The sequence below is a fragment of the Euleptes europaea genome, chromosome 1 (genome assembly GCF_029931775.1).
Source record: "Euleptes europaea isolate rEulEur1 chromosome 1, rEulEur1.hap1, whole genome shotgun sequence".
Lineage (NCBI taxonomy): Eukaryota > Metazoa > Chordata > Lepidosauria > Squamata > Sphaerodactylidae > Euleptes > Euleptes europaea.
The window spans coordinates 151,819,893-151,964,071 of record NC_079312.1 but is presented as its reverse complement, the minus strand read 5'-3'; positions in this window follow the sequence as shown (position 1 = coordinate 151,964,071).

The following is a 144,179-nucleotide window of genomic DNA, read 5'->3' as shown; positions in this document are numbered from 1 at the left end:
GAAAGCCCCAGTTAAACTCTAACCCCTCAGAGCAGTGCAGGCCTAGCTACCTGGGGACAGCCACAGAATTCCAAGGCCCACCCAGCTCCGTCCCCCAACACTTGTTAATACCAGTCAAGATACAACTTTCCAAAGGGCAGTGGATCCTGGCTCATGCTCTAGTAGACTCAGGAGCTTCTCGTTCCTACATGGACGCATCCTTCACCAAGCAACAGCAGGTCCCGCTGCAGGAAAAAGAGTACACCCATCCAAGTAGAGGCCATCAATGGGTGACTCCTTCAGTCTCACCCAGTTACCCACGAAACTGTGCCCCTGGTTCTACATGTCCAGTGCCATCAGGAGCGGCTATGCCTGGATATCTCCAGTATGCCCCGGTTCCCTCTAGTGCTGGGAATGGACTGGTTAGAGAAGCATAATCCTCTGATAGACTGGGCCCAACAAGAGCTGTGTTTTCAGAACCCATGCCCCCACCAGACCTCCCAGACCGTGTTAGGGGCGGCCCCAGCTGATGACACACCTGCTCTCCCCGAAGCCTATCAGGATGTGTTCGAGGGAAAGGGGCTGACCAGTTACCCCCCATAGGCTGTATGATTGTGGCCCTGATCTCAAACCTGAAGCCCAACTACCCGTGGGCCATCTGTACTCACTATCAGAACCAGAACGGGAGGCCTGGAGGGATTTTCTGGACAAGAACTTACAGCATGGCTTCATTCGGTCATCCATGTCCCCTACTTCGGTGCCAGTTCTTTTCATTAAGAAAAAGAATGGAGAGCTATGCCTTTGTAATGACTATAGGGCCCTCAAACTGCTGACTCACCAGAGGCAGAGTCAAGGGCTGACAGGTGGAGGCAGCAATGGAGAAAGTCACTAGTTGCTAAAAGGCACAGTGCAAAGCTTGAAGCATACCGGTGTGTGATAAAGCCTTTTTCATGTGTTAGGTCTGTCATGATTAAACAATTGTCCAAGGCAGTCAAAGAAGCTATGGAATCCTGGGCTGGTACTGGTGAGGTAGCCTTGAAAAGGATGTTGAAATCTCCCAGAATTATCAGTCTAGGAATCTCCAGCACCACATCTGAGAATACCTCTGCCAGTTCAGAATCCCGAAGATTGGTCCTGATGACACCGCTGCTTCCTCTCCATTTTGCATAATTATTCAGTAAACAGAATCATTGGTTTCTTGATAATCTTGTGTTTGTGTAAAGTGCCTTCAAGTCGCAGCCGACTTATGGCGACCCCTTTTTGGGGTTTTCATGGCAAGAGACTAACAGAGGTGGTTTGCCAGTGCCTTCCTCTGCACAGCAACCCTGGTATTCCTTGCTGGTCTCCCATCCAAATACTAAGCAGGGCTGACCCTGCTTAGCTTCTGAGATCTGACGAGATCAGGCTAGCCTGGGCCATCCAGGTCAGGGCTTGATAATCTTGGGGAGGTGGGTTATTTCCTCCCCTCCCACAAGCTCATAAGACCACAGTTGTTATATCCTCCTCCTCCCCCCTCCCCCACACCACTTGGGATTTCTCTCTTACAGTGATGGAATGCAGCGGAAGTTCTTGCAAGGTAATGAAGTACATGTGCTTTCTGAACAAATGGTTCTGGGTATGTCAATAAGAAGTCCACAGATCTTTAGATGTCTCATTAAGCAGCATCTGATTCACAGTTATCAGTAGCAAGCCCTACCCCAAAGCACAAGGCTGACGCTGAGCCAAAGCACCTTTGACAGTAATCCATAAACCTGAAAAGAGACTCCTATAATCTTACAGAGCTTTTCCCCAGGCATATTGCTTCAAAAAAGATTTTCACCATGCATCTCAGAGTCAAAGGAGTAACCATTAAAATGGATCCTCTTGAAAATCAATCATGACTCATCTCATGTCCAGTATCGTTTTGTGCTCCTTTCACACCTTTTCACTGCAATAGCAGCAAAGCAAAGGGAGGACCTACATGTAACAAAGGCTTCATTATAAAGGGCACTTTTAGATTTTCTTTCATCCCAGATTTCTCCCTTGGGACAAGTTTGACATATTTGTGATCATCAACACCAAATATCTCTTCCCCCCCGCCACAGAACAATCGATCATTGGAAGGATGAGATGGGTTGGGCTGGAGGCAAAATTCAATATGACTGAATCTGAGGTTCAACAATTTTGCTGAGACTCTACAGACGGCAGCTCAGAGGTAACACAGGCCAGTTTACTAATTATGGTTGTAAAATCAGGGGACAATCTGCAGGCTCACCAACTCTTCCACTTCCTCCCCTTTCCAATGTGAACTCCCACCTCACCATACGTAACATTAAATTGCCTGGCCCCTATGTGGATGACAAAAGCCCACTGAAAATTAGAGCAGTGCCTCCACATAGCTGGGGAAAATGGAGAAGAAAATGGAGAAGAAATTAACCTGTTCATGCCCCCCAGAGCTTAGAAAATCCTGGCCGAGGGAGATTTTGAGGGGATTCCGTATTGTCCAACAATACAATTCCCTCCGGGCCCCACCTGCTGACTGTCATATGTTGCCATGGTAGCCTTGTATACAGAAAGGTGGGAAATGAATATTTTTGCATATTCATATGTGGTGAATCCCATGGGGATTCCCTTCATAAGTTATCAAATCCAATTCACAGAACATCCGAGTACCAGGAAATAGAGTAGCAGAACAACATATAAGCCCCTATTCAGCCATGAACTTCCCAGGTTAAAGAGTTCTATCTCAGTCTAACCTACCTTCACAGCATTGTTGTGAGGATAAAATGCATGGAGGGAAAACTATGTACACTACTCACAGCTATTTGGCAGAAGGGTGGGTGCTATAAAGTGAACAAAACGGGGAAATGAAGCTCTAAGTAGCAGACCAATTGTAACTGAGTATATTGGATGTCCCTCTGCTTGTTCTGTGTTGTGCGTGTGTGTGTTTTAGAGAAAGAGAGAAGGCTTAATTACAAATTAAAGAGATATAATTACACATTCCAGGGTAGGGAGCTCTCAGCAGATTGTCTTACCTTGAATTATATATATTTTGCTTTCAGCAACAAATGAGAGACAATAATTAATTTCATTAAAGTTTCTTTTTCAAACAGATTATCAACTCTGTATTTGTTGCCTTATGAGCTTGTTTGTAATATATGCACGAGCACTTTATAATAAATATATTTCATTGTTTTTTTGAGGTCTTTTTCACTCAATCTTTGTTTTTAGTTTGGGTTATTCTGAACAGAAATAACATCAGTGTCCTCTGTCTAAAAACATTTTTGCCACCACTATTATTCAGTTATAGATTCAAGCCGGTCAGCACAAAGGTTCGTACTTACTACTAATTTTCCCTGTGCGCTATGCCATCTCTAATTAAACTGTACCTTTCTCCATGACAGTAGGTAGCACTTTTCAGAACCATCTGCCATGAAAAGGTGAGCACTAATAGCAAGATAAGGCCACAAACTAGACTCTTCCCCTTTCTGTCCAGAATAATCTTCAAAACAAAATAACCACATTTGGTCCTTAAAATAGATTATATATTGAAATGGAAACTCAGACTTTTCCACCATGTTTCTGTTTTGAAAAGAAGTTGTTTCCACAACAGCCCCCAAAAACTGGGGCCTTCACTCAATTACTTACTTAGCCTCTCAAATTTTAAAGCTTTTTTTTTTTTTAAAAATCTCTTCACTGGACTCTGCTGATAGTGACAATGGTTTTCAGATAGTTTACCACCTTTGATTACAGCTGTATTGAGGGAGAATTAAGCTGTGAATCTAGAACAGTGGTTCCAAACCTTTTTTTGACCAGGAACCACCAGGACTTTTTTGTTCGGTGCAGGGACCCCAAGGTTCAAAATAAAAACTCCGAGAATTTGAAAATAAACTTTAATCATAACTGTTAGTTAAACATTAAACTTAGAATAATATTTGAATATATATATTTTATAATAGATAACTTTTAATTGAAAATATTAATTTATTATGGGTTTATAACTTTGTTTTGCGGACCTTAATTTAGTTCTCGCGGACCCCTGGGGGTCCACGGACCCCTGGTTGGGAACCAGTGATCTAGAAAGATTGAGTCGTATGCATTATCACACTGAGGTAGTAAATATATGGGTAGGACCTTGCATCGAGCAAAGAGATGAAAGGATTTTATCCAAATTAATTATTTTAGTTACAATGCTCAAGTCATCAGTCCTATTTTTTGTTTTAAAAGCCCCTAGGTCTTCAGTCCTAACATTAGATGCTGGCTTTGACACATGAATAGTAACTGAAGCAAAGAAAGGGAGAAAAATCCTCCCCTAACCAAAAATGGAAAAATAAAACCAAATTGAGGGGAAATGTACATAAAATATGTCCAATGAATGAAAACAATGGTCTGAAAATGACCCATGAAAGAATCTGTTCTTTTCTCCCATGACTGTTAAGTTTATTCAGAAGCCTTTATTAAGGCAACTTGTCAAACACTTTTTGGCAGCCCAAGTAAGCAAAATTTGACAGCTCACCCCTGACTACATGCTTGCTGATTCACTGAAACAATTCTAAGAGGTTAGCGAGGCAGGACCTCCCTTAGCACAGGAAGCCATCTTCAGCATGGTTCATTTTCCTATGTGTTTAACAATGCTAATAATAGTCGTACAGTGAAATTGTTCTGAATGGCCTGCATTTACCATTTACCACATTGATGTCATGCTTTGCTAACTGATCCCTGATTGCCTAGTAAATTGAATTTTGAGTAATTCAAAAAGCATTATCCTCAGAATGAACGGCCTTCACTTACCCTCAATAACATCAGCAGAAAGTAGGTCTCCCATTTACCCACCTGAGGCAGGGAAGGAATTGAGAAGCAGGAGAAAAAAATGTTTCTTCATAATGTTTTCTGATTGGCAATACAACATTGTGATATTATCATACTATGTGATTCCTGATTGGCTCTGATCATTCTAGAAAGCCGAGTGAAGCCTTAATTAATACATAAAAATAGGTGCAGGATAAAGAAAGTGAATATTTCCCCTTATTTTAAGGTGTTTTCCCTCCTGGGAAATATTTCTGGCCCCTGAAAGCTACACTGTCTGCTCAGAAAAGAGAATGGGAAAACTCTCAGTGACTCTAATAAACAATGTTCAGAGGTGGAGGTCTGTTTTCTTAGAAATCAACCCCCATTATATTTTGATATATATATTTCCCCTTCAGTTACCCCACCAATGCATCATATGACATACTGTGACAAGTTTACAATGCAGTCTGTTCCTCTGCTATTTCACCCTGCCTATTTTAAGTTCTTTTTAAATTATAAGCGGCACAACATCTGTGCAAACCAAGAAGAGCTGTGCTGATGGAGAAGCATTCAGGTTGTGACCTATTATTCTGACTTGATTCCATGCATACCAGTTTCTGAACCAGTGGGGAAGGGAATTGTATTAAGTACATCTTTAATCTAAAATAACTTTGAAACCATCTTCTGTGCAATAGCCTTTACACATTTCTTAAGGCATCATATGGGTCCATTTGTATCAGTCCTGCACAATTTATGATCATGTCAAAGTTGAATCAGAGGCTAGTGTGTTTCACAAAAGGCTTCACACCCTGCAAAGTACACTGTCTTCCATTTCTCATTTGTGAGATGAAATCAGTTAGGAGGGAAAGATTCGGCGTGCACACACAAATACAAGCAGTCTTGATCCCTTCAACTCCAACAGTTCTTCCTCCTCATCAATTGTCACTAAGAACAGACCAACTTACGAATTTTCAGTTCCTTTAGAGTTGGTTACTTTTTGAGGAGCCCTGCTTCATCCCTCCCCTTAGTGAAGGATTACTTTATGCAGCATTTACATTTGGGGGGTGTGTGTGATAACTTTTTTACACATCTGCTTCATTGATTGAAATGCATTCTATTGTATGGAGTTGTTCTGTTGTATGGTGTTGTTGGAAGATAGGGCTATCCATGGCTACTAGTCAAAATGGAAACTAGTCATGATGCTTACCTATTAACTCCAGTATCAATGGAGCATGCCTATTATATTAGGTGCTGTGGAACACAGGCAGGATAATGCCTGTGGGCTTCTTGGTTGGCCACTGTGTAAACAGACTGCTGGACTTGATGAGCCTTGATGAGCCTTGGTCTGATCCAGCATGGCTTTTCTTAGGTTCTTATGATATGTTCCTCTTCCCTTTGATGTGAATGGTCTGTTTAGGCTTCCCCCCTTATGGCAAATTAGTTAATCTGTCATGTGAAAATCAGTATGGCTTAAAATCTAGAGGCCAGTAGATAGTATTTTTGTCATTAAACCAGATTCTTACCTCCTCACCCCCAATGGGTGCTTCCATGTTATTCTGTCTTTTCTCTTTTTAAAAAAAGAAATCAGCTCAGTTAGCGGTGACTACTTTGGATACTGCCTTGTATTTTTTGTGTGGAAAACATCTTGGGTGAAGGTAATTCTTACAAAGGCACCAAAATTGACCAACACAACCTGAGTAACTTTTAATCAATAGATACAGCTGCCAAGGGAAGTTCTGCTATATGAGTGATTCTCTTTAACCAATTCTTAATTAAAAAATCAGGACTAGATTGTGTTTCCAAAGACATGCTTCTTGCAGTGTTTATGTTTATAAATAAAGGCCATTAGTCATTGCCACTAAAATAATAAATCTGCATAATCTCATTTCTAAAATGATATTTTTGTCTGCTTCTATAAGAATATCAAAATAAAAGCCTTTTCTTAGTGAAAGCACTGTTTATGGTATGAATCAAACCATGGCACACAGTGTCGAATATAATAATTTAGTTTAATAACACTATTACAGGGAGCAAGCCCTTGAGGGAAGGCAAAGAAAACTCAGACAATGTCAGTTAATTGGCCATTAGTAACCCTATTATCATCATCTCAAATGTGCAAAAGCTTGCAAGCATCAACAAATTTAAGACAATGTTTAAGGGAACCACTTACGGGTGGCAGTTCTTTAACAAAACTGGAAAACAGTTTTACCCCCAAAGCCACACCACATCTTTGAACTTTAAACTCAGAGCCCATTCCTGAGTGGGGGGATGGTTCTGTGATGGCTGGAGGAGGCACAGTTCTGCCACCTCCAGAGTGGCTTGCAAGCCAAAGTGGGTGGGGGGGATACTTTATTTCAAAAACCCTGTGGAACTCTCCATAGAGTTTCACAGGGCTGTGCCACAGTTTTGCAGGCATACCTTGCCACCTGCAAAATGGTGCTTTGGGGGGCTGAAAGGGGTTAGGAAGTTGCCTAAAAACAGCTCCTCCCCTAAGAACACCTGGGAATGCCTCCTGGGACACTGGCACGATCCACTGGGGGGGCAGCATGGGTGCAGGAGGCTCGTGCTGCTGCGTGGTGCCCCAGGGTGGTGTAAGTCATTCTATGCTGGCATCCATGTGTAAGCACTTGTGTTCACTGAAGTCCAACATCCACATCTTAGCAGGGTCCATAGTGAGGCCCTGGTGTGAAACTATGTAACCCAGGAAAGTTAATTGTTTCTGGTGGAATTCACACTTAGACACCTTAGCATAGAGTTGATTGTCTCTGAGACGCTGTAACACTTCCCTGACCAGAGCAACATGCTCATCCATGGAATTAGAGTAAATAAGGATATCATCGAGATAAACCACCACGCCCTGATATAACAAATCGTGGAGGACCTCGTTAATGAGCTGCATGAAGACTCCCGGGGCCCCTTTTAATCCAAAAGGCATCACCAGAAATTCATACATTCCGAAGCAGCTAGAGAAGGCTGTGAGGGGTTCGTCTCCGTCACGAATCTGGACTCGGTAATAAGCTTGGACCAAGTCCAGTTTGGTGAAAATGCGCCCCTCCTTAAGTTGTCCCATGATATCCGAGATCAGCGGGATGGGGTAGGCGCTAGTTTGGGTGACTGCATTGAGTTTTCGGAAGTCAATGCACAAGAGCAAGTCACCCGTCTTCTTATGGACAAAGAAAGCAGGGGCTGAGTTGGGTTGATGGCCGAATGAACCCTCGAGCAAGGTTTTTATCCAGAACGTCTCGCAGTATGGCGCGTTCGGAAACGCTCATAGGGTAAATTTTACTTTTAGACAGTTTGCAGTCTCCCACCACTTCAATTGCACAGTCCGTTCTGCGGTTGGGAGGCAATGCATCGCATTCTTTTACATCAAAAACATCCTCAAAGTCTCTGTATTCATCGGGTAATCGGGTTGATGGCAGGACATTGGAGGCTAAGGCCGAGGCGGGTGGAAGGATTACCGCGACTTTGTGTCGATGCTGTTCACAAACAGGGTCGGTAAACGTAATAGTATCAGCCTTCCAGTCTATGGAGGGACTGTGCCCTTTGAGCCAGTTGATTCCCAGAATGACCTCGTATCGGACAGGAGCTATGGTAAAGTCTATCTGCTCCCAATGAGAACCAATGCCCATCGCTACTCCCCGTGTGCGACGGTTGACCGGACCCCCTTTAAAGTGGCTGCCGTCCATTTGGGCGAATTGGATGGGAGCCGGTAGATTCTCGGACTTGACTTGAAGAGCTGCGAAAGTGGCCTCATTGATTAAAGAGCGCCCGCAGCCGGAATATATGAGTGCTTTGACACGTAACTGGGGGCCCTTTTTATAATGTTGTAACACTACATCCACATACACAGTATTTTTGACTTCACTCACCATAACAGGAGCCTTGGGTTTTGCAGAAGGAGCTGCAGGGGTCTGCGGGGATGCTCCACTCACCACAGACCTTGTCCGTTTTTTGACAGGTCAAGAGGAGATTCCAGGTTAAGAGCTGGGGAATCCCAGTGACGGTCCTCGTCTGAAGAAGGAGAGCTGTCCCCCAATGGGGCACTTGTAATCCGGGACCCTGTGGGGTCAATAGGTGCAGGGGGACTGGACGGTTCCCCGACATGAAGTGCAGAGGGTGTGGGTCGTCCCAGCACTGTGCTGTGGGTGGCCGTGGTGCCTCTGCATTGAGGTCAGCCCCGAGCTCGGGGCAGTGCATCCGGTCGAGCGAGTTCTGGACGTTGAGGACAAGCCGCTGCAAAGTGGCCCATAATACCGCATACGAGACAGGCTCCCCTCTGGAATTGGGACTTGCGACCCAGAGGGAGCCGTGTTGGTCTCCGCGGGCTGGGAGCCGAACGTTTGGGGGGAGGTTTCTGACTGCCCCTCTCTTTGGTCCGATTTCGGACTAGGGAAACGAATCACCGGCGGCTTTCTACTTCCTCTGCCAGTAAAATCCAATCCTCAAGGGTATCTGGGTCGCCTCGCATATAAGACCAGTTCAGAATGTCCGGGTGCAAAGCTTTTCGGAAGTAGTGGATAAGGGTAGCTTTGGGCCAGTCCACTACTTTACTCGTGAGTCACTGGAATTCATCCACGAATTCCCGAACCAGAGAGGAGCCTTGCCTGAGTTGCAAAAGTTCCGCTTTGGCTCTCTCTCCCATGAAGGAATCCTCAAAGTGTCTCCTCAAGGTAAACATAAAATTGTTGAGGGAGCGAATGGAGCGGGACCGCATATCGAACTGGAGAATCATCCAATCGGCTGCTTTGTCCGTTAGCAGGGAGGCAACGAAAAGGACGCAGATATCCTCGGTAGGGAAGAATTGTCTTTGCTCTCTCATTTAACTATCCACATGATGCAAAAAACGGGGTAGAGTCTCAACCGAACCGTCATAAGAAATCTTCAACTTGGGTTGCCTCCATGGGATTGGGGGTGCCAGTGGGTGTCCAGGAATTGGTGCCCCTGGTACTCCCAGTGCACCCGGTAGCAATGGTAGGGCAGGGACTCCTGGCACAACGGGACCTCTGCCGGGTGCCATGGGTCCTCTGCCAGGAACAACGGGCCCTCCGCCAGGTGCAACAGGCCCTCCGCCGGGAGGAACCACCGGAGCAGCTGGCTGCTGTGGCGGCTGTTGTGGCAGTTGCTGTGGTGGCTGCTGCGGCGTAACTGGAGCCGGGGCAACGGACGCAGTTTGGGCCCATTGTAACTGGTCATTGTCACGGAGTACTAGGGCCAGTTGGTCTTGTAAGCACACCACCTGTTCCATAAGGTCCCGATTCTGGCTCCGCAACAGAAACACATCGTCGCCGGCACCGCCAGTGCGGCGGGATTGGCTGGCCCGTAGGTGAGTAGCCCAGAGTGACTCCCCACCGTATAGGTCCTCCTCGTCGGAATCATCCGGTACATCGGATAAAGTTCCAGTGAACCTACGGGCGTGTTGGACACTGCGCGACAGGACAAAAGTCAGGGAGAATGAGGGAAATCCATAGCCCCCGGTGTTTCAAGGGCGTGTGCCGAATCACACCCGTTCGGCAGCGAAGCGTTCCTTCTCCTCCTGTTCAGCCCGAGCCTTGGCCACGGCATCTGCTGCTGCCCGCGCCTGCTCTTCAGCCCTCTTGCGTTCAGCCAAGGCCTGGTCGGCCTCAAGCTTAGCGGCGAGGGCTGTGGTAACCAGTGGGAGAGCCTCCAGTTCCAATGTCAAGAGGAGTTCAGAGGGGTCGGTAAGATCCAGCACTGGCTGAATCTGCACCGCCAAGGCCGCCGCACCAGCACCGAAGTCAGGGGTCAGTTGCTTTGTGATTTCAGCCACAGAAATCATGGCCGAGGTCTTGCCCTGGAAGAGCGCAGCCACCCGTGTTGCCACCACTTTTGCCTCTGCTTGGCAAAGGTGGGGATCCGGTGAGGCTGGGGTCGCCATGTCTGCCAATGCAAGAGGACGGGTCGGGACCCCTGCCTGATCCAACTGCGTGTCACTGGAGGTTAGTCCCGCCAACAAGCTAGTTAACAACTGTAAATCCTCCACCACCAATCGAGCGTCCTCCACCAACCAGTCCAAGGTGTGGAGGGCTTGGCGGGCACTGGTATCCGCGACTTCGGACGTCCAGGGAACTGTCGCGGCTAGAGAACGCCACTGCGCCCGAACAAGTCCAGTCAGGCGATTGACTTCCGCATCAGTATGACATATCTCGGCTAAAACGTCCCGTGCTAAGTCGAGGTCGTTGTCCGCCGTCCCCAACGGAAGGAACCAAGGATGGGAGCCTTCCAGGGCTCTGGGCAGGAACCCACCACCCGGGGAGCGATCCTGCTCCCACCTGGGTCCCGGGTAAACCGCACGAGGCTCCAGCCACGGGTAAGTAACTCAGAGAGCACCGTCCCAGCTCCTATCCAAGGGCCAGGCGAACCCTCCGGGGCTCTAGCCTGGCAGGTGAAAAGAGAGGGGGTTCCTGCCTTAATGTAAGCACTTGTGTTCACTGAAGTCCGACATCCACATCAAGAGACAAAAGTCCAAAAGAGTTAGTTTATTGGTAACAGTTATGCAGAGCTTAGAGACCAAAAAGGCAGGAAAGGAGGGGGATGGGGGTACACTTGGTTATATGGTGAGTTACAAACACAGAACCACAGTCACATCATGATTACAGAGGCAGTCTGGAAATACCAAGCTCCCACGGACCTCAGATCCTGGGAAGCTAAGCTGAGCAAAGCAATTGGCAGCTGCGTCAGAAAACAGCCTTGAAGTCAAGGCGAAGCGAGGTGTTTACAGACAGCCTGACACCATGCCAGTTTCACAGTGCAAGTGGCATGAATGCCAGCATAGAGGTCACACCGGTTCTTATGCGGCTCCACCCCCCTTTAGGAATGGGCTGTTACTTATGACCACAAAGATGAATACAACCCAGAAGCTCACCAAGGGCTCTCTAAGCTTTCTTTTTGTTACTTGCTTTGGATTTCAAAAATAGATAGGATTGAGCTTTCATTTCACTGTCCTGTTCACAGCCTGCAAACAGGGCTCCCCCTTAAGCTCCACCCCTCTTACCAATGATGGCAATTGTGTTTACTGCTACTGAAGTTATAATTTCTTCTGTTTTTAACTAAATGATGCCAGAGTGAGGGCAGGTAACATCATGTTGCAAATCCTACTGGATACAAGGCATCAGCATGAAGTATTTTTGAAGTTTCATCTTGGCTACATCTAATAGTGGGTTGTTGAGTCACTCTATGAAATTTGCTATGTCCTTCACCCCACTTCCCTGACACCTTGCTAGACTTTTCATCCCATTTCAAGGACACTGAAGCCAGTGCCACCATTCTCTCTCATAGTAGCAAATTTCACAAGATAATTATGCATCACTTTGGTGAGAAAGTACTTACATTCATATGGCCAGCTCTATTGCTGATCAGGTCACCAATGATCTAGAACAGGGGTGGGGAACCTTTTTTCTGCCAAGGGCCATCTGGATATTTGTAATATCATTCACGGGCTATACAAAATTATCAACTTAAAAATTAGCCCGCTATATTCTTGGGCAGTCCTAGCAGCTCCATAGCTAACGACTCTTCTGCAAGGGGGGGAAAGGTTCATTTTCTCGGCAAAACAAGCTCACATCCGCCTTGAATAGAGGCTATTCCTGTCTGCGGGAGGGGGTGGATCGCCAGTCTTAGATCCTTCTGAGCTAGAGATCTGCCGGGACCCACGAAGGGCCAGACCAAATGATTTCGCGGGCCTTAAACGGCCCCCGGGCCTGAGGTTCCCCACCCCTGATCTAGAATTATAAGAGGGGGGAAAACTGTCCACTTTCTCTACACCATCCTGAAGAATGGGAGATTATGTATATGTGTCATCCACACAGCTATCTCACTGCTCATACTTGCCTTAAATTTTATTCATAAATAAGATAATAAGCACTGGGCTCAGCACAAATAATTGAAGGACCTTCTTATTTTCTTCCAGAGTGAAAACTGCAAATTTCTCTTACCTTGTACTGTACTTCTAGTTCATTAACCAGTTATCCAAAAGAGAAGCCATTTTCTTATGCTATGATTGCTAAGCTGAAGTCTTTGGTGAATAATTAAAAAACAAATAGTGATAGTGATAAAGTTTTTTGTCTGTGGCCAAAGGCCATCCTAATCCACCATACAAAAACATTAAAATAACATCAAATAACTTTCAAACAGTCTGAAAAAGCAGACAAATAAAAATCCTCAATACAATAAGGCTCATTTGAACTGGTGACCAACGTTTTTGTTCTTTCCGCTAACCTCAGATGTGTGAGTATTAACCAATAATCAACCTGCAGCCATAGCAGATGTTCAGTATTTCTTAACAAATAAATATATGTTACAGTTCTAAAGTGACATTACCTAGAGGTAACACCTTCCAAAGTGTTTGAATATGATAGTTTTGTTGAATGGCTGAATGAATGCATCCTGTTGAAAATTTGACTCAGCTATGTACGAAATGCCTTTTGGATCAGAGAAATGTTTCTGTTTACGGTAGACATGCACTTTAAAATTACAATTGATGAAGGCATTAACTCTGCTGGGCACACCACGATCAGTCAGCAGGAGTCTATAGCAAGCACAATAAGGCTGAAATTACATGCTTGTGATAAGAGTTCTGATCAAACACTTTCCACCTTTCAGCATTAGAGACTTCACAGCTGGAGACAAAGGTGTTAGATGGCATGGGATTGAGCCAAACAAAACAATATTTGGATGACATGTTGGGTGAATTTGTTCACGCTTGTCAGCTCTTGGCCCATCGAACCAGAAACCACAACAGAGACAGTCAGGTCCAAAGAAGATGGCTTTACTGGTCAAATAGGTATTACAGAGCATGAAGGGAAAGGTCACAGCAATGAGCTCGCTGTCTAACACCCATCTTCGGATAGGGATCTTCTCTGGGATACCCCAGCGTTAAATCTGGACTCGCCCCCTGAACTGTCACGAAACCGGGGACGACCTCAACGCAGAGGCACCGCGGCCACCCGCAGTACAACACCGGGAAGGCCCACACCCTCTGCACTTCCTACTTCTACAGACCCCTCCGGGTCCCGGATTACAAGTGCCCCAGTGGGGGACAATTCTTCATCTTCGGGCAAGGATCGTCCCTGGGATACCCCAGCGTTAAACCAGGTCTCGCCTCCTGACCTGTCAAAAAACCGGGGACGACCTCAGCGCGGAGGCACCGCGGCCGCCCGCAGTACAACGCCGGGACGGCTCACACCCTCTGTACTTCAATTCAGAGACTCTCCCAATCTTCCTACTTCCAAAGACCCCTCCGGGTCTCGGATTACAAGTGCCCCAGTGGGGGACAATTCTCCATCTTCGGATGGGGATCATCTCCAGGTTACCCCAGCGCTAAACCTGGACTCGCCTCTTGACCTGTCAAATAACCAGTCACAGTCTTCGGTGAATGGAGTGTCACCGCAGACCCCCGCAGTTTCTCCTGCAAACCCCAAGAAACCGGTGAAGGTGAGAGAAGTGGAAAATACGGTGTATGTGGATGCAGTGTTGCAACACTATAAAGGGGGTCCCCAACTGCCTGTCAAGGCACTTATTGACTCTGGCTGCGGCCGCACTTTAATCAGTGAGGCCACGTTTGCAGCCCTCAAAGTCAAGTCCGAGGCTTTACCAGCTCCCGTCCAATTTGCCCAGATGGATGGGAGCCCTTTTAAGGGGGGACCAGTCGATCATCGCACACGGGGAGTAGCGATGGGTATTGGTTCTCATTGGGAACAAATAGACTTTACCATAGCCCCCATCCGATTCGAAGTCGTCCTAGGGATTAATTGGCTTAAGGGTCATAGTCCTTATATAGACTGGGAAACGGACACTATTTCCTTTGCCAATCCCAAGTGCGAACAGCACCGGCAGTGAGTCGCGGTGATGCCTCCACCCGCTCCGGCTTTAATCTCCGATGCCGCATCGCCACCACCTTTGCCCGACGCATACAGAGACTTTGCAGATGTCTTTGATGTTAAAGAATGTAATGCCTTGCCCCCCCACCGTACCACTGACTGTGCAATTGAGGTGGTGAAAGATTGCAAACTGACTAAAAGCAAAATTTACCCCATGAGTGTTTCCGAACGCGCTGTATTACGTGACTTTTTGGATAAAAATCTCACTCGAGGGTTCATTCGGCCATCGAACGCTCCCAACTCAGCCCCAGCGTTCTTTGTCCGGAAAAAGGAGGGCGACCTGCGTTTATGCATTGACTTCCGAAAGCTTAATGCAGTTACCCAAGCCAACACCTACCCCATACCATTGATTTCAGATATTATGGGGCAATTACAGGAGGGTCGCATTTTCTCCAAATTGGACTTAGTGGAAGCTTATTATCGCATCCGTATCCGCGAGGGAGACGAACCCCTCACCGCCTTCTCTAGCTGTTTTGGAATGTATGAATTTCTTGTGATGCCTTTCGGATTGAAAGGGGCCCCGGGGGTCTTCATGCAACTCATTAACGAAATCCTCCATGATTTGCGTGGTAGTTTATTTGGATGATATTCTTATTTATTCGAAAACCATGGAGGAACATGTTGTTCTGGTCAGAGAGGTTTTGCAACGACTGCGTAACCACCAGCTCTATGCGAAACTGTCTAAATGCGAATCTCACCAAAAGCAGATAACTTTTTGGGGTACATAATCTCTCATCGTGGCCTTAGCATGGACCCCGTTAAAGTCCAATCGGTACTTGACTGGACTCCGCCCTCTACCCGCAAACAAGTACAGCAATTTCTGGGCTTTGCTAACTTCTACCGCGGTTTCATTCCCAATTTTGCTCAAGTGGCGCTGCCAATCACTGACCTCCTGAAAACGAAGGGTAAAGGGGTTTCTGCAACGTTGCCCTCGGCCAAAATACTGTGGACTGATCAATGCCAATCTGCCTTTGTAGCCCTCAAACGGCTTTTCACTTCTGAACCGGTCCTGCAGCACCCAGATCCGAACCAAATGTTTATTGTGCAGGTCGATGCATCCGACGTAGCCATGGGGGGGGGGGCTACTCCAGAGAGGACCGGACGGTCTCCTGCACCCCTGTGCCTACTTCTCCAAGAAGTTTGCACATTCCCAACTAAACTGGCCCATTTGGGAAAAGGAAGCATCAGCCGTCCACCATGCCCTGACACTGTGGAGGCAATTTCTGGAGGGGTCCGGGATCCCCTTTGAAGTTTGGACCGATCACAAAAATCTAGCTGCCCTCACGGGGACCCATAAATTGTCCGCAAAACAACAGCGTTGGGCGGACTTCTTTGCTCAATTCTGTTTTGTTCTCAAACATGTGCCCGGGAAACAGAACGTGCTTGCAGATGCCCTATCCAGATTGCCTCAATACCCAATAAAACGTGATCGGCCGACAGACTCGTTGTTTACCCCGGTGCAAAGGGAAGCCCTACCCCTACTGGTCGTGCAAACCCGGGCCCAAACCCGGCTCCAGCAGGGGAACCATACCGTAGCTGACAAGGTATCCAGCCCCAACCAGCAGTCTCCCTCGCCTGTCCCCCTTGCGCCACCTGTATCCAGCGCTCCACAGCAACCAGCCTCTCCACCAGCTCCTGCTTCACCCTCTCCCACGAACGGAGAGGGTGTGATCATCTCCAATACCTTCCTGGACTCCCTTCGGGCTCAGTGCCTAGCCGAACGCACTGCCCAAACCTTGCCCCAAGGTGTACTCGAGCAAGGTGGTTGTTGGTACAAAGACTCAAAACTATACGTGCCTAAAATACTTCAAAGAGAAGTTCTACAGTTAGCCCATGGAGCTAAAACAGCGGGACACTTTGGGTTCCTGAAAACTCTTCATCTGTTGCACAGACAGTTTTGGTGGGGGGGAATGCGTTCTGATGTGGACTCCTTCGTTGGCAGCTGCCCTATCTGTGCCACAGTCAAACGTTCTCAAAGCAAACCCCCAGGACTACTGCAGCCGCTGGAAATCCCCAGTAAACCCTGGGAAGTGATTGCCATGGATTTCATGACGGATCTCCCCCTTAGCAGGGGCAAAACTGTACTATGGGTTGTTACTGACTTATTTTCCAAACAGGTACATTTGGTTCCCTTAGCGGGTATTCCCTCTGCCCCCAAGTTGGCCTGCCTCTTCCTGTCACTTCCTGTCTTCCGGCTACATTCGTTTCCGCACATGATAATCTGCGACCGCGGGAGTAGTTTTGTTGCTAAATTTTGGAAAGCCTTTCTCAAGTTAGTGGGGGTGGAGCAGGGGTTGTCTAGTGCTTGCCATCCTCAAACGGATGGGCAAACTGAACGTGTCAATGCTGTACTAGAATGCTATTTGCGTTGTTATGTCAATTATCACCAAGATGACTGGGTAGAACTGTTGCCTTTTGCAGAATATGCTTACAATAATGCTGTGCATCAATCTACTGGCTTCAGCCCTTTCTATGCTGTGTATGGTCAGGACTTCGGTCCTATTACCCCTGTGGAAGGGTCTGAGGGGGAGGGGGATCCTGATGTCGCCTCATGGGCGCACGCCCTCCGTACTACTTGGCCCTGGCTGATTAGCAACCTGGACCGAGCCAAACGCAAGTATAAAGCGCAAGCTGATAAGCATCGCTCCCCCAGTAAGGACTTTCAAATTGGGGACTTAGTATATCTTTCCACCAGAAATCTGCGTTCCACTCGTCCTTGTCACAAACTCAGTGCCAAGTACATTGGCCCATTTCCCATCGCCCGGATTATTAACCCTGTCGCCGTGGAATTGACTCTCCCCAAAACCTTGAGGCGTATCCACCCCGTCTTCCATGTCAGTCTCCTGAAACCCCATGTTGCCTCCTCAGACTGGCATCCAGATCCGCCTCCCGAACAACCAGTGATGGTGGGAGGGGAGGAACATTTTGAGGTGTCCAAGATCCTGGATTCACGTATACACCATGGATCTCTGCAATACCTAATTCGCTGGAAACACTTCCCCCCTGCCTATGACGAATGGGTGCGTGCACAAGATGTCTCCGCCCCCCGCTTAGTAAATGCCTTTCACACCGCCTATCCGGACAAGCCATCCCCCTTGCAAGGAGGGAGGGGCCTTAAGGGGGGCAGGATGTCAGGCCTGTATCTCAGTTACTTTGTTTTTCTTTCGTTTCTATCGCCGACCTGACCACTGACTAAGCTCAAGGACAACCCTGCATACCAAAGCCTGTTTGAAGCTCTGGGAACAGTAAACAACGAGTCTGAGGGGGTGCTGATCTCCGCGGGCAGGGAGCGGAAGCTTTGGGGGAAGGCTTCTGGCTTCACCTCTCCTTGGGTCGCTGACGGGGTAGTATCTCTGCCGAGCCGGCAAAAGAGATCTTCAGTTTGGGTGGTCTCCATGGAACTGGAGGTAGTACGGGTGCTGGTGTAGATCCAAGGAACGGGGCCCCTGGCCTTCCTGGCGGCGGCAGGACGGGAGTTTCGGGGTTTCCTGCTGGAGCTACAGGCACTGCTGGAGCTACTGGCAACACGGGCGCTCCGCCCAGAAGTGCCGCAGGTTGCTGCGGTTGAACCTGATCAGGAGTCCCAGGTTGTGGAGCTGGGGCCAAGCCACCCGGTACGGCTTGTATCTACTGCAAGCAGTCGTTGTTGTGAAGCAAAAGGTGCATTTGATTCTGCAAGCGGGCCACTCGGTCTATGTGTTCCCGTTTGTGCTTTTGGAGCAAAAACATATCCTCGCCCGCATCACCTAAGCGACGGTGCTGGCTGATTCGGAGGTTTGCAGCCCAGAGAGTGTCCTCATAGTGCAAGTCCTCTTTGACCCCCTTACGATACGCCAAAACTTGATCCGCTTCGAGTTTGGTGGTCAGGGCCATGGTAACTAGTGGCAGAGCCTCCTGCTCCCATGCCGAAATAGGTTCGGCTTGATCCAGAAGATCCAGTTGCGGCTGGACCTGAACCGCTAAGGTCGCTGCACTGACACCAGAGGCGGGGGTTGACAGCTTAGCAATCCCGGCCATTGAAGTGGTGGTCGAGGTCATTCCGTGGAAGAGCGCAACCATCTGTTTCGCCAGTGCTTTTGGCCCGGCTCCGCACACCCGGGCCAGTCGAGCATCCTCCACTAGATAATCCGACGCTTGGAGGTCGTGACGGGCTCTGGCCTCCGCGCTGTGCCCGTACAAGTCCAGTCAGGCGGCTACGTTCCACGTCTGCCCAATGAACTTTGCCTAGGGCGTCCTCAAAGGAAGGTATCAAGGATGGGACCTTCCAGGGCTCCGGCGAGGAACCCACTGGGGAGTGACCAAGCTCCCCCCAGGAATCTGGGTGAACCACACAGGGGCTTCAGCCACGGGCAAATAACTCGGAGAGCACCGTCCCAGCTCCAATCCGAGCGCCTGGCGAACCCTCCAGGGCTGTAGCCAGGCAGATGAGAAGAGAAAAAAGAAAAAGCTGATTGCTGTCACAATGTCAGCTCTTGGCCCATCGAATCAGAAACCACAACAGAGACAGTCAGGTCCAAAGAAGATGGCTTTACTGGTCAAATAGGTATTACAGAGCATGAAGGGAAAGGTGACAGCAATGAGCTCGCTGTCTAACACTCAGCGAGTATAAAGGCAAGGATATTTGCAAGTGATTACAGAACACAAACATAGCTGCTGTTCCCAGGACTGTTCCCAGAGCTTCAAACAGGCTTTGGTATGCAGGGTTGTCCTTGAGCTTAGTCAGTGGTCAGGTCAGTGATAGAAACGAAAGAAAAACAAAGTAACTGCGATACAGGCCTGACAACGCTCATGGTTGGACTGAGTGCCATAGTTAGCCTTGGGAAGGACTGTGTTTTGTGCTTTGTCCAGGGTATGTTGTTAGTTGGAAGTATTGCTCTGTAAGCAACTCTCCAATTCACTTGTTTTCTGCTTATGTTACACTGTGATTTGTATTGCACAAGGAAGGCCTGAACAAATTATAATTCACCATACGCAGTCCACCAGCTGTAAGTTATAGCCTGACAACCCTCCTGTTTTTGCAGGCCAAGACAGGTAGCATGCACAAGAGCTTAAGGAGCCCTTGGTGGTCCACCATGCATGGCTGGTGGGATGCTTTTACTTTGTAGTATCACAAGCTATATAAGCCTGGCAAAGCATGGCCCTGATTTTTTTTAAAAAATAAAATTTTATTGGTTTTTTAGGAAATATTAAATTTAACATTCGTTTAACGTTTATAATAATCATTAGTAAATATCTCGGTAATGTTGTTAAAAATACATAGGAATGAATTAACAATGACTTCCCCATCACCTCCCTCTGCTTCAAAATAGATTAGTACATTTCTTTAATTTATTATATTGACCCTAATATTAAACAAAAACCGTCAATAACTAATCATCAAAAAACACATAATGGGTCAATTCAATATGTAACCTTCTATTTTCCCAGAATGTAATTCCTGTTCACAATAAATTCTCCATACCTCCCATTCTCCCCTGAACTGTTCATTATCACTTTGGTTAATCAAAGCCATTAATTTTGCCATCTCCACTAGGTCTAACATTTTCAATATCCAATCGCGTTTGTCTGGGATATTTGTTGTTTTCCATTTAGCTGCGTATAACAGTCTTGCAGCCGTGGTTGCATAAATCAAAAAAGTTCTGTGAGTTAAAATGGTATCTGGTATTATGCTAAGTAGCATCATCTCTGGTGACTTAGGTATATTCTTCTGCAATATCAATCTAATTTCATAATAAATCATGTCCCAAAATTCTCTAGCTTTGTCACAAGTCCACCACATATGATGAAATGAGCCAATCTCTGTATTACATTTCCAACATTTAGGGGACATCGTATTGTAAATCTTCGCCATCTTTTTGGGTGTTAAATACCACCTGTACATCATTTTATAAATATTCTCCCTTAAAGATTGGGCATAAACACCTTTTAGGTCCCGAGTCCATAGTCTTTCCCATTTATTTAATGGGATATCATGTCCTAACGTTTGTGCCCAGTCGATCATTGTTGGTTTAATTCTTTCTTGCTCACAATAGATTTCTAATAAAAGTTTATACATCTTTGAAATCACCGTTCGTTGTTATCTAATAGGAGTCTATGAAAAAGTGATTTATCTTTGGAAAAACCTCTTTTCAAATTGAAACTAGTTCAAAGTCTCTTGCATCTCTTGATAGTCCTTTAAAGTACATTTATTACCATCCCATTTCAGTATATCTTGGTAAGTAACAAAATGTTCTGGTCTTAACGTACGTAATAACATTTCCTGTGATGATATCCACATTGGAGTTTTGGTCTCCAAAATATGTTTATACTTGGACCATATTCTAAATAAAGAGGATCTTATTATATGATTCCGAAATGGTGCTTGTATCTTTATTACATGGCCCTAATTTTGACAGTACTAAGTAGCATTGTGAGCCCTGGCAAACATTGCATTTTTGCTGTATAAAAAGGATTATTATCAATTACATATCTTGCAAGTATCTATTTCTTACCTTGTTTACCTTTTCAATAAAAGTGGGAGATGGGTTAGAATAAGAGAAAACATGAGTTTGGATATTAGTGATACATATGAATACTGGAAGCATGAGTGAGTAACTTTTCCTCTTTTCACACACATTATCATCAAGACGGGAATTATGTATATTCCAGTGTGAGTATTGCATACACATCACCCTTCAGGATGAGCTGTGTTAGTCCTGATTCTGATTGTGTTTGAAATGTATTCTTTAACATTCAAAGCTATTCACCCAGCGTTCAACAACAAATAATGAATGACAGAGGCAGAGTTAAAGTAAATATCAGGGATAATCTGACATCTCCAACAGCATCAAAGGTTGGCAGATGTCAAAGTTTGTGGGAGGTCACAGAAACAGTGTGGTGTAGTGGTTAAGAATGGTGGTTTGGAGCAGTGGAGTCTGATCTGGAGAACCAGGTTTGATTCCCCACTCCTCCACATGAGCGGAGGATGCTAATCTAGTGAACTGGGTTGATTTCCCCACTCCTACACACAAAGCCAGCTGGGTGACCTTGGACAAGTCATTCTCTCTCAGCCTCACCTACCTCACAGGGTATCTGTTGTGGGGAGGGGAAGGGAAGGTGATTGTAAGCCGGTTTGATTCTCCCTTAAGTGGCAGAGAAAGTCGGCATATAAAAACCAACTCCTCCAACTCCTCCTCCATCTTCTTCTTCTTCCGTCTTGAGTAGAACCAGTCATAAATCAATAAATCACACATATCGATAGATTCCTCCAAACATAATTTGGCTTTGCCAAAGTCTTCCAACATTCTGTCACACTTTCCAAATGTTCCATCAGACTCACATGAGTAAGAAATGTGATACAGCCTAATGCAGCTGAAGGACTAAAGTTATGCATGCAGACACTAGCTTAATTCTCAGTGGCTCCCACTGATTACTTTGGCAGACAGTAAATCAGTTTCAGTCTGGGACTCAGGGGTCAGTCCTGGTTCTCTGTTTTGTGAGTGGGGATGGGTGGAGTTGGGCATGATGACGGTGAAGGTACTTGGGGAAAGGGCTGCAACTCTCCATTCTATTCTCCCAAACTGGATGGATCTTGATCTAATCACCAATAAAGAGCAGATTCAACAGAAATCACCATTGGTTCTCCATTGACATGTTGCTTGTTTAGAATTGTCCCCAAATTTTAAAAAAGTTGCACTCCATATGAAAAGCTTCCTACAGGTTAATTTACATTACATCTCTGTGACACATATTTTTCATGTTGGATATTTGTCATGGGGGCTCTTTTAAACAAGTAGGTTCCCATGTACAGTCCCAGCATAACAAATTTACAACCTTAGACCGATAAAATTGAATCTTCTGAAAGTGTTCCACATTTTGTGCAGTGTTTTTTAAACACTGCCAAAAAATCTTGATGTGATCATTTGATTGCATCAAGATTCTTTTTTGTGCAGTGTTTTCTTCAGATACACAACAGCACATGCATGTTAGTAAAACACTGCACAAAATAAAAACTATATACATTTATGTTTCATCAATGCATACACATTCATAAATAATATCAAAGAAAGGACAATCAAGTCAAAAATGTGCAAATCACACAGACAATTTTTGTTGAACAAAATTTGGAATTAAAAATTAATAAAGGAAGGATGCCTATTGCATAGCTTCTACTTCAGAAACATAATAAAGTAACTTGAAATTTCAGAAACTAGTCAGAAAGTCAAATGAAAAGAACTATGGATACCCCTCTAGTATTTTATCAATATGCAAAACTTCACAGGTGAACTGGTAAAACACTTCACAAAGAGATTCATGACACAATCATATCTAAAATTGTATCAATATTTTGTTTTCTGTAGAATTTTATAAATGTATGCATGTGAGCTGTTAATGGAGACAGAAAAAGAAGATTTAAATGAGCTGAAAGTAGAAATTCTCATACAAGTCTCTATGGACTAATCTGCTCTGCTAACTCACTAATTTAACACTGAATTGGACCAACTTTTTTTCTTCCCTTGTTCAACACCTATACCATTTATTATTTAACACTTATTTGTGTATGCATTTGAATATGCAACAAATGTCAGTTCTGCTGATCTGATGCTAGAACCCATTGAAATCTGTAGACATTTGCTGCCTGGGGAAGAATTGCTGCCAACCCCCTGAGCTCCCATTGCCCACTGCCGCTCCAAGTGGTGGCATGGAAAAATTATATGTATTACCCACGCACATAGACATACACACACACATTGGCCAGAGAAATATGAAATGTTATATCTTAAGCATGTATTAGGGTTGTCCATATTGATAAACCCTAACCAAAAATAAATCCGAAATTAGCAGTTTTGGTAAATTTTAGGATTTGGGTTTATAGAACTCCAAAACCTGGAGATAAAGCCAAAGCCGAATAGCTATTTCCTGAAAAAACTGAATAGATACTAGGCTATTTGGGTTCGGTTATTCGCCTTTGCTCAGAGGCATGGCTCTGTGCTTTCTCTCCTTTTTCTTTTTTTAAAACTGGTTTTGTTAGGATAAGATTATTTTGGGATAAGATTATTTAAAAGATGGGGTTCACCCAGTCCCATCCAGAGGGATAAACCCCCCAACTAAAAAGAGGCAGACAGCTGCAAACCACCAGACTTCTGAAAGAGATTTCTTCATCCATGTGGATGAGCAATCTCCTTCAGACAGCCCCCGTGGTCATTTCAGTCGGCTCCAGTATCACCCCCCCCCAATGAAAACCTGCTTTCCAAAAGAAAATTGCCCTGAGTAGAGGCTTCGTTTCCCTGCACTGTGACCATCTCTTGGAATCAGATTTTTCATGACCACAATAAAGGACTGCTCACAGGATGTCATTTACCACCAAAATGTGGTTTTTCGTGCCTCATTTCTCTTGCATTTAAGCCTTTTTTCTCCACTTGGAAGCTCATTTGCATGGACATCCTGCAAAGCGACCCAGAAATGAAGGCAGGCTCTAACCTGGAATTACCTCCTTCCACCCATCCTCAGCAATGCTGAACTTTTGAACCTTATGGACAGTTTGGCTCGCTGATGCTTGAGGATGGGGATGACCCCTTTGTGGGCCCATAAAATTGGACCTCCTGTCCCCAAAGTTCACCAAACTTTGGTGACTGTCAAAGGAGAGTCCCTTGGAGCCATGCTTTAAATTTGGGGATTCTCCCTCCAAAAATGCCCTCCCCCCAGAAGCTTCAAAAAATCCCCAATGACTATAATGGGCCTGGATTTTTCAGATAACTTGAAAATAAGCCGAATACCCATATTTACTGGTATGGGTATTCGGCTTATTTCAGGTTTACTGAAAAAAATCAGGCCAAAAAAATCTGAACCCAAAATTTACTGATTTTTTTTTTTTTTGCACAAGCCTAGCATGTATATTAGTCATGCTGGATTAGACAAATTATCTATCTAATCCAACATTCATAGGGAAGTCCACTGTCAGGGCCTGCAGATAACAGGGCTGACCTGTTGACTATTCCCCAGTACTTGACAATCAGAGACATTCTGCCTCTAATCTGAGAGGCCACATTCAGCTATTGTGGCTATACAACCCACTTTTAAATCTTTCTAAGATTATGGTGATCTCAGGCTGAGCATTGCACAAGTCAATGTGCAATTGACTCATTGTGTGAATTGCTACTTTCTATTGCCTGTCTTGAAGCTACTGTCAATCAGTTTCATAGAATGACCTTGTGGTCTAGTATTATGGGAGAGGGATAAAAGTTTCTCTCTATTTACTTTTTCTACCCTCTGTACTGCTTCGTAGTCACCCCTCACACTTTATCTCTTGATAACGTTTTTTGGGTCTCTTTTCCTCCCCCTCGAACCCTGGTTTTCTGCTACACTCTAAACTAAAAAGCCCCTGATATTTTCCCCTTGCTTTAGGGGGAAGAAATTCCAAATAGATACATCACAGTGGGTAGCCATGTTAGTCTGTCTGCAGTATCTGAAGAAGTTAGCTGTGGCTCACGAAAGCTCATACTCTACCAGAAAATATTTTTGTTAGTCTTTAAGGTGCTACTGGACTCTTGCCCTTTTCTACTACAAATAGATACATATTTTTTAATGAAATTCCCATCCAAAGGAATTTTAAACTGAAGAGCTCAAGGACAGTGAAACCAAATGCTGACACACAGATAACCAGAGAAATGACGTCAGAACAGAGGCTGGGGAATTCATTCATTCCTAACTAGCAGTTGTGAAAAACTGCATGTTCACTCACTGTACTAGGGATGCTACCAAAATTCACAACCTCACCATTTTGACTTAAAAAACCCCATTTCTATCTTTTTTCTCCCTTGAACAAATTGAACCACTTTTATTTTCTCCCTATTTTTTATTTCCCTGGACTGAATGTATATTTTAAAACTATGCATCCATATTAATTGCATATAAATGGCATATAGGAAGGGTAAGAGAAACAAAATAAATTAGCAAAACAAATAGGCTTACTTGAAAAAATAAGGGCAACGACATATCTGTATATTCTGTACAACATTCAAAACCATGACCAGATAATTCATCAATCCAACATACAAGGAGAGATTAAAATGGGATGAATATCTGATGCATTTCAAGTGGCTTCTTTGCTGGTTTCCTATGACACAAGGATTCCCCACACCTACCCCAGCACACTATCTCAGTTTCAAGTAAAGCTAAAGTTCATTTTGCTTCCCATATTTGACTATATCTCTTTTTCTGCAATACTACTGAAGTCTCAATTGCTTTTGAAACTGGCTTAATTGGTGGGACGAACATTCCCAGGAGGTGATTCAACCAGATATAACTAGAAGAAATGGAGTGGATAATTACTTTGTTTGTTCACTAGCTTTACTGATGTTGGTAGCACAGTTCTGGAACTGAGTTTTGTTAATTAACTGCCACTGCAAAGTCTGTGGGGAAAGGTGAAAAAGTGTGTAGCTCAGTTCCATCCAAATGCTATATTAATAACCCTTGATACTGCTACTAATAATAGCATTCCATATTCCATTGAGAACTACCTAGGTAGATCACAAATTGAATTCAAATCAGAATAATGGCTTTTATTATTAATAAACCAGCTGTTTGGAGACCATTTTTCTCAAGTACTGACTCATCGACTGAAGTAACAATAATCATAAAGATAATCATAATGAAATAGCATATAATATACAATGATTATCCTGATTATCATGATTGATATGTACATTTCAGAGCCTTCCACTTTTCAGCTTCAGTTGTCTCTATTAATAACCCTATATTCTGTTACAGATCATTTAGCACTACAGATGACTGAATGTTCTGTATTTCGTTTCTTTCCATATTTTTCTCAATGGGGTAATTTCTCCACTTTTCATTATTGTTTTTGCAGATTTGTTTACATCATATACATATGTGTTGCAGTTCCTATGTGCATTTTATATAGTACTTATATATATACACAATGTTTGTCATTTATACATGTAACAGATGCATAAAGCATAATAATGCATAATGCATAATTTTATTGATGTACAAATAACATTGAAAAAATTGTATGTTTTATGGGGAAAATCAGTGTGAGGAATCACACACAGAGGAAAAAATTAGTTTAATTCATGCAAGGGAGAAGCAATATCAGAATGAGAATTCTTGGGCCAAAATATCAGTGATAAGAAAACCAAAAATTATCTCTAGTTTGCACAGAGGCTACCAAGTCTTGGTTTACGTCTGCTGCCCCTTGTATGCCATTTACCACGGTTACTTTTCCAGCTGGCATGATGATCTAAGCTAGAGAAGAATGTTCAGCTCCCTAATTATCATTATGGATTACAGGAAAGCACCTGATGTTCATACATTGAACAAAGTTTCTGAAATTCATCAAGAAGCCAAGCATTTGGATGGTAGAACATCTTTGAAGGGGTTTTTGCTAGTTGAAGGTTGTTTGCACAACAGCTATCTCAGATTCTAGACATCCTTTCACCTTTCCTCCCAGACTTCCTTCTTAATCCATGAGCTGGTTGGAATTTCATCAGGTGGTCACTCTTAACAACATCTCTAGGCTCACTGGATCTATTCTTGAACTGGGGCAGGACCCCAGGTTGTATGTCACCTCGGAAGAGGAAAATAATCCCACTTCATGCATTAATCAAGGTTTAAGGTGCTGGCTTTGACCTTTAAAGCTTTACATGGTCTTGGACCATTGTATCTATGGGACCGCCTCTCCTGGTAAGCCCCCCAAAGAGCTCTACGTTCTACTTGTAGTAATCTGCTGGTGATCCCGAGCCTGAAGAGTGTGCAGCTGTCCTTAACAAGGGCCAGGGCTTTTTCGGCCCAGGCCCTGGCCTGTTGGAATAATCTTCCTCATGACATCAGGGCCCTGTGGGATCTTAAGGAGTTCTGCAGGGCCTGTAAAATGGAACTATTCTGCCAGGTCTATAATTAAGGGCAGCCTCTAGTTTATCCATCGTTGCTGGCTTCCCCATCCTTCCCCCCCCCCTCTTGGAATCTGTGGGGGTTGACCTGCTGAAATCCAGTTACATGGTGGCATCTGGGGTTTTTAAGGCCACCTTGTTTATGGTTTAATATGTGATTTATCAATGTATATTGCTGTTTAGTGACGTCTTATGGTTTTATGTATTTTAGAGGTTGTTATGCATTTTAGAGGTTGTTAACCACCCTGAGCCCGGCCTGGCTGGGAATGAGAATAGGCTATAAATTTGAAAAATAAATAAATAATAATAATCAAGAGGCTGATTCTGTAATCAAAAGGGACAAAAGTGGATCTTGAGGAATGGGGCTGCTGCTGAGCCTGGCTAAAATTAAACACAAACAGCAACTTTGGCATAAAACTAGGTATTCAACTACTTGTGGATGAAGGAATGACCTGCATGGACACAATTTATACCTTTTAAACTTCACTTTCAGAAATAACACATCTATCCAGTTCCATGGATGAAAAGCAAAGAAGAAGGGGCAGCCAAGATGAAAAATAAGCAAAGCAAGCTTTTCCATGTTCTTCCTTTCTCCTCCTCGTTCTTCAATCACCTGAGTTTGCTGGGGAAAGAATGTGGATTCCTCCCCTGCTTATCTTCCCCTCCCTTAACTATCTCCTATTTTAGACTGTATGCCTGGAGTTGAGAATGTGGATAGGTACAACTTTTTCTCCCTCACCCATAATACTTGCAATTGGGAGCACCCGATTCCGGAATGGGCAAGAGGAAGTACCACACCAAATGAGTACTTAATTATGGAACTCACTACCAGAGGATGTAGTGATGACCATGGGCAGAGATGACTTTAAAAGGGGATTTGACATATTCAGGGAGGATAGGTCCATCAATTGCTACTAGTCATGGTGACTAAAGGGAACCTCCATAGTCATAGGCAAAAAGCCTCTGAATGCTGGTACTAGGAGGCAACATCAGGGGAGGGCCTTTCCCTCTGTAACCAGTTTCCTTCCTTTCAGGGCCACTAGTTGGCCACTGTGAGTAAAAGGATGCTGCAGTAGATGGAACACTGATCTCATCCAGCAGGGCTCTTCTTATGTTCTTATCCTGTTGTTATCACATGTTTTTTTTTTTTTTTACTGGTAACAACAGTATTAACCTTAAGAGCTGTCTTTTTAATGTAAATTACTCCTGCTGTTTGTTGACTGTTGACTGTATTGATTGTTTGGGGGGCTGTATTTCTCAGCAAGTTTACTTTAGTTCCATTAAATCCAATAGATCACAAGACCACAAAGTGCAACCTATATAGCTTAAAAGTGCTGTTACTGGAAAAAGTGGCTCAATGTAATTGCAGCAAAATGTGACATAAATCAATTTGTAAAGCCATAATAATAGGTTTCAACTGAATAACAAAATAACAGCTTTCTCTTTCCCCAAGTTCCATAGATCTTAGGAAAGCAGTCTAACAAGTGGCAGCATTCCTGGGATGTTCAGAAACTTAGAGCATGGCCTTCGAACAGTTCTCTTGATTCCCACTTGTGTCTTTGGAGGCTACATAAGAAAATGAAGAACAAAAGAAGAGCCTTGTTGAGTCAGCCCAGTCATCCATCTAGTATAGCATCATGCTTCCCACATTGGCCAACCAGATGTCCCTGGAAGGCAATAAGCAAAGGCTAAACCTAGTACCACCAAAGCCTCCTCTGTTGTTGCCTCATCCACAAGCTTGCAATCAGGGGTACACAGTCTCTGAAAACGGAAGTTCCATTTAGCCATTATGACTTATAAGACATTGATGGACCTAACCTACATGCATTTGCCTAATACATAGATTTTGGCTTGGTTTTCTGCACCTCTTCATGGCCTTCCTTTTAAAAATATAAACAAATAATCGTATTCTGCAACAAATCAAGTTTTCAAAGGTCTTTTATTCATGTCTGTTTAACTTGCCATCACCCCTCCAATTACTTTGGGTCTTTGTATTGATTATGCACGCCATTTCCAACGGTCAGAGGTCGCCTCGCTCTCCCCCTGTGTTTCCCTGAAGAAACACAGAAAGTCATAAAAGTACATACCATATATACTCACGTATAAGCCGAATTTTTCAGCCCAAAAAAAGGGCTGAAAAAGCTGCCTCGGCTTATACGCGGGTCAATACATTAGAGAAGGGAGGGAGGGAGGAGGGAGGAGGGAGGGGGAACTTACCGCCGCCACCGCCACCGCTGCCGCCACCATCGCCGCCGGGCCCGCTTGGCTTCTCCCGGCCAGGAGTGCCCTGGGGGGGCCTCCTGCGGCTGCTGGAAGGCCGTTCTGCCACCCCCACCGGGCGCGCAGGCTCCACCCGGCTGGCACCGGCCTGGGAGGGCCTCCTGCGGCCGCGGGAAGGCCGCGCCGCCGCCCCCACCGGGCGTGCACGGCTCCCCCCGGCCAAGACCAGCACTGGCCTGGGAGGGCCTTCCAGTGGCCGCAGGAGGCCCGCGCCGCCATTGCCGCCAGGTGTGCCCGGCTCCTCCCGGCCGGCACCAGCCTGGGAGGGGCTCCTGCGGCCGCTGGAAAGCCGCGACGCCGCCCCCGCTGGGCGTGCGCGGCTCCCCCGGCCAGGACCAGCTTGGGAGGGCCTTCTGCGGCCGCTGGAAGGCTGCCCCGCCGCCCCACCGGGGGCGTGCGGCTCCCCCCGGCCAGGAGCGCCCTGGGGGGGCCTCCTGGGCCACGGGGGCCCCGCCACCGCCACCTTCGCCGGGCATGGAGCGGCCTAGGAGCGGCCTGCGGGGCCTCCTGGGCTGCGGGGGCCCCCCCACCGCCGCCGCCTGCCTGCACACCTGGATATAAGGTAAGCCTGCTGGGGGGGAGGGGTTATGAGCCGACCCTCGGCTCAGACGCGGGTTCCTAATTTTTCCCCATTTTGGGGGGAGAAATTAGGCACCTCGGCTTATACGCAGGTCGGCTTATACACGGGTATATACAGTAGTTCTCTTTGTAAGTAACATGTATTGATGATACCACCCCTATGATGCCAGAAACCCTTGGGCTGGCCCTGATAGCAATGAGATATAAGCCAAGTCTTATTTCTCACCCTACATCTTCAAGAAGTCTCTCTCTGACCCCAACTCTTCCCTGAAACATTTTGTGGGCTTTCTTCTGTGAATACTTAAGTTTCATTATATCTGAAACCAATCTTCTTAGGAGAGCTTCCAAGTTGGTAGCTATGCATGGCTTCTCGGGCACCTCAGCCTGACCCTTCAATTGCAATGCCTCTGGTACAGAGGTAAGTATGAAGGTCTGACTCTCAGTGGATATGGTATTGTGGTCTCTGAATTCTCCCATTCCCATCTCAAAGCAGGTGACTGTGAGGAAAGATATTAAAACCAAAAAGAGTGTACATTTTTACTTCACTGCCCTCCAATGTTTGATGCATTTTTCTCCCAGTATAGCCTTGATACTAGAAATGGAAAGAAAATATTGAAAAATAATGGACCACAGTGGCATTGGAAAGGAGAGAGTTTATTTCTCCTCTCCTTTACATTGCATTCTGCCTGTCTCCAGTGAGGGGGGGATTGTGGTATTTGCCTCCAATCCTCCCAGCCTACAATGCATGCCCACCTGTGTGTGATGTGTTTTATTTGCAAGGCTACCCTGATCTTCCAAGAAGAGTTTGGGGACAGCAGGCTGCTTGAGAACGGAGTAAGCAGGGGAAGATTTGCTCCATCAGCTCCTTCTGTGAACTCTTCCACTGCATCTAACCCAATGTTTAGCTGGGCATGAAACAATATTTGTTGATTTAAATATTCATACCCTACCCAAAGTGGCTAACATTATTCTCCCCATCTCCATTTTATCCTCACAATAATCCTTTGAGATAGGGTAGGCTGAGAGAGAGTAACTGGCCTAGTGTCACCCAGTGAACTTCTATGGCAGGATGGGGTTTCAAATCTGAGTGTTCCAGATCCATCTAGAAATGAATTATTTCTGGACCAAAACGGGACCATTTTCATGTCAAGAAACAGCTCCCTTTTCAGTGTTTGTGTCCCCTCCTTGCAAACATGTTGGCCTATTTGTTTACATTGCTGGCTCCTGCTTTCATTTTCAACTGACCTTGCTTGGCCTCTGTGATCTCATGATTAGCAAATCCATCTGGCATTGGGATGGCACCCTATTCATTGTAGCACCCATATGACTAATCCAGGAAGCACTGTCCTCCCACTTGCTTGCAATCACTGTGGTTAGCATGTCACCAGATTTGATTAGGCGCACAGCACCATGAAACCATCCCATTCACTATTGAATCCTTGGTTGCAACCAACAAAATAATTACCCCAGAAAGAAGCAAAAGGTGGCAGCTGAAGGAAAAGGAAACCAGAGAAAACAACACCACTCAACAGATCTGAAAGTAGCGAAAATCTATACAATACGTTATCAAGGCATTTATCTACCCACTGAAATACCAGTTCTGGAACTGATGATTACCACAACTGGAGAATAATCTGCATTTTAGCATTTAGGAGTAGTATTTTTTTCAGGAAGGAAGATATTTTACACTTTAGTATTTACCAATGGCATATACGTTTGGCTCTCAATGTGTGCGCATATCCACTCTGTGGTTTTGTGCTTTGAACAGGTCAAGACCTGTGTACAGAAAAATATTTACACTCATGGTTCTCATTCTTTCTCCATCTGGATCATGGACATCATGGAAAAATTTTTAAGTTCAGGCTGTTATTGCCCTCCCAAAAGTGAATGATATACATTACACACAAACATCCCTTTTTCAGCAATTAATTAACAGGCATAGAGGGCAATCTACACTGCTTAATTAACACTGCTTAGACCTTTAAATGCACTGAACAGGTAAACAATTAATTAACCAACCTGCAGAGAAGATGCTGCAAACGGAGTAATATGCAATTGCCCTCCCTTTTGTATGCTGCAGCTTATAGGGAAGAAGAGGGCAGGTGCTCGGACAGTTACACTACAGTGGAGGTTGGGAGGACATCTTCTAATTTTGGAACTGTTGAAGGAATGTCAGCCTTCACCAAGTTGGCAGGTAGCAAGCAACACTAATTTAGAGCTTGCTTGTTTGCTTGAGAAAATACGGTGTCAGATTCCTTGACACACACCAGATCCTTTCCCAACTTCCCATTCTACTCCAACCCTAATGAATTCTCAGTAAAGCCTAATGAATTATTTTTTGCTGCATCTCCCAAGTTTGATGGATGATGGCCTCTTTACTATAGTTTGGGTCTCTATTGAACAGCTCACCATGTGTCTAGTGATTTTTTTTAAAAAAAACTCATTTTATTCTGCAACTAACTTACAGTCAGTAAAATTATAAACAAGGTGATTACTGAATGCAATTCATTGCCCATATAATTATATAGCTGTCAAAGCAATGGATGCAGCTGAAAATTGGCTTCTTTTTGATATGCAAAAAGTTTGCACCATTTCCCCTGGTCTACTCAGCTTGTTAATTGTCCACAGCTGTATATGCACAATTTGAGAGGCTGTCATTCTCACAAATAATATACTTGAAAATCAAACCTGCCCTCCTCACAATGCCCATTTATGCTTGAATTGATCACCCATACTCTCATGTTGATGAGCATTATTTCAGTGTACATGTTGATTTTACATCTGTGCAATTGGTGGCATTTACCATCACACTGGGTTGCTGGCACTGTTGTTACATGATCAGAGTCATGGGTGTCTGTGTTACACTGCATATTGCACCATTCTCTAGGGAATACAGTGTCTGCCCTGATACACGAACCAAAGCTCTCAAGTGGTAGCAATCCAGTTTAGAATAATGGGAAAATTTAAAAGGAGGAGTTTTTTTCAAGTGTTTGGGGATGCCTCTCAGGATATGCAATTCACTGCAATTTTTACCTCTAAGTGGTACCCTCGCCACCTTGGAGGGGAGCCATGCTACAGCCCCCAAGCTGGGCATCCACAGTAGGACTCAACCCCCAAGATTCCTTATAGGGTCCTCAAAATGGGGCAAGCTGGCAGTGTAGACAGAATGGTGTACGGATTTGGCACCACTGGGTTTTACCTTGAACAATATCATTAATAGGTTGCAGGTCCTGTACCATCCTCCACCCCTTTCCCCCTGGTTTACATACTGCTAACAATGAAGTATTGTATGGGAAATGGCACTCTTCAAGTTTCCTTTTCTCTACAAGCTGATTTATTATTTCCCAAAGCCCCATCCCCCCTTTCTGAGAAAGGGGATATTGTTTTACCCTAACCAGCATGGTCACCCCTGGCTTCATGGTTACCTGAATGGGTTTTGCTTTCAAAACACGGCCCGGATTCCCCTTCCACACCCATACACAGTCATCCACCCCTTCCAGGATTTGCTGCACAGCAGCATGTAAATTAACCGAGGTTTCTGAAACTGGAGTTGCCATCATCATATATTTCACATAAGCATGACCTTGTTCATGGGGAATGGTGAGGCTAACCCTTTCGTCATCAAAAGTTAAGGTAGCATTCAATTTACAGCGTATGTCCCATCCCAGCAATGCAATAGGACATTGCAGAGTTAAAAGGAATCAGTGGGTCAAAGCCATATCTCCAATCTCTAACGTCCCATTTCCCAGGAAGGCACATGAGGTGGGAGCCCCATCAACCCCCACAATGGAGACACTATGTGATGACCATTGCATGCCATGAGGGGCCATCAGGAGTGCCTAATGGGTTGCCCCTGAATTAACAAGTACCCTAAATTCCTGCCCTCCCACCTTAATTTTTATCAAAGGCTCTGGGGTGAGAGGGGACCTGGACTCTGACACCCTCAGTCCTTCTGCTTCTGAAGCGGGGCCATCCAAGCTGGCCCACGATTATTCTGCCTAGAGGGACACTTCCGTTCCCAATGTCCTTTTTGTTTGCAAAACCTGCATTGGTTTGGGCCCAGCCTGGGTAGGCCTCCCTGTGTCTGGATGGGCCCTGCCCATCCTCCTCTTCCAACCTGAGGTCCCCCTTTTTCCTTTAGGGGTTGTGATTCACCCTTGATTGCCTGTACTAGCATCATTCCCTGTGCCTTTAAATCTTTCATACGTTCTGCTGCTTCCATCTTTTTTACTCTCTTCATCTCTCCCATTATACACCTTCCATGCCATTTCAACCAAATTGTAAGGCTGTCTGTAAACACCTCGCTTCGCCTTGACTTCAAGGCTGTTTTCTGGCGCAGCTGCCAGTTGCTTTGCTTAGCTTAGCTTCCCAGGATCTGAGGTCCGTGGGAGCTTGGTATTTCCAGACTGCCTCTGTAATCATGATGTGACTGTAGTTCTGTGTCTGTAATTCTCCATATAACCAAGTGTACCCCCATCCCTTTTCGTTCCTGCCTTTTGGTCTCTAAGCTCTGCATACCTGTTACCAATAAACCAACTCTTTTGGACTTTTGTCTCTTGATGTGACTGTTGGAATTCAGTGAACACAAGTGCTTACAAATCTCCAATTATCTTATTTTCCCAACCTTCCATCTTTGCAATTTCTTTCTAATATTCTTCCAGGCCTGCCCAAAACAATCAATTAAATCACCCCCTTTTCAGGTGAAAGCCAGCAGTGAGGCAGAGTAACCCCCCAAAATTCAGACAGTGGGACTATGAAACAGCAAGCAGTGGAGACATGGAAGCAGGTCACCCCCCCAAAAAAACTAACCCCCTCAAACTAGCACCCCCCCAACCAACAGGCCAAGGCCGTCTGGCTTCCAGCAATAATTAGAAAATAAGCCCCAAATACAACCGGTTTAAAAGGAAAATGATGCTATCTCAAATCCTTCGATGTCTTCTCCTCCAGGCACCAGAAAGGAAGGAATCCAACCCAAGTAGCTGGTGGTAATCCAGCAGGTCAGGATGAGGCACCACGATCCAGGAACACAGAGGGAGACTCAGGCAGCAGGAGCTAAAGCCATGCTTTGCCACCAAACTCTCTCAAACCTCTGTGAGGAATGGCCTGGTCTGGGAACCAGACCTGCTTTTTTAGTCATTGGCCAAGCACAGAAAAGTTTGAAAATAATTCCAGCCAAAAAACACCTTCTGTGACTGGCACAAGAACACTGTTTTTCCTTACCTGGGTTCCTATTAGGTTTGCCAACCTCCAGGTACTAGCTGGAGATCTCCTGCTATTACAACTGATCTCCAGCCAATAGCGATCAGTTCACCTGGAGAAAATGGCTGCTTTGGCAATTGGACTCTATGGCATTGGTCCCTCCCCTCCCCAAACCCCTCCCTCCTCAGGCTTTGCCCCAAAAACCTTCCACCGGTGGCGAAGAGGGATCTGGCAACCCTAGTTCCTATTGGCCACAGAGAATTCCTGGCCCTCCTCCCTCCCCCTCTCTAGGTTGTCTTCTGTTGCAATTCAGTTAGACTGCAACAGCCGGCTTTGCAGCAATACAAAATGCATTGTTGCCATTGGCCTTATAGGAAGTAAGCCTTCGTATTGGCCACTCCAAGGTGCCTGGACCCTCTCTCCTAGTCCTGCTGCCCTGGAAACCAGTCAGGGGACAGGTTTATGAAGAAAGTAGATAGCTCTCCTTTAAATGCAGCAAGGGCCACAATATGGCGACTCCACAGAAGACAAATAGCCAAAATTCAAAAAAAGCCGAATATCTATTTGGCTTTTTCAGGAATCATGTATTCGACTTCAAGCAGATTCCCAAGTTTTGGTATTCATTCGACCCAAAACCCAAATATTGCTGAAACAGCTAATTTTGATCCCCCCCCCCAGTTCGGGTATATCAATATGGACAACCCTACAGCTTATAATTAATTTGTGGAACCTGCTGACAAAGGATGTGGGCATGGCCACAAACTTGGCAGGCTTTAAAAGCGGAGTAGACAAATTCATGGTTGACTGAGCTGTCAACGGCTACTAATCATGATGGATATCTATTCCCTCCAGTACCAGAGGTAGTATGTCTCCTTGAATCAGTTACTGGGGAGCACAGGTAGGATGATAATGTTGCAGTCTTCCTGTTTGTGGACTTCCTGAAGGTAGCTGGTTGGCCATTGTATGAACAGAATGCTGGACTAGATGGACCTTTGATCTGACCAAGCATGGCTCTTCTCATGTTCTTCTTTAGTACATAATATGTAATACCTGTTTGCAACCCTATCTAGGTTGTCACAGGAGAAGTGACAAGTGTGGTGTTGATGTGGGTGTGCAGATTACACAAAGTTACAATTGCATTCTTTAAAAAACTCATGTTGCATGTGCAACTGGGATGGCAAAGTTTGCATAGCCAGTCTGGGAAGAAAAAAGAAAACAATTATCTGGAGAGCCAGCATGGTGTAGTGGTTAAGAGCGGTGGTTTGGAGTCTGATCTGGAGAACTGGGTTTGATTCCCCACTCCTCCACATGAGTGGTGGAGGCTAATCTGGTGAACTGGATTTATGTCCCCACTCCTACACATGAAGCCAGCTGGGTGACCTTGGGCAAGTCATTCTCTCTCAGTCTCACCTACCTCCCAGGGTGTCTGTTGTGGGGAGGGGAAAGGAAGGTGATTGTAAGCTGGTTTGATTCTCCCTTAAGCGGCAGAGAAAGTCGGCATATAAAAACCAACTCTTCTTCTTCTTCCTCTTCTTCTTAATTTTGGTGGGTTATAGGTTGGGTCCTAAATTGGCTTTCCATTGGCAGAAGGCAAAATCATCAGCAGAACAGGACCTCTCTGCCTCCCTAATCTAACTATACTACACTGACCCCACAAGATGGTCTCCTGTGTCCCAAGAGCAGAATTTCAGGGAGATCAGTGGACTGCACTAAGGGTGAAGCATAAAAGTTCCATTCTGCTAATGGAAGTGCCTTCCATTTATGAAAAGTTTACTCTGGATTTAACCCATAATTGTTAAACATTGCTCCTTTTAAATACTGTTTTTCAAAGTAGAAGTAAAAAAATAAAATAAACAGCCAAGTTCTCTATATTCTCTATTATATTCTCACTCTGTGTTGGTAAATTTTAAGCAGCTGTCAGAGTGAATTTATTACAGAAGAGGCCTACATTCTTGCATAATCCAGAAAGGAAAAACCCCTCTGACTGACTTTGCTTCATCCTTTGTCTTTACAACACTTTAAAAGCCTCATTGAGCATCTTTTGTCAAAATTTTCAGCTCTGGAAATTATCCCCCACCCCCAAGATTGCCCTGGTGGCTTAACTTCCAAGTTACCTTAAGTGACTTCTTTAAATCAGAGAGGCTTTTTCACTGGAGTGTGTGTGTGTTTGTGTTTGTGTTTGTGTGTGTGTGTGTGTGTGTGTGTAGAGGATCTCCATTGGCCTTAGACAAAGGGGGCAGGGGTTGAATACCACCCTATTCCATCTTGTCTCCTCTAGCTCTATTCTCTTCTGAGCCAGAGTTGGTCTGTCCTCCCTGATCTCCTTCTTCAAGACCTTCGTGACTTCTCTCTACTCAGAAGCCTTATGGGGGCATGACCAAGAATGTGAGGGACAAATATCATCTCCTGAGAAATCTCTCCCCTGTCACTTCCCTTCCTAACCCCCCCCCCCCCCGTGGAGCTTCCTGAATGCTGATTGTCAGGACTGTCAAAGGGCCAATTGTCAGAGGATGCCTGGCTCTTAAAGACCAAGCTACCATTAGGTCGATTCAGTTCATCCCGAACTGAAAAACCGCCGAAATTTCCCCTGATTCAGCGGTTTCCGGTTCGGATGGAACCTAACTAAAAAGAAGGTGGGAAAAGGATGTGCTGAATTCAGCGAGTTCAGGCCGAATAAATTCAGCAGATTTGGCATTCCCCGAACCTGCCTTTTCCCGCCTTTAAAGACCGCCCTGCCCGGTTTCCTGGGAGGCGCAGATCTGTTTAAAGAGCCCCCCCGCGCGCCTTCACGGGGCTTCCATGAAGGCACGCGAAGGGCTCTTTAAACAGATCTTTTTAAAGAGCCCCCCGCGTGCCTTCTTGGGCTCCCAGGGAAGCCCCGTGAAGGCGCGCGTGGGGGGGACATCCGGGAGGTGCAGATCTTTTTAAAGAGCCCCCCCCCCATGCGCCTTCACGGGGCTTCCAGGGGCTTCCAGCTGGGAGGTGCAGATCTGTTTAAAGAGCCCCCTGCACCTTCATGGAAGCCCCGTGAAGGCCCGCGGGGGGCCGAATTTTTCCCCAAACTCTGGATCTCATGCCGAATTTTGTGGATCCGAAGTGGGGGATTTTGGACTTCGGCACGTCCCAAATTTAAAAGGGCCGAATTTTGCCAAAGCTGAACTTTACTGAATTTTTTTTCAACAGCCCTAGCTACCATTGGCCAGCTTGAGTGAGGACTATTACAGGGTGCATCTATGATGCCCATTGGGTCTGGTAGATGCGGGGCTTGACAATGTTGGGGGCTGAGAAGGAGGAGGTCTGGTGTTGTCTCTACCCCTTGTCTATACACACAAACACACACACAAACACACATGTATAATGGGATGCGAAATGGTGTATTATAGCCCAATCTTGTCAGATCTCAGAAGCTAACCAGGGTTGGATGGGAGACCATCAAGAAAGATTGTCAGATGAAGGCAATGGCAAACCACCTCTTTTTAATAACTTGCCTTGAAAAACCTGTGGGATCACCAAAAATCAGCTTTGACTTGACAGCACTGAATACACACGTGTGTGTGTATGTACATATGTGTATGTATGTACATAATGAAACTGGACAAAATGCACTAGTTCAGAAGCACATATTTTGTTCATTTATAAATCTGAATCAAAGGGTGCTTTCAACAACAACACGACTTTATTGGCATATAAAAATGAAGGGGTGATTCAAATATATGGGATATAGGCTTGCCATTGGATTTTTCAGAAAAGGATGGGTTTGGAACTCCAGTTGTGCAGACTGGGTGGGGAGCTGTTATGATAGAGAATGCAGGAAATCTTGATTAATACTCAGGGAGGCCCTAATCTCAAGGGGGGGGAGACACACATTATTTTCTGGGAAATGAAACCATGAACTCCTCAAATTGCAGGCTGATAGAAGATGAGTTCCCTTTATGGAGACATATAGGATGGAGATTACCATTTGCCCTCCTGCCAGGAGCAGACAAGATAGAATGCTTTTTGGATATCCTGAGTTGGACCATATAGGTTTTGGGACATGTGCCTTACTTTAATTGGAGAAAAGGAGCAGAGCAATACACATGGTGTCCACTCCCAATTTCATGATAGATTTAAGTGAAATGGTCCCACCTAGGACCGGGTGAAAAGGTCTGGACATCCTGTCAAAAGCTCGCAAGCCAAGGACAGAGGTACAAGGGGAATAAATGGAGTGAAGTCTGTCTTGTTCACCCTCTATTTTAAAAGTTCCTCCAGGCTTGTGATAGCATACGGGCCTGCCTAAAACTCCTGGACTGGACCTGGCAACCCGCTATGCAGGCACATGACTACTTCCCAGCCACGCGCCCGCTCCAAATGCTACTGGGCGGTCGCTGCGCAGTCCGTTTGAAACTGACACGGCTGCTCTTGCGAGCTCTGTGCAGCCAGCAGCTAGGAAACAGAAGCAAGGGCCATCTCCAGTGAACCTGAGAGAAGCCATGTTCCTGCAACAACAACTACTGACCAGATCGCAGCCATGTCATGAGAAGCAGGCTGTCACGTACTAGCATTCCCCCCCTTGCAACATCTACCGCTTAATGGGCCATCTAGCAGCAGTCCAGATGAGTCATGTCTCAAACCCAGCAGGTGCGACCCCAGGACATATGCACAGATCGCTCCCATTGTTCCTGAATGCTAATCTCATCAGCAGAGAAGTTCCAGCTCATCACGGGTTGCAAAAGTCATTGGAATCAGAATAGATTTCCAAATTCTCACCACTCCACCCTGGTAGCCACAGATTAAGTCTGTTGTCACCTTTTTGCCACCTGGGAACCTAGGAGGGGTGAAACCCCTCTCCCTGCCCCCAGAAAAACAGTATAACTGGTGTGCTCCCAGCCCATTCGCTCTCTCTCCCCTCTCCCCTCTCTTCCTTGGGCCCTCCCCTCCATACTGCCTGCCTCCATACGTGACTGCCTGGCACTCTGCCAGAGTGGGTGTTCATGCTTGGACACATAGGCCCCCCCTATGTTCAGGACGGAATTCAGGACGGACAACTACTCTGCAAGAGAGGTGCAGTATATTTCCTCCTCTGCCTGCCACATGGCAAAAGTCTCTTTATTCCTCTCTTTGATTCCTAGACTCTGTATGTTGTGTGATGTGTATGTGTAGTTTTGTATGTGCGGGTGAACATATAATCTGAGTAAATTCCTTTTAACCTAATTCCATTGCTTCTGCCTCTTTACTGGTCATGGTATGGACTCTGGTAGACATAGGTTGCATCCCAGGTTAAGTTATGCCCATTGCCGGTTATTGATTCGCTAATCCCCCCATATAACAATTCATAACCGGGCATTTTGACTAACACTTGCATGAATCCCTTCCCTAAGTACAACTTATTTAGCCTCATACATTTTATCACTTTTCTTAGTTCTGTAACATCTAGTGGTGTTCTGTACGGCTGTGCAAAAAAAGAAAATCAGTAAAATTCAGGTTCGAGTTTATTGGGCCTGGTTTTTTTTTTTTTGGGGGGGGGGAAACCTGAAATAAGCCGAATTCCCATAGTGGTAAATGTGAGAATTTGGTTCCCCCTCCCGGGGTTCCCCCCCCAAAATTCAGCCCATTAAAACCTATGGTGACTTTTCACGGATTTTCACGGATCCTGTGGGGGCGTTTTTGCAGGTAGAGGCCCAAAAGTTTCAGGATAGCTTGCAAGAACCCCCAAGTTTGATGAAGACTGGGTCAGGGGTTCCAATTTTATGGGGTCCGGAAGAGGTCACCTCCCTCCATAGAGAAGCAATGAAAAGTCTCACTTTAGGGGTTCTTGCAAGGAGAGTCCCTTCAAGCTACCCTGAAAATTTGGGACCTCTACCTGCAAAAATGCCCCCACATGAGCTTCACGAAAAAAATTCCCATAGACTTTCCCATAGCTTTGCATGGTCCCAGGCCAAAAAAAAAAAAAAAAGGCCCACTGAAAGCTATGGGAGGACAGGTCTATGTTCTAGTGGAAAATTAAAGATGAGCACAGGCCAGTGGCTCCCTCCCCAATAACTCACACAAGCCCTATCTACACCAGCAGACACCAACCCAATCCAAGAGCACAAGAAACCACATAGATAAGTCTAATGGTGAAACTAGGGCTGTGGATTCGGTAAAAACCAAACTGAAAAAATACCGAAAAAATGCAAATTCGGTAAAATTCGGGTTCAGGTTTACTGAGTCCGCAAAATCTGGGAGGTTGGCAAAGCCAAATTTGCCATTCCCGAGAAAGCCGGATAAAAATCCGGCTTTTTCTGGAATGTTTTCCTGAGGCTCCGGGGGGGGGCATTTTGCAGGTAGAGGTCCCATATTTTCAGGGTAGCTAGAAGAGACTCTCCTTGCAAGAACCCCCAAGCTTGGTAAAGATTGGGTCTGGGAGTCCACAGTTATGGGGTCTGGAAGGGGTCTCCTCCATCCTCCTCCATTTAAATGCATTGGCAAAGTGGCTGTGTTTAGATGCTTTAGTGTGATCTTTGCAATGTATCTCAGTGGAGAAGCTGGGCTTTAAATGGTGGGAAAGTTTAAAGAGATACAATGTATTCCTGTTTGCCCCAGAAATGCACCCTTGAGCAGTGGTGGGGCTGCACCACCGTTTTTTGAAAACCGATGTTTTCAATGGGGCATTTCCCCCCATTTTTCCTTTTTTAATTTTTAGGCACCCCCTTTTTTGTCCATAGTGGCCAGGATGCCTCAGAGGAAGCTGCAGATCTACCCCCCCCCCCTTGAGGAATGGGCTGCCCATCTTATATCTTTTAGGCAGTTTCCTTGAGATTTTTTTCCATCTTTACCTGTCACAATTGCTATAGAACTCAACCTTCCAATTAGGCTTTTAGTGTATAAAATCAGCCAATTCTCAGAAAAGACAAATAATCACTAATCATGCCAACATGCTTCATTCCAATCCCAGACAATAGGAACTACACAATTCAATCCCCTCATTTTCCTTCACATTAATTGCATTCAAATTTATTTTTATGATTATATGACTTGAACATAACACCCCAGCTTTATCTATTATCTTATATCTAATAGCCAAGGGCTGATACCCCATGCAGATGTTTTTTTAAACCCTCCACAAAATACGTTCTTTAACTTCAATTGACAGTTCTGAAAACTCCAGGAGAATCCCTGGGTTTGTATAAAAATACAATTTGATAAAAGAACACAAACAATGGTAAGGTCTATATAAGAACCCCACCACATTAGTTTGGAGAGCATTTGGAGGGTGTTGTAGAAATCCAAAATGGAACTTGGAAGATGAGGAGGAGGTGGCAGATCTGGAGAGAGTGGGTCAGGAAGGAGGGGAGGGGGAAAAGTGGAGCCTGAGCCTACATTGAGGGAAATGGAGGATAACGGGGGCGGGGGGAGCAGAGCCAGCATATCTGGGAGAAAGCTAGATCCAAAGGGGGAGAACTGGGAGCCGGTGGGAAAATGGGATTTTCCCTTCACCATGGATCCTGAAGGGGCCCTATATTTCTAGCTCTCTCTAATCTTCTAATTTTTCCTATTTTGTCCCAAGGTCAGTCACTGAGCTCCATGCCTGGTTGGAGATGTGAATCTGGATTTCTCCATTCTCAGTCTTATGCTTTAATCACTATATCACAATGCTGGGGGCAGATTGGAAACAAGTGAAGATCCTGGATGGACAGACAGGACAATTTATATCCTAGGGGTTAGTCCTCTGAACAGAACATCTTTGTGCCTGGCTGGAGTAAGAAGTCAACATCTTTCTTGGGGTTAAAGACCATAAAACTGGGATAATCACTCTGATTTTAGTTCTGCCTGGGATGATTCAATGAGATTCCAGAGCCAAGGGGAAGTCTGATGAATTTACTCCATGGACACACTCAGACATATGGCTCAGTCAAACTATTTTCTTTGCTTAATGTATGAACCAAATTTAGCTTCATCCTAATCTCACAATTCTGCTTAGCTTGGAATTACGGAAAGAAGAGAAAAACTGGGAAGAGATTCGCTGATCTCAACATTTTTTCTGGCCTTTGCATTCTTAGAAATTTCTTCTCCTCTGCCATCAGAATATAGATGAAATGGTCTCAGTGGACAGACTTAAGCTACTATGTGCCAAAAACCCAGGCAGTATTCCCTCCTGGGAGCTTTGTGGGTCCCTGGAATCTAAAGACAACCTACTAATTAATCTCTTTTTTAATTAAATTTTAATTCATAACTAAGATACATAACAACAACAACAAAACACAAACAACACAATACATGCACAAAATAATATATATATATATAACAAGCTTTAACTGGGTGAACATATAAAGGGTGTTTCCCTCTTGTTATCTTCCCTATAGTATGCTATTATGACTTTATAACATTGAATATGCTGCTTTTTATTTGATCTTTCACTCTCATGGTATAAGTACTTTAAACTTTCATAATGAAACTAACCATTATTAAATCATTCTAACTGCTTTGTAATCATATATGAGCTTGTTTATACACACTAGAATCTATTATATACTTTTCCAGAAGAGTCCCTTGCAGCTATGCTGTGAATTTGGTGACTCTACCTCGAAAAATGCACACACCCCCGGGAGAATTTTAAAAGTATTTACTTTTCATAGTCTGTAATGGCTGCTTCCTCATCAAAGACGTGGGAAAACTCCGTTTCCCATGAATGCTTGCAATGGGCCTGCACAAAGATATTGTTACTCATAGCTTTGTGCAGGCCCATTGCAAGCATTCATGGGAAACTGAGTTTTCCCATGGCTCTTAGTTGAGGAAGTGGCTATTACAGACTATTAAAAATAAGAACTTTTAAAATTCTCCCAGGGGGGTATTTTTCGAGGTGGAGTCAACAAATTCACAGCATAGCTGCCAGGGACTTTCCTTGCACAAAGCCCAAAGTTTGGTAAGGTTTGGGTCAGGGGGTTCAATTTTATGGGGTCCCGAAGGGGTTGTCCCTCTCCTCCATTGAAAAGCATGGTAAACTTTACAATGCTTTTCAATGGAGGAGAGGGACAACCCCTTCGGGACCCCATGAGGGGGTGACCCCTTCAGGACCGCATAAAATTGGACTCCCTGACCCAAACTTCACCAAACTTTGAGGTTCATGCAAGGAGAGTCAGTTAAAGCTACCCTGAATATTTGGGAACTCTACCTCCAAAAATGCCCCCACAGTAGCTTAATGTCAGACCTGTGTCTCAGTTAGTTTCATTTTCCCACCAATTTGCCCTCAAGAATTGTTTTGCATTCCTGGCCCCTTTGAAGCCAACTGAAGTCCGTGGGAACTGCGGCGCCTCTGTACCGTTTGTACTCTGTAATCTCCTGACACTGTACTGTTACTTTTCTTCAATGCTTTTATATTATCAAGTGCAAGCTAGTTTCCTCCATTGCTGTCATGGGTTCTTTATGCTCTGCTTAACTATGTTACCATTAAAGCCAGCTTCTTTGGACAACCTCGTCTCCTGCTGTGGTTAGTTGTTCTCTATAGGCCAAGTGCTTACATTATGACAGCAATCTTCTTTTCTTTCACCTGTCAGGCTAGCGCCCCGAGGGTTCGCCTGCCACTCGGATGGGAGCAAAGGCAGTGCTCTCCGAGTGATCTACCTGTGGCTGGAGCCCCGTGTGGTTCGCCCCGGGCCTGGCGGATCTGATCCCCGGGTGGTGGGTTCCTACTAGGAGCCCTGGAAGGTTTCCATCCATGGTCCCTTCCGTTAGGAACACCGACTGACGACCCCGAACTTGTACGGGACGTTATAGCTGAGCTACATCGAACCGATGCAGAAGTCAACCGCTTGACTGGACTTGTTCGAGCTCAGTGGCATTCCCTAGCCGCAACGGTCCCCTGGACCTCTGACATTGCGGATACCAGCGCCTGCCAAGACCTCCAAACCCTTGACCGGTTGGTGGATGATGCTCGATTGGCAGCTGAGGATTTACAACTATTGACTAGCCTTTTGGCCGGACTCACTACTTGCGATACGCAACTGCCTTTGACCGCGGTCCCAATACGTTCTGTCGACATGGCGACCCCGGTCACACCACCCCCCGAGCTCTGCCAAACGGAAGCAAAAGCGGTGGCCACACGGGTGACTGCCCTCTTCCAGGGCCACACTGCGGCCACTATTTCAGTGGCGGAACTTACGAGACATCTCACCCCCGACTTCGGGGCAAATGCGGCGGCCTTGGCGGTACAGATCCAACCGCTGTTGGACCTGCCAGATCGCGCTGAGCTCCTCTACATTTTGGAACAGGAGGCCCTTCCACTCGTTACCATGGCGCTGACCGCCAAACTGGCAGCCAACTAGGTCCTGGCTGAGCGCAAAAAAGTGGAGGAGCAAACGCGGACAGCGGCTGAAGCCATGTCAAAAGCTCGGGTAGAACAGGAGGAGAAGGAACGCTTAGCCGTCAAACGGGTGCGGAGTGGCGCGCGCCCTCGGCAGCCTGGGGGTTATAAATTACCCCCATTCTCCCCATCTTCCATCCCATCTCGTAGCGTTCAACGCTCTCGCAGGTTGGGGACTTTGCCCGAGAAACCAGACGATTCCAACGAGGAGGACTTATATGGTGGGGGATCTCTCTGGGCCACTGATTTACGGGTCAGCCAGTCCTGCCGGACTGGCGGCACTGGCGACGAGATGTTTTTGCTACGTAACCAAAATCTGGATCTTTTGGAGCAGATAGCACGCTTGCAGGATCAACTGACCTTAGTGCTCAGGGACAACGACCAGTTGCAACGGGCTCAAACTGCACCCATTGCCCCTGCTCCCGTGACACTGCAACAGCCTCCGCAGCAACCAGCTGCTCCGGCGGTTCCTCCCGGCGGAGGCCCTGCAGCTCCTGGCGGGCGTCCTGTTGCACTGGGAGGAGGACCCATAGTTCCTGGCGGGGGTCCCGTTGCTCCTGGCCCCGCAGCGCCCGGGGAGTGACTGTTGCACCTGCCTTACCGGGTGCACCCTTACCAGGGGCCCCAGTTCCTGGATACCCGCCTGTGCCCCCGATGCCATGGAAGCCGCCGAAACTGAAGGTTACTTATGACGGCTCAGTTGAAACCTTACCCCATTTTTTGCATCATGTGGATAGTTATATGAGGGAGCAAAGACAATTCTTCCCTACTGAAGATAGCCGCGTCCGTTTCGTCGCATCTCTGTTAACGGAAAAAGCGGCCGACTGGATGATTCTCCAGTTTGATATGCGGTCCCGCTCCATTCGTACCCTCAACAATTTTATGTTCGCCTTGCGACGGCGCTTTGAAGATCCCTTCATGGGAGTGAGAGCTAAAGCAGAACTTTTACAACTCAGACAAGGCTCCTCTCCAGTTCTGGAGTTTGTGGATGAATTCCAACGACTCGCGAGTAAGGTAGTGGACTGGCCTGAGGCTACCCTTATCCAATACTTTCATGAGGCATTGCACCCAGACATTTTGAACTGGTCTTATATGTGGGGCGACCCAGATACCCTTGAGGATTGGATTTTACTGGCTGAGGAGGTTGAAAGCCGCCGACGATTCGTTTCGCTAGTCCGAAACAGAGCCCAAGAGAAGGGCGGACAAAAGCGCCCCCCAACCTTCAACTCCCAACCCGCGGAGACCAGCCCGACTCCCTCTGGATCGTGAGTCTCGATTCCAGAGAGGGGCCTGTCTCATTTGTGGTGGAATGGGTCACTTTGCAGCGGCTTGCCCTCAACACCCGGAACCCGCTCGCCCAAGCATACCGCCTCGAGCTCGAGGACGACCTCAATGCAGAGGCACCGCGGCCACCCGCAGCGCAGTGCTGGGACGACCCACACCTCTGCACTTCAAGTCGGAGAATTGTCTAACCTTCCTACACCAATCGACCCCGTAGGGTCTCGGATTACAAGTGCCCCAGTGGGGGACAGCTCTCCTTCCTCTGACGAGGATGATCAATGGAATTCCCCAGCCCTGAATCTGGAATCCCCTCTCGACCTGTCAAAAAACGGATATGGTCTGTGGTGAGTGGAGCATCCCCACAGACCTCTGCGGAATCTCCTGCAAAACCCAAGGCTCCTGTCATGGTGAATGAAGCTGAAAACACTGTTTATGTGGACGTAGTGTCAATTGCATGTCAAGGCGCTCATAGACTCCGGCTGCGGGCGCACTTTAATCAATGAAGCCACGTTTGCAGCCCTAAAAGTCAAGTCCGAAGACCTACCAGCTCCTGTCCAATTTGCCCAAATGGACGGTAGTAAGTTTAGAGGGGGGGCGGTTGACCATTGCACAAGGCTTGCTCGAACGAGGTGGTTGTTGGTACAAGGACTCGAAATTGTATGTGCCTAAAATACTTCGGAGAGAGATCCTGCAATTGGCCCATGGAGCTAAGACGGCAGGGCACTTTGGTTTCCTGAAAACCCTTCACTTGTTATGCAGGCAATTTTGGTGGGTGGGCATGTGTACGAATGTGGATTCCTTTGTTCGCAGCTGTCCCATTTGTGCCACTGTCAAACGATCCCAAGGCAAGCCCCTGGGACTATTACAACCACTGGAAATTCCCAGCAGACCCTGGGAAGTGATTGCCATGGATTTCATGACCGATCTCCCACTTAGTGAGGGGAAAACTGTACTGTGGGTTATCACTGATTTGTTTTCCAAACATGTGCATTTGGTTACGTGTGTGGGTATCCCCTCCGCCCCCAAGTTGGCCCACCTTTTTGTGTCACATGTTTTCAGTCTACCTTCCTTTCCACGTAAAATAATTTGCTACTGCGGAAGTACATACGTGGCTAAGTTTTGGAAGGCATTTCTCAAGTTGGTAGGGGTGGAACAGGGTTGGTCTAGCACTTATCCCCAAACGGATGGGCAAACTGAACGTCAATGCTGTATTGGAATGTTATGTCAATTATCACTTTTCTTCAATGCTTTTATATTATCAAGTGCAAGCTAGTTTCCTCCATTGCTGTCATGGGTTCTTTATGCTCTGCTTAACTATGTTACCATTAAAGGCAGCTTCTTTGGACAACCTCGTCTCCTGCTGTGGTTAGTGGTTCTCCATAGGCCAAGTGCTTACACTTTGAAAAAATCCCCATAGTCTAAAAGGGCCCGAAAGTTTCAGTAAATCTGGAAATAGAGCTGAATACCCCTTTTCTAGTATGGGTATTTGGATTATTCTGGGTTTACCCAAAAAATTGGCCCCAATAAACTCGAACCAAATATTTACTGATTTTTACTTTTTTGCACAACCCTAGTCAGAACTAGGGCTGTTGGTTCGTTTCGTCCTGCACTGAAAAACTGCTGAATTTCCCCCGATTCAGCGGTTTCCGGTTCGGGAAGAACCAAATTCAAAATAGGTGGGAAACGGGGGGAGCCGAATCCCCCGACTTCGGGGTATTCGGGAAATAAATTCAGCAAATTCGGGGTTCGGCTCCTCCCTCGTGCCTTCAGGGGGCTTCCCTGAAGCCAGGCGGGGGGCACTTTAAACAAATCTGAGCCTCCCGGCTTAAAGGGGCCCCCGTCTGGCTTCAGGGAAGCCCCTTGAAGCCGGGCAGGGGCTCTTTAAACAGATTTGTGCCTCCCAGCCGGGAGGTCAAATCTGTTTAAAGGGCCCCCCGCCCGGCTTCAGGGAAGCCCCTTGAAGCCGGGCAGGGGCTCTTTAAACAGATCTGTGCCTCCCGGTCGGGAGGCTCAAATCTGCTTAAAGGGCCCGCCCCCCGGCTTCAGGGAAGCCCCTTGAAGCCGGGTGGTGGTGGGGAAACAGATCTGTGCCTCCCGGCCGGGAGGCTCATATCTGTTTAAAGAGCCCCTGCCTGGCTTCAGGGAAGCCCCTTGAAGCCGGGAGGGGGGCTCTTTAAATAGATTTATGTCTCCCGGCCGGGAGGCTCAGATCTGTTTAAAGAGCCCCTGCCTGGCTTCAGGGAAGCCCCTTGAAGCCGGGCGGGGGGCTCTTTAAACAGATTTATGTGAGCTCTTGACCCAAAGAACCAGAAATCACCACAGAGACAATTAGATTCCAAGCAGATGGCTTTTACTGGTCAAATAGGCAATACAGTGCATTGAGGATAAGATGACAGCTATGAGTTGTCTTGCTCGTTAGTTGGAAATATAAGGCATAGAAACGGCGGGAGATTACAAAGCATAAACAGAGCACTATTTCCCAGGAGTGGCGTTCCCAGGCTTTGGTATGTGGAGCCGTCCTTGAAGTCTGGACGGTTCAGCAAAGGAACGAGAGGAAACATCTAAACCGAGATAACAGCCTGACATCCTGCTCCCCTTAAGGCCCCCTCCCATCCAGCAAGGGGGCTGGTCTGTCTGGGTAGGTATTGTGAAAGGCGTTGACGAGTTTGGGGGCGGAGACATCCCGTGCGCGAACCCATTCGTCATAGGCAGGGGGGAAGTGTTTCCAGCGGACCATTGCAAGACCCCATGGTGTATGCAGGAATCCAGGATTTTGGAGACTTCGAAATGTTCTTCCCCCCCACCATTATGGGCTGTTCAGGAGGCAGTTCCGGATGCCATTGCGGGGAAGCAACATGGGGCTTTAGAAGGCTGATATGGAAAACGGGGTGCACACGCCTCAGGGTTTTGGGGAGAGACAGTTCCACCGTGACAGGATTTATGATGCGAATGATGGGAAATGGGCCAATGTACTTAGCGTTGAGCTTATGGCACGGACGGGTGGAATGCAGGTTCTTGGTGGAAAGGTATGCCAGGTTACCCACTTGCAGGTCCCCACCGGGTGACCGATGCTTGTCAGCCTGCGCCTTATATTTGCGCTTGGCTCGGTCAAGGTTGCTAACCACCCAGGGCCATGTGGTATGGAGGGTGTGTGCCCAAGAGGCAATGTCGGCATCACCCTCCCCTTCCAAACCGTCTATTGGGGTGATAGGACCGAAGTCCTGTCCATACACTGCATAGAACGGGCTGAAACCTGTGGACTGATGTACAGCATTATTGATAGCTGTCATAATGTGAGCTCTTGACCCAAAGAACCAGAAATCACCACAGAGACAATTAGATTCCAAGCAGATGGCTTTTACTGGTCAAATAGGCAATACAGTGCATTGAGGATAAGATGACAGCTATGAGTTGTCTTGCTCGTTAGTTGGAAATATAAGGCATAGAAACGGCGGGAGATTACAAAGCATAAACAGAGCACTATTTCCCAGGAGTGGCGTTCCCAGGCTTTGGTATGTGGAGCCGTCCTTGAAGTCTGGACGGTTCAGCAAAGGAACGAGAGGAAACATCTAAACCGAGATAACAGCCTGACACATGACCAGTAAAGAGGCAGAAGCAATGGAATTAGGTTAAAAGGAATTTACTCAGATTATATGTTCACCCGCACATACAAAACTACACATACACATCACACAACATGCAGAGTCTAGGAATCAAAGAGGGGAATAAAGAGACTTTTGCCATGTGGCAGGCAGAGGAGGAAATATACTGCACCTCTCTTGCAGAGTAGTTGTCCGTCCTGAATTCCATGCAGCTTTGGGGGATAAAAAGGGGATGGGGGGGGGCTATGTGTCCAAGCATGAACACTCACTCTGGCAGAGTGCCAGGCAGTATGGAGGGGAAGGCCCAAGGGAGAGAGAGTGGGCTGGGGGCACCCCAGTTATACTGTTTTTCTGGGGGAGGGGAGAGGGGTTTCACCCCTCCTAGGTTCCCAGGTGACAAAAGGTGACAACAGACTTAATCTGTGGCTACCAGGGTGGAGTAGTGAGAATTTGGAAATCTATTCTGATTCCAATGATTTATGCAACCCCAGGAGAAGTCAGGAGTCTCACTGAATGGCTTAATGGCTTGAAACAAAAGGTGCAATCGCTGCTAATGTCTGGAGATCGTTGCTGAAGAGCGAGTCATTGTTATCTCAATGTCTGCTGAATGGCTTTGCTGAACTAGTCCGATGTTGCAAGAGGGGGGGTGTTGGCACTGACTACACGACTGCATGCTTTCCATGAAATGGCTGCGGCTGGAACAGGCTTTGCACAGGAACATGGAGTCTCTCTGGCTCACTGGAGATGGCCCTTGCTTCTGTTTCCTAGCTGCTGGCTGCACGGAGCTCGCAAGAGCAGCTGTGTCAGTTTCAAATGGACCACGCAGCGACCGCCCAGTAGCATTTGGAGCGGGCGGGTGGCTGGGAAGTAGTCATGTGCCTGCATAGCGGGTTGCCAGGTCCAGTCCAGGAGTTTTAGGCAGGCCCGTATGCTATGAATTCCCCCCCTTGCCGCCTGAAGACACCGTCTGAAATGGCGGCAAACTTAACACGTGTTGCTTGAAGTCTTGATTGAAGACGCCAAGGCCGGGGTGCATTAGCCAAAGGAGTTTGGGAACCATTTGACTAATCTAAAACCATGCCAGGTTAAAAGGGCCTATGGAACGCAGTATACTTTTGAAAGTAATATGAATTCTTGAATTTGCAAGCATATTTAAAACAACTACATAGGATGGCTCAATGCAGCAGGTTCAATTTTCAATACATTCAATACTGATAAACAGCAAATAAAGCAATGCTCTTACTAAACTCAAATTACATTTCTAAACTATGAAACTAAAATCAGCACTTAAATATTTGTATACAGGTATAGGCACTTAATTATTACTAGGCAATACTTAATTAACTAATGTAAACATAGAGTACAAAGGGGGAAAAAACCTTGGGCAAAACTGCCAGATGTAAAAAGGAAAAAAAAAACTTTTCACCTTTTTAAAGCTATAGCAAAAGAAATAGTGAGATAGACCGCTGGTTTGCATGCATATTTTAGGAATTGGAAAACATCATCCCCCCCTAGTATAAAGGGTGAAGGCAAAAATAAATACGTAGCGGTTTCAAAAGGTTCACTTCCCACAAGGTTTTAAAAGAGTGGGGAAGGGTTAAATAAAAATCTTAATGGTTGCTTTCAGCCGGCTGAAATTGGCTCTTCTTCTCGAGGCAGGTTGGCTTGGGCACTGCACATCTCACTTTCATTCTTGATCATATGCTTTGCAAGAAAACGATTTTATTTGGGGGAAAAAATAAAGACTTCAACCTCAAAGAAAAGTCACACAGAAAGTGCATGTCTCTAGTTGTAGGGGACTAGGGTCTTCTGCTTGAAATGTCTGGTGGTTACTACACAATAATATAAAAACATATGGGAGGTTCACAGACTTAAACTAGGCAAAACAAACATAGTGGCTCCAAGGGGCAATCCCTTGCAGCCTGTATTGTACACATTGAAGAATACAGATATGAAATCACCCCTCTCCCTCCTTGGCGGGAGAAATCAAAGCGGTGGCGGCTAGATCTTGGATGTTTTCCTTGGGGCATGTCCAGGTCTGTCCAGGAGGTTGGCACAAGAGAGAGCCCTGGATATTAATATCAGCACAGGGTCCCACTTGAACCAGTGACAGCAATGCATAGATATGAGGGTTACACAGAAACTGACTGCTACCCTGGCTATATGGGAGGGGGAGACACTTGGTTTTAAAGCAGAGATCCAGTTTTTAATCATGCCCTGTTAGCAAGGAAAGATTTCTTAGTTGTTCCCTTCCTGGTGCATTCTCGCAAGCCCATTGTTGACTACCCTCCCTCCTTTGGCGACCTTTGGGGCACCTCGCCCGCAGGCTGGCTGCAGCAGGATTGTTGCTGACCAGGAGTTTCCTGCCTGGAGGTGGCATAGAGGAACAAAGGAGGAGCATACAGCAGGGAGTTCCAGCAGTAGTTGCGGGTGCTCGGGAGTAGAGGCTTGCATACTTAACGATATTACTTAGACACATTGATGGCTTGGGGGTGTGCTCTGCACTCGCATTGCACCTTAAGGCAAGGCAAACAATCAAACAAAACCATTGAGGCGGAGAGAGCTGAATGCAGTCAGCTCTTCTGGTAGAAGGGGCCCTTGCAGGGAGAAATCTAGCCAAAAAGGGGCTAGCAGGCATCCATACAGTACCCAGCAGCTGCTGCTGAGAGGAGTGTTGCAAAGCTAAAATAGAACATGAAGACATTTTGTTCCTCTTTCCCTTGTTTCCCAAGGGGAGGGAGTACCTGGTTGCTTATTAAGTTCTTACAAAGCAGGCAGGTATTCATATGATAGAGACAAGTGGTGTTTGAGCAAGTTAGATCAGGGAGCAGCCTTATGCAGGCTGCCATTAATAACCAAAGACAGTACACACATTGTAGTATGCATAAAGCATTGAGGTTTCTTAAAGGAGAGAAAGTTGAACACTGTAACAAAATTGGGGGGGTACTTTTCTTCCCGGTTCTCCTGGTTGGTTGGCATGGATCAGAAAACAAGACTGTTAATGAATACCATGCAATGTGTAGGAAGAGACCCTCCCATTGGGGGTTTGCTTCTCCACCCCCCCCCTTCATATCCCAGATAGCCTTGTTAGCATGCCAGGGAATGAAGGAGCTAGGTTGAAACAAACAAAAATCAGGGCTTTTCAAAATTCTCAAAAATAACTTAAAAACAAAAAAGATCAAAATCATACAACAATTCAAAAGAAAATGAACCAAGCTCAAAATCTGATATTTCTCTCGTCAAAAAAAGTCCAAATTCAAAAACTTCAAATCAACTTCAAATCGAGTAAAAACTTCAACTCGACTTCAAATCAGGTATAAAAACTTCAAAGATTTCTCAACTTTATAATAAAAAAGTTGATTATTTTTCATTCCTTTAAAGAGTTCCAAATTCAAAAATAAAAGTGGTTCAAAAATAAAAAGCAGATTGGATATCTTCTCCCCCCCTCCTTTCCTCTGAATGCATGAGGAGGAAAGGATTGTTTCCGTGAGGTGTACTTTGGAAGCCGGGGTGGGTTCCGGTTTGCTTGCTGAAGAGTGAGGCGAAGTGGAGCCATGGGGCTTCCAATGGTCGTAAGTCACATTATTTCCTAAACCTGTTTTCCAAATGAAAGCAAAAATACATTTTGAGAAGAAAAAAATAGAGCTCCTGTGTTTTTTATTTATTGCAGTACTGATGTGAATTTGCCATGACTGAAGCAAACCACGCGGTTTCTGCGGGGGAGGAACTTAAAAAAAGGGACACAAGGCGATGGTGCCTTGGTGCATGTGCAGAGCCCCTTAGGCTGGGGGGGGGGGTTGGAGAGTGGAGACTGGGCTCTCTTTCCGCCCCGTCTGATTTGCACAATGAAGAAAAGGTGGCAAGGGTTACCTTCAATACAACTTATAAAACACAACTAACTGATTTAAATATGGGCTTAAAATGAGACAAATGGACTAGACTTATAGTTATGCAGCAAAGGGTGAAGGGCAGAGCACACTGGCCTCTCTCCTTCCTTATTTACTTTTCACCTATCCACAAGAAGAAAGAACCTAGGTTTGCAAATATACTACCATTTACTAAAGAGGAGATTTTTACTATGCAGTAAAATTAACCTTATATTTAACTTATCCTTATGTGCAAACAGAAATAATTTCATACACACACATACTAGTTTCACTTGCAAACATACAGGCACTTGGGGGAGCGTAATCCCTTGCATATTTCCATTTGGTGCCCCATGCCAGTTTTGCGCAAACCACATTGTACTTTTGGGGAACCAAGGCAGATGTTTCTGTGAGATTGGCCGGATCTTCACAAAAGCATGTACCCTAAATATGGATTTATCATATTTACCACACACACAACTCTATTTCCTGTAGGAGAAAAACACGTTACATAACTATCCTTTTCCTGTGCCAGATAGACTTCTCTGACCCAGGGAGGTTTCATTACAACTGCACATCATGACATACAAGAAAACTGCAAAATCTTCAAATAGAAAAATCATTAAACTAAAGGTGATCACCATGGGGTACCTGATTATAAGAAATATCTGCAGATTGCTAGCAATAACACAAACTAGATCAATTAGGTCAAGATAACACAGTCACACTTTCAAGAAAGTTACACACTTAAGAAACACAAAATTAGAGAAACCAAGAAGCTGTTCTACTAGGGTGCTTGTTTAGAACAGCTCTATAAATTTGTTTGCTGCAAAACAAAGTTGAAAACATTTGAACTATCAACAATAACTTAGAATAAATTTAAAACGTTAGACTCAAAGTAAAAGGATTAAAGCAAACTACAACACATGAGGTATTAGCTCTATCCAAACATCTATATATCTAAGGACCATAAAATCATGACACACGAACTATATTCCTAATGAGGTTGCATCTCTGTGCCTACACAGAGTTCCTTTTAGAAGACAGGCAGAGGAGTCTGTGTATATCCAAGTGAATTCTGTAAAGCAAGGGATAAATAAAACACAAATTCAAGACTTTGCCATGTTTGTGGTGGCTTCTTCCACCAGGGCTGTGGTCCTTTCAATGTATTGAGTGGGTCCAGTAAGAAAAAAGGTGTGTTCTGGACCCGTGCTTTCCAGCCTTCTCTTGCACTAAGGGTGAATAGCTCTCCCAAATATGCTGCTTCAGTCCTGGGAGGCTCTGAGGCATAGTTTTTGTGTTGGTCCTTGAAGGTTCCACTTTGCATCCTCTCCCATTTAGGCTTGTAAGGTTGGGAAGAGGAAGAGGCCGACTTGAGTCAGAATTCTGGTCTGACTGAATGGTTGGTTTGGGCTGGGTTTTCTTTTTTAATGCATTTGGAAACAGAGAGCCTGCCTGAGATTTGCCAGGCAGTCCTGTTTCTTGCACCCCTGCCACTGGAAATCCTGCTTTTGCTTTGCCACCTTGTAACATTTTTGACTCCATTTCCAAGTAGGATTTCTCTAGAGTTTGTAATCTAGCCTCCGTGGTTCTATGGCACTCCAGAACACTTTGCAGTTGTGATTTTAAATTGTTAATTTCCACTCTGTTCCTTTCTAGTTGGAGGGTTGTTGTATCAAAGTAAGTCTGGAGTTGCAAGCCAGGTGACTGCTGTGTCTTGGTTAAAGGGGCCCACATAGGAGGCTATGGTTTCCAGCTCCTCCTTGGTCCACTGTCTTGTTTCCTTAACCTGCTTTTGGACATGCTCTTCCTCTCCAGTGGTGACTTGGACCACTCAGGACCTGATTGGGTTAACAGGGAGGGGACCCTCTATGGCGGCTCCTTGTGGGGCGGCGCTAGAGTTTCCTGTGTCCCTGCCTCATGGAGGATCAAGTGCATGGGGAGAGCTTTCAGTATTTGGGGGTGCACCGTGCTGATCAATGAATGTTGGAGCTCCAGCTTTTGTTTTAGAGCGTGAATCTCCTTCTGGCATGCTTCATGGGAAGCGGCCTCAAAATTTTGGTTTGCTTGGCTCACCAAGAACTTGGCTGCCTGAGTGGCATGGGCACAGTTGTTTTTAGTTTCCTCTACTTGATTTTCTAACTCCCTGACTCGCAAGGTTAGAGCATCCGTTTCCTTGATTCGCTCCAACATTGCGGCAGCTATTGTTTGTTTCTCGGTGGCTAACCTTTGGATTTTATCTTTCTTTTGCTGTAATAGTACAGCCTTCTGTTGTACTTGGGCAGAGAGCTGCTCTGCCTCATCAAAGACCTTCCTGGCCTCACTTAGCATAGATGCACAGTCTTGGAGGGCTGTGTACAGTCCCCAGGCTATATATTTATCTTTCTTTGAGGAGGATGGCTTGTCCGTCTCACAGAAGGCGTTGATCGCATTGTATAGGGTTTCTATTGGGTCTTTGGTGCAAAAGCTCCTCTCTTCCCACGGGCATTCCCCTTTCTTAGCGAGCCATTTTGCCACACGTGGGAGGCTGCTCTGTTTGAACATCTTGTTCACAAGTTACTTTCTTCCCCGGGCGGAAATGGCAAAAAAAACCCTAAGTCTCTCCTGGCTTTACCCTTAAGGAGCTCTACTCCAGGTGGAGAGTTTCAGGCAGTTTAATCCTTTCCTCCTAACCCTTGGCGGGGCTTAATTTCAAAAATGCACCTTCTGGAAAGCTGAGCCCTCGCTAGCCGGCTATACCCGTCACTTTCCAAGAAGAGGGGGGGGGGGAGGAATCAGGTTACTCGCTTCTCCTGTCCTCTGCCGCAGTCAGGACTCTCCTGTCCATCTGCTATTATTTTTCTGGTTGGTGAGCGCAGGCTGTCTAGGTCGCCTGACCCCTCACGTACTCGGAAGTTTGCTTTTTACCTTTGGGGGGGCATAAGCTATATCCTTCGCTTAGCCCTTTCTGCAAAGTCTCTGCAAGGGGGTTCTGAGTTATATCCTTGGCTCAGCCCTAGAGACTATTTCCTTGGCACCTGGCCAGCACAAAACAGAACAACTACTCAGGCTCTCTGGCAGTTTAAAAAGGGTAGCCTTGCCTATCTCCTTCAGCTAAGGGTCCCTGACAATTCAAAATGCTCTCTTGGCTCTCCTGGCCAGTTTGCAATGGGCTCCTGCTTTATTTGCTAGCAGGCTTCCACTGGGCAGATTCAAAAGCGATCGTTACAGCGGGTTAAAAAACGTTTCTTCTGAGATTTCAAAAATATAGGGTTTTTTTTCTTTCTATTGAGCGATATTTCAGGAAGGGAATATTATATTTGTGTAGATGCAGATGTCTACGTGCAACCCTACTCTGCAACAACAACACCCAGACAGCCGTTCAAATGGGGAGTCTCCGAAGAGATGCGGTTCCCAGGGCTAAGCCGTTCAGTTCCCTTGCGTTGCCGGGAAAATGGCCCGGCGGGCGGCTGGACTTAGGGCTGAAGGAATGAGGGGGGGGGAAGCCAACCCACAAGATAGCGCTCGCTAGAGCCAAACACACAGAAAGACACACACACACGCTTCCTTGCCAAATTTACAAGGTCATTGTCAGGCCTGTGTCTCAGTTTCGCTTTTCCATCAAGGATTGTTTTGCATTCTTGAACGCTTTGAAGTAGACAGTACTCCGTGGGAATGGAGGTATCGCTAGACTGTTTTGAAATAGTAATCTATTGAGCCTGATCTGTACTGCTGAATACTGATTGTTTTTTTCATGCTTTTATATAGTCAAGTGTATCCCAGTGCCCCCCCCATTGCTGTCTTAGATCCTGTATGCTCTGACCCTATGCTGCCAGTAAACCATCTTCCTTGGACCAATGTGTCTCCTGTCGTGGTTATTGGTTCTGACTAGGGGCTAGTGCTGACAGTCATGGACTTTCTCCTATGTCTGCGTGCCTGAAATGCACAAAGGGTTGCCCCGCTTTCTCCACCAATTCTGTTAGCCAAAATGCCCAGTTATGAATTGTTATATGGGGGAATTAGCGAATCAATAACTGGCAATGAGCATAACTTAAGCTGGGATGCAACCTTTGTCTACCAGAGTCCATACCATGACCAGTAAAGAGGCAGAAGCAATGGAATTAGGTTAAAAGGAATTTACTCAGATTATATGTTCACCCGCACATACAAAACTACACATACACATCACACAACATGCAGAGTCTAGGAATCAAAGAGGAATAAAGAGACTTTTGCCATGTGGCAGGCAGAGGAGGAAATATACTGCACCTCTCTTGCAGAGTAGTTGTCCGTCCTGAATTCCATGCAGCTTTGGGGGATAAAAAGGGGATGGGGGGGGGGCTATGTGTCCAAGCATGAACACTCACTCTGGCAGAGTGCCAGGCAGTATGGAAGGGAAGGCCCAAGGGAGAGAGAGTGGGCTGGGGGCACCCCAGTTATACTGTTTTTCTGGGGGAGGGGAGAGGGGTTTCACCCCTCCTAGGTTCCCAGGTGACAAAAGGTGACAACAGACTTAATCTGTGGCTACCAGGGTGGAGTAGTGAGAATTTGGAAATCTATTCTGATTCCAATGATTTATGCAACCCCAGGAGAAGTCAGGAGTCTCACTGATTGGCTTAATGGCTTGAAACAAAAGGTGCGATCGCTGCTAATGTCTGGAGATCGTTGCTGAAGAGCGAGTCATTGTTATCTCAATGTCTGCTGAATGGCTTTGCTGAACTAGTCCGATGTTGCAAGAGGGGGGGTGTTGGCACTGACTACACGACTGCATGCTTTCCATGAAATGGCTGCGGCTGGAACAGGCTTTGCACAGGAACATGGAGTCTCTCTGGCTCACTGGAGATGGCCCTTGCTTCTGTTTCCTAGCTGCTGGCTGCACGGAGCTCGCAAGAGCAGCAGTGTCAGTTTCAAACAGACCACGCAGCGACCGCCCAGTAGCATTTGGAGCGGGCGGGTGGCTGGGAAGTAGTCATGTGCCTGCATAGCGGGTTGCCAGGTCCAGTCCAGGAGTTTTAGGCAGGCCCATATGCTATCATGTGCCTCCCAGCCAGGAGGCTCAAATCTGCTTAAAGGCCCCCCCCCAGCTTCAGGGAAGCCCCTTGAAGCCGGGCGGGGGGCCCTTTAAACAGATCTGAGCCTCCCGACCGGGAGGCAGATATCTGTTTTCCCCCCCACCCGGCTTCAAGGGGCTTCCCAGAAGCTGGGCGGGGGGCTCTTTAAACAGATGTGTGCCTCCCGGCCGGGAGGCTCAGATCTGTTTAAAGGGCCCCCGCCCTGCTTCAGGGAAGCCGCTTGAAGCCGGGCGGGGGGCTCTTTAAATAGATCTGTGCCTCCCAACCGGGAGGCTCAAATCTGCTTAAAGGCCCCCTCCCCGACTTCAGGGAAGCCCCTTGAAGCCTAGCAGGGGGCTCTTTAAATAGATCTGTGCCTCCCAGCCGGGAGGCTCAAATCTGCTTAAAGGCCCCCTCCCTGGCTTCAGGGAAGCCCCTTGAAGCCGGGCGGGGGGCTCTTTAATCAGATCTGTGCCGGGAGGCTCAGATCTGTTTAAAGCCCCCCCCCCCCGCCCAGCTTCAGGGAAGCCGCTTGAAGCCGGGCAGGGGGCTCTTTAAATAGATCTGTGCCTCCCAGCCGGGAGGCTCAAATCTGCTTAAAGGGCCCCCCGCCCAGCTTCAGGGAAGTCACTTGAAGCTGGGTGGGGGGGGAAACAGATATGTGCCTCCCAGCTGGGAGGCACAGTTCTGTTTAAAATGCCCCTGCCTGGCTTCAGGGAATCCCCTTGAAGCCGGGCGGGGGGCTCTTTAAACAGATTTGAGCCTCCTGGCCGGGAGGCTCAAATCTGCTTAAAGGGCCCCCCGCCCGGCTTCAGGGAAGCCCCTTGAATCTGGGCGGTGGGGGGGAAACAGATCTGTGCCTCCCGTGAGGCTCAGATCTGTTTAAAGGGCCCCCTGCCCGGCTTCAGGGAAGTCCCTTGAAGCCAGGGGGAACAGCTTTGTGCCTCCCGGCCCATAATGTTTAAAAGTTACCCATAATGTTTAAAAGTTATCAAGTAGATCTATCCTCCATTAATTTATCTTATTCCCTTTTAATTACTGCCCTTTCTTGCAGCCTTGGGCAATGTTTTCCGTGCCTTATTTTCCTTGCATTTAAGCCTTTCTCCTCAGTTTGGATGCTAATTTGCATGGACATCATACTATGTGCCCCGGATATGAATGGAGCCCCAGACTTTGAGGTGCCAGCCTGCCAACTGGCACTTTCCGCCAGTCCTCAGCAATGCTGAACTTCTGAACTTGAAAACCAATGGACAGCTTGGCTCGCAAATGCCTGGAGGATGGGAGAGACCCCTTTGCTGCCCCATAAAATTGGACCCCCTGCCCCAAAGTTCACCAAACTCCAAAGACCATTTAAGAAGAGTCCCTTGCAGCAACGCTGCAAATTTGGTGACTCTACCTCCAAAAATACCCCCACAGGAGCTTTGAAAAAAATCCCCATAGACTATAATGAACCTGAATTTTTTCGTAAATCCAGAAATAAGCTGAATACTCATATTTACTGGTATGGGTATTCAGCTTATTCTGGGTTTACCAAAAAAAAGCTGGTCCAATAAACCCGAAATTTAACCAAAAAAATTGCATGACCCTTTTGAAACGGATGTGATTTGACTCCTCAGTGTCCTACAATGACCAATATAGTGTATTCAGAAAGGGAATGACACCTAAAGTACTAGAAGAGGAAAATATAATCTTGAGGAAGAAAAGTACATTATACAAAATCAAAATTTAGTTGGAAAATACACTGAAAGCAACTGTTCCTTCAGACATATCTTGTAAATATCTGGAGGTCCTGTTCAGCTATCCTTGTAAATAACCAGCTATAGACTGTGCTCCTTAAATCTGACCTGGCTACATCTGTGATGGTAGGAAAGGGGGTGAGAGAGCATTTCTCCTGCCTGGGAGACTCCCTTAGAGCAAGAATTCTCTGGAAAACACCCTGTTAAATAGCTGCCACCACTCAAAACCTCTGGACAACATCTAGACTGACTCATTGACCTGCTGAGAAGGTATCCATCTAGCATGGTATGAGAACTAGGGCTGTCAAAAAAAACAGCCAAATTTCCCTCGATTCAGCGGTTTCTACTTCGGATGGAACCGAAGTCAAAAGGCGGGAAAACATTGCTCGAACAATGTAAACGTGATGTGGAGGAGTTTTTTATAATAAATAAAACTGTAGGTATGTCTGATTTTGTTATATGGAATGCAAGTAAAGCTTTTATCAGAGGGAAAATGATTGCCCTGAATTCCAAAATTAAAAAAGATAAACAGAAGAAACTTAAAGATCTGCAAGACCAATTAAGAAGGTTCGAGAAAAAAGTTCAAACTAAGTTAGATAAAAGTACATTACATAATATCAAGATGATCAAACACCAAATTGAGCTGATAGAAACAGAAGAAATTCAAACAAAAATCAGATATGCCAAGCAAAGAATTTTTGAAAGAGCAAATAAACCTGGTCGTTTTCTGGCTAACCAACTTCGACAACAAGAGAAGACAAGGAAGATAATCGGGGCTAAGTCCAATGGGATAATTCACAACAAGCAAGAAGAAATCGAAAGAATATTTGTTGATTATTACAAGCAACTATATGCGAAAGATGACCTGCAAGAAGAAGGATCAAGAAATTACTTATTAGAGGCACAATTACCTAAACTACCAAAAGAAGACCAAGAGAGTCTCAATCAAAAGATAACAACTCAGGAAATTGTAGATGCTATAAACAACTTGAAATCAGATAAGGCACCCGGCCCGGACGGTATAACACCTCAATTCTACAAGTTGTTCGAACAACAATTGACTCCGGTTTTACTTTCTCTTTATAATGAAGTAATTGAACATGGCAAGATTCCTCCGTCCTGGCAGGAAGCACATATCTCCCTGATTCCAAAAGAAGGCACAGATCAATATCTTCCTCAAGCATACAGACCAATTTCATTGCTGAATATTGACTATAAAATTTTTGTTTCTATAATCACTAAAAGATTTCAGAAATATGTTGGCAAACTGGTACATCCAGACCAAACTGGTTTTATTCCAAAGAGACTTATGAGAGACAACGTACGATTGATCCTCAGTGCAATCAAACATATAAAATCTAAATCATTAAAAACTGCAATGATCTTTCTAGACGCAGAGAAAGCTTTTGACAACGTTTCTTGGCATTTCATCTCTAAGACTTTACAACAAATGGACTGCGGAGATACCCTTTTAACAATTTTTAACGCAATATATTCCGTTCAGAAAGCACGTCTTTTGATAAATGGTTCACTGTCAACAGAATTTGTTATTACTAAAGGTACAAGACAAGGCTGTCCACTTTCTCCCCTTCTTTTTGATTTATCTATGGAAGCTCTCTCGAATTACATAAGAAATGACCCAAAGATTAAGGGTCTTACAATAGGAAACGAAGAACACAAAATTAAAAGTTACGCAGATGACGTTGTCTTAATCTGTCAGAACCCTGGACAAACACTCCCACAGGTTTATAACCATATTATGGAATACGCAAAGCATTCCGGCTACAAATTGAATAAGACAAAGACGAAAATTATGACCTTTAATACTACAACAGACGAAGATAAGTACATTAAAGAAGTTACTGGTTGTCACATTGCCAAGGAACCAGTTAAATATTTGGGAGTTAATATATCCTCACAAAACTAGACACTTTTAAGGTCAAATTATTTGAAAATCTGGGGAAAAATAGAAAGGGATTTGAGTTTATGGTCAACAATGAACATTTCATGGTTGGGAAGGATATCGGCGATAAAGATGAATGTACTTCCTAGATTGAATTTTTTATTCCAGTTTCTGCCGATTGATATTCCAGACAGAACAATAGAAAGTTGGCAAAAACAAATCAGGAACAGGAAAAAACCGAGAATTAGATTTAAAGTGTTACAAGACGAAAAGAAAAGAGGAGGATTAGCATTACCTAATCTCAAATTATATTATCATGCTGCCTGTCTAACTTGGATTACAGAATGGATAAAATATCCCCAAACCAGACATTTTATTCTAGAACGAGCGGACCTTGGACAAGGTTTTCACAAAGTTCTGTGGGACTCCACAACAAAAATTCGAAAAGACAAAGCACCAGAAGATTGCGATGTTAAAATAGCGCTATTGAAAGTTTGGAAAAAATATAAAAAGAGAATAAGTCCTTCTCCACCATCCATGATGTCGCCAGTTGAAGCTTATCATGATAACGTTAAATTAAAACCGGGTGTCCATCTTACTTACAATCAAATGATAGAGCCCACAGGAGAAATTAAGACCTTGATTAATCTTAAAGAAAAATTTCAAAAACTCAACTGGCTGACTTACCTACAACTGAGGTCTAACTTAAAAAAAGATTGTTTCTATCCTCAGCCATTTCGTGAACTAACAGAATTTGAGCAGATAATATCTAAAAATGATTCACATTTATTAGGAAAAATTTACAAGCTTCTTTTAAAATACGATACAGAAGAAGAACAAGTGAAAACCAATATGATAAAATGGATGCAAAATTTTGGACAAATGATTAATATGGATTTATGGGAAAAACTTTGTACTTCCGAATTGAAATATACCGTTTCTCAAGAAGTTAAAGAAAATTGGTATAAAACTTTTTACAGATGGTACTTGACTCCTAATATGCTCTCCCAGATGACTACTCCCGGAAAAAGAGGCGCTTGTTGGAAATGTCAAGACATGGACGGTTCCTACTTTCATGTCTGGTGGACATGTCCAAAGTTACAAATATATTGGAAGAAAATTCATCAAGAACTTCAGTTGATGTTAAATACCAAGTTTACATTTGATCCTAAATTCTATCTACTCAGTATAGTGCCACCAAACTTCTCCTTGAATTCTCACGATGTTTTTAAATATGCTACTACTGCAGCCAGGACGGTTCTTGCTAGAACCTGGAAACAAACTTACATACCTGAAATAGAAGACTGGAAAGAAAAGCTACTGGAATACGCCAGTATGGCTAAGATGACTTTCGAGTTAAACCTAAAGTCTAGTGAATCTACAGAGCAATTTGTCGTTAAGTGGAAGTCATTCTATACTTATATGAACTCTAGTTAATTGAATGCAATAGGTTGGTTATGTATTATTTAATTAGCATTAAACAATTGCTGAGTAAATTTTAGACTTTTACAAAATAGAACATCAACATAAGCAGAATAACTGACTGAATGACACCTTGTATTATTTTTTTTTAATTTTATTTCTATTGCTGTATAGATAATGTCTTTTAATATACAATTGAGCTTATTTCATAACACTGTATTGTTTTTATATTTACAACGATTTATCCCTCCCCTTTTTTCCTGTACCCTTTCACTTATACAAATAAAATCTTATAAAAAAAAAAAAAAAAAAAGGCGGGAAAACGACAAACCGAACTTGGCAAGTTCGAGGGAACATCGAATTTATTCAGATAAATTCGCCGTTCCTTCATGTATCTCTGCCAATCGCCATTTTCCCGCCTTCCTAAATAAAACAAAAAAGAGCTCAGCAGGAAGTTCCACTCGGCTGCCTCCCTCCTCCCCCACCCCACCCCACTCTCCCAGAGCCTGGCGCCGGCAGGGGCCAGGAGGATTGCCTGCCCTTCCCCCTCCTCCAATCTCCCCCCTCCAATCTCCCGGGCAATCCTGCCACTGGCGGGGGCCAGGAGGATCGCCTGCCCTCCCCCCCTCCAATCTCCACCCCCCAATCTCCCAGGCGATCCTGCCCCCAGTGGGGGCCAGGAGGATCACCTGCCCTTCCCCCCTCCAATCTCCCAGCCGATCCTGCCGCCAGCGGGGGCCAGGAGGATCGCCTGCCCTTCCCCCCTCCAATCTCCCCCCCCCCCAGTCTCCCAGGCGATCCTGCCTCCGGCAGGGGCCACAGAAGACATGGCCCTTCATTTGCAAGATCTGAGCAGGGCTGTCAAAGATGGGACATTTTGGATGACATTGATTCATAGGATCACCATGAGTCGGAAGCAACTTGACGGCACTTAACACACACATGCAAACAACGAGCAGGCGAGTGCGGTGGGGTGGGGTGGGAATTTCTCCTTTTGCATCGGGACAGTCAATAGTCATTTTAAAGGTTTCAAAAGGTTTTTTTTTTTTAAAAAAAGAGAGGTTTGAGCGAGCTTCAAAATCGACCCTACATTGACTGCAATGGATCTGGAAGGATCTCCTTCAGTTCTTGCACAGTGTATATTCATGCCTCTAGGAAGCCCCCAAACAAGACGACTGCAGCAGCACTATTCTGTCCGTGTTCCACAGCACCTAATAAAATGGGCATGCTCCTCTGATCCAGGAGAGAATAGGGATGCATCATGACTAGAATCCATTTTGACTAGTAGACATGAATATTCCTCTCCTCTATGAACATCTTCACTCCCCTCTTAAAGCCTTCCAAGTTGGAAGCCATCACCACATCCTGTGGCAGGGAGTTCCACAATTTAACTGTGCATTGTGTGAAGAAATACTTCCTTTGATCAGTTTTGAATCTCTCAGCCTCCAGCTTCAGCAGATGACCCCATGTCGTAGTTATTATGAGAGAGGGAGAAAAGCTTTTCCCTGTCCACTCTCCCTGCACCATGCACAATTTTATAGACCTCTATCCAGCTGGTGCTGGCTGCTGTGAGTGCTCCTCTTGGGATCCTGAGGTGAACCTGCCTGCTGGAATTGGATCTATCTAACTGGATTATAATTCCCTGACTGTGCCTGCCTGCTTCATGGTGGTCCCTGGACGTGGAAGAGAAGAGAAGAAGACATCCACAGTTTGACCCTATCATTTTACTTAATTTGGGGCTTTTCTTTATAACTTGGGGGGGGGGCAGATTCTGCTGTATTTATTTGGGGCAAGCCCCAGGCTTCTGCCTGGGTCTCTTTATTTTAAATTTGATGTTTGGTTTGTTGCTTTATGGCCTGTGCTGCTGTTCCCAAGTTTGGCTTTCTAATTCCTGCTGTGGCCTGGAGTTGGCATAGGCTTTTACTGACAGTCTCTGTTAAGCTTGGCCTGGTTTGGGGCTCTTTATTTTAAATTTGATGTTTGGGTTGTTGCTCTGTGTGTGTGTGCTGTGATTTATGGCCTGTTTTGGTTCAAGGGGGGGATTACAATGTTCTGGTTGGGATGGGCTTGCCTTTGTGGGAGTGTTATTCCTGCTGTTTTTTTTTGTGGTTGCCAATTTTGGCTGGAGTTAAGTGGGTCAGTGTGAGTCTCTGCCTGCGGGGGGGGGGTCCAGTGTACTTTCGCTGAAGTTAGCTTGGGTCCCTAGAGTGTTGCGCCGCCTCACCTGTGTGATTCCTGCTTGCAGGGGAGATCCATCTGCTTCTAGGTAGCTGCCTTGTTTGTGAATTGTGATGTTGGTGGTTTACTTTGTGTAAGGGTGCACTAGTTATTAGGTAGGGTAGCACCCAGGCTTGGGTGAGGGACTCTTTTTAAAGAACCACCCAGCCGACTCCCTGGGAGACCCGGGGAGACGGCCGGGTGAACCTCTTGGTCATTTAAGCAGAGGAGGTTTTGCCTTGGATTTGCCACTCTCCAGGTGCACATTTCCCCCAGCCAGATTCTCAAAACTCTGCATGGGGCTTATTGTTGAGTTTTGAGAATTTGGCTGGGGGGAATGTGCATCTAGAGAGTGGCAAATCCAAGGCAAAACCTCCCATTATTTCTCCTTGCCTATTTATGCATGGGAGGTTTTGCTTTTGATTTGCCACCCTCTAGATGCACATTTTCCCCTGCCAGATTCTCAAAACTCTGCATGGGGATTTATTGTTGGTTTTGAGAATTAGGCAGGTGGAAATGTGCATCTAGAGGGTGGCAAATCCAAGGCAAAACCTCCCGTGAGTTTTCACTATCTCAGTCCCAAACCAGACGACTGCAGCAGCAGCATCCTGCCTGTGTTCCACAACACCTAATATAACAGGCATGCACTTCTGACCCTGGAGAGAATAGATATGCATCATGACTAGTAGCCATGGATAGCCCTAAGCCCTAAGCAAAATCCCCCCCAACCCAATCCTCACCAAACTCGGGGGTTCTTGCAAGGAGGGTACCCCCAAGCTACCCTGAAAGTTTTGGACCCCACCTCAAAAAATGCCTCCCCCAGAAAAACCTCCCTATACCTGCCTGTTCTTGGAGATTTCTCATTAACCTACTTCCCATGAGGGGTTAACACTTTGGGCGTTAACCGCATAGGAAACAAGCTTAATGAGAAATCTCCCAGCACCAGCAGGCATAGGGAGGTTTTTCCCACGGCTCTGGAGGGAGCATTTTTAAGGTGGGGGTCCCAAACTTTCAGGGTAGCTTGGGGGGACCCTCCTTGCAAGAACCCCTGAGTTTCATGAGAATTGGGTCAGGAGGTCTGGAGTTATGGGGCCCGGAAGGGGTCCCCCCACCCATTGCATGAATAGCAACCGGCTTCTGTTCTTTCCTATGGGTGGATGGGGGGACCCCTTCCGGGCCCCATAACTCCGGACCCCCTGGCCCAATCTTAACCAAACCTGGGGGTTCTTGCAAGGAGGGTCCCTCCAAGCTACCCTGAAAGTTTGGGACCTCTACCTCAAAAAAGCCCCCCCCAGAGCCACAGAAAGGCTCGAATGTGCTTTAAATGGCTTTATTCGGCTGGATTTTTCCCCGAACTTGAATCTTGCGCTGAATTCCATGGATCTGAAGTGGGGGAGTTCAGACTTTGGCATTTCCCAAATAAAAACAGGCCAAATTTTGCCGAATCCGAATTTTAGCGAATATTTTTTCAACAGCCTTAATGAGAACAATAACACAGTAGCTGGTTAGAAACCCTAGAAAACAGCTTGTAACCACCTAGGCAGCACCCGTGCAGTTTAGCCCTTAAGGAAGAGAGTCAGAGAAATATGTTGGAGGAGTCCTTAACCCCTGCCCAACGTCTTGTGCACCAAGTTTCTTTTAAAGATGGAAAACTGAAGACAAGGGAAAATTGCAAATGTCCAGATATTTATGGTCAAAGGAACTGGACCTAAGTGAACTTCCTAAGAGTATCAACAGAGGCATAACATCCAGACTGCAATATGTTACATTCCTGCTGGCCACACCTGGTGTACTGTGAACAGTTCTGGAGGCCTCACTTCAAAAAAGATGTGGACAGAATGGTGTGGGTACAGAGGAGAGTGACAAGGGTGATCAGGGATCTGGAGACCAAGCCCTATGAAGAAAGGCTGAGGGACCCGGGAATGTTCAGTCTGGAAAAGAGGTGGTTGAGGGGGGTCATGATTGCTCTCTTTTAAGTATTTGAAAGGCTGTCACTTAGAGGAGGGCAGGGAGATGTTCAGCTGCCTAGAGAGGTGGCAAACTCCCCCTCATTGGCAGTCTTCAAGGAGCAGCCAGATGAACATTTGTTAGGGATGCTTTAGGTTGATCCTGCATTGAGTAGGAGGTTGGACTAGATGGCCTTTATGGCCCTTTCCTCTATGATTCTATGATAAGCTTATGCAGCCAATGCCATGCAAAGTCCCATCTCTGATGTCAGAGCCCCATTGAATGTGTAAGATTTTGAATAGTTTAGGATTGTTCTCTCAAGCAATCACCTTCTTATCTTGCACTAACAAAAAAACCCTGCTAGTCTCAGATTTCATCTGCTGCTAGCCTGACTACATCTGTACAAAATTAGCACAATTGAGAAAGTAGGATCTTTTCCTCTTGGCCAGTTGTTTTATAGCAATGGTCATTCTAGCCTGCTACTGAAAACAAATTCTGTTAGGGATATAGACTCATTGAACAGTCTTGTATTAGTTTTTAGATAACCAATTTGTCTCTTTTAGCCCAGTACAAAGAAAGAAAATGCTGGAAGGGAACTCATTTTTAATCAGGTGTGCCATTTACTAAAGAAATGTCATGTCCTTTTTATCTTTTTTGATTGGCAAATCTGTAAAAGTTATTAATGATAAGAAAACCAATTGGAAACCTTCATGTTGGAGCCTTTCACTGAGACCTCTGAGGATTGCTATGCAATAAATATTAAATGCAGTCTCTGTTTTAAGAAGGATACATTGCTTCATTCTTGAGTGCTATAGCAGCAATTGAAACAAGGGCAATAAATCAACTGGGTGACTGAACAACCTAAACAGTGCTTTGCAGATTGTATGAATATTATAGGGAAACCTGGAAATTCATTTGATGTAAAAAAATACACTATTAAATAGGTTTATTCATCATATATCAAGTTATTTTTGATACTTTATGACAAATATAGGGAACTAGCTCAGAGTGGAAGAAGAAAAAGAAGTGTTGGTTTTTATATGCCAATTTTCTCTATCTTTAAAGAGTCTCAAACTGGCATACAATTGCCTTCCCTTCCTCTCCCCACATCAGACACCTTGTGAGGTAGGGGGTATGGAGAGAGTTCAGAGAAAACTGTGACTGGCCCAAGGTCACCCAGCAGGCTTCATGTGGAGGAGTGGGGAATCAAACCCGGTTCTCCAGATTAGATGTCACCACTCCTAACCACTACACCACAGACCATGATGAAGGATATGGCATTGTGGGGTCACATCCTACCCAAATTTAATCTTTCCCTTCATGTGATTGCCACTGTTGTTACCGTTTGTAAATTGTATTTCGTTTACATTGAGTAGTTTATTGTAGGTTCCCAGGGCTCCTCAGAAATCAGGTTGCATAAAAATGAACAAACTAAAAATAAATAATGGAGCACTGGTTAAATTAGCAGTGGGGATAATTATATTCAATTATCCTTTCCCTGGAGTCTTTTTGAAGCCTTCAAACCACTTTCTTCCATGAACCAGGCATATCACAAGGGTTATGGCACACTACAATGGCTTTTGTTCTTCCACCATTGCTACTCGTGCCTCCTCCCTCTTCATCCCAAACCTGGCAAGGTTTTTCATTTTCTCTTACTCCAGGGAGTTCATGGGGGCATACAAGGCTCCTCGTCCCAATCTATCCTTGCAACAACCCTGTGGGATAAGTTTAGTTAAGAGGAAGTAAATGGCCCATGATCTTTTGAACTTCATGGCAGACAGGGAATTGGACACAGGTCCCCTCTGATATATGAACTGGGAGTGGTCAATTGAATGTAATAAAGCACCATACTATACACTATATGAACAGGCCTGTAATTACATAATAATTGTACATGAAATTATGGCATTACGATGTAACATTTTGAAATGAATAATTGCTATTGTGATTGTGATTATAAGAAGAAGAGTTGGTTTTTATTCCCCACTTTTCTCTACCTTAAATAGTCTCAAAGCTTCACAATCACAATCTCTTCATCTCCCCCCAACAGACACCTTGTGAGGTAGGTGGGGCTGAGAGAGTTAGGAGAGAACTATAACTAGCCCAAGGTCACCCTGCAGGCTTCATATGTAGGAGTGGAGGAGTAGGGAAACAATCCCAGTTCACCAGATTAGAGTCCACCGCTCATGTGGAGGAGTGGGGAATCAAACCCGGTTCCCCAGATTAGAGTCCACCACTCTTAAACGCTATACCACGCTGGCTATAAATACTAATTGAGGTCTACAAACTAGTAACATGAGGGTCACAGCAAGGGAGAACTGTTACCTACTGAAGGTATGTTATCCATACAGATTCTAAAAGCAGGTATAGAAGAGAATATAAATAAATGGAAAGGAATATAAATATATCATGTCTGGGAAAGGCTTTCTTCCCAGTCTCATTGATTTATTGTTTAAAATTCTTACCACTTTTTCATTCAAAGATATGCTTATAAAGAGTATGCAAATAGGAAATGAATTCAGTTTTATCCAATAAATTATTCAGTACAAATTATTCACTTGGCACTGGTATTTTCATTAAGGCAAACTCAAACCTGTCAAACTGGTGTGTCTTCTTTAAAAAAAGAAAAAAGCCCCAAACCAAGCATCTGATGGAAATCAGCTCTTTAAGACAAAGTGTTTTTGACAAGAAACAATCCATTTGTGATGTAACTGGGGGCGGGGATTTGACAGGATAGGAAGGCTGAGTGTGTGAGAGTGTTAGAAAATAGAGGAAAGCACTGTACGCTCAAAATATGACATCATACAGAGCAATACTCTCAGATTGCTCTCAGTCCGTAAACTGATAAACATGGCTTAGTGTGTCAAGCCCCCCTGTGGAGCTGATGGTTGAATCTTCACACAAATTATGTTTCTGAGTAGGAGCAGACCTAAACCCAAGCCCAGTAGAAGCTCGCTCCTGTATGCCTTTCCATACCAGGTTGAGACAAAAAGTGTGTGATACAGAAAACAAAAACCTGATATGAGACATTGCTGTGCTTTTCTAATGCAAGGCAAACCTTGTAATTCAATTTAGAACCATGAGAAGAAATATATCACATTGCTTTAAAATTCACAGGTAGCTTTCTGCTTCATATCTCAGCGGTAGGTAGCACTAGAATTCTTCATGCATGGAGTTTTTGACTTTTTTGACTATACTGTAAGTGCTTAATGTTTATTGCTGCATGGAAGGAGAAAATACTGAAGTAATTTACGGTTTTTCACTTTGCCTGAGGGTTACTTCAGCATAGTCACTTGATAACCTGGTTTGTTTATTGCTGCAGCCATATTCTGAAGCAGTTACCTTTCCCGATCCCCTCCCCTCTTTCGAAATTACTTGCACATCAAATTTTTATGCATATGGAATATCCATGCAAGCTACAGCCTGTGAAGATGCATGCCTTACAGTAAATCATGAATAAATTACTAATGGAGTGTGTGTGCCACACTCATGGGAATATTAAACAGAGACGGAAATGTAGTCTAAAGAAGTGGGCACAGGCATGGGCCACATTGCTGAATACACAGGTTAAAATAAAACGATGACTTGGCAGTTGTGCATATGTTCAAAGGAAGATCTTCAACTGGAATTTTAATTCTGCACCATTGTCAGACTTCAGTACTTCGTTGCATCTCAGTAATAATAAACTTCGCTCCAGACGTTGCAGAGAGTTTAAAAGTTTTATTAAGGAAGCAAACGGGTTCAGAACGTCTATACAACTTAAGGTCAGAATAAAGATGGGGAAACTACAGGTCGTCTGTATAAGGGACACACACTAGAATTGATTACACGTAAAGGCTTTGAAATGCAAAACATCAGGGTTCTTACAAGCTTCAAGAGATGCCAGGGTTCCGGCGGGATAACACCTTGAGAACAGATAATAGATTTACAATAGGAAGACATGCTTTGAAGTGGAAGCGTAGTGCCTCCGGCCTTAACACCTTCCTCCCAAACTGAAGAGACTTTCCCACGAGACCAGGAGGGGAGGGGGGAATAACACAGGACTTGCTATCCGGGGCCCGACTAGGTGCCCTCGCTGACACTCCGTCTCCCCAAAGACCCCCCCCCGGGGTTTCTCGGTTTGATGGGGTAATGCTGATGGAATTCCACTACCAGGGTGGGGGCCTGTACATGCACAGCAGACACCCACTCATCGTGACTGGAGTTCAGGTGTTTCATATGTACGAGATACTCCAACTGGCCCCTCCGCACCCGAGAATCTAATACCTTGGAGATCTCAAAGTGCTGTTCCCCTTGCACCATAATAGGGGTCGCAGCTGTGGGTTCAGGGTGCCATTCCGGTGCCGGTACAAAGGGTTTTAACAGACTCACATGGAATACCAGGTGCACCCCCTGCAAGGTTTTTGGCAGTTCCAACTCCACAGTAACCTCATTGATGACCCGGGAGATTGGGAATGGTCCCACAAACTTCTGACTCAGTTTCTTGCACAGACGTAAAGACCTGAGGTTCTTGGTGGAGAGATAAACCTTCTCTCCGACCTTTAATTCCCACTGGGGTGCCCTGTGTTTGTCTGCCTGCGCCTTGTATCTCTCCTTAGCCTGCTCCAAATTTTTTATAAGCCAGGGCCAAGTGTTCCTCACAGTGTTCGCCCACACTGATACCTTGGGGGGGGGGTCGCCGCCCGGCGGGAGGGGTACAGCCCCTAAGGGCCCGAATTCCAGTCCGTAGACCGCTTTGAAAGGGCTTATACCAGTAGCAGAGTGTACCGAGTTATTATAGGCGTATTCCGCCAAAGGCAGCAAATCGACCCAGTTGTGCTGGTGGTAATTTACAAAACAGCGCATGTAGCATTCTACTACAGCATTAACCCTTTTGGTCTGCCCATCCGTCTGCGGGTGATAGGCCGAGGACAAACCCTGTTGCACACCCACAAGTCCTAAAAACGCTTTCCAAAATCTCGACACGAAAACAGACCCCCTGTCACTCACGACCTTCCGTGGAAAGCCGTGTAATCTGAAGATCTGGTGCACAAACAAGCAAGCCAGTTTGTGTGCAGGGGGCATCCCCTCGCATGGGACGAGATGAACTTGCTTTGAGAAGAGATCTGTGATTACCCATAGAACCGTCTTTCCCTGGCTGGATGGGAGGTCAGTTATGAAATCCATTCCAATCACCCGCCAGGGTGCCTCAGGAGTCTCTAGGGGCTTTAATAATCCAGGAGATTTTCCCATTAATAGCTTACTCGTCGCGCACATGGGGCAAGATTTAATGAAAACATTGATGTCTTGGCACATCCCCGGCCACCAAAACTGCCTTCTAGCTAGGTGTAAGGTTTTCACGAACCCGAAATGTCCCCCATTTTAGAACCAACACCTCCCACTGCAGGTCTGTGGGGACATAGTGCTTATCCTTGTGGGCACCATTCCCTTCCAGTACCTGGGATGGGAGAGACTTATCCCCCCGCTCCCGCTGAAGAGCCTCCCCCCACTTTCATTTGACGGCCTCTGGGAGACCCTCCGGGACTGCCAAGATTGAGGGGTAGAGGCAGCAGACTCCTGAGGGGAATCAGGGACTGGCTCCTCTGCCCTATCTCCCAGCTCCTGCTGAGAGAACTCTCCCTCCTCCCCTGAGACTGCACCCGGAAGATCCCCTGGGACTGCCGGGGACGAGGGGGTAGGGTCTGCCCTCACGTGAGAGGAGCCTGGAACTGACCCCCTCACCACTGCACGGGTTTGGGCTCTGGTTAGAACTCCTGCGCTACCCCCCCGGAGGTAAGCCCAGGTGTTCTCAGGTAAAAAGGGATCCCACCGGCCATTCGACTCTACATTCATACTGCGGCATCCAGGACAGCCCATCAGCCAGGCAGTTTTCCTTTTCGGGCATGTGTTTAATGTTGAAATGGAACTTGGAGAAAAAGTCCACCCAGTGCAGCTGTTTAGCCGATAGCTTCCACTGACCCAATATAGCCTCGAGATTTCGGTGGTCCGTCCAGACCTCAAAAGGTACAGTCACCCCCTCCAGGAACTGTCGCCATACCATAAGGGCATGCTTAATAGCCATGGCTTCTTTTTCCCCAATTGGCCAGTTTAGCTCCGGACCGGAGAATTTCCTTGAAAAATAGGCACAGGGTTGAAGCTCCCCTTGACCGTCCCTCTGAAGGAGCGCACCTCCCATTGCCTTCTCCGAGGCATCAACTTGAAGGGTGAACGGCTTTGAACAATCTGGGTGAGCCAGAACGGGCTCGGACATAAAGCACCTCTTTAGAGTCTCAAATGCTGCCTGACACCGGTCAGACCAAGGTACTTGGTAATGCGCAAAGGTAGCCTCCTGCCCCTTCCCCTTGGTTTTAAGTAGATCAGTGATCGGTAAGGCTATTTTGGCAAAGTCCTGGATAAAACCACTATAAAAATTGGCGAACCCCAAGAACTGCTGAACCTGCTTGCGAGTTCTGGGGGGTTCCCATTCCCAGACTGCCTGAACCTTCTCGGGGTCCATGGTCAAACCGTGAGGGGATATAACATATCCGAGAAAGGACAACTGGCTCTGGTTGAACACACATTTTGATAGCTTAGCATACAAATGGTTGTCCCTCAAACGATGCAAAACCTCCCGCACCAAGTCCTGGTGTTCCTCGGGGTTTCTGGAATAGATCAGAATATTGTCCAGATAAACGATCACCCCTTTAAACAGTAGATCATGTAGGATCTCATTAATTAATTGCATGAAGCACAACGGTGCCCCAGATAGACAGAACGGCATGGCCATAAATTCAAATAAACCATAACAACAAGAAAAGGCCATCTTTGCCTCATCCCCCTCCTTAATTTGGACCAGGTCAAGTTTCGAGAACACACAGCCCTCCTGGAGGGCACTCAGAAGGTCCGGGATTAATGGGATGGGATAGGCATTAGTTTCAGTGATTGCGTTAAGCCCCCTATAGTCCACACAGTCTGAGATCAGAGGTCTCTTTCTTCTTCACAAAGAAGCAGGGAGACGAAAACGCGGCCTTGGATGGCCGTATAAAGCCCCGCTCCAAGTTCTTGTCAAGGAATTCCCACAGCACCGCTTTCTCTTGGGGGCTCATTGGGTAAACTCGGGCTTTTGACGGCTTGATGTCCTTAATCAGTTCTATGGCACAGCCCGTCATGTGGTGAGGGAGTAACAAGTCATAGTCCTCAAACACATCCGCAAAATCACTATACTCCGGGGATAGTGTGTGTGCCTCAATCGTTGCGGCATCCCCCCCTTCGCCTCCGGGTATGTCTCCCGGCCATGTTTCTCGCACTGGGGGGGCCCAAGCACAACCCGCATCTGTTCCCAGTCGATACTCGGGTTGTGTCCCGCCAACCAGTTGCTACCAAGAACCACCGGGTAGGAGATCTTAGGCACTACCGTGAAGTGGATCTGTTCCCAGTGGTCTCCCACCCCCCAACGAAACCTTGCGAGAGTGTAAATGGACTGCCCCCCCCCCGCAGATCACTCCCTTCCATTTGATGGAAATGCAAGGGTTGGTCCAATTCTCGAGTCCCGACCTTTCAGGCGTTCCACTACAGCCTGATCAATTAAGGTCCGGGAACATCCGGAGTCCAGGATAGCAACGACAGCCACAGGTTCCCCGCCGTGGGAGTTACGTAACACAACAGGCAGCAGCAGCGTTTCCCCCTGGTCACTCACCCTACTCCGAGCTGCTTTAGTTTCTTCCGAGGGTGCCCTCCGTGCTGGATCTCTCACGGAAGGCCGTCCTCGTTTTTTGCCGGCGAGGGATCTCTGGAGCGATCCTGAGGGCTAAAGCTGCTTGGAACTGATGTCGGTTCCGCTTGCAGGGCCGCCATCCCACGCCGGCTGGCAGTCCCTTCTGCTCTTTTCCGGTCCAGGGTTCGAGGTGGTGTAGGCTCCCGTTCTCGGGTCGCTCGGTTGCCCGACCCCTCCACCGATGCTCTGTTGCAACTTGATGCGAAATGGCCCATCTTCCCTCACTGAAGACATGCTCCTTCCTTGAGCCGGCACACCTTTTCCAGGCTGAAACCCCCTTGGGTCCTTCCGTCTCTCCGCAGTTCCGCTGCATTGCCCCCTTTGGCGGGTGTCGCGGGGGGCACATTTGATGGGAAATCCTTGGAAAACTGGAGGGTTAGCTTGCTATTCTCCACCAAGGCCACCAATTTAATCCAGTCCTCTGGGTCTCCCAGAGTTAAACAGCCGTCCAGCACTTCCCAACGCAGTCCTTCGCAGAAGTGTTGGACCTTGGTGGCCTCACTCCATTCCCTTATCTTGCAGGATAGGGATTGAAAGTCCTGGGCTCCCTGCTTCAAATGACGCATGGCAATCTTCTCCCCGTATGGGGGTCCTCAAAACAATGTCGCAGCGCAGACATAAACTTCGTCAGGGACTTCAAGACCCTGGGCATAGTCTCTGCCACCGTTACTGCCCATTCTACTGCCTCCTTCTCCAGTAGGCTGATCACGTATCTAACCCGGGCTTCTTCCAAAGGAAAGGTTTCCCCTTGATCCTTCATGAACCCGGACACTTGAAGTAGGAAGTGGGGTAGTTGAGTACTGGATCCGTTGAAGGACACCTTCAGATCCCTGGCAGTAGGGCGCCCGGGTGAGGGGGCCTCCCTACAGATGGGTGGTTCTGCAGTGGACAGTGAGCCCATGCGGGGTAGCTGCGAGGGCTGTCTGAGCTCTCTCACCACCCCCAAAACTGCAGCCAAGTCCCTCTGCAGAGCGTCCAGCTGTACCTGCATGTCCCGGTTCTGTAGAGCCAACGTCTGGTTCTGTCCGCGTAGTAGGGCAACTTCCTCCGTGGCGATGGCGGCTGGGGTGACCGGAGCGTGGGTGATCGAGGGTCCTTCCAACCATTCTCTAGGAATAGCCTCCTGGCTGCGCTCTTCCCCTTCCCCGTACCAAGCGGTTAGCAGTCCCCGGTAAAATCCGCCACCTGGTTCTGACCCCACCCGTTCATAGGACCCGATTCTCCACCGCTGCTCGGCTTGCGTGGGTAAAGAGGTCCACATCAGCATCTTAGGAAAATTGGTAGACCCAGCCGGGCGCTGCTCCAGGGTCACCGCTTCCAGGCCAAAATCAATAAGGGAAGTTGCCTCCCGTTCGTCGCTCTGGTGGAGGTCTTTCTCCACAGACATGCTAACGCTAACTATGTTCTATACACAAATAAAAAAGAAGGCTAAAGGAGGATTCTGACCTACTGTCAGACTTCAGTACCTCATTGCATCTCAGTAATAATAAACTTCGCTCCAGGCGTTGCAGAGAGTTTAAAAGTTTTATTAAGGAAGCAAACGGGTTCAGAACGTCTATACAACTTAAGGTCAGAATAAAGATGGGGAAACTACAGGTCATCTTTATAGGGGACACACACTAGAATTGACTGCACATAAAGACTTTGAAACACAAAACATCAGGGTTCTTACAAGCTTCAAGAGATGCCAGGGTTCCGGCGGGATAACACCTTGAGAACAGGTAGTAGATTTACAATAGGAAGGCTTGCTTTGAAGTGGAAGCGTAGTGCCTCTGGCCTTAACACCTTCCTCCCAAACTGAAGAGACTTTCCCACGAGACCAGGAGGGGAGGGGGGAAGAACACTGGACTTGCTATCCGGGGCCCGACTGGGTGCCCTTGCTGACAACCATCTTACAGATGACATCATCCAAAGTCAAACATTTATATCTCTAAACTAGGCTGTCTGACATTTAGAACTGTGGTGATGTAAGAGAAGAGCTTGCATCTCATATGTTTTGTTGATGTTCCTTTTCATTTTTTATATGCTTGACCCATTCTTTCCCCCCACTTTACAATACCAAGGGCAGCCAATTCAACCTGTGTTTAATGATGTGCTGTGCATCTTCAGTGCAGTGACTTCTTTGGGATGAAGAAACTAAGAAGCATGCTCTCTCTCTCTCATATCTTTTAGCTCCAGTGAGGGTAAATGGATATAACTTAGGATCATTATCGCAGTAATTACATAAAACACACATAAAGGGAGAAGATGAGGCAAGCATCATGGTTGATTGTTATGTGATTCTGCTTGGTTATCTGCTGATACACACAGAAAAAAACCTCTTAGACTTCTTCCCAATGAGATAATGACGCCAACTGAGTACTGTTTGTTGCAGTGGGAGATCTAGGGCTACAGCATTGTGCAACCAATGCACATGAGATTTGACAACTTAATTTATCTAACTTGGCCGTAATTGCAGATTCAGTCAGCTAGATCTTCTTTAGAGTTCTTGACACTCTCACTCACTTAATTTGGTGGACTGAAGAGTTTCTGTCAGCAAAAACGAATGCAAGCTATAAGCTCATCAGAGATACATTTGAAGAATTGATTAGTCTGGAGGCAAATACTTTCCTAACTATATGCAGGATTTAGCTCATAGATAAACTGAAGCAGTGACAAACAGAATCAGACACAAAAAAGGTCCCAGTTATCAGGAGACAAAATGACTGTGGGATCTACCAAGCATGAGGGGTGGGCTAAGCACGTATGGGAGACAGTGTCTCAGCAGGTTTAAAGGCCCACTGTTAAATCTATTCCAGATTGTACTGTAGAAAAACAGTACCGTATATACTCGTGTATAAGCCGAGTTTTTCAGCCCAAAAAAAGGGCTGAAAAAGCCGACCTTGGCTTATACACGGGTCAATACGGTAGAGGGGGGAAGGAGGGAGGAGGGAGGAGGGAGGGGGGAACTTACCGCCGCCGCCGAGCCCGCGCCGCTTCCCACCGCCCGGAGCAGCCAGGGGCAGCCTCCTGCAGCCGCAGGAAGGCTGCCCCGGCCCCCGCCGGGCCACACCAGGCCGCACCGCCGCTTCCCGCCGCCCGGAGCAGCCTGGGGCAGCCTCCTGCAGCCGCAGGAAGGCTGCCCCGGCCCCCGCCGCGCCTCTCCGCCGCCGTCTCCAGACCGTCGCCTTGCTGCCGGAGCCGTCAGGTAAGCCTGCGGGGGGGGGGAGATGTTATAAGCCGACCCTCGGCTTATACGCGGGTGCCTAATTTTTCCCCATTTTGGGGGAGAAATTAGGCACCTCGGCTTATACGAGGGTCGGCTTATACACGGGTATATACGGTATATTTTGAGAGCATTTACAGTTGATGATGAAGATGATGATAAGGCTGATTAACAAGATATGACTGCCACGTTTCTGCCCAATCAGGGCCACCAAGGCATCTCACAGTTAAAACAAAACATTGTAAAGCGCATCATAAAAACAATTCAAACGAAAACTAAATTATATACATAAAATCACATAAAACAAAGATTAAAACATAGGGCAGGAAGGAGGGATCATTGAGGGAATGCCAGGCGAAACAAAAAAGGCTTCACCTGCTGGCAGAAGACAGCAACAGAGGGGGGCAGATGATCCTTCCAGGGAAAAGTGCCATGACCAAGAAGGCTCTTTCCTGGGCTGCCATGCATTTAATCTCAGAAAGTATGTTGCAGCTGAAGTAGGGCCTTGGCAGATGACTCTGGGGGATGATCATGTTATTAAACCCCTCACCCTATCAGTGTTTTGATATCCCTGTAAGTCTAACACTGATCTGTACATGGCAAAGCAATCATCCTCAACTCCTCCACCCTCAGATCACATTCTTCCCACAACAAATTACCACATCAAGATGACATGTTAATGAACATGTTGGATGTAGATAAGTAACTAAGGGCAGATATTGCTATGTGTGGGGGAAATGTTGCCGGTAGGACACTGTGAATGTGTTAGCATGAGACTTTTCTCTACAAAGCTAGATACTGAATGGGCTGCTATAGAGATTAAAAATGACTGAAACATGTGTTCTGAAAATCATTTCATAATACTCTGTGGCCTAGGATTGTTTGCTCACCTCTGTTGGTACGAATGAGTAGGATACAAATCACAGCCCTTATTAGCTGTTTTACAAGTAGATAAGAAAGTCTGTTCAATAATTTCTGCCTTTGTTCTGACAGGGGGTGGAGGTGGGGTGGTATCTGTCTTTACTTCTTCAACAAGCATGCTACCATGCCTTGACTTCTTGCCAGCTCACATGGTAGAGTCCTGGTGGTATCATAAGTCACTGCCAGAATCAACTGGTCATGCACAGTTTGGTCCCATAACCTCCAGGTTGTAACCGTCTGCTTGGCATTTTCTAATGACATCTGCTTCTTTTCTCATGCTAAAATAACCTGAGTCTTACAGCACCTTAAAGTTCAACACATTTATTCTGGCCAGAGCTTCCATCCTCAGGTGTACATGTGCATCTGACAAAAAGGTTTCTCTGGTCTATGAAGCTTATGCCATAACAAATGCATTAGCCTTTCATGTGTCTCAAAGCTCTTGTTATTTTGGCTGCATCAGACTAAGCGCATTCCTGAGGTGCGCTGGTGGTGTGCAGGACCTTTGGAGGTGTGCAGGGCCAGACGCCGGTTGCCGGCCGATGCCATGGCAGCGCCGGGCCTGAACGCCAATGGAGCCTGCCGTTGGTGTCCATAAACGCCGGCAAAAGCCATGGCAACATCCTGGGAGGCATTCCTGCAGCGTCACAGCATCCTGGGAGGTGTTCCTGGGGCGTCACGGCACCAGCCGGGGGCGGGGCCGCCATTAAATGGCCTCCTGAGTTGTTACGGCTCGAGAACACCCCCTTTTTTGGGGGGCGAGATATGAGGGTTGCACGGATTTTTTGCACCGATTTGTTTTTAGCAGTGTGTGCACTGGTGCAGAGGCTACAGGAGAGCATTTAGTCCTGCCTTCAGCCTCTCACCCAACAGAAGGTCTACATATTTGGTGACCATGTGTGACCCGCACATCAAGAGAAGAATCGCCAAGTGGGCCGACCAACTCTTTCGCTGGAGAGATGAACTCTCCCAGAGCATCAAGAGCTTGAAGGCTAAGAGGGGCACATCGGCACGAGCTCTGCTGCTGTTCATTCCCACTTCCCCTGCTAGGCAGCATCCCTCCCGGAGCTGCCACTGAGATGACTTTAGAGATGGAGCTCATCAGGTGGTGCTCAGCCTGTCTGGGAGCACAAGGCATACAAGACAGGACAGGGTGGCTGCAATGGTGAGGGAGTAACTTGCTGAGCCCTAAGAGTTGCAGACCACCAATCCACTGAGCTAATAATGAGGCTAATGAGGATAATCTGTATGTGTGTGACATTCTTCTTTGCAGGAGTGGGAGGTGGGAAAAGGAGAGCCAGTGTTAAAGGGCAGCTGCAGTACCTAAGGCTCCTCCTCTGAGGCAGTGATGGTGTGCAGACTGCTGAGAGAGGAGGATCAGGGTGTACACAAAGCCCCCTCCTTCTCACTTTCTGAGCCCTTCCTTGGGGAAATGATGGTATGTATGTTTGTCAGTGGATTTACCCTGGTTATGCTGGGCTTGCAAAAATGTCCTCCTGTGCTTAAGATGGTTCTGCTGGGCTTCTGTAGATTGCCATTGGTTCTGCAAAAAAAAAAAAAAAAAAAAACCCTGCTGGGCTTCTGTGCATTGTCTTTGGTTCTGCTGGGTTTGCAAAAGTTCCCCCCCGGGCTTCTGTGGATGGCTATTGGTTCTAAAAAAACACCTGCTGGGATTTTTTTGGTTTCACATTGGTTCTGTTGGGCTTGCACTGCCACATTGGCCCTGGGTTCTGCTGGGCTTCTCTATTACACATTGGTTATGTTGGCCTTGCAAAAGTGCCCCCCAACCCCCATTTAAGTTTGTTCTGCTGGGATTCTCTGGTTTGACACTGGTTCTGTTTGGCTTGCCACATTGGCTAGTGGTTCTGCTGGGCTTCCTGGATCTGCTTTGTTCTGTTGGTCTTGGGTTAGTTCATGGCATGGGAGGCATATACCAGTGGCTGCTGCAGGCATGTCTCTTTGGTTTTGCCCTAGAGGAAAAAAGAGGCTTTCCCGCACTGGAAACAACAGAAGATGGTTGGGGGCACCTTCTTTGAGGATCCATAAAATTGGACCCCCTGATCCAATCATCTTAAAACTTGAGAGTTTTTCTGTGGACAGGCACCAGCAGCTCTGCTGCACATTTCATGCCTGTAGCTTTTAAAAAAAAACTAGCCCTCACAGACCCCAGATAACCTTTCTATAGGCTATAATGGAGGTGAATAAATTTTGATTCCTCAGTAAAACCAAAATATGAATACCATACTGGTATTGGAATTCAGGGATGTTGGAAATACCAATATTTTTAGGCTTCACTATACCCAAATCTGAAAAATACTGTTGTTGTTTTTTGCACGCCCCTAGAAGTTTCATCATGTTGGCACAATGCTCTAGGATTCACCTAGAACTCTATGAATCCTAGAGCATCACCCTGATGTGATGATGTCACTTCCAGTTTTGTGCTGGAAGAGATATTGTGAGTTGACCTAGCACTAAAGAGATTGTCCCTGCCACCCCCCACCCCCCAATTTCTAGGCTAGGCTAGGCTTCTTTTGCAAATTGGAGAAGCAACCTGTATTAAGCCATTTAAGATGATCTAAGAACTGATTCGGAGTGTTAAGCTGCAGTACTGCACTCAAAAAGCCCTGCTCGTGACCTGAGTTCGATCCCTACGGAGGTCGGTTTCAGGTAGCCGGCTCAAGGTTGACACAGCCTTCCATCCTTTCGAGATCGGTGAAATGAGTACCCAGCTTGCTGGGGGTAAAGGGAAGATGACTGGGGAAGGCACTGGCAAACCACCCCACAAACAAAGTCTGCCTTGGAAATGTCGGGATGTGACGTCACCCCATGGGTCAGGAATGACCCAGTGCTTGCACAGGGGACCTTTACTTTTTTTTAAAGACCTGATTATATTTGGCATGAGATAGAAATGCTGGTTTTCCTTCTACATTTCTATTTTTTCCAGCTATTACATGCTTTCTACTGTTCCCTCCAAAGTATTTTTGTCACAAAATTATGATGACAGAATTAGCACAATACATTTCTTCTATTAACATAAAGAGGATATAACTGAATTTTTGAAGCATAGAAAGATAAATTAATGTAGCTAAAACATTGTAAGATTATTAAAAAGCCATAAAAGAATGTACTGTTTGAGTTCTATCGTTATAATATGGCAACAGATTTAGGAAAATACGCACATTATAGTTAGAATTTGAAAAGCCTTTAAACCATTTTTGATTTTTTTTCAAAATTATTATTTTTCCTAGGACCATCCTTGACCCAAGTATACCAAGTAAGCGAATCAATGTTGACAAGATTCCTGTGTTCAATGAACCAGCCTCTCAATTTAGTTGGATGTACAAATTTCATCATAAAGAGTTCTGGCTGCCACAATTGAATAAAATAAAAAGTTGATCTTGGGGTTGTTGTTTTTTATTAAACATTCAAGAAAGGTTAATAAGCATAGTTTAGGACAAGAGTGGATTTATTACTTTTAAAATACTATAAATCATGCACATATCTTGCCCCTAGAATTAGATTCTTATGTATAGGGCCACCAGTAATGGAGAAAAACATTTACAACACATTACAATGCATTATAAATGTTAGCTAAACTATATGAAGTCCAGTGCTAATAGGTTAACTATTTTGAAATAGTTGCCCATTTGTTTCTGAGTTCAATTCAAAGTTCTGATTCTTGCCTTTAATCCTATTGTATTTCATGATCCAGTCCCATATCAATTATTTCTCTGTGATGTATTTGTAACAGCACCTAGAATGAAGACAAGGGGCACAAAGGTATGGGTAGGCTTTATTAGAAGCGAATTTACACAAACAAAATGCTACCCGGGAGCTTGGGTTGCTATATACCAATCAGTCTATTGTGGCTTCCAGTGTTTTTGGCAAACCCACCGGAGGTAATGAAATGTCTTTTAGCCAGCTGTTCAGGCTGCTGAATAGCTAGTGTATTACTAATGAAAATGGGGCTTATGGTGATAAGCCTATATTATTGTATTAATTCCCAATGACAATAACACAGTAGGAGGTTGAGAGTTCAAAGCAGTCTGTTTATTAGGCCCAATACACACACTGGGTGAAAATTGCCCAAATGCGCAGGACAATTCACACACCAGAACAAAGGATTGCAACAACGTTTATAACCTCTGGTCAGGGGTGTTACAATAACGTAGATCCACTGCACATTGGTTGTCTACTTCACTCTAATTAGCATAGATATCGCCCAAAGCTGTCTCTAAGCAAGCACTAGGTCTTGTGATCTAGAAACCACATTCCTAAGGATGAAGGTAAGATACTATTTTTCCCTACTGGTGAAAGGCCATACCAGGCAAGCAATGTAGTCTTTTGTTCTGGCAGCTCATAATGGCATCTGCCAGACTTATGCTAACTTTAATGATTACACATTAGGGCATCTGTTCCAAGGATTAATACTTCACCCCTTATACCTGGGGCTGCATGTCAATTACATACATGTGCTCTCACATGGTATTGTGCTAGATGCTAACCCTTATATCCTGGGCTTAGCATCTTTATAAGTGCGAGTATGCAGACTGAGCATAAAAGCATACATTTCTAATACATTTCCCGTAGCATATAATGATTTCAGGCATTACATTTCCCCCCCTTTTCATGACTTTGATTTCTTTCAAAGTAATATCAGAAAGGCACAACAGGTGTCAGGTGGGCAGGGCTTAGCGAAGTTCTTTGGGCAAGGGGCACACAACCATAATGCTTACAGGAGCTTTGAAAGGTGGCTTATCAATGGGCATTGCAACCATGTGTGAGCTTCTGAGAACAGCTTGAATAAGTGGCATGAAGCAAGGAATACAACAAGACAAAAAATGATTCCATATACAGCACAAGCAAGGAAAAACAACATTTTCTTCAACCAAGTCCCTTCAGGAAGATCATTTCACTAAATTAAGTCCCATGCATTTTTTTGTAGCACACAATAGAACACCCAGAGAATAGCAAGTTATACAATAAAAACAGATGCTTGAAACAAGAACATCATTAAACACTTGCCCCAATAATATTGTCTATTGTCCATTTAGAATATCGAACTGAATGTCCTGGGCAAAATTGTAAGTTCAAATCTGTCCTGGTTATGATGAGTAGAAAACCATTGCTTTTGATATCCCCACAAGCTTTTTAGTGCACCTATGCTGATGGATTCAGTTCAATAGTTACTTCCTAATAACACAGGGCTGACAGGCACATGACCTTGTAGATGTGGGCAATGTCCATATAATTAGTCTCTTGATGTATAGTCTGAAAAATGGAGATGTGTAGGCAAAGTCAGTATTAAAATCAAACACAATCTTAATAGGTTCTTGTAGGTTATCCGGGCTGTGTAACCGTGGTCTTGGTATTTTCTTTTGTGACATTTCACCAGCAGCTGTGGCAGGCATCTTCAGAGGAGTAACACTGAAGGACAGTGTCTCTCTTAATATTTATCAATCTTAATATTTCCACAAACTTTTTAAACAACAAAACTTAGTCCTTTTGTCACTGACAGTGTTGATGTCAATTGCCTTCAGAAATCACATTGGAAACACTTAGGAAAGGGCACCCATTGTCCAGAGATGCGGTGTTCTCCCTCTGCAGAACAAAGTGAGGGTTTAGGGCCTGAGATATTTATTGTTGATTCAGCATCAGGCATCTGGGATACCTTTTCCATGGGACTAGCGTTCCCACGGTGTCTTTTCTGCGACTGACCGCTGTAACAGGTATTTGAGCAGTACCTGGAACATTTGCTCTACCTCAGTTGTAGGCCATCAGCTCCGCAGAGTTTCTGGATCAGTACCCATTTGCCTGGAATGACATTATATCTAGCACAGGCTCTCAGGAGTTTTTAGGCGTTTTAATTACTTGACCTGTATTAAGAAAGATAGTCAAAACAAACATTTTTTTTTCAGCAGTAAGCAAGTCCAAGCCTTACTTTTTGTAAAAAGGAGTCCATCTTTGTGAGTGTTGGATAAGAGCCAATGATGAAGAGGCTGGAAAGAGGGTCAGGCACTGGAAACCATGTTTTCTGACCCAGGAAAAACATCTTTGCAAAGGGGTCATTGTCTTTGATGAAGACCCTGCAATAAACTGCAACATTAAAAGTACCTGAACGCCACACTTCTGGCATTAAAGGCTGGATGGAGGGGTTGTTTCAACCCTGCATTGTTTGATCTGCTTGTGGGGATAGATTTATTTCACGACAACTTTCCTTGCACCAAACACACAAAGCTTGTCTTCTGATGTCTTTTGTTCATGATTCAGTCTTTTTCCTGGAAATAAAATTCTATAACAATTGCTCATGCGTTAGGTCTGAACAGAGTGTCCCCTTTGACTAGATAATGAGTTAAATGCTGGTATTAGTTATTGGTTACAGTTGGAGGAATGTGTGCGTGCTTTATGCAGACTTAAGTGAAAGGAAAAAAATAGAAAGAGAGAGGACAGGCGGTTCTTGACACGCGTTTATCTACACGGGTGTCACATCTAAAAGGAGGAATCCAGCACCTGTTTATGTACACAGGCAGTTTATAGTGCCACAGGTAAAGACCTTTATTGGGGGCACTTCATTTCCCCCCTTTTCCTGTTAATTGACATTCCTGTAAATTTCAGGGTGATTTTTGGAGATTCCAGGAGATTTCAGGAGATTCCAGGAGATTCCAGGAGATTCCTGGAGATTCCCTAAAACTGCTTTATTTAAGAGTCCCAGAGGTGGACAACCTCAGGAGAGACAGTTTGAAGAAGCATAGACTTAGGAGGAGCCCCAGTGGGGTTTTGGTAAGCCAGCAATGCAAGTTAACAAGAAACATTAATGGAAGAGCATGTACACGTTATAAGACATGGTATAATAAACGGCAGAAACAATTTAGGAATTGCACATCCTAGAAAAAACAATAGCTTTTTCCACCATCCCTTTTTAAACACAGTATTTCAAAAACTAGAATGAAAAGCACTTTGGCAACTTTGAATGGAAACATGTACAACCTGCCGCATATGTGATGCAATGTTTAAGACTGCATTCCCTGAATTATCAACCTGTAAACAGCAATTTTAGAAATAAAAAGAGGAACCTGCTTCTGTCCCCCCCTTTCTTCTTGCAGGGAAGGGGAAACTGCAAGTGCAATTGTTATATACAAGAATTTATATAGAAAACAAACACGCGATAAGGAACTAACTTTTAAAATGGACTTATAAAAAAGTATGGATATATATAAATATATATAACACAAGGGCAGCATTGTGCCCCACCATTTTTACAAGGTTTGGACTGAAGAAGAGGCACGGAAGTGAAAAAGATATACAGAGAAGGTTGGACAAACTTAAAAAAAATAGCCAATATTACTGTGTTATAAAATGTTGGAATTATGATGCCCTTCATAAACCATTTAGGCAGTTTAATTTCCAACTGAGATAATACTGTGGGCATTTGTTTAAAAGACAAAAGACGTTATTTCCCCCAATATTTTAATATCAACATGAATATAACCATTAGAACAAGATGAATGTTTTGGTGTTAGGGAATTGACAGCACACTGCCACACTGAGCCAAACACTTTTAAAACAATGAAAATAATAAAGAACACATGTTGTTGAACCAACAACAGGTTATTTGGTTGTTAATGAAAACAAGCTTGAAAATTTCAATTAAAATATAAGAAAAATAATGTGTAACCTCTTTGGTCTTTACCAAAGTAAAATATAAAACTGAAATATGGGTTTCTTTAATTTCAAGACAATCTTCATCTGATCCTCCAAGCACAATACACAACTCACCTTTCAACATCCTGATTCCCTTACTTTGTTCCTCAGCCTTGAATACACAAACCACTTTTGTTTTAACAGTCTGACATGGCCAGAATCTGGCAGACGACCCTCAACTTTTGTCACATTCGTACAACAATCCTACAAAACCTCACCTGTAACATTCTTGTATCATCTTCCCCTTACCACAAACATTTGAAATTGCATATACTTCCCCTGTATACCATCAGAACATAAAACAATTCGAAGCAGCTTACAGCTGATAGGTTAACCCTTGAGACGTAGGAAAACTCAAGCTCTTGCCCATAAGCTGTGAGAGTGGCCTGCGTCCCTCCCTGTAAGAATGCTGGAGAGAGCAGGCAGTTACTTAATTTAAGCCCCCCGGCAGGAAAGGCTTCACACAATAGACAATGACAAGACTGACCACACACACACACACACAAAAAAAAGACAGGACAAACACAAAAGTTTTTGACTCCCCCAGGAGCAGAAAGATTTCCAGGTCTTCCGACAAAGAAGAAGGGGAAAGGGGGAGGAGAGAAGATAGATGCTGTGTAATTCGACTCTCGGAGGAGAGAACTCCATTTAGGAAGACACAGCGTTCTACAGAGAGGAAGAGGTTTAATGGCAAGGAGATAAAGATCAAGAGATCCATCAGGAGGAACTCCCTCCTGGAGTTTACAATAGGGCCAGGCGACCTGGCAGTAAAAAAGAACAAAACACCACAAACAAACTAGGAGCTTTTAGAAAGCCCCAACACAACCTCTGAGACTATTTAAAGTATTACATACACATTTCAATGGATTGGAGAGCGGACTCTAGCTTCAATCCATGCTTTAACTAAGGGATTTTCTTCACCCGTCGGTGTGCATGAATTACAGGCCCCTAGTCTCTGAAGGGGCAGAACATGACTTCCCTATGTTCGTTAAAGCTTCCTTTTCCTTACTTCTCATCTTTTCCTTAGGGTTCCTAACAGGGGCTGAGGCAGCAACACTCACACGAGACAGTTTAACAATCAGCTGCCTTCATTCACACACACACACCTTAGTCTAATTGAAACCAAATACTCACACCCAGCGTGATGTAAAGGCGCTCTTCTCTGGTCACAAGCACGGTTCAACGTCCTTCAGCGAGCGTTCGGGTGGGCTTGTTTCTGGAGTCCTTCACCCCCTAGGGAAGCAAGCTGTGGTCTCTCCAGCCAAAAGGGCTGGGTGCGCACAAAGAGACGTCAGACTTCCCCCTGGGCAATTTTCTCCATGCCCACCTACCAAAGGCCAGAGGATTCTAAAAGTGAATCCCCTCCCAATTATTTTGGGGTGTTAAAAAAATAGGGGCCATATTTTGGGGGCCATATGATAAGCCTGTATTATTGTATTAATTCCCAATGACAATAACACAGTAGGAGGTTGAGAGTTCAAAGCAGTCTGTTTATTAGGCCCAATACACACACCGGGTGAAAATTGCCCAAATGCGCAAGACAATTCACACACCAGAACAAAGGATTGCAACATTTATAACTTCTGGTCAGGGGTGTTACAATTACGTAGATTCGGACTTCCGGTGGTGTCGCTGGGGTGAGTGCCACGTTTGCCCAGGAGCTCCTGGGTGAAATCCAAGTTTGCGTTAACTTTGGGGTGTTTTATACACCCTAACCCGACCCTTGCAAGTGGGTTGGATAGCAGGAATTCCCTGCAGCCCATTTTTGCAGTTTGACCTCCTAAATACTCCGAGGGAGCTTTTATAAGTCCCCCGGAGTTTTGGATGCCGGTCCTGCCTGGGCACTGAGAGAAAGAAATCGCCAAAACGCAACTTCGGCATGAGACTCTACCCTCCACCACCTTATAACCAACATAAGAACTACTTTAAGATAAGAACCTCACCTCTAGATGCCCAAGTGAGTACACAAGAATCCCTCGTTTCTTACTGGCGTTACCGAATAACCGGGGGGGGGGGGTAGATGAAGATATTCCCAGTACCCTTACTCCTCCCTTAACTGAATCGGATAACTTTGACTTACAAAATCTACCAGGATTGGAGACAGGAGCCTTATCAAGTTGATCAGCTTAAATCAAAACAAAGAGTTAGAAGGACGCTTATGAGATGGACTAAAATCTTTACCAATGAGAAGCAACCTTGAGGGAAGGGGAGGGAGAATTACTCTCTGAGTTTCCGGTGAAAAAGGACTTCCTGCCACGTTTGCATAACAAGGGATCCCTTGGACCGGAAGACTCTCTATACCACCCTCTCAATCATCTGACCCACAACAACAGGAAGTAAGTCGTAGGACTGGATACACGTCGCACTCGAGCAACATAGAAATAATTCCTGAAGGAAACAACCATTGAGAAGAGGCGGTAGAAGGTCCGCGGCGAAATCAACTTCCGGAATACTTCCTGGTTTGATCCGACCTAGAGCGTCCGGTAAAACTCGCTGGTACTCCAAATCTTTAACAAGCTGTTTTAAAGTGAAACTTGGACCTTTTCAATTCGGAAAAACTGTTAAGCTGATCATTGAACCATTCTTTATCAACTACAAGCCAGAGGGCCCTGTCTGACGACATGTATTTTACCTGCCTTATTTCAATGTAAATGTCTGGATCTCGCCCCCGTTCTGGTTCATTACATAGCCCTGCCTACACAAAATTGAAAGACACCGCTCAAACCTTAACTATGGATAAGAAATTACAAGACATGTTAGCCAAACAAACAGAAGCAACAACTAAGCAGTTTGAACAGATGTCAACACAGATGGCACAGCTGACTTCTATGATGACAAATCTTGGACAAGCATCTCAAGCTATTAACCAGAAATTGGATGTGGTTACAGAAGACCTCAAAGATGTAAAGACCCAAATGAATACTATGAAGACGGATATGTAAACAATGGACTTATCAATTAAGAAAGTGATGGAAGAACACAAGGATACAAAGAAAAAATTAGTGAGCCAAGAAAAACAGATTGAAGCAATACAAACTAATCAGACAGCAGCCAAGGACCAGATAGCCATGATGGAGATGAGAGTAAGAGAAACCAACCTTCGTCTGCGCAATTTACCAGATATGATGGGAGATAACAAAGAAACTGTCGTTCCAAATCTGGCTTACTTATTTCAAATAGAAGAACAAGTGTTGAACCAAGCCATTAACAAAGTTTATAGAATACCATTACCTGCCAGAATGAAAAGATCTAAACCAAGAGATCTCATGATTGTTTTTTATGACACAAGGATTAAGGATAGGATCATGAAGATCCATTATGACAACCCGGTTTCTGCAGGAGATATTCCTCTAATACTTTTAAAGGACATACCAAGACATTTACTCTCACAGAGGAACAATTACAAAGAATTTGTGTCTGTTTTGAAAGCTAATGGTATTAAATATCATTGGATTATGCCACAAGGCTTGGCCTTCACTTACAAAGAAATGAAAATGACAATCTTATCACCAACAGATGTGGGAAAATTTTTGAGGAAATATAAGACAGAACTTAAAGGATTAACCTTGGAACAAAAGGAAGAGGAAGAAGAAGAGGAATCACAGGGAGCAGAGGGAAGTGCTGAGTTATAGACTGAATATTTTGCTTCAATAATTATTACACCATGGCAAAAGTAATTTCTTGGAATGTGAATGGTTTGAATGAAAAAACTAAACGGGCTAGAATTTTTAAATATTTACAGAAATACAAATACTCCCTAATTTGTTTGCAAGAGACTCATATAGCAACAAAGCATAAAAGATACCTGGATAGACAAGTGCTTGGACAAGCATTTGTCGCATCGGCTAAAACAAAAACAAAGGGAGTAGTGATATATGCTAGCCTTAGTCCTGAATCATTCTAGCCTTAGTCCTGAATTACTGTACAAAGATGATGAAGGGAGAATTGTAATTATCAAAACCAAAATATTGGGGCAAAAGACGATTGTGGTAGGAATATATGCACCTAATGAAGGAAAAGCAAAATTTTATGGACAATTACATGAACTGATTTCCCAATATGCAAATGATCAGATTCTTTTGATGGGTGACCTAAATGGCGTTATTCTCCCAACTTTGGATAAAAAATCAAAAGCAAAAGACGAAAATGAAGGATGTCTCCCTAAAACCTTCTTCACCATGGCTTCGGAATTGGAAATACAAGACATCTGGAGAACAATGAATACAACAGCTAAAGAATATACTTATTATTCAGCAAGACATGATTCATACTCCAGGATAGATATGATATGGGCTAGTAAATCTATTTTTACGCAATTACGTAAAATTCAAATTGTACCAAGAACTTTTTCTGATCACAATCCAGTTACATTTGAATGGAACAATGAACAAGCATTTAGATGGTGATTAAATGATAAACTTTTAAAGGACAATAAGATTCAAAAAGAACTACAGGACTTAATTAAAGATTTTTTTGAAATTAATCTTTTTTTTTAAATTTTTTTATTAAATTTTACAATACAAAAAAAGAAAAGAAAAGAAAAATATATATATATATAGATATAAAAGGGTATTCACATAACATATTGAATACATTTCATTTTTTAATACATTCATCAAAAAAAAAAATACCCTTTCCCCCCACCCACCAAAAGTGACCCATCACCATGACTTCCATAGAAGTGTCCGGTAGCTATATTTATTAATTATCTAAATTCTAATATTACTTAAAAAATAATTTTCTATAACTCGCTAAATAACAAAGTAAAATCCATTTTTGCCAACTTATCCCAATATGAGGTGGCCTTAAACCATGTTAACTTAAATTCTTCCAAATCATTTCCATGCAGAATTTCCGTTAATCTGGCCATCCTCATATATAACCACACTTTCTCTCTCCATTCTATAATTGAGGGTTTACTTGTTTGTTTCCATACTCTAGCTATCACAATCCTTGCAGCAGCAAAACTATATTGGCAGATAATCCTATCCCGATCATGAATATCCTTTGTGGGTATTCCCAGTAAACAAAATAATGGTTTTCTTTTCACTTTACTATTAATCAAATTATTTGTTTCTTTTACTATTTTTTTCCAAAATTTTTTAATTTTTTTACAAGTCCACCAGACATGCATATAAGTTCCTCTTTCTTTTCCACATTTCCAACAGATTCCTTTATCTTGACTGTTCATTTTAGATATCATAATTGGTGTTATATGCCATCTATAAAACATTTTATAGAGATTTTCTCTAATTTCATTAGTTATTGTAAATTTAAACTCCCTCTTCCATAAATTTTCCCATTTATCCAGGTCTATATTGAATCCTAAATCCTGCATCCATTTGATCATGACTGGTTTGATTCTTTCTTGTTCTAAATTAATAGTCATCAATAATTTATACATCCTACCAATCAATCCTTTATTTCCTTTATCTAGTATCTTTTCTAACTCGGATTTATTTTTACTGAATCCAAGTTGACTATCTTTATTAAAAATATCTTGTAGTTTATAATATAAAAACCAGTCTTTTATATTTAATTCTTCCCTGCTTTTTAAAACCCATTTACTCTCCTTCCATTCAATAATAGCCCTATACATCTCTATATCTAAATTTAACTGTTTTCCCCTCTTCATATAAGCTTCTATTGGGTTAATCCACCCCGGGGTCATATTTTCTAAAATCTTCTTATATTTTGTCCAAATTTGAAATAACCCAGCTCTAATAATATGAATTTTGAAATCCCTATTTACCTTTTCCTTTTCATACCACAAATATGCATGCCAGCCATATCGAAGATTATACCCTTCTAACTCTAATAATCGATAGTTTTCTAATTTAATCCAGGTTTTTAACCAGAGAAAACAGGAAGCCTCATAATATTGTTGCAAATCAGGTAAACCTAATCCTCCTGTTTCTCTTAATTGAATCAGATTTTTATACGCTATTCTATGTTTTCCTTTTCCCCACAAAATTTTTTGAATATCCTTCTTCCAAATTTTAAAAACTTTGAACCCCTTAATAATCGGTAAATTTTGAAATAAAAAAAGCATCCTGGGTAATACCATCATTTTAATTACCGATACTCTACCCCACAACGATAAGGGAATTTTTTCCCAATTTGTCAGATCGGTATTTATTTGTTGCCATGTTTTTTCATAATTATTTTTAAATAGGTTAAAATTATTAGAAGTTAACCATATTCCCAGATATTTTACTTTATGTTCTATACCAAAACCTGTTAGTCTCATTAATTCCTGCTGCTGCAAGAGTGTAACATTTTTAACCAATATTTTAGTTTTATTTTTGTTTATTTTAAAGCCTGCCAGTTTTCCGTAAACCTCAATCATTTTGCTCCATTCAACTATCTGAGTAATAGGATCAGTTAAAAAACATACTAAATCATCTGCATATGCCTTAACTTTATAATGATTTCTCCCTATTTTATAACCTACAATCTCTGCATTCATTCTAATTTTTCTCATCAATACCTCTAAGATAATAATAAACAACAATGGTGAAAGAGGGCACCCTTGTCTGGTGCCCTTTTGTATTTCGAATTGTGATGATAATTCTCCATTAATTATTAGCTTAGCAGTTTGACAAGTATAAATATTTCCAATAACCTTTTGAAATTTATCACCAAAACCCATATATTCTAACACTTTCCTCATAAAATTCCAATTTACATTGTCAAACGCTTTTTCTGCATCTAAAAATATCATTGCAAAAGGTGTATTATCAAATTCTGCATATTCTAGTAAGTCTAACACAACTCTAACATTTTGATTGATTAACCTCCCCGGAAGGAATCCTGCTTGGTCTTCATGTATAATACTATTAAGAATTTTCTTCAACCTATTCGCTAAAATCATCACAAACATTTTATAATCATTGTTTAATAATGATATTGGTCTGTAGTTTTTAACTTCCATTAAATCAGTATTTGGTTTAGGTATTAAAACTATATTTGCTTTCTTCCAGGTATTTGGAATGGATCCTCCCTGTATACAATTATTCATCACTCTCAGTAAATTTAGTGATAGTTGATCCATAAAAGTTTTGTAATAAAGATTTGTAAAGCCATCTTCTCCTGGTGCTTTGTTTAATTTACTTTTCTTTATTACTGATTTTAACTCTTCTAATGTTATTTCTGCATCTAATAATTCTTTCTGTTCCTGTGAGATTTTATCCCATACAAATTGTGTTAGGTATTTTTCTATCTCTTTTTCTGAAACTATTCCCTGTGTATAAAGATTAGAATAATAATCTATAAAAGTTTCTGTAATTTTTTGTTTATCTAATAAAATTTTTCCATCCTTCCTTATTTTCAATATTGGCTTTCTCCTCTCTTTATGTTTAAGTTGCCATGCTAACATTTTGCCTGGTTTATTTGAATGTTCAAAAAATCTTTGTCTATTATATAATATTTTTCTTTCTATATCGGTAGTTAATAAAATCTCATATTGTTGTTGCAAAATTTTTATTTTATCAGTCTGTTCTTGTTTAAGTAATTTGGTTTGTGCTTTTCTCAATTGTATTTCCGCCTGTTTAATTTCCTCCAGTATTTTTTTCTTTTTTGACTCTCTTTCTCTAAACCACCGCGAGTTTTGTTGTATTAAAATACCTCTTATCACTGCTTTCCCTGCATCCCAGACAACATCTTCAGATGTGCCTTTGTTTATGTTATCTTGAAAATAATGTTGTATTTCTACTTTTATTTTATCTGTAATTTTCTTATTTTTTAATAAATATTCATTAATATGCCAAGATTTGTTTTTCTTAATTCCCAAATTCATTTGCAACAACAATGCATTATGATCATAATGATCATAATGAAATTAATCTTAATGGGGAAACTTTGCTAAATACAGTTTGGGATGCATTCAAAGCTGTTCTAAGAGGATTCATGATACAGAAACACACGGCGTGGAAGAAAACCCAACTACAACTTACCAATAATATACTCTGGGATTTACAAAATCTGGAGCAAAAACTTGTTATGGCTTTATATGAAGAAGAGAAAAATGACATACAAATGAAGATTTCTGTATCTAAACACCAACTAAATTTGATAATGATGGAGGAAATGAACAAAAATTTAAAATCTGCTAAACAAAAATACTTTGAACATGCTAACAAACCTGGAAAATTTTTAGCAACCCAACTGAAAGATTCATTTCAAAAGAAGATTATAACTAAAATCCAATCCGCTAAAGGACCAGTTTATACAACTACGGATATACAAAAAGAATTTGTTTCATTCTATACTAAGTTATATCAGAAAGAAAATATCTCAAAAAAGAAAATAGACAAGTTTTTAAATTCAATACAGATGAATGTCCTTTCAACAACCCAACAAGAATGGGTAGATGCTCCAGTTACAAAGGAGGAACTACAAGAAGCAATAATGAAACAAAAAACGGATAAGACACCAGGACCAGATGGAATTACTGCACTATTTTATAAAACATTCAGTGACAATTTAGTGAATTTTTTTGTATTACTTTGTAATACAATTTTGGATAAGGGAGCATCCCCAGAGACTTGGTCACATGCGTTTATATCATTGATACCTAAGGAAGGAAGAGATCCAGAAAAAACATCAAACTATAGACCTATTTCGCTGTTAAATGTGGATTATAAGATCTATGGTTCGGTCTTATCGAATAGGATAAAGCATTTTATTAAGGACCTTATACATGAAGACCAAGCAGGTTTTGTTCCAGGAAGGCAAATTAAAGATAATATAAGAGTTTTATTAGACTCATTGGAATATTATGACCATAATATTCAACAAACGGCGGCCTTTGTATTTCTGGACGCAGAGAAAGCTTTTGATATGGTCTCCTGGGATTTTATGAAAAAGATATTGGAAAAATTAAATTTTGGAGACCGCTTCTTGAGAGGTATATCGGCCATATACACATCCCAACAGGCAAAAATTTTGGTGAATGAATCGATGTCTGATAATTGTTCAATCAAGAAAGGAACCAGACAAGGATGTCTCCTGTCTCCATTATTATTTTTGTTGGTGTTGGAATCACTACGTTGTAAGCTAAGGAGTATGGAGGACATTCGCGGATTAAAAATTAAAAAACATGAATTCAAATTGAGAGCATTCGCGGATGACCTTCTGTTAATTTTGGAGAATCCAACACAATCAATGAAGATATTGCTGGAAACTTTGGACCACTTTGGAAGTGTATCGGGTTTAAAGTTAACCGAGAAAAAACAAAGACATATTTAAGAATCTACCAGAAATAGAACAGCAGGAATTTATATCATATACAGGTTGGGAGAAGGCTAATAAGGTCAAATATTTGGGAATCTGGATCTCTGCGAAGAATAAAGAATTGATAACTAATAACTATCTTAAATTATGGGATAAAATAAAAACTGACATGATCATTTGGTCAAATAAAAAGCTGTCACTTTTGGGACGTATATCAACAGTCCAAATATTTTACCAAGGATGCTTTTCTTATTCCAAAATTTGCCTATAATATCACATGTTAAATATTTTGATACTTGGAGGAAAGATGTATTAAATTTCATCTGGCAAGGGAAAAAGCCGAGGATTGCTTACAAACACTTGGTGGACTCTAAAGTTAGAGGAGGTTTAGCATTACCTAATTTTCAACTTTATGCTGAAGCGGCCGCTTTAATATGGCTAAAGGACTGGATGAACTTATCTAACTCGCGTTTGTTAGATCTTGAAGGCTTTAACAATATAAGTGGATGGCATGGCTATTTGTGGTATGGTAAAATCAAGATACAAGCATCATTTCGTAACCATATAATCAGGTCCTCCTTATTTCATATTTGGATGAGATATAAACATATTCTTGAACCAGTAACACCGATGTGGATATCACCTCAAGAAATGTTGACATTACGCCCACTTAGACTGGACAAATTTATCACCTACCAAGAGTTAATTAATTGGGAAAGGAAAAAAAGCTCACTAAAAGACTTTCAGTTACTTAAAGACGATTTACAATGGCTTCAATATTATCAAATTAAATCAGTATTTACTTTTAACAATTTATTGTGAGCAGGAAATAATTATTATTATTTTTTTATATAAATTTTTTTATTATTTTCATAATAAACACAAAAAAAAAAATAAAAAACAAAAAATAAAATAAAAATTACATGTACATAAAAAAAAAAACAAAAGTTACATAATCAGGACACAATTTATCCATTATTACAATATTCAAATCATTTTATAAAACATGTGCCCCGAATACAAAACCCCTCCGCCCACCAGTGCCCTCCACCATTGGACTTCCGATGAAGTGTTATGGCATATAAAAAGAAAAAGCTATTATATCATATTGAAAATCATCTTATACTATAATTCGTTAACTATACTTTTAAAATCCGTTTTTGCCACTTTATCCCAATATGCAGTGGCCTTTGCCCACGTAGCTTTAAATTCCTCCATATCTTTATCATATAGAAATGCTGTAATTTTGGCCATCCGCATATACATCCATAATTTCTCTCGCCACTCTTTAATTGAAGGTTTATTTGACTGCTTCCATTTTTTAGCAATTATAATTCTTGCTGCAGCAAAACTATATTGGCATATGACTCTGTCACCTTTATCCAAATCTTTTTTTGGTATTCCCAATAAACAAAAAGCGGGGTCTTTCTTAACTTTTAATTTAATCAAATCATTCGTTTCGTTCAAAACTAATCTCCAAAACCTCCTTATTTTTTTGCAAAACCACCAAACATGCATAAATGTACCTATTTCTGTACCACATTTCCAACATATATTTTCCTCATCTTTCTTCATTTTACTTAATAATACAGGAGTTATATGCCATCTGTAAAACATTTTATACAAATTCTCTCTTATTTCATTTGAAATTGTAAACTTAAATTCTTTTTTCCATAACTTTTCCCAAATTTCCAAATCTATATTATAGGAAATAATTAAACCAACAATGATTAACTGGGCTCAAACTGTGGGACATGATATTGCCTTAAACAAATGGGCGAAAGACCTGAAAGGAATAAATGCGCAGTCAATTCGAGAAAATATATATAAAATGATGTATAGATGGCATTTAACACCTAAGAAGATTGCAAGGATTTATAAAGTGACATCCCCTAAATGTTGGAAATGTAATAAAGAAATTGGTTCTTTTTATCATATGTGGTGGACCTGTGATAAAGCTAAGGAGTTTTGGGATATGATTTATAATGAAGTAAGACTGATAATACAAAAAAATATACCCAAGACACCAGAAATGATGCTACTAAGCATGATACCTGATGACTTGTTAACACAAAGGACTTTTCTGATTTATGCTACAACAGCGGCAAGATTGCTCTTCGCAGCGAAATGGAAAGGGGCAGAAATCCCAGGGAAAAAAGACTGGATTTTGAAAATGTTTGAACTGGTGGAAATGGCAAAACTTACAGCCATTTTAAATCAAAAAGACAATGCACGATTTATGGGGGAATGGGAGGCTTGGATGAAATATTGTGAATATGAATTAGGACTGGGGAAAATGGAAGACTATCTTTTAATCTGATCGAAACGATACTATTAATATCAAGAACTATAATCAATTATACTAATAGAATATGTTATATGAAATTTAACTGAGTTATAAGAATAATTAAGATCAGACCAATCACGACGGGTTAGAATACTTTATTAAGAGGCGGACGGAGGTGATGGGGAAGTTGAAGAATTTTCCGTTATTTGGTAGTTTACAACGTATATAAGAAATTACAACAACATCTAGTTAGGATTTAGAATTACATGTTACCATTATTGTTGTTTGTTAATATGGGAAGTTTGTATTATAAAATCCAATAAAATTTAAATTAAAAAAAAAACAATTACGTAGCTTGGTTATCTACTTCACTCTAATTAGCATAGATATTGCCCAAAGCTGTCTCTAAGCAAGCACTAGGTCTTGTGATCTAGAAACCACATTCCTAAGGATGACGGTAAGATACTGTTTTTCTCTACTGGTGAAAGGCCGTACCAGGCAAGCAATGTAGCCTTTGTTCTGGCAGTGTCAGGCCTGTTTTCCTCTGCTCTCAGCAGCCTGTCAGACTGAGAATGTTTTGGTTTCGGTTCCACCAGGTGCATCTCAAGGCCGAGCCTGCTAACTGTTGAATTCCTGTTCCAGCGCTATTTCCCGTGGGAACGGCTCCTCCTTAGGAGGGGGGTTGCCATGACTCGTTGTGACTAATGCTTTCCCACATAGGCCCTGTACTGTGCTACCAGATCCCATTCGTGCCAATTTACCTGTTAGCTCTGTATACCTGTAGGTTTTCTAATAAATCAACTCTCTTTTGGACTCCTCGTCTGTGGAAGTTGTTTTGTGGGATTACCACGGGGACAAGTGCTTACATTTTGGCACAAATCCCTTCTCTATTTTTTATCTGCCTGGCTGGAGCCCTGGAGGGTTCGCCGGGGTCTCGGATTGGAGCAGGGGATGTGCTCTCCGAGTGAATTACCAGTGGCTGGAGCCCCGGAAGGTTCGCCTACACACACCAGAACAAAGGATTGCAACGTTTATAACTTCTGGTCAGGGGTGTTACAATTACGTAGATTCACTGCACATTGGTTGTCTACTTCACTCTAATTAGCATAAATATTGCCCAAAGCTGTCTCTAAGCAAGCACTAGGTCTTGTGATCTAGAAACCACATTCCTAAGGATGAAGGTATGGTTTTTCTCTACAGGTGAAAGGCCGTACCAGGCAAGCAATGTAGTCTTTTGTTCTGGCAGCTCATAATGGCATGTGCCAGACTTATGCAAACTTAAATGATTACACATTAGGGCATTTGTTCCAAGGATTAATACTTCGCCCCTTATTCCTGGGGCTGCATGTCAATTACATACATGTGCTCTCACATGGTATTGTGCTAGATGCTAACCCTTATATCTTGGGCTTAGCATCTTTATAAGTGCGAGTATGTGGACTGAGCATAAAAGCATACATTTCTAATACATTTCCCATAGCATATCATGATTTCAGGCATTACAATGGCCCCACATACCAAGAAAACTGATGCTATAATCCTTACATTACATAGCGCAGAGTAGTTTTGTTACATTTAGGAAAAATTCTGGATAGAAAGGTTTGCAGTCTTGGAGTCTTGGGGAAAGGAGTGGGGAACTACCCTGACTTCAGTATATCAGAATCTGCTAATTTATCCCTTAATAAGCTTTGCTACTGAGTTTAAGAGAGCTATACAAATCCGATAATGAGGTTCCAGAGGTCATTTCTTATAAATGTCGTATATAAATGGCTGTGTATATGCAAGTGGGATGACAGAGATCTGGTTTAGAGGCATGAACATGAAAAAAGCAATGATTTTTAAAAAGGCCCTTCCATTTGCTTTTGGACGGTAAAGAAATTAAGTTTGCAGTTCATTTTATGTATCTAAAAACCTATGCCCTTACAATAGAGGAAGCACAGCTTTGGCCACTACTTCATACCTTTCTAAGGCTCCGGGGTACTTCCAAGTATTTCTGCATTGCAAGACAGTTTGGTCCAGTAGATACAACAGTGGACTATAACCTTGCTTGGTCATTTGGGAATTCAGGATCGAAGAACGCAATACATTGGAGATGCACGACCAAATCCCATCAACATGTTTTTTTCATTAAGTCAGCAGCTGTTGGGGGAAGATTCAAGTTGGAACCAAGGGCGAAAGCACATGGTTGCTTTAGCCTCCTTTATTCCCTGTTTCAGCCAGGATTCAGCCAGGATTGAACGCATGCGTTTCGCCGAACATGCGTTCAATCCTGGCTGAATCCTGGCTGAAACAGGGAATAAAGGAGGCTAAAACGACCGTGCGTTTTCGCCCCAAGGTGCAGGGTAAAGGGTGGTACACTTTTCTTCTTCACCATTTCCCTGATGGTATCCTCTCTGGCTGCAATTATTCAGGTGGAATAAAAAGGAAGGCACCTTGACTTTGTCCGTCTTCTTTACCTATGGAGGCTAACTGCAGCTGGGTGTGGGGTGAGATGCTCAGGAAAATGGTTTGGTAGGGAAAAAAAGTTTACCTCTTTCCTGCAGTGGCTTTTCAGGGCAACAAATCATATGGGAGATCTGATTGTGGATCCTCATCTGGTGCATGTATTTTGACACACACACCCCGCCACCGCCTTTTTTGTTTCAATGATAAAATAATTGATGCACAGGACTTTGAACCATTTTTCTTTATTAAATTTAGATCAAATTGCTTCACAGAGGGGGGATAAAAACTAAACCTCCATTTCAACATTTTTCCTGAAGATTCTGCTTTACATTCTCCCATGGTAACTATTGAAAAATGTTTGGATGCTGCAACTAGGCTTGGACAAACCTGGGTGTGTCTGTTTGAATGTTAGCTTTTGAGGAGGCCTGCTGTCTCCCCACCTTGCTTGTTTTTACAAAAATCCAAATTCAAATAATTTCTATATATTAGAATAATACTCCTTTTATGGGAGCTTTCTTATATATCATTTTAAATGGTGCTATCATTGGGATTTTTTAAAAAAATCAGTCAAATTGCATTCTGCTGTGTGGTACTGTTGCCCTACACCAGGTAATGAAGTTACAAGGCACCAAAATTGGGGATAAACTAGGTTTTATTAATATCTGATCTGCTTAATTATTTTACATTCCCATTTACTGCAGCTTACTGCAGTTTCTGACAACAGCCTATTTAAGGGCAGGTCCACTCTGGCTCCAGACTGAATCAGTATCACTGTCAAGCCTTGCTTATCATTGCTTGCACACAAGCCTGTTCTGAGTCGTCAAGCCTTATCCTCTCCTCCAATGTTGTACAATAATAAGGGTTCAGCAAATGCTGTTCAATTTCAATGGCATCTCCTCTGCAACTGTCCTTGTGGCACCACCAGTAAGTGGCTGGTTTGGGTAAACCTCCCTCCTACCTTAGATGATTCCTACAAATGCCACAGCAACCTGCACTGTTCCCATCATCCCTAGTGAGAATCAAAACAACACTTAAGAGCTAGGCCTCATTATTGGAACTCCCAATCCCATTGAACAAGGTGGAGTAGGTGCAAAACAAAAGGCCAAATGCACCTGAAGGGATTTTTGCTTGTCCATCATGGTGACTGCTTACTCCCACATTGCTCTTATCAGGGCAGGAGGGTGAGCGGCTGCTACAGCAAGCATGTGACCAGGAGGTGGAGTTGGCTTTATATACCATGTCTTACCTCCTTCTACCAGTTGAGAGGCATGCAAGATACCTGGTCTAGCCCTGGCCACTTGGAGCCTCATGATCCATTCAGAAAGAAGATGTGGACAAAAAGCTACCACCCATTATTTTGGTGCAGAGAATGGACTTCCCTTTTCATGAGGTGTGAATGTGGTGATTAGGTTTCCCATATGTCATTTGGAAACCATTGAGTCTTTTAATCTAGAGGCCAATGCTTATTGTTTCTGTTGTGAAAAGAGAGTCTCACTTCCTCACCTAGAATGAGCATTTCAATGCCATTCTTTCTAAAAAAAGTTGTTTTTAAATCAAGCCACTGACCAGTATCGCCTTGTATGTCATTGAAAAAATCTTGGGTAAACTTCATTTCTTAGATAGGCACCAAAATTGATAAACAACATGACCTGACTAACTTTTAATCAGTAATTACATCTCCCATGAGAGATTCTGTTATGTGAATGATTCTTTTTCACCATGAAATTAACATTGTAGACTGACCCCTTAACCAACAAATCACTATATTTTGTATTTCAAGAGATGTGTTTATTACAATGCAAATGTAACTATATAATTGGCATTGGTATGTGCCACTAAAATATTATAATTCCAGAGTCTGTTTAACCTCATTTTTAAAATGACATATTTGGCTCCTATGGTAAAACTTGTTAAGAGAAATAAAAATTATTGCTTAATGAAACTATTAAAGCAAGCCATGGTACATAGCATAGGATATAATAGTTTAGTTTAGAATATTATTATCTTAAGGATCCCAAGCCTTGAGGGAAGGCAAACAAAATGAGACAATGTCAGTTAATTGCCCAGTAAGTACCCCAATTATCATAAGCTCAAACATGTAAAAAAGAGCAGAACAAATTAAGACAAAACTTAAGGGAAATACTAGCTGGTATTCTTTTAAAAAACAAACTGCCATAGAACAAAAATATCAGAATAGAGTAAAACCAATGATATGGGACACAGAATTATAGAATTGTAGAGTTGGAAGGTACCTCCAGGGTCATCTAGTCTAACCCCTTGCACAATGCAGGGAATTCACAACTACCTTCCCCCACACACCCCAGTGACCCCTACATGCCCAAAAGATGGCTAAAAAAACTCTCTCCAGGATGCCTGGCAAAATCTGGAGGGAAATTGCTTCCTGACCCCAAAGTGGAAATCTGCATTGCCATGAGCATGTAAGAAAGGGCTATGAGAGCCAAGCATTGACACAACACTTCCTGCCCTCCCTATCTTGAGATACCTAAGTTCACAGAATCAGCATAGCTGTAAGATGGCCATCTAGCCTCTACTTAAATACCTCCAAGGAAGGAGGTCCTATTCCACTGAGGATTTACCCTAACTGTCAGGAAGTTCTACCTAATGTTTAGCAGAAAACCCATTTGATTTAACTTCAACCCATTAATTCTGGTCCAACCTTCTGGGGCAACCAAAAACAACTCCACACCATCCTCTATATGACAGTCCTTCAAGTACTTTGAAGATGCTTATCATATCACCTCTCAGTCGTCTCCTCTCCAGGCTAAACATACCAGGCTCCTTCAACCTTTCCTCACAGGACTTGGTCTCCAGACCCCTCGCCATCTTTGTTGCCTTCCTCTAGACCAGGGGTGTCCAAACTTTTTTCAAAGAGAGCCAGATTTGATGAAGTGAACATGCGTGAGGGCTGACCATTTTGCCTGACATTCTTAATTAAATTAATTAAATGCAAATTAACTATTTTATGCAAAATTTATTGCAAATGGCATACTTATTATGCCCATAACCACAGACTGCACCACAAAAACCATGGCTACATTCCTTCCTTTCCCCAAAGCCCCTTTCAGGTCACTGGACGCCCCCCAGCTTCTAAATCTCCAACCTTCCTTCTGTAGGGAGGGAGCAGGAACTCTTCCCCCCTCCCCCCCCACTCATGTGCCTCTCTGGGACTGTCAACTCTCTCCCCTCATCTGAGCCAGGAAATAAACTGGTTTTCATTCTCATGGAGTCCAAGATTCAAACACTCTGACATCTCCTGTGCAGGGAGGAATGTGGAGTTTTTCTCCCCATGAGAGCCAGCATGGTGTAGTGGTTAAGAGCGGTGGTTTGGAGAGGTGGAGTCTGATCTGGAGAACCGGGTCTGATTCCCCCACTCCTCTACATGAGCGGTGGAGGCTAATCTGGTGAGCTGGATTTGTTTCTCCCGCTCCTACACAAGAAGCCAGCTGGGTGACCTTGGGCTAGTTACAGCTCTCTTAGCCTTACCTACCTCACAGGGTATCTGTTGTGGGGAGGGGAAGGGGAGGGTGATTGTAAGCCACCCTTAAGTGGTAGAGAAAGTGGGCATATAAAAACCAACTCTTCCCTTCTTCTTTCCTTCTGACCTCTTTGCTCTCTGCTCGGGGCTTTGACCTCTGGAATGAACATGGGTGTCCTCTGCAGACTCGGCCCCGTCTGAACACACCTCATTTCCTCATTTCCAAACACGATACATGCCAGGAGTCATTTATTTCCCCCACCCCATCCCTTCTTTTGAAGCAGCCACTTGCCTTGGAGAGAACCTGCTGGGGGGGTCTGACTCCAAACACTCCCTGCCCCCAAATCCAGCCCCCTCTCCCCCTGCCTTTCCTTGACTCACAATCCCCCCATTCAAGACCCATCCAGGCCTCCGCCATGCAGGGAAGGGGCTGCATCTCCCCCCCAACCCCAGCCTTCTGCAGAGAGGAAGGAGGAGAGCCAGATGGAGCAGCCCCCCCCCACTCCCAGGCTTTTAGGCGTTTGTGTGTGTGTGTGTGGGGGGGTGTCTTTCCTCTCCCGGATTGGGGCCAGCCTCTGACCTCCCTTGCATTTCCCTTCCCCCCCCCGCCACCTTTCCCACCTTCGAGTCCCCCTCAGCCATCCTCAGGATCCCCCTTGACCCACTCGGGAGGAGCTGCTGCTGCTTTTCCATGCTTCAGAACAACAAAGGCAGTGTCCCCACGCACGGGCTCTGAGTAGGAAGGAAGTGGCCTCTCTAGGGTTTCAGACTCGCTGGCCTTCATTCCGGGGTGTGGGGCTGAGACAGCCAATCGAGGCGACCCTCCACCCAAGTGTCACCCCCTCGGTCAGGGATGCAAAGCACAGGTGCAGCCCCCAGGTGCCCCCTTTTCTCTCTTTGCAAAACAGGCTGGGGGGCCGTATTAAACCGGCCCAGGGGCCGCAATTGGCCTTCGGACCGGACTTTGGATATGACTGCTCTAGACATATTCAGTTTGTCTAAATCCTTCTTAAATTGTTGTGCCCCAAACTGAATACTCTAGGTGAGGTCTAACCAGAGCAAAGTGATACCATCACTTTGCATGACCTGGACACTATACTTCTGTTGATAACAGTCCAAAATCACATTTGCCTTTTTAGCTACCGCATCACACTTCTGACTCATGTTCAATGTTTGGTCTACTAAGACCCCAAGATCCTTTTCGCACATACTACTGCCAAGAGAAGTCTCCCTCGTCCTGTAATTATGCATTTGATTTTTTTAACCTAAATGCAGAAATGTACATTTCTTTTCATTGAAATTCATTGTATTAGTTTTAGCCCAGTTTTCAAGCCTATCAAGATCATCCTGAATCCTCGCTCTGTCTTCTATGATATTTGCTACCCCTCCCAATTTAGTATCATCTGCAAATTTAATAAGCATCCCCTCTATTCCATCCAAATCATTTATAAAGATGTTGAACAACACAGGGCCCAGGACAGATCCCTAAGGCACTCCACTTGTCTCTCTTCTCCAAGATGAGGAACCATTAACAAGTACTCATTGGGTGCGATCTGTTAACCAGTTACAGATCCACCTAACAGTAAGAGGATCTAAACCACATTTTCCCAAATTGTCAACAAGAATATTATGTAGAACCTTATCCAAAACCTTATTGAAATCAAGATAAACTATGTCCACAGCATTCCCCTAATCCAGCAAGGTAGTAAATTTCTCAAAAAAGGAGATAAGGTTAGTTGGACATGACTTGTTCTTGAGAAACCATGCTGGCTCTTAGTAATCACAGCCACCCTTTATAAATAAGGGCTGACCATTTCATGATTTGTTCTAAAACTTTTCCAGTATAGATGTAAAGTTGACTGGTCAGTAGTTACAGGCACAGAGCTGGTGGAAGGAGTGCCCGGGCAGGGAAGAGGGAGGGGGTGTACCATGTGTGCATGTGCACTGGAGCCAGGCACTGGTGCCCAGAGTGGGGGTCTCCATGATGCCACCACATCCTTGCCTGCCCCCTGCCTCGCAAGCAGGTGCTGTAGGTGCTGCACACACAACAAGGAAGGGCGGGTGAGGTGTTTAACACTGGGTGGCGGTGCAAGCAGCTGCGGCCGTCCTGGCGCTCCTCTTTTTCATGCCCGCTCTGGCATCCCCAGAAACAAATCCAGTTCACCAGATTAGCCTCTGCCGCTCATATGGAGGAGTGAGGAATCAAATCCCTTTCTCCAGATCAGAGTCCACCGCTCCAAACCACCGCTCTTAACCACTACACCATGCTGGCTCCCAAGGAAGAGTATGGGTGCCAATCTACCCCCTTCCTTTTCTCAAAAGCATAGGGTTGGTCAAAACAGAGGGTCCCCTTCCCAGAGAGAAGTGTGAGGCATACTATCACTAATTTGTGCATCCCTGTCAGACTGAGTGGAAGCCAATCAAATCTGGATAGACTGGGGCATAACATGCTCCTCCAGACATTTGTGTCTGAAGATTTTAACTCACACCCATATGCAATTTGATTACCTCACTGGAAATTTTGATCAATATACATGTGCACATGACAACAAAGCCACCAGAAATCAACCAGAAACATTATCTGGAGTCCTACTGGAGGTAAATATGAAATGATTGTGAAATTGCATAAAAGCCTATCCTTGCTCTTCCTTTTGAAGTTGACAGGAGGTGTTAAGCTGTTCCATGGAATAATTTAATGGATGTTTTCACAGTTGCACTTCACTTTTTACCAAGTTTAATTATGTAGAAATTTGCCCTTATGTTCTCCTGATTTGAAAGCCTCATATCAACAGAAGCAATGACAGACAGGAAAGCAAAATTGACACATAAGGCAGATCTTGGGTCAATTTACAGCAGCAGAAAAAAAAATCACATTGTTATTTCACTCAAAATCTGGGAGTCAATGTCCTTGGGCAGCCTGTCCTTAGCAAATGTGTATGAATGAAGATGGAAAGATATTCTTTGTACACTATATATAATCTATAGCTCCTCTTTCTGTACTTGATCTACTGTATATTTGTATGTTTCCAGCTACACGTTATGGCAGCCATGGGTCCAACATGTGGCCACTGATACCATTTTAGAGCAAAACGTCGCTGTTTAAAAAATTGCTGTGAGGACCCAATCCTGATTGGGTCCACACTGCAGTGTCACCAGGTGATCTTGTTTCACCCTGCACCTTTTCAAGTGCCAAAGCAGCCATGCGGCAGGGGAGCTGTTTCAGCACTTGAAAATACACATGGGGGGACACCTGGTGTTGCTGCGATTAGGCCCTCATGATAATTTCTTTTCTTTTAAAAAAAAGATATTTTATTAACATTTTCAGAAAGAAAACACGCAAATTACACATACACACATTCACACAGTTTGTACTCCTTCAGGGAGTCTGTCTCTTCATTTCAAATATCCTATACTTTATTCTTATAGTTACGTTTTTTTTTAAATAAGTTCCTTCTATCCTATGTAGTAAGTTTTATAAACTAATCTTTATCTCTAAAATCTATCTTTTCTGTTTAACATATTCGAAATAGCATTCCCATTTTTTTTGAAGTCTTCAGTCGTCTTCTCTTTTATCAAACTGGTCAGTCTGGCCATCACTGCAAATTCATCCATTTTTTGATGCCATTTTTCCAGGTCCGGGATGTCATCCTGTTTCCAGGATGCTGCCAGTATTAATCTGGCCGCCGTTGTCAAATAGCCGAATAATTCTTCATGATTTCTATCCAAGTTATCAGGTTCAATTCCTAATAGCATAGTTTCTGGGTTCAGAAACTTAAACTAAAACTTCCTGCATTTCTTGATGAATTTGTATTCAAAATTTCTTTTTTGCATATCCACCACAAATGAACATATGTTCCATCTTTATCTTTACATTTCCAACACCAACTGTCATAAGATTCATTCATTTTTTTAATGTCCACTGGTGTGATATACCATCTGAAAAATTGTTTGTACCAATTTTCACGTAGATTATTACTTGCCATGAATTTAATTGAATCTGTCCAAAGTTTTTCCCATTGCTGCAAAGTTATCACGACAATTTCTAAATGGCTGAATTTCTCTCTAAAATGGCATCAGTGGTTGTAACATGGCTGCTGTGAAGTGTAGTTTGGCCCCAAGGAAGCAATGGACTGCTCTTTGTTCATAAAAGAAACAGCTAAGCAAAATGTCACCATCTAAATAGAAGGGATGGAAACAGTGAGGAGACTCTAGAAGAGATGTAGAAACCAAAAAATGTAACTGGACAAAAGCTTAATACCAGCTAACTTTGCTCTTTCCATCAAGGGGGATTCAACAGTATCAGTACTACCTGTTTGCTAGATGTTGCTCAAACAGCTGGACCAACGTCTAGCAAACCAGCAGTACTGATACTGTTGAAACCCCCTTGATGGAAAGAGCAAAGCAGCATGTTACACGTCTACAGATCTTCCTTACAAAACAGTTCTTCAAATAAACATTTAATGAAAACTGTGACTGAAATGAACACATATCCTTCCTTTTTAAATCTCCACCCTTCCTCCATTTGTTGTCTCTCTTGTCTCAAATGTTAAATTGTAAGTCCCTTTGGGATAGGGAACTGTTTTCTTCTATTCTGACATATTCTATTCTAAATAAATAAATTCCTTGATAAGGAGTAAAACATACCCCCCCCCAAAAAAAACGTAATACCAGGAGAAATCTGTGGGTAATATAGAATCTAAACAGTTTACTGTACTTTTGTTGTGGGATCTTATAAAAACACAAGTGCAGAACCAGCAAGGAACTTACAGAAGAGGGGAAATCCCACCCCCATTGGTTCCCACTTCATTGGCTCTTACTTGCTCCCTTGCTGTCATTTCCCTTCTCTTTCTGGCACCATAGGGTTGGCAACTCATCTTGGGAAGTACCTGGAGAATTTGGGGAGGTGGTGCCTTGGGAGGGCAGAATTTAGAGAGGGGAGTGAGCTCAGTGAGGATGTGATGCCATTGAGTCTACCCTCCCAAGCTTCCATTTCTTTCAGGGGAATTGATCTCATAGTCTGGAGATCCACTGTAATTTTGGGGAAATGCCAGGACCCACCTGGAAGTTGGTAACCCTAGCAACCCTCCTGCCATCACTTCCTCCTTGTCAGATGCTTCTTAAATTTAAAAAAAAATTGAATTATATGAAGCTGTTAGGCAATCCCATAATACCAAGCATGAGCTTTGGAGATCTCAGTCAGCATTTTATCTTTGAAATTGTGATGTGTATGCAGGTAATAAAATAGCTTCTCTGTTTCTGAGAGGTGTAAACTCCCACTTTTTTAACTTTTGGGGTTCTTCTGAAACCCTGGGGATTTCCCCCATGTCTGTAGAAATATCTCTGGCCAGATTTTTTGCTCTACATTCTGGGGAAAAGTTCGGAGTTACATATAAATTCTGTTTAATGTATTTGATGTTTTTTAGGAATGAATTCATGCTCCCTAACTTATTTTATAGTTTCTTTATTAAAAGAGTGAAGGACAGCATTATGTTTGTGTCTCAATATTGTTCTTCCATTTTAAAAAAGCAACCGAAGAAACAAGTTATTTGGAGTACTTTAGATAGACTAATCCATCAATACTGCCTCCGGGTCTCAGGTCTTTTCTCCAGCTGGAGTAAAGAGATTTCTTCCCAATCAAGATTATCTCAAACTGATGGCAGCTGTTTCAGCTCCTTCTCTTGCCCTGTATAAGATACGTCAGCTGCTGTTTTTGGATACTTTTTTGTGTGTGACCCAACTAATAATAATTCATGTCAGACATTCCAGATTTGTGTGGGAATAAGAACTTCCTCCCTTTTCTGAATATCAGTTCTTTTACTTTAAGCAGTGATATTCAAAGAATTATTTTTATGTAGGGCTGAGTGCCAGGTACTGCATAAGACATTTCAGTGTTATGGATTTACATTTTATGTACATGAATAATTAGGAACTAGCTTCTATTTAGGAATAATAAGACACCCCCCCCCAAAAAAAATCTAGCTGTCTAATTCAAGTCAATGGGATTAGAAAGGTATAACTGGGTTTAGAACTACTTCCATGAAGATAATTCACAGTAGGTAGCCATGTTAGTCTGTCTGCAGTAGTAGAAAAGAGCAAGAGTCCAGTGAGCTGTGGCTCACGAAAGCTCATACCCTGCCAGAAAATATTCTTGTTAGTCTTTAGGGTGCTACTGGACTCTTGCTCTTTTCTACTAGAACTGTACTGTAACACTTTTAGTATCCTGCATGCTTTCAATGCTTTCAAAGCACTACCTGATAAGACAAGCAATAAAATATCACAAAAAGTCATCACATAAAATCCATTAAAACCAGCAGTTAGAAACGATGTAGGTAAGCCAACCTAATGAAACAGATCAAAGAGACAACAGAAAACATAACAAAAGGAAAACCAGGAGAAAGTCAAGGTGGGCAGAAGTCGAAACCACTAACAAAAAGGCTCTTCATAACCAAGGGGAGAGGAAATCAAACCAACACATACTTCAATGGCAAGCCTAGGAGAAAAAGGGTTTTGCCTGGCTCCCAAAACTCAAACATTTAGGTGCCAAACCATCCAATTCCACAACAAAGGCATAGAGTTAAGAAGGCCCTGTCTTAGTGCTCATACATCTCACTCTCTCTGGGGGCACACACAGGTCCCATATGGCAGATTTAAATCTGTAGGCAGGTTGATGTCTCCCAGATTTTACTCTCAAAACAACCCTGATGATTGACCCAGAATTGGCCAGTGAGCAGGGAGAGAAAAACTGGGAGGAACATCTTGGTTGGCTGTAACATCTTGCTGATCATTTGCCTTTCCCTTTCTGTTGCAGGTATAGAGCTTGGGCATGACAGGATGAATGAGACCTCGGGTGCAAGCAGAAGGGCTCTTGGCCTTTGGATGAGCCTGCCACTGGATTCGGATCTAGCCCATTGACTTCATTGGGCTTAGAAGTGTGTAACTCTGCTGAGGATGGCACTGTTAAGCAGCACACTAAGTAGCGATATAGTCAACTGGGCTGTAGAAAAATTCTAGAAAGCCAGCCTGCTGATTGGTTGCCAAATCTCATCAAAGAAGTGCAACTCTCTTGGGGGAGCAAGTCTACCCTATCAATGTGCAAAGCTATCGGCTCACAGAATTGTTAGAATTCGTTCCACCATTTTTCCTCACAAGTTTTTTAAAGTCCGTGCTTCCTTGTCCCTCATCAACTCAAAAATAACATCCCCCCTTCTTTCCACTTAGTGAGTTTTAGGGAAGGCAGGAATTGACTGGAGAGTGGTTGTTACTTGAAAACAAAAGAAACTGTGTGTAGATCAACATTTTCCATATGGAGGAGGAACTGAGTGTGTCAGAGTTCAATAAATGTCTCAGTATAGAGTCTGTGCCTCATGGGCAATATATGGAGTTTGAAAATAGGACATGTAAAAAGTGGGGGATTCTGAGAAGCAATGGGATGGAAGAACAGTCCTCACCCCAACTCTCTCCCTCCTGGGTTCTACAACTTCTTGGGGGCTTGACAAGGCTGATTTCTCTTTCTGTCTTTGCTTCCCTTTAACTGTCTTTTAAGCACTGTCAACAATCTGTGCCTCTTGGAGCATATTTAGTCCTCAACAAGCTGGGGCTTTTGGGGTCATATTTTTCTGCATACCTGTAGAAAAATATACATGCAACTATTGTGTTGTGTGCAGTCTGGTTTAGTCACTTTCATGACCATAATACTGCTAGGAGGGTTCCCATCCTCTGGGGGTGGGTGGGTGGAGATCTCCTAGAATTACAGATGATCTCCAAATGACAGTGATCATTTTTTCCCCCTGGAGAATATGGCTGCTTGGAGGATGAACTCTATGGCATTATACCATGCTACGGTCCATCCCCTCCAGAAACCCTGCCCTTCCTAGGCTTCCCCCAAATCTCCAGGAATTTTTCTAGCTCAGAGCAAGCAACCCTAGGGGCCAGCCACCTTACTAATTATAGACATATCAATTCAAGGGGCAAGATGTGGTGTAGTGCCAGACTAGGATCTGGGAGACCCAGGTTCAAATCCCCATTATATCACAGATGTGCTTTGTGTGACCACAGGCCCTTCACAGGCTCCTCTCAACTTAAGAAGAAAAAGAAGAGTTGGTTTTTATACAACAATTTTCTCTACCTTTAAGGAGTCTCAAACTGGTTTACAATCACCTTCCCTTCCTCTCCCCACAATAGATACCTTGTGAGGTAGGTGGGGCTGAGAGAGTTCAGAGAGAATGGTGACTAATCCAAGGTCACCTAGCAGGCTTCATGTGGAGGAGTGGGGAAACCAACCCAGTTCACCAGATTATAGGCTGCTGCTCATGTGGAGGAGTGGGGAATCAAACCCAGTTCTCCAGATTAGAGCCCACTGTTCTTAACCTCTACACCACTCTGGCTATCACACAACACTGTTGTTGTGAGTATAAAACGGAGAAGATAATGATATGCTAGTCAACTTGGATATGCTCTGGGGAGTAAAAATGGGGTATAAATATCAAAATACACTTTTAGAAATGGTGAATAAGCCTTTTGACTCTCACCGTGTAGTGGTTAAGAGTGGTGGACTATAATCTGGAGAACTGGGTTTGATTCCCCACACCGACACATGAAGCCAGCTTGGTGACCTTGAGCTAGTCACAGCTTTCTTAGACCTCTCTCAGCCTCACCTACCTCACAGGGTGTCTGTTATGGGGAGGGGAAGGTGATTGTAAACTGGGTTGATTCTTCCTTAAGTGGTAAAGAAAGTCGGCATATAACGGGGCTCCGACTTACCCACAGAGCCCAAGGTTGCTGGGCTGGGCTGTGGCGGGCGCAAGCGAACCGGACCGCCCCCCCCCCCGCTCCGAGGGTGGGCGGCCGCTGAACAGGGGGAGCCTGGGGCTTCTGGCCAGCGCGGGCTCCTCCACTCCTCAGGCAGCTGGATGGGGGAAAGCGCTGCTTTTGCAGCTGCTTTTGCAGCTGCGTGCCTGCCCGCCCGTCATTGGAGGGAGCCAGTTTGAACGAGCCAATCAGGCTCGGGCTCCCAACGGGGGGGGGGGGAGCTGGCCTCTGAGCAGCCGGACCTGAGTTTTTCACTCAGGTCCGGCTTCCCGGCATTTAAAGAGGCCGCGCTCAGGGCAGCCCTCAGTCAGCTTCCAATTGTAGTCAGCTTCCAATTGTGAAGCTGAGAGGAGCTCTGTCCAGAGCATGCCTGGCCTGGCCCCCTCCCTCCTCCAGCTGAAATCACTGGCCTGCTAGGCAAAAGGGGAAGGGGACCGAGGCAGGAGAGCAGCGGAGGGGAGGTTTGTTCTCGGCTTGCCAGCCCATGAGGGGCTCGGGGCAAGCACGCTACCCTCACACTGCCAGGCAGGTGGCAAGGAGGCTTTCCCCACCGGAGGCAATTTCTTCACCCTTAGGGGTGGCTGGGCATCAGGGTGAGCATGTGTTTTCCCCTCCGCTTGGGAGGCTGGTTTTTTGTGGCATGGCCTGCCTACTGCCTGGCGCTTTGGAAGCCATTTCTCCACCTTTGCTGAAAATCCTTGAGCGGGCTGCAGCCACATGTCTTGGGAGCAGCAGAGTTGGTCGGCGGCACCGGCGCCTGGCGCCTGACGATATAGCAGCTGCGCTGTGAGGAAGAGTTTGCTGGCTGCGCTGAGGCCACGTGCCTGCTGCAGGCGCCTTTTCTGGGACTTCGGGGGAGGAGAGGATGGTCAACTGCAGATATCTAGTCGCAAGTATTTGAGCCTCTGGCGGTCCCCCCCCCCTCGCAAAACCAGGGCTGTTCTTGGCAAACAGTTTCCTATTTAAACTGGCTGTAAGGTGCGTTATGGGTCACTTGGGAGAAGGAATTTTTCACACGCATGGACTTTCTCCTTGCACCCACCCCCTCTTTTTATTATCGGAGTGGGTGTTTGTGTGGGCAGCTTAATTTAACGGGGGCCAAGACAGAGTCCGTATTTTATTTTATTTTTTACTCACGTTTGTTACAGGGGTGTGTATCTTTCACTTTCCCTGGGTACATGGTTCTTTTCTTAATTCTTAATACTGGAGGGTAGCATTCCCCCCCTTTTTTTCTGTTGTCTCTGTGGCTTGATTTTGGACTCTTGGCTGGTCTTGAAAGCCGTGTTGGGTCATATCGGATTGCTTGGGGAGAAGGAGTCTCTCCACCCATCCCTTTCTGCCCCACCTTTGGGCCCCTTCCAGGTGCGTGGATTTTAGGATCCCAGTTGTCCTTCCATTGCCTCAGGCATTTGGTAATGGCTGGACTGTGTTTGGGCATCATTGCATGGCTTGGTGTCGACCACGTTGTGGGTTCCTCCTCGAGATTAACCCCTCCAGCAGGCACTTTGCCTTGCCTTTTGAAAACGAGGGTGCATTTACTCAGGGGCGGAACTGCGGAACCTCAAGTATATAGCCAATTTTTCTGAGGGAAGTTTTGCTTTGCCAGTCTAGGGAAACGGGCTTGATTCTCTTGGGTGGCGCAGGGTACTTAGCTCCCTCCCCTTTAAATTTTTGCTTATGTTTTATTTTCATTTGGCTTCGTTCCCTTTGAGGTTGGAGCGAGCTTAGCTTAACTGGGCAGGTTAAATATCACCCCCCCCTTTTTATGCCTCGCCTATCAGGTCATGTAGGGAGTGGCGTCCCAAATACTATATATATATATATATATATATATGAGAAACATTAGTTGATAAAAGGTAGGAATTGCGGAGCGCGTTCAGGGCTCTGGGCTGCTATCCTCTCTTGCATAAAGAGGCTTGGCTCAAACCACTTCCCCCCTCGCCTCCATATTTGGTATCCCAGTACGGTGGATTGGAGGTTTGCACCTGCAGTAGCCTTCCCTTAGACTTAACATTGCTGCAGTGGGTTATCTCAGAGATGATGCAGCTTGCCCTGGATTTGGCCTCAGATTAATACCAGACGGGGCTGCTGTTCAGTCAGGAGAGCAGCTGCTGGGCGTGCAGAAGATCCTAGGTCCAATCCTTAGTCTTCCCCGGTATGAATCCTTAGTCTTCCCCGCTATGGGTGACATGCCTGCCCCCTCCTTGTTTAATTGATTATCAGTTTTGGCTGTTGCATTAATTCGCATTAAGGTCACACATGAATCAGTATTAATGTGGGCAACTCAGCAGCTCGGCTATTGGTGTGCAATTCATTTGGATGAATAATAAAAATAATATATATTTATTTGGGGCTCAGCCTGATGGCCATGAATGGCTGGTTTATACCTATGACTTCAGTGACGATGCAGAGGTGTGAGCCAATTTTCTGGGTGGCTTGGATTCAGTGAGGCCAGCCTTTGGATTGTTACCTGTGCCACAATTTTGTCTAGTACCTTCACTTTCTTTGGTGGCAGCTTGCCATGTCACCTGGTACATTCAGCTTAAGTTTGCTTTGGGCTTTCTTTGCATAACCTGCCTACTTAAAAAGCCCTATGTTTTGCAGAGCATTTGTCAGCTCTGACGTTTTGCCCACTGAGGAGAACATCTCATGAGCGGCTTGTGTAGGTTTTTGATTGCTTTATTTGTAGTAGGAGTTGGGCCGTGCATAACATCACAACCTTAGACTTTGGTTTAGGCATGAGTTCACAAACTGGCAGTCTGGATGACTGAGTCCTTAGATAACGTTGTGGCCACGTATTTTACCTGTCTCCATATTCAGTGCGTCTACTGGATGCTGTTTGAGGAGCTGGTGTTTCTACCTATGTGCTGTGTTATTGGGCTGGGGCTACAAGGGCACTCAGCCATGCCATATGGTTACTGCTCTTATGGCCAACACTTTGGGACGTTATTTGTGGGGTTATCAGTGACGGGGTTTGTTACCCCCCCCATAGGTGGGGTAGCATGCCAACAGTAACTGCAAGCAGGTTTTACAACTGGAGCTACGTGGCTGAGTGACTGTTATGTGGGGTCCTCCAGTTACCAGCTGAGGTGAGGTGAGCCTTGGGAGCAGCCCTCCAAATGGTAAGGGCTGGCAGCCTGTTTCTCCACGGTACCACTTCGCAATGTCGGGGTGAGGAGAAGCCACAACACGCACTCTCAGGGGACCCTGCACAGTTGCTTGACAATAATTTGGGAACCTTTGGACCTGGGGCCATTTCTCAGCTCTTTAGTCTTGTTAACCAGGCAGGCTGGTGCCCGAAGGGGCATCAGGTCCCCAAACAGGACCGTCAAAGGAAGAAAGGAACAGGCTCTTTTTTCTCATGCATTAACCTGTTTTGTGCTTACAACAGATGGAGGAGAGGTGGCAGCTGATTTGACACTACCTGTTGGCTTGCTGAGCAAAGATTACCTGGGATTCCTTCTTGTCAACGAATCTCTCGGACAATAACTTGTTTGCCTTGTCATAGGTGCAGGACGGACAAGCATCCTTGAAGGGCCTTTTGGAGCTGGGTGCCAGCTGCTTTTGATACTGCCTGTTGGTTTTCTTCCTGTTAAGGTTATCCTGAGGAGAGCTAGGCAAGGCTCAACTTCGTTCCCAAGGCTGATGCCCAGTTGTTTCACCATCACGCCACAACACCAGCCTGGGTTCATGCCACCTCTTGCATCCAGGCCATTGGCAAGCAGAAGTCCATGGTTTATAGGGGGGCATTTGGCTGCCATGCAGCATCTGCCCCCCCTTTTTTAGTTTCAGCTCATCGGCTGAATTATGGCATGGGCCTATGGGCACAGATTGTGTGATGGAGGGGTGAGTATGCAGCTAGTCTGACTAGCCTAGCCCCCCCCCCCCCCGTGCCTGAGTGATCATCCCGTGGCCCTTGCTCAAATGCCCAGGGTAGTGCCGATCGCCGATTTTGGGGTCAGGAAGGAATTTTCCTCTAGGCCAGATTGGCTAAGGGTCCTAGAGGTTTTTTGCCTTCCTCTGGGCATAGAGCAGGGGTCACCAATTTGGCACAAGTTCCCTGCAGTGTGCACTGGGGTGGACAGGATGACCCTTCAGTCCTTTGCTCTGCGCTCTACTGCTTTGCTACATCAGTAGTGGTCTGGACATGGGGATGGGTTCAGGTAAGGGGAGTGGCGCCTATGGGCCAGCCTTTCCAGGGCGGATGACATTTGTAAGTGGGCTTGGGAGTCAGCCCCCACTAACTTGTACCAAATTGCCAGCGGTTTGCTTATGGGGGGACTGGACTTGTTCCCTCAACTAAGGATTTTGGCCTTTTGCCAGAGAGAGATCCGTAGAATGTAGGGAGTACGCCAGCCCACAGGACGGCATAATTTAAGTGGTTCTGCTGGATTCGCAGCCCCTCGGAGTTTTGATTTGCAGGCTCAGTATTGTGCCTTTGAACGGGGACTGTGCGGTATCGGCTGATTGACTGGCCTTCTTATATTTGGGTGTATGTGCCTTGGCACCTGTGCGTTGACAGGGATAAAAGCTTCATGGACTCCCAGACACTCTGGTCATACAGGGGTGTGAGAGGACCCGAGGGCCTAGGCCGGAGAGCTGGCTGACACCGGGGTCCAGTAATATGGCATACCAGTAGGGCGACCAGAGCCTGGATGGACCGCCAGCGTCTGACATCTGGCGCAACCTGTGGTCATGGTTACAGCGCTAAGCTGTCGGGACAGCTGTGCCCAGTTGGGGCTGTCAGGGTGGCCTCCCCCCCAAGTGGAAAGGGACCACACAGCAGGCTGCCGCCCTTGTGGATATGGCCAGACCTGTGGGAGAGGCAGGCCTGGAGAGGAGCTGTGGATGGGGCCAGGCAGAAGGTCATGCCAGCCCGTCACTCTGGGAGGTCAAGTGATATGTCACCCAGACATTACGCATCGGAGCGGAGCCTGGTTTCGTCCAGATGGGGTTTTCCTAGCTACTTGGGGTAGGGACATTTGGTTGCACAACATCTACACTTGGTTGCAGCGCTTGGCGTTGGCGGGAGGCGGTCGGGGCCATGTGGCTCCGCCCGCCTCTTGTGGCGGTTTGGCATGGGGGCCGGATCCAGTTTGGGGGGGAAACTGGCCTGCGTGCCTTTTTCCCCAACAGGGAGGATCCCAATAAAGGATTTTGGGGGAGGCCGGAAGGGGACAGGCCAAGATGGAAGGCTGCCATGAACAACCCGGTGGGGCTGTCAGGGGGCATGCCTTGCCATGTGCTGTCAAATGGCCTCCTTCCAAGTGGCAGGGGACCACACAGCTGGCTGCCACCCTCATGTGTCCCAGGAACTGCCATCTCAAAAGTGGCCCAGCATGGCTGGGTATTTTCATCGGCCTGCAATGGTGGCAGGCCGATGGTAGGATAACGCTCCCATGCCATGCCAATGCCTTGCTGCTGCAAACAATAAAGTTGTGCCATTCCTCCAAGCTGGTTGTATGTCATCTTTGGGTCACTCTGCAGGGGTATGGCTGGGTTCTCACTCTTAATGGGCCGGGTCCCGCTAGAGCGCCCCACACAATTAGGCACTAGCTCGGCAAACGGGGCTCCGTTGTATGTCATCTTTGGGTCACTCTGCTGGGGTTCTCACTCTTAATGGGCCAGGTCCCGCTAGAGCGCTCCGGCAAAAGACCAACTCTTCTTCCTCTTCTTCGTCTCCTTCTTATTTTAATTTTGTAATTCTCAAAGGAGAAATTTGTAGGGTTCTCCTCCACCCCTTGCTTCAACAGAATCTATGTACTTCTTGGTAATATTACTAGGACAGTGTCAGTCATGAAGGCTTCTGGAATCCTGAAGTGCAATTTCACCCTCTTGAAATTGAAACAAAAGTTTGCCCAGAGGAAAATCTTGCTGAGAGACAAATAAATGATGGTTTGCTGCCTAATGTACTAGGACTTCAAACAGAGGTGTGGAAAGCAGGATATAATAGTGTGATGAGCAACAAATCATTATTTTTATATGTGCTATTAAGTCTTTTGATCTAGCCTTCCTTGATTTACCTCTTCTCATACAGTTTACATTACTGATATGCTTGAACTGCTTTCTAGGAACCAAAGCAAGGATTATTCCTGTCACAGTAGGAGGTTCTGTAAAAGTGAATATTAATTTACTGCGATTAATGGTCAAAATTAAGATAAAACATGAAAATGGCCACAGAGGTCTAACCTATGAGTATGATACAATAGAAGTTTATTGTTTGTGGCTGAAGGCCATCACAATTCACCATACACAATCCAACCTATGAACAGAAAAACTGAAGTAAGACATCCATGCCTTTGGCTGAAATGTCTGAAGTGATTTACCATATGGCCTGCTGGTAGACTAGGGTTGCCAGGTCTCCCCTGGCCACTGGCGGGGGGTGAGTATACTTATCAGTGGGAGACTTACCATGCAGATTGTGGCCCTTGCTGGTGACGTCACAACTTTGCCAATGATGTGGTAACATCACTTCTGGTGTGACCCTTAAGTGATGTTATTGCATAGAGGTTACTTTCCAGCATTCATCCAATTCTAGTTTGGGGTGAATGTTACAGCATCACCCACCATGATGACATTACTTCTTGGTCACACCAGAAGTATGTCATAGCATTGTCACAACACTGGTTTCCCCTGCATTTCCCCTAGCATTTCCCCCTGCCAGGCAGAGCTGAAGAGGGTAGACAGAAGAGGGTAGTATTAGCAGTCCCATTGCTTTCAAGGGCTTAAGCTTTGAAAAGGATTGCACTGTAGATCTCTGTGATGCTGCATTCAGCAAGTATATAACATTATTGCCTTAAAAAGTGTATCAAGAGTTGAGAAGTAAGGGCCCAGTTCATCTCAGTATGGGCCAGACTGGCAATACAGAAAGAATAGTTGTGCAGGTCTCTTCCTTCCCTCCTGTGCCTCTGGTTGTCTCTTAGTGTACCTGGGCTAGCTATTACATAGCCTGTATAGACATCCTGTCAATTCATACCCTTAGCAGTTACCTAAGACCTAGTCTGAGTAATGAACCATCCAGCACAGAGAGCTCACAAAAGGCAAGCAAGGGGAAAGAGCCTCAGTTTTTTCCCATGACTATTAGGGATTGCGTCAAATTTCACAGCCACACTATTTGGCCTTGAAAATCCCTATTGGATTGTATTCCTTGCATGTGTGAATCAAACACCTGAGAATTTATTTTCATGCCTGTTTGTATTCCTTTATGCTGATTTTAGCTGTTAAATAAATGCACATTCATCTAGGGGTTTTGGCAATATCACACATGAATGTCATAAAAATTGTGTTTAAAATATCTTAAAGGAAGCAAAGAAATCAGTAATACCAGCAATGGAAAATGAGTGGAACAAAATCAAAGTATCACATCATTAATGCCTGTCCATATTCAGGTCTGTTCCCCTCCCCCCAATTTTTCTTTATAATCAAATGTGTTTTTTTAATGAAACTGTTTAATGAAAATTTGATTTTACAAGTCAAATTTGAATTCTGAAAAATTGCCAGCATTTGAATTTGTGTAAAATTTAATTCCAGCATTAAACAATATATAAAACCAAATTCTAAGTGGCTAATACATTATTGCCAATAAATATGCCAAGACAAAAGAGAAGTTCCTTAAACAGGATGAATACCAATGGAAGTGTTCAGCATATTAAAATTATCTGTGAACTGAAAAGGATCTATTCAGTGCACCTCTAATATATAGATGATTTCTTCCATGCACAACTGAATTATAGCTACTATATAGCACATAGCAATTATAGCCAACCATTCAATCTGCCAAGATGCAGATGTGGGAAACAAGGTATGACAAGATGAGGGAGACAAAATATTCCAGGCACGACATTTTTAATAACATGAATCTTTATATTTAATATGTACAATTATCCCTAAAACCTCAGTGTCAGAACTCTGCCTTTTTTGGGGGGGGGGGAAGAAACTGTTCCAAGGAAGAGAGACTCTGAGTGCAGGGAAAATAAAGAGGAAGAATGAGGGAGATGCCAGGTTTATGCTGAATATAGATATAAAAATATGTCCTTGTATGAATTCAAGGGCATAGAGCTATGGAATGCAAAATCAGAGATGCCTACGATTATCAAGTATCCAGGTGACAGCATTCATTAAGCTTTAACCATCCCTCAACATCCACCATTTGTTCCAGTTACCGTAACAACCTTCAAAAGAAGAAAATTCTTCACCAACAACCTCCATTAACCAATTACAATGTGAAAGCTTTTCTCTAATATTCAATATTCTTCATTGCAGCATTTCCCTCAACAGCATCAGTGATACTAAGAAACATTCTGTAAGATATCCCATATAAAATTGTAGCCACCAAGGGTAATATTTGGCAATATTCAGGTTTCGGGTCAACCGAGTAACAAAACTTGGTCTCACCAAACTACCCATCACCACTCAGTGGAGTGATCTGGATCAGGATAGTCTGGAGACAGAAGGGTCATTTAAAAGACAGTGCTCACCCAGTCCTGTCTGGAGGGATATACCCTCTAGCTAAAAAACACCAGCTTCAACCGCTGCTGAACAGGCTTCCTTCAAAAGACTGCTCACCCGTGCGAATGAAGAATCTCCTTCACAAGAGCTGCCTCGGTCATGACTTTGGCTGGCTCTGATATCACCACCACCCTGAAAACCTGCTCTGAAACTGAAGGTCATCTGACTAGAGGCTTCATTTCCCCATATCGTGACCATCTCTTGAAATCACATTTTTGATGGCTATAATAAGGATTGTTCACAGGATGTCATTTGCCACCAAAAGTTATATTTTATGTGCCTTTTCTTGCATTTAAGCTGTTTTCCTCAGTTTGGAAGCTAATTTGCATGGACATCATGCTATGTGCCCCAGATACTAAAGGAGCCCCCAGTCTTTGAGGTGCAAGCTCTTTCTGCCAGTCCTTGGCAACACTGAACTTCTGAACCTGAAATGGACACCTTGATTTGCAAATGCCTGGAGGATGGGGGGACCCTTTTGCAGGCCCATAAAATTAGACTTCCTGTCCCAATGTTCAACACACTTTGGTGTCCATCTAAGGAGAGTCCCTTGGAGATATGCTGCAAATTTGGTGACTCTACCTCAAGAAATGCCCCCACAGGAACTTCCAAAAAATAGACTATAATGGGCCCAAATGTTTTTCGGTAAATCCAGAAACAAAGCCATAATACCCCTTTACCATTATGGGTATTCAGTTTATTCTGGATTTACCAAAAAAATGGCCCAATAAACCCACATCGAAATTTACCCCCCCCCCAAATTGCACTACCCTAGTAAAAAGGTTGGGTTTTCTGCTTCCAACAAAATATACCATCGGCGATAAGTTATACCAACCATTGGGCCATCCAGTTTGGTAACTTTAAGCAGCTATATGATAGAAGATTCTTCCCAGCTGTTTTGCCTGTGATCCTTAAATGTCAATGATTTGGCCCCAGACTTTCTGCCTGTACTCGAAGCATGAATTTTGCCACCAAGTATGATCCTTTCCTCAGAATTACCTAAATTGTTTCTAGTGATTTGATTTTTGCAAATAAAATGCATGAAAATAAATGTACCTTGCTAGGAATGTTGATCTTCTCTCATATCAAGCTTCCCATTAGGGTTGTGCATATCGATAAACCCGAACTAAAAATAAACCTGAAATTAGCCATTTCGGCTTCATTTGGGTTTTGGGTTTACCAAACGCCAAAACCTGGGAAGCAGCCCAAAGCCAAATAGGCGCTTTCCAAAAAAACCAAAAACGGATATTCGGCTTTTTGGGTTTGGGCTAGTCACCTTCTGTGGAGTCTCCATTTCGTCACCCTTGTCATGCTTCAAGGAGAACTATCTCCTTTCCTCATCTTCCCGCCCCTGGCTTGTTTCCAGGGCAGCAAGAGAGAGGGAGCAGGCATCTTGAAGTGGCCAATAGGAAGGCTCACAGGAGCTTCCCACATGGCCAATGGGAATGCTTCTTTATGGAGGAGGGGTGACCCCTTTGGGACCCCATAACATTGGACTCCCTTACCCAATCGTCAACAAACTTTGGGGTTCATGAAAGGACAGTCCCTTCAAGCTACGCTGCAAATTTGGCGGCTCTACCTCCAAAAACGCCCCCACATGAGCTTTTAAAAAATCCCCTTAGACTATAATGGACCTGAATTTTTAGGGAAACTCGAAAATAAGCTGATGTTGACATTTACCAGTAGGGGTATTTGGCTTATTCCAGGTTTACCAAAACAATGAGACCAAATAAACCTGAACCCAAAATGTACTGAATTTTTTTTTGCACAACCCTACTCCCCACGCAGTTACATTAGTTATCTGTTCTCAATTTAAAATTAACAGAATTTTGAGTGATTTTGTATTTGCATAGCCATGATATCTATTGCTGTACAATCATAGTGTTTCTGGGATTACATATGCTCCAAGATCATCATGAGGAAGTCACCCATTTTAAATAAATTACATATCTTGGTGTATACTCATAACTTACTGAGTTGAACTACAGTTCCCAGTTGACAATGCAAGAACACACAACATATTTGTGATACAGTTTAAAATATTTGATCAACAAGAACATTCTCAGCTTTCAGAGCCAGGAAACCAAAATGGATAAGGCTGGGATGACTAGGTGACTAGCCAAAACCCAAAAAGCCAAATATCTATGTTCATGGAGGAAAGGGGTATTCATGGCTGTTAGTTAGAATGGATACTAGTCATGCTGCATACCTATTCTCTCTAGTATCAGAGGAGCATGCCTATTATTTTGGGTGCGGTGGAACACAGGCAGGATGGTGCTGCTGCACTCGTCTTGTTTGTGGCTTCCTGGAGTCACCTGATTGGCCCCTGTGTGAACAGACTGCTGGACTTGATGGGCCTTGGTCTGATCCAGCAGGGCCTTTCTTATGTTCTGGTATCTTATGTTCTTATAAAGTTAATTTTATCAAGTTTGTCTTAAATATGTGTAGATTTTTTAAAATCTATCAGTTATTCACATTACAAAAAATAGTGTTTTAACCCAAGTTAAGTGCCAAAGATAGATTCAGTCAAAATGAGTGGTTCTAAAATAATTCTGTCACACAAGTCTTATTTAACCTGTCAAACTATATGTTCAGGTTCATCACTTTTTAAATCTTCCTGTGTATTTTTTTTCTCCTGGTGTTTCTAAGGGGAGGGAAAAAACACGTATTTTGACGGCACATATCTGACAGCTCATCTTTCAGAGTTGGGGAAAATAAAGCACTTTTGTTGTCAGAGAATGGTTTAGAAAATGCTTGTAATGAGAAGTGGATGTAAAATTGACCTGTTGATGGTATCATATACCTCATACACTACACTACCTACAGAAGACCTTTTACCAGCTCTGTTGGTAAGACTGTAGAACATGGTGTGCTTCGAACTCCTCCCCAAGATGAATTCTTTTGAAAATGGACTATTCTGATCCAGAACACAACAAAGCTGCACCTGCATTTTTTTTTGTGCCAATTTTCCATGGAGAGTTTCTAGATATTGGGGGCTCCCTTCATTTCTTTTGCAAACAACTACCTTTTGCAAGAGTTTTCTTATTGCAATATAAATCATCATAGCCTGATCTCATTTCTATATCAATGGCTAATTCATGTATACAATATATGAATTTTTCGCTTTGCAACCTCTCTTCTTGGTATTTTATAAAAATTTGTTAAAGCATTTTTAAAAAGGTAGGTATACTAGTCCCTTTTGTATGCAAAATGTGCTTTGATGCTTGTTTTATCATTGTGAAAAATACTATTGATCAAGTGTTCAAAGATTCAGTTATGATTTGAACAACTTGATAGCATACGGGCCTGCCTAAACCTCCCGGATGGGACCTGGCAACCCGTTTTGCAGGCACTTGACTACTGTGCTGGCCGCGCGCTTGCTCCAAACACTACGGGATGGTCACTGCGCGCTCCGTCGTTACAGACTCAGCCGCTCCTGAGAGCGCCGTGCAGTTAGCAGCCAGGAAGCAGATGCAGGGGCAGCCTCCGGTGAACCAGAGGGAAGCCATGTCCCTATACAGACTCTGTTCCAACCACAGCCATGTCATGAAAAGCAGTGTGTCACGTAGTCAGTGCCAAACGCCCCCCCTTGCAACATCCACTGCTTAATGGGCCGTCAGCAGCAATCCAGATATCAGGACGAGTCATTCCTCCAGTTCAGCAGCAGCAATCTCAGGACGTTTACACAGATCACACTTATTGTTCCAGTGGGTTAATCTTGTCAGCAGAGAATTTCCAGTTCATTATGGGTTGCAAAAGCCATTGGAATTAGAATAGATTTCCAAATTCTCACTACCCCACCCCGGAAGCCACAGCTTAATCCTTTGTCATGTTTTGCCACCTGGGAACTTAGGAGGGGTGAAACCCCTCTCCCTGCCCCCAGAAAAACAGTATATCTGGGGTGCCCCCAGCCCATATCACTCTCTTGGATCCCGCCTTAGGTCTTTCCTGGCACCTTTGCCATTACTCTGTTGGTTTGGCTTGCGCAGCCTAGCCACGCTCCCTCCTGTCTTGCTGGTCAAGTCTACGGGACCCCCTGCCCCCATCTCGGCTTTTACTTTTCAATCTGTCTTAGTCTACGTGAATTTGGACAACACCTCATCTAGATACGGTAAATATACCCAACCAATGACCTCCTGCCACGTTGGCAACTGTGCTTATACTACTCTCTTGATATTCCTAGACTCTCTGTATGTTTTTGTGCATCACTGAATTGAATGAGAAAAGACAAACATTATTTAATTTGGAATCCATTGTCTGTCTTTATTCAAGGTCTCATTAAACGGATTCTGGTATAGCTGAGTGCGACCCCGCTATAAAAATACATAGTTACCGATTGCTCAGGAGCCCCGTGGCACAGAGTGTTAAGCTGCAATACTGCAGTCAAAAGCTCTGCTCACGACCTGAGTTCAATCCCAACGGAAGTTGGCTTCAGGTAGCCGGCTCAAGGTTGACTCAGCCTTCCATCCTTCCGAGGTCGGTGAAATGAGTACCCAGCTTGCTGGGGGTAAAGGGAAGATGACTGGGGAAGGCACTGGCAAACTACCCCGCAAACAAAGTCTGCCTTAGAAACGTCGGGATGTGACATCACCCCATGGGTCAGGAATGACCCGGTGCTCGCACAGGGGACCTTTACCTTTACCTACCGATTGCTCAGCTAATTTCCCCTTATTAAGGAGCAATTCGGCTAACAGATTACTGGTGGAGAATGCGGGCACTCCTACATGTCTGAATGCATGTGAGTTGACATGCGTGTATTCCGAGTGTAGACGTAGGAAAAAGTTTTCTGAGACTCTTTGAATTTTGACTAATTGTCACCAAAACTTAAATTTTCACAAGAAATAACGGTGTGCATGTGTGTGTGTGTGTGGCTCTAGAGAGCACTATTTGTGGGTTTGGTTTTTTCCCCGCTCTTTCCTTCAGCCCTAAGTCCAGCCGCCAGCCTGGCCAACTTCCTGGCAACGTAAGGGGACTGAAACGGGAAGCCCTGGGAACCAAAGCTCTCTCTTGAGATTTCCCATTTGAACAGCTATCTGGGTTGGGTTACTGCAGTGTAGGATTGCACTAGACATTTGCACGTGCTACACTCAGGACTGATATAATCCTCCCCCAATAACCAAAAAGAGATTTTGAAGCAGACTTCCTAATAAGTGAGGGGTCAGGCAACCTAGACTGCCTGCGCTCACAGCCCCAACTCCCCCAAATAGGTGAGGGGACAGCGACCTAGACTGCCTGCGCTCACCGACCCAGAAAATTAGCAGACGGACAGGAGAGTCCCCCTGCTACCGAGGACAGGAGAAGCAAGTATCCTGATTCGTCCCCCTGCTACCGAGGACAGGAGAAGCGAGTATCCTGATTCCTCCCCCTGCTACCGAGGACAGGAGAAGCGAGTATCCTAATTCCTCCCCCTGCAACCGAGGTCAGGAGAAGAGAGTGACCTGATTCCTCCCCCCCTTTTGGAAACTGATGGGTTTAGCCGGCGAGTGAGTGCTCAGCTTTCCATAAGGTGCATTTGAAATTAAGCCCCACTAAGGGTTAGGAGGAAAGGATTAAACTGCCTGAAACTCTCCGCCTGGAGTAGAGCTCCTTAAGGGTAAAGTCAGGAGAGACAGGTTTTTTACGCCATTCCACCCGGGGAGCATTTTTAAGCCCCGTCAAGGGTTAGGAGGGACTTAACTGTTTTGAACCATCTCCGCCCGGAGTAGAGCTCCTAAAGGGTGAAGAGAGGAGAGGATTAAACTTTTCACGCCATTTCCGCCCAGGGAAGAGAGTAACTAGCGAACAAGATGTTCAAAAAACAAAACAGCCTCTCATGCCTGGCAAAATGGCTTGCTAAGAAGGGTGACTGTCCGTGGGAAGAGAAGAGCTTTTGTACTGAAAACCCAATAGAAACCTTACAAGCCGTCCTCCTCAAAGAAAGATAAATATATAGCCTGGGGACTGTACACAGCCCTCCAAGACTGCACATCCTTGCTGAGTGAGGCCAGGAAGGTCTTTGACGAGGCAGAGCAACTCTTAGCCCAAGTACAACACAAGGATGCACTACTGCAGCAAAAAGAAGACAAAATCCAAAGATTAGCCACAGAAAAACAAACAGTAGCTGCAGCCATGTTAGAACGCATCAAGGAGAGAGATGCTCTAACCTCGTGAGTCAGGGAATTAAAAATTCAAATAGAGGAAACCCAAAACAAGTTTGCCCGTGCCACCCAAGCTGCCAAGTTCTTGGCAGGGCAAGCTAACCAAAATATCGAGGCTGCCTCCCACGAGGCTTGCCAAAGGGAGATCCGAGCTCTAAAACAAAAATTGGATCTCCAGCACTCCATTATTAGCACAGTGAACCCCTGTGATGAAGGAGAGGACGACATCATACCCCTCTTCCCAATACTTGGTCACTTGAATGTATCCTCTCCCGCTCCTCCGCCATCTTGGATGAGCCCAACCCCTGAACCAGCCCCAGTAGAACCCATACAGTCGCGGTGTGTAGTCACTAAGCAAGGAAAACAGGCAGCTGTAACCAAAAGGGTCACTGAAACCCGGAAATGGACTGTGGACAAACTCAAAGCTGCAGCAGCCCATGTTGGCCCCCTTAACCGGGACACGGTCATTACCTGGCTGGCAACCACAGCTTCCTCCTACGCTACTGCGGATGGAGACGATCTAAGCACCCTAGCTTTGAGGTGTGCCCTCCAACATGAGCATCCCCGACTACAGTCGGTCATTGCCTCCAGAAATCTAAGAATGGCTTCTGTAATTGATTGGATGAAAGAAATCTTAGAATTTAACAGAGTGGGAGACTCGGTCAAGGCTCTTTTTTGGGCTGACTTTCAGGCTCCCGGAGAGGACCCTGACACTTATGCCACTAGGAAAAAGCTCCTAGGATGGCTGGCCGGTATCGTGGAGGACGATATAAACGGCACCCCCATTTACAACGATATAGATTTCCTTGGCCCCTTCTTGGAAGGACTGGATGTAGACACTAAAATCCTGGCAGGACTAAACGGAAACCCTGAATATGGCTGGGACGAAATAGAAGGTAAACTAAGAGAGGCAGCTAAATTGCACCAAATTAGAAAGGTGTGCAACACCAGGAGAAGCAGGTCCCAGCATGAGCCCATCCAGCCCGTGACTTACTCTAACCATGGCCCTCACTCCAAGCTTAACCCTGACCAAACTCAAAATGGGCACAACAAGGGCACATGGCAGTGCAACTAAAGCAGGGGCAATCAAGGAGGGAGCAGAGAGTCTTTTCAAAAGACCACCCCAAGCGCACCTCCTATACAAGCCACTGAAGACCCCCAATCGCAGCAGCAGCACAGAGCTTCTGTATATGCTCCCCCTCAACCTGATTCGCAACAGCAATGCAGAGTTTGTGTATATGCTCCCCCTCAACCCGATTCACAGCAGCAGCACAGAACCTCTGTCTATGTTCCCCCATCCCCTTCAGCCACAAGAGATAACCTTCGGGGAATAATATGGGTCCGACTTAGGAACAAAGGAGTAGATATGGACCAATATGACAGAGTCTCATTACAAGCCTTGCTCCAGGCATTGGCAGAGTTGGAGGGGAGTCAAGCTTTAGATCCCTCCCCTAGCTATGTCGTGAGCAAACTTCAATCCCCAGAGCCAGCTCCTCGCATCAAAACGACAGCGACTGCTTAGGGCTGCCTGGAGTCCCCGGACCTCCCAGTAGGGATCATGGCTGAACTTAAACCTGACCCCTGGGGGAGGCCCATGGTCAAGGCGGAAATAGGGACTCCTGGGAATACACAGTCCACCACCCTTTTAGTCGATACAGGGGCTACTCTTAACGTGTTGCACCCCTCGTTCATTAAACAAGGACAGCCTACGTCTACCACCATGTGCCTTTCTGGCTTTGGAGGCAGAAGCCACTGGGCAAAGGTGTGGGACAACATCCCAGTAAGAATAGGGGCCATTTAGTCCTCCCTACAGGCCTGTGAAAATCAAGGAGAGGATGGCGGCATCCTAGGGATGCCTTTTCTGAGAGAAAAACAAATCACAATAGACCTCGCTAATGGTTTCCTGTGGCGGATCCCAGGAGGACCCACGTTAGTGAATGCTGTCCATAGATGTGCAGCCCTAAAAGCACCTCTACCCCTGGCCCAGATCCTAAATGATCTCTGGGCACAAGAATTTCAGCAAGTATGGATCCAAGACAAGGCTGAGTGTGGTCTAGTCCAAGGAGCATGCGTGCTCATTGAAGGGAAAGATCCCCCTCCCCAACACCAGTGCAAGTATCCCACAGACGCGGAGGAAGGCATAGGGAAAACCATAAAGGGATTACTGAAGTGGGCATTATTCTGCCAATGCAGTCCATCTGCAATGCCCTGCTGTGGCCTGTCTTAAAAGCAGATGGAGTCACCTGGTGGATGATGGTCGATTTCAGAGCCCTAAACGCAGTCACTCCCCCAGTCGCTCCAGTAGTGGCCAAGTACAACGAGATCCTTGCTGCCATTGCGGCTGGGTCCAAATTCTACTCAGTTATTTATTTAGCCAATGCTTTTCACAGCATTGAGCTTCACCCATCCTGTTGGTATAAGTTTGCCTTTACCTTCAGAGGACAACAGTATGCATTTAAAAGAACACTCCAAGGTTTTCATTCCTCCCCTAGCATCTGCCACGCACACGTGGTGCAGATGTGGGATAGACTGCAGCCTGACTCCCGTCCCCACGTCCTGAGTTACGTGGATGACATCTTAATCCATGCAGAGTCAGCCGAAAAGACTGCTGATATCACCCAAGAAGTTCTAAGACTTATCGGGGAAACCGGCTTCAAGGCAAGCCGCAAGAAGGCTCAGTTGGTGCAAGCCAGTGTCAAATACTTAGGGCTAACACTAGGATCTGACGGAAGGGCACCCGATGTGCAGCGGGTTGAGGTAATTGCAAAACTCCCTGCTCCCACGGACGTTCCCTCCCTCAGAGCCTTGCTAGGTACTTTAACTTTTCTCGCGACTTCATTAAGTCGTTCTCCGATAAGGCTAGACCCCTGTATGCCCTACTCAAGAAGAACACCCCGTGGAAATGGGAAGCCGAGCAGCAAGAAGCTTTTGCCACTCTAAAGGCCAATCTCATGCAAGCCCCTGCGCTAGCACACCCGACCCTGCAAAGCCCTTCCACATTCAGTTGGCCACGTCAGAGTGCAGCTGTCAGCTCTTGACCCATCGAACCAGAAATCACCACAGAGACAATCAGATTCCAAGAAGATGGCTTTACTGGTCATTTAGGCAATACAGTGCATGAAAGGCAGGGTGACAGCTATGAGTTAGCTGTCCATTATTTGGCTTTAAGAAGCATAGAAATGGCGGGAGATTATAGAACATAAACAGAGCAACAGTTCCCAGGATTTGTGTTCCCAGGACTTCAAACAGCTTTGGTATGTGTAATCGTCCTTGAGTCTGAGTAGTGCAGCAGAGAAACGAAAGTAAACATAGAAACCGAGATACAGGCCTGACATCCTGCACCCCTTAAGACCCCTCCCATCTGATAAGGGGGCTGGTTTGTCTGGGTAGGCTGTGTGGAAGGCGTTGACGAGTTTGGGGGCGGAGACATCTCATGCGCGAACCCACTCGTCATAGGCAAGGGGGAAGTGCTTCCAGCGGATCAGGTATTGCAAGGTCCCATGATGTATACGGGAATCTAGGACTTTGGAAACTTCAAAATGTTCTTCCCCTCCCACCATTACGGGTTGCTCGGGAGGCGGCTCTGGGTGCCATTGTGAGGAAGCAACATGAGGTTTTAGGAGGCTGATATGGAAAACGGGGTGAACACGTCTCAGAGTCTTGGGGAGAGACAGCTCCACAGTGACTGGATTTATGAGTCGGGTAACTGGAAATGGGCCAATGTATTTGGCACTGAGTTTGTGGCAAGGACGGGTGGAGCGTAGGTTCTTAGTGGAAAGATATACCAGGTCACCCACTTGCACGTTCGGACTGGGGGAACGGTGTTTATCCGCTTGCGCCTTGTACTTGCGCTTGGCCCGGTCCAGGTTGCTAACTAGCCAGGGCCATGTCGTACGGAGGGTGTATGCCCACGAGGCAATATCAGAATCCCCCTCCCCCTCGGAACCTTCTATAGGGGCGATAGGACCGAAATCTTGTCCATACACCGCATAGAAGGGGCTGAAACCAGTAGATTGATGCACAGCATTATTGTAGGCATATTCCGCAAAAGGTAACAGTTCTACCCAGTCATCTTGGTGGTAATTGACATAACAACGCAAATAACATTCTAATACAGCATTGACACGTTCGGTTTGACCATCCGTTTGGGGATGGTATGCACTAGATAATCCCTGTTCCACCCTCACCAGCTTAAGAAAAGCTTTCCAAAACTTAGCAACGAAACTACTTCCGCGGTCGCAGATTATTTTGCGCGGAAACGAATGTAGTCTGAAGACATGTGACACGAATAGGCGGGCCAACTTCTGAGCGGAAGGGATCCCCGCACACGGAACCAAATGTATTTGCTTGGAAAATAAGTCAGTGATTACCCATAGTACAGTTTTCCCCCACTGAGAGGGAGATCCGTCATAAAATCCATAGCGATCACCTCCCAGGGTTTGCTGGGAATTTCAAGTGGTTGCAGTAGCCCAGGGGGTTTGCCTTGAGATCGTTTGACTGTGGCGCAAACCGGACAGCTGCGAATAAATGAGTCGATATCAGAACGCATCCCCCCCCCACCAGAATTGTCTGCACATTAGGTGGAGGGTTTTCAGGAACCCAAAGTGTCCAGCCGTTTTTACTCAGTGAGCTAAACGCAAGACTTCTTTTCGTAGCGTTTTGGGCACATACAATTTCGAATCTTTATACCAGCAACCCCCTTGTTCGATTACACCCGGAGGCAGGGTTTGAGCAGTGTGTTCTGCTAAGCATTGCGCCCGAAGGGAGTCTAAGAAAGAATCGGAAACCGGAAACCCCCCTTTTTTGCGGTAGTAGAAGGATCCGAGGGGGGGGGAGCGCTTACGTGCGGTGTCGTGTCGGGTGCAGACTGCTCGGCAGGCGGCTTGAGTGCAGGTGGCTGGGCGGCCGGTTGGGTCGGAAGGTTGGGTGCGTCGGCCATCGATTGTTTCCCCTGTGGGGGCAGAGTCTGGGATCGGGTCTGCATAGCCAGCACGGGTAGGGCTCCTCTTTGCGCAGGCGTAAATAAAGAATCTGTTGGCCAATCGAGTTTCACCGGGTACTGAGGCAATCGGGAGAGAGCATCAGCGAGTACATTTTGTTTTCCAGGTACATGTTTCAGGACAAAACGAAACTGAGCAAAGAAGTCCGCCCAATGCTGTTGTTTTGCGGACAATTTATGGGTCCCCATGAGGGCAGCTAGGTTCTTGTGATCTGTCCAGACTTCGAATGGGACTTTAGATCCTTCTAGGAATTGCCACCATAGAGTAAGCGCATGGTGAACCGCTGATGCCTCTTTCTCCCAAATGGGCCAGTTCAATTGGGAGTGCGCAAACTTCTTTGAGAAGTAAGCGCAGGAATGAAGGAGACCATTAGGTCCTCTCTGGAGAAGCGCTCCTCCCATCGCCACGTCGGAGGCATCGACTTGCACAATGAACATTTGGTTTGGGTTTGGGTGCCGTAGCATGGGTTCCGAAGTGAAAAGTCGTTTGAGGGCTACAAAGGCGGCTTGGCACTGATCAGTCCACAGTATCTTGGCGGAGGGTAAGGTAGCAGAGCTTCCTTTGCCCTTCGTTTTCAGAAGGTCGGTGATGGGCAACGCCACTTGGGCGAAGTTAGGGATAAATCCGCGGTAGAAATTAGCGAAACCCAGAAATTGTTGTACTTGCTTGCGAGTGGAGGGAGGGGCCCAATCGAGGACAGATTGGACTTTAGCTGGGTCCATGCTAAGGCCATGGTGGGAGATTATATATCCCAAGAAAGTTATTTTGCTTTGATGAAATTTGCACTTAGCCAATTTTGCAAAGAGCTGGTGGTGTCAGGCTGCTATCTCGGTTTCAGTATTGTTTCTGTGTCGGTGCTGTACTGTCTAGCCTCAAGGCCGACCACACATACCAAGGCCTGGGAACACTGCTCCTGGGAAAGTTGACTCTGTCTGTGTATGCTGATGTTGTATAATCTCCCGCCATTTACTGCCTTATATTATCGTTCGGCTAGTGAGACTCTCATAGCTGCCATAGTTCCCTGTATGCACTGTATTGCCTTTTTGACCAGTAAAAGCCATCTGATTGGATTCTATATGACTCTGTGGTGATTTCTGGTTCGAAGGGTCAGGAGCTTACAGGTGGCTGCGCAGGCGTTGCAGAACTTCCCGGACCAGAGTGACGTGCTCTTCCATAGTTTTCGAATAAATAAGGATGCCATCCAAATAAACTACCACCCCGCGGTACAGTAAATCATGTAGGATTTCGTTAATGAGCTGCATGAAGACCCCCGGGGCCCCTTTTAACCCGAAGGGCATCACAAGGAATTCAAACATTCCAAAACAGCTGGAGAAGGCAGTGAGGGGTTCGTCCCCCTCGCGGATACGGACGTGGTAGTAAGCTTCTACTAGGTCCAATTTGGAGAATATACATCCCTCTTGTAACTGTCCCAAAATATCCGAAATCAATGGTATGGGGTAGGCGTTGGTTTGGGTAACTGCGTTGAGCTTTCGAAAGTCAATGCATAGATGCAGGTCGCCCTCCTTTTTTTGGACAAAGAACGCAGGAGCAGAGTTAGGAGCGTTCGATGGTCGGATGAACCCCCGAGCAAGATTTTTATCCAAAAAGTCCCGAAGCACAGTGCGCTCGGAAGCGCTCATAGGGTAAATCTTGCTTTTGGTCAGTGTGCAGTCCTTCACTACTTCAATTGCACAGTCTGTGGCATGGTGGGGTGGTAAGGCATCGCATTCTTTAATGTCAAAGACATTGGCAAAGTCTTGGTATGCATCGGGCAGGGACGGCGGCGATGGGGTATCAGAAGTCAATGCCGGAGTGGGTGGAGCCAGCACCGCGACGTGCTGTCGGTGCTGTTCACATTTGGAACTGGTAAAGGAGATAGTGTTCGTCTCCCAATCTATATAGGGACTATGACCTTTAATCCAATTAATTCCTAGGACCACCTCGAATCGGATAGGGGCTATGGTAAAGTCTATTTGCTCCCAGTGGGAGCCAATACCCATCGCCACTCCTTTAGTGCGATGATCCACTGGGGCCCCCTTGAAATGGCTGTTGTCCATTTGGCCAAATTGGATGGGGGCTGGTAAAGCTTCAGACTTGACTTTGAGTGCTGCAAATGTGGCCTCACTAATTAAAGTGCGACCGCAACCAAAGTCAATGAGTGCCTTAACAGGTAGTTGGGGACCCCCTTTGTAATGTTGTAAAACTGCATCCACATAAACGGTGGTGTCCTCCTGCTACACCTTAGTGGGAGCTTTAGGTGTAGCAGGAAACTCTGCAGGGGTCTGTGGTGAAGCTCCATTCACCACAGACCGAAGCCATTTTTTGACAAATCAAGGGGGGTTTCCAGGTTCAAAGCTGGAGGGTTCCACGAGTTGTCTTCGTCAGAAGAAGGAAAGCTGTCCCCCAATGGGGCACTTGTAATCCGGGACCCAGCGGGGTCGTTCGATGTGGATAGGTTGGTCGAGTCCTCAGCGTGAAGTGCAGAGGGTGTGGGTCTTCCCGGCGCTGCGCTGCGGGTGGCCGTGGTGCCTCTGCGTTGAGGTCATCCTCGAGCTCGCGTTGGCATGCTGGGGCGAGAGGTATCTGGGCGTTGGGGGCAAACTGCCGCAAAGTGGCCCAGTTCCCCACAGGTGAGGCAAGCTCCCCTTTGAAACCATGTTTCGCGGTCCTGAGATGGGCGCGCGGGCTTCCGCAGGTTGGATAGTGGTGCCTTGGACTGGGGTTTTTGGACGCTTTTCTCCCTGTGTCTTTGGCGGACGAGGGAAATAAAGCACCGACGGCTTTCCACCTCCTCGGCTAATAGAATCCAATTCTCGAGGGTGTCGGGGTCACCCCGCATATACAACCAGTTCAGAATGTCAGGGTGCAAAGCTTCCCTGAAATAGTGAATTAGGGTGGCTTTGGGCCAGTCCACAATTCTACTAGCTAGTCTCTGGAATTCGTCGGCAAATTCTCGGACTGGTGTAGAGCCTTGTCTGAGTTGCAGAAGTTCTGCTTTGGCTCGTTCCCCCACAAAGGGGTCCTCAAATCTCCTCCGCAAGGCAGTCATGAAATTATTGAGGGAACGAATAGAGCGGGACCGTGTGTCGAACTGGAGCACCATCCAGTCGGCTGCTTTGCCTGTCAAAAGGGAAGCCACGTAGCGGACTCGGCTGTCTTCTGTAGGGAAGAACTGTCCTTGTTCTCGCATATAACTGTCCACTTGATGCAAGAAGCAGGGTAGAGTTTCGAGCGATCCATCGTAGGTCATTTTTAGTTTGAGCTGTTTCCAGGGACCAGGCATGGGTGGTCCCGGCTGCATGGGTGCCCCGGGAGCGGGTGCTCCGGGGACCAAGGGTTGAATAGGCATGTTAGAGGGTGGCTGAGCTTGTACTCCCTGCTGAATCGGTACCGCGGCCCTTTGTTGAACGGGTTGTGCCGGGGTTGTGCCGGGGCCGCTGTAATTGCCTGTTTTCCTGAAGCAAGCATTCCATTTGATCCTGGAGTTGATCCACACGGTCATATAACTCCCGATTTTGGGCTCGCAACAGGTGAACTTCCTCCCCAGGGCTGCCTGTACGGTGAGCTCTGCTTGCCCGAAAACCCGTGGCCCATTGGGAGTTGTCTCCATACAAGTCCTCTTCCTCAGACTCTTCGGAGTCCTGACGCTGTTCAGCGAGACGGCGCACGCGTTGGGTAGTGTGCGATGGAGCGAATACCGGGGAAAACGACAGTCCCCCCGCAGGATCGCTCCGTCCAGAATCTTTGGGGCGGCCGCCAGTCCATGCGTGATCTGCAGTCAACTGCTGCTTTTTGCCCCTTGCTGCTTGAGCTTTGGCCTCTGCCTCAGCCGCTTCAGCAGCCTCCCTATCCGCAAGAGTTTGGGCATTTTCAAGCCTCAAAGCGGCAGTTGCGGTAACGTGCGGCAAAAGTTCCTTCTCTAGGAGAGCGAGGAGGGGGTCTGGCTCCCCCCCTAACAACAGCTGTACTCGGCCCGCAACCGCAGGCGCATCGGTCCCGAACGTCGGGATCAGAAGTTGAGACAAGGTGGCTACCGTGGTATCTTTTGTACAATCCGTAAAGAGGAGCGCTGTCTGGATAGCGATCCTCTTGGCTTCAGCTTGACAGTCAGCTGCATTGGGTACCAGAGAAAAACTTGCTGGTGCGGCTCCCGCCATGGCTCCTTTTTCCAAGGTGACGGGGCGCTGCAGAGTTGTGGCTGGGAGAGTCTCACGGGCAATGAGTTTATCCAACAAACCAGTTAGTATTTGTAAATCCTCAGTTGCCAGTCGGGCATCATCCAGCAACCGATCAAAGTCCTGGAGGTCTAAACAAGCATTAGAATCCTCCGATGTTGACATCCAGGGAATTCTCACTAGAGATCGCCACTGCGTTTGGATCAGTCCGTTTAAGCGGCCAACCTCAGAAGTAGTCCTAAATAGTTCAGCTACGATGTCTCGTAGGAGGTTAGGGTCCTCCGACAAGGATTCCAAGGGTAGGGTCCACGACTGGACTTCCAGGGTTCCGGGAAACTGTCCTCCCGAGGCTGGGGGGGGAACCCGGGGTGTCGGTCACGGTTCACTCGGAGAGCGCCCTCACAGCTCCCATCCGAGTGGCAGGCGAACCCTCCAGGGCTCCAGCCTGACTGATGAATCGATGAGGAGAGATAGCTGTCACAATGTCAGCTCTTGACCCATCGAACCAGAAATCACCACAGAGACAATCAGATTCCAAGAAGATGGCTTTACTGGTCATTTAGGCAATACAGTGCATGAAAGGCAGGGTGACAGCTATGAGTTAGCTGTCCGTTATTTGGCTTTAAGAAGCATAGAAATGGCGGGAGATTATAGAACATAAATAGAGCAACAGTTCCCAGGATTTGTGTTCCCAGGACTTCAAACAGCTTTGGTATGTGTAATCGTCCTTGAGTCTGAGTAGTGCAGCAGAGAAACAAAAGTAAACATAGAAACCGAGATACAGGCCTGACAGCAGCATAGGAGCTACTCTAACTCAAGAACAGGCAGGCGCTCCCCGAGTGATTGCCTATGCCTCCAGGAATCTGAGCCCTGTAGAGGTGCGCTTCAGCCCGTGTGAGAAAATGTGTCTCGCTCTAATTTGGAGCCTGACACACTGGGAGTTTATAGTCGGAGGCTCCCAGGTGGTAGTTCATACTACTCACACACCCCTCAAATATATCCTCTCAGGAAAAATTCAAGATGGACAAGTGTCCAATGCCCGGATCCTCAATGGACTCTGACTCTCATTAACAAGGGAGTGGAGTTCCAGCGAGCCCCCAGCAAACCACCGTCTCCATATGGTCTTTTAGTTACAGGGGAACAACACGAGTGCCCTCTCCCCATGATAGTGAATTATCCCTGGCCGGCAAAGGAAGGGGTCCCCCTAGCAGAAGCAGAAGCGCTCAGCTTCGAATGCTGGTTCTGCGACAGGTCCTCCTTTTACATTGATGGCTCCCCTCGCACCGGCTTTGCAGCCATCAGAGTAAGGGATCAGCATGTGTTAAAGGGAATCAAGCACCCCCACTCCAGCCAAGCGGCTGAAATAAACATGCTGTTAGCGGTCTTAGACTGGGAAGACCCCAGCACTCCAATAGCCATATATTCTGACTGGACAGTCAGAGCTGCCACTATCTGGCTTCCGGTATGGCAGACGAATGATTGGAAGACACAGGATGGAAAGGCTGTCACATACCAGCAACGCTGGATGGATGCAGCAGCCCTAATTCAGAGGCGCATAGCTATAACCCAGATCACACATGTTAAAGGGCATCAGAAAGATGACTCTGCAACAGCGTACTGGAACAACCTAGCTGACCAAGAAGCAAAAGCCGCGGCTGCTTATGACAAACCCTCCCCACCTCACTATATCAATGAAATAAGGCCAGTGACCACGAGAAGGGCTGCTGCCCAAATGAAAACCCCAGAAGTCTTAAACTTGGCCGCCCTGCAGACATCAGATGTTACAATTCGAGAACTAGCCCAAGCAGGCAAAGATGCCACGGGCAGATTCTCCATCCAAGAGAAAGACTCTATAGTCTGGGCGGTAGACTCAGATGGCGAGTTCCATTGGGTTGTACCCACAGATGTTAGAGGGGATCTCATTCAGTTTGTCCACGAACAGGGACACCGGGGCAAAGAGCACATGCTCTCCCGAGTCCAGGAAGTTGGTTGGTGGCCGCACATGCGCCAGGAGGTAGCTCAGTGGGTAGACAACTGTCTCTCCTGTGCCATGGTAAATGCGGACTCCTCTGCCCCCAAAGCCCCCCTCCAGCACCAAAGGATTAAGGGCCCCTGGGCACAAATCCAAATCGATTTCATCTGTCCTCTCCCGACCACGGCCAGAGGAAATAAGCACTGCCTAACTGTCATAGACCCATTCAGCAAATGGGTTGAGGCTTTTTCTTGTAAAAGAAATGATGCAGCCACCACAGCCTGCCTCCTCTTCAATAATATTTTTAGTAGATTCAGAATATGTGAAGTGGACAGCGACCTTGGCACACACTTTACTGGGCAGATCACCCAGGAACTGTGCAAGGCGCTGGGCATAAAACAGCGATTTCACATCGCTGGCCACCCCCAGTCAGCTGGGACTATTGAGAGGACTAACCGAACCCTCAAGGAGGCACTTCGCAAAATGGTGAAGTCTTCAGGAAGAGACTGGGATGAAAAACTCCCTATCATTCTCATGGCCCTCAGAGGCACCGTTGCCACCCATGGCTATACACCCCATATGGTCATGACAGGCAGGAAAATGCACCTCCCTGAGTCCCTCTGGTTTGACTCACAGCTACCCAATGACATGGAAGCCGTAGTTATTAATGAGGAATGGGCCCGCAGCCTGGTCAAAACCATCTCAGATGTGCACCTGCAAGTGGTGCGAAACCTGGGAGTCACCCAGCAAAAAGTAGACAAAAAGCTAGGTTGGGTCCGAAACCCCCAACAGTGGGAAGAAGGACAGTTGGTCCTTTACAGAAAATTCTCCAAGGACAGACACCCACTGTCCGCAAAATGGCAGGGACCCGTACCCATTACCAAGAGAGTAAGCTCTGCAGTCTATCAGGTAGCCATTCCCCGACCAAAGGGAGACACCTGGTATAAGTTCTTCCACTGTTCTCAACTCAAAGAGTGGAAGGGCAAGCCGCCAGAAACTCAGACTCAGGCTCCACCCACCGCAAGGGCTCCCTCGCTGCAGCCGATCTCAGAAGTCCCCATCAAACAGATCTCCATAGGCAGCATCGTGCACCTTCCCACAGTCCCATTGGAAGGTACTTTAATGGAAGGTACTTTCATATATATATATATATATATATATATATATATATATATATATATATATATATATATATATATATATATATATATATATATATATGCTTCTCCTGGGTTAGAAACCACAGAATAAGCAAGGAGGGGAAGAGAAGAAATATTCCATGCAAAATGAACCCCAGGCAAAACGAACTCCCTCATCAATTTTTTTGTTTGTTTTCATTAGGTCCCGTCTGCTAAACCCCCCACCATATCCTGAATGCGCTCCCTCTCTGTGCTTGCAGGGACCCCAGAATGGAATGGAAAATATGGACCAGGACCCTATGCCTCGTCCTCACCATGCATTTAGGTAATGCGTTGTCTTCTAACCAAACCCTCACCAGTATCTTGGGCAGACCCCACTGGAGGTGCAAAACAGCAGTCAACAATTATGACATTATGGTGTGTAACATACTTAAAAGCAATTATGCATACGCATTCTATGCAATTCAGCTAAACAGTCGCACCTTTAGAAGCTGCGACGAACAATGGATCCGACCCCCAGATCTAGTGCTTCTGTGCATTGGGGTACAGACAAATACACAGTTCTTGTTATGCTATTCACACATGGACAAGCAAAGTCCACTAGTTAATGCATCATGCATTTGGAGTCAAAAGAGACCACCTAAAATCAGCATTATAAAAGCCACGAGACCAGCGACTGCCTCTGTCTCCACCCCCACTCCTCCTCTCGTTACAGAGTATTGGGCTCCAACTTGCGCAGTTTGTATGGTGTCGGCCGCAATTTGGAAGGCAGAGGAACCCCTCAAAATTGTAATTTTAATAGGCACCAGAACAGAAATGAAAGCATACACCAAATTGACCACCCCCACCGGGGACGTCATCGCAAGCCAAGTGGGAAACTGGACAAACACCCCTTGGACAGTTAGCAAGGAGGACTTGGCAAAGCAAGGACCTCCGGACTGGATCATAAGGTCTACAGACCCAAAATGCCCCAGTCAAGCACGCTCTATCCGGTTTCACCACCTGGGAGTGATAGAAATCCGCCTAACACATTCTGTGGGTCAGTACCACTTAGAAGTGGAAGCAGGGGACTCTAATCTAACATTTGATTCCTTCATCTCGGACCCACAGAAACTCATAACCAATTTCACTAAAGTCGCTGGCTCACATGTGATCAAATCAGATATAAAAGAAACCGTCCTGATCCAGCCCCAAATGTCTCTAAAAGAGATCCGAGTTCAGCTCTCGTGTCTTAACACCATGCATCAACTGCCTCAATGCGCCCCCTATTTGAAACCCAGCCAAGAAGTATGGAAAGCTTGGCTCAGGTTATGGACAGATGTCTCTCCCTCCCCTAACTGGAGGAAAAGAGCAATTGCCGATTGGATCGCCCCTGCAGCAGGAGGAGCGGCCCTTTTAGATGCAGCGAATATAGAAGTTCTGGCCAACAAGTTTGCTTATGCCACGGCCACAATCTCAGACCTGGGCAAACCCATCTCCAGCTCAATGCATTCCCTGTCCGAAGTTCAGCACTCCATAAGCGAAATCTTAGTAAATTGGGAAAGCCAAATTGAAAGGGACTTTGCTCTCCTCTTAAGAGGGACTCAGTCTCTACAAACTAATCTGTCCATTGCCATAGCTTGTACCCAAGCCCATAGCCTGAACACCGCCGTGGCCATGGGAATAATTAAAGAAGCTTCAGCGGGGCACCTCCCCCTGGAAATAAAACACCTCATCGCCCCACGACTGACAGCCACCAAGCTGCAACTAGAACCATGGTGAACCCTAGTGAATTCCACCTTCCACCCCCAGTCCCAGGAACTCCTACTTTATTTATTGATGGCTAGCAGCCAAGAATCTTTCCCCATGTTTCCTATCACCCCCCTAGGCTTACAAGCCATCATAGAAAAGGCAGGAGACCATTCATGGTGGGAGTCTCTTTTAGGATGGAGCCCTTCTGCCACTGGATTTTTGAATTTAGCTCTTCACCCCATAGTTGTGATTCTGGCTGCACAAGTGGGCCTCACCATTTTAATAATCTCCCTTGGGTGCTGGGTGAAGAAGCAGCTCCAAGAACTGGAGGTCATTCACCGCACCACCCAACTCTCTTACCACAAGTTATAGGGGGGGGGGAGAACAGAATCCTCTCCTTTCCCCTTCTCTCTCTCGCATTCTGAACATTCTATTTTTGACTTTCCAAAGGGGGGTTATTATTGGCAAAACCCCGGGTGCAAAAATTAGGAAGGTTTCCACGAGGTTAGCTCCGCAAGTGGTGTGTCATCACACCCACCTTAAAGGCGGACACCTCACAGCTGTGCAAATTCTGATTTCCGTTTGAGGGCCACCCCGACTCTGGAGCGGATGGAAACCTTGCAAGAGTGGTGGGGTGCGCAAGCACTCGAGCCGTCCTGGTTTTGGACAGCTCACCCACCGATACAGGGAGGCTTCCACCACAGTAGCATGGGCTCCAGAGACACCTACTTTGAGATCACAGGGGCCCCCTTCCC